General features: G+C 40.0%; 1 protein-coding gene across 3 annotated transcripts; it reads right to left on the reverse strand.

Moving 5' to 3' along the window:
• Positions 1-8,529: 8,529 nt before the first annotated feature.
• Positions 8,530-80,465, reverse strand: LOC150081120 (uncharacterized). 3 transcript variants are annotated; one of them, XM_090381142.1, is made up of 2 exons: positions 80,154-80,465; positions 8,530-11,369 (listed from the first exon to the last, which is right to left on the reverse strand). In XM_090381142.1, the coding sequence occupies exon 2, from the start codon at positions 11,329-11,331 to the stop codon at positions 9,688-9,690; it is 1,644 nt and encodes a 547-aa protein (XP_090237268.1). In that variant the 5' UTR covers positions 11,332-11,369; positions 80,154-80,465; the 3' UTR covers positions 8,530-9,687. The 3 variants fall into 3 exon arrangements, with proteins under 3 accessions (XP_090237268.1, XP_090237267.1, XP_090237269.1); XM_090381141.1 differs by lacking the exon at positions 80,154-80,465 and adding an exon at positions 36,340-36,619; XM_090381143.1 differs by lacking the exon at positions 80,154-80,465 and adding an exon at positions 36,253-36,332.
• Positions 80,466-144,179: the final 63,714 nt, after the last annotated feature.

Below are 144,179 nucleotides of genomic sequence, written 5' to 3' on the forward strand. Positions count from 1 at the left end.
GGATATGGGAGAATCATATCCAAGGAACCTCGTGAGGTACAGAAATAATGAAGGAAAAAACACCGACACAATAATGGAAACAAAATGGTACAGAGGGACTTTATTCAAAAATGACAACATAGCACTGGCTGCCATGATACAGATGCATCACTGCCAAAGATGGAACAAAGGGAAGAGGTGGTCCTCAGTAGGAGATATGGTCACCCCTAATGTCGATGCAGGCTTTGCATCGCCGGTCCATGCTAAGAACAATGTTGTTGATAATTTCTTGCTGTAACATCGTCCATTCCTCTGTCAGGGCCATCTTCAGCTAGTGAACATTTTCTGGTGGGTGTGGACGTGCCGCTAGGAGTCTCCCCACAGCGTCTCCATATGGCGTTATCATCCATAAACACGAACTCCGGGCCAATGGCACTCGGAACAGACACACATGGGGAAGGATTACCTCAGTTCACCGGTTACAGTACCGCCTTCCAGTATCTGGAGTTGTGTACGTCCATTGCAGATAATGTCTCCCCAGACGAGAACACCTCAACCACCATATCGATCCCTTTCAATGATGTTTGCGGGTAATATCGTGTGCCACTCCTCGCCAGATCAGCTGACGTCCAGAATCGCTGCTGAGACTGAATCTACTCTCATCTGTAACGAGTACCTTATCCCATTGCGTACTGTCCAATCCTTGTATTCGATGCACCACCGTAAACGGTGTCTCCGATGGGCAGGTGTTAAAGAGAAACAGCGTACTGGCCATCGGCCAAACAGTCCACCTTTGTGGAGTTGACTGGCCACAGTAAACCGCAATATCCTGCGTCCTGTGCACTGGTTTGCAATGGATCCAGCTGTCTGGTGTCGGTTTCTGTTGGCCTGTAGGAGTATATAGCGGTCATCATTGGGCGTTGGATTTCGTGGTCCACCACCACTGGTCCTTCGAACAGCTGTCCCTGTCGTTCTGAAGGCCGACCACGCACGTGAGACGATGCTATGGGCGAACCGAAACTCTACAGCCACACTCCTCGCACTTCGACCTCCCAATTATTCGACCCCGGGTAAAGTCAACCAGATGTTGTCTACTGGCCATTTCGTTGTCTGTAGCACTGTATGAAACCAATTGAACATTTGTAACAATCGTGCTCACCATTCGGTAATTTGCACATAACTGCTGAACTGCTGCTTTTATCTGTTTATGTGAGCCCTCTCATCACGATTCAAATTTTTGCATGTGCACCAGCTTTCTACTAAACGACCAAAGTAATGCAAATCGCCACAGGCTGTTTCGTTTGATTTTGTGGTTGTAACCTTTAGAAATAGTGTTGGTCCTTAAGTTTTGCACATCAGTGTACATACTCTCTGGAAAAAGTATTTGGCCATCCCTGCTTTCCTACTTCCTTGTAAATGCCTGGATAAAAAAGCAACTCTGATTGTTATATGTATAGAGAGAGAGAGAGAGAGAGCTGGAAGCAGTTCTTTTTCAGAGGCTCCTATCTCTCTCTCTCTCTCTCTCTCTCTTGCCCTTTTCGCATCCTCACGTTTCCACTACATAAAGAGAAATTTTATTGAGCGAGGAGGCTCAATGCTGCTGCTGCACCTGCCTAAAGTCAGGTTTGGGTGTTTGTAAGGAAGGCGCATGAGTCGCACAAGTTTGGCAGGTAGAACCTAACTGACCGATTTCGAGAGGGGTTTGTCTGTTGTCATATATCTGGCTTCGGGCAATTACCGACAGCCTACGCCATCCGAAATTTACGTCGGTGATGTTATCATGAAATGGAAGGGAGAGAGTTTTACCAGCACCAGCAATGCAGAGGAAGACAGCCTAAGGTCTTCCTGTGCAATCTTTTTAGCCATTCCAGCAAAACATCGAGCAGGAGTTAAAGGCGCCAATACGAGTTGAAATAAGACTAGGTATGACAGCTACACCGTCTTCATGGGAGAAGGGTGGAAGGGATGCATAAACTAAACATCATCAACCGTAATCAGTGGCCTCGCACTGATCGGGCGGTTAAAGTGCCGTCCTGGAAACCCAAAGTTCGCGGGTTCGAATCCCGCCTCGGACTTGAATATCACGATGGTGCCGCACACTCCGGTTGGATCTCACGGCCACGATACACGAAGGAAGCAGGGAAAAACTGGTTCCTTCACTCACATCATACGATAAAAAAAAAGTGGCCTCGCCTTGCAAGGTGCAACGAACTAAGTATTGGTCCGTAGAGCAGTGGAAACCGTTTTGTTGGAGCACCGAATCGCATTACACCCTCTTTCGATCAGATGTGGATACCCGAAAAATGTCTGCTACCAGCGTGCATTTTGGGAACAATGAAATTCGGATGAGGTAGGTTTATGGCCTGGGAACCTATCCTACAGTGTTATCAAAGTTGAATCTTTGCAGAGAATATGAAAACCGAAGGCTTCGGTAATTGCTTCCAGCGATGTAGCAGTTCTTTGAATCTAGACCTCACTGAATCTTTGCTTCAAATGGATAAGGCTCCTCACTATAGCACCAGTGATGATCGATATGGTTCCTGGCCATCAATGTATCAATAGTTTTGAATAAACAGTCAAATCCTCTGCTTGCACCTTCACGATGGTGGGACCGTTAGTAATCCAGGGTATAACTTCCATTCACAAATAGATGGTTGGTGCCCACCCAGGTATGAACCAACATAAGCAGGGGTCGAGGTGTGGCGCCCACACCACATGGAGGAACGCCGCCCCTCTATGCTACCAGGCAGTACTAGGTGGTAGATGACTCTCATCAACCGGTGCAATACCACCACTTTGCTTATTGGAGGCTTGAAGTGGTGGAAACCATGTTTAGTCCCTAGAGCTAAGTTCCAGTCAACCCTTACCCATCTCTTCCATTATGCAGTATGACTGATGAATTTGAGGTTAGGATGGACATCATGGTGAGATCCAATCTGCCTTACATTTCGAGGATACAGCTTTAAAACGGTGTTCGCAGGCCGGCCGCTTGTTAGTACACCGGACCCACCTATTTGTAACTCTCTAGGAGACTTCCTGATCAGCTAGTGTTTGATCTTGCTACCTCTACTCTGCAAGATAGTGACTGGAGAGAGTCCGAGTAGTGTGTATGCGGGGTGCATTGTCGAGGCCACGTTATGTCAAGGATCTGGATATATTCTTACCACGCCCAAAAATCAAATCACATCCAAAAATTTCATTACTTCATACAGCACGTCACACTTACTTTTTTTTACCATTGAATACACTATGAATTGTAGAGCAAGCTTATGTGCGAAAAGATCTACACCTGCCAAACACTTCCTAATTCATTTTACGTGGTCTAAATTCTAATTCCAATATACGTGGTCTCAATTCTAATCTCAACGATGTCCATTTCCACTTGCAGTCTGCCAAACCCCTTGTACTTTTTCTGACAGAATCTCAGTTATCGGTTGATTCAACTACTGCTCATCTGAAATTCTCAAATTATTCGCTGTATGATTCCTTTTGCCGCAAAGGTGGTACTTGAGCCTATGTCCTTTCTGATATTAGCTGTCAGAGACTTGGCAATTTGGAATCTCCTCTCTTTGATCTTCTTTAGCTTAAAATCTCTCTACCTCATTGTGTAAAATTCATCTGTTGTCTCTACCGTTCTCCCAACTCCACTAATCACTTGGAGCTCTTTGAGTTCCTCTCTTTGCAACTTGACTTTCTCCAGTCCAACTTTCCTAACAGTGAGGTAATGTTCCTTGGTGATTTTTCGGGTAAGGGAAGCGCATAGGATGATAGGTTTAATTTCCTTTTTATTTATTTTTTATTTTATTTTTTATCATTATTATTTAGTTATTTATTTTTTTGTTTTTATCATTGTTTTGTTCGGATTTTTTTTTTTTTTTTTGGCTGGTGCAGCATAAGCCATAGGCTTTCTTGCACCATGCGGCCGTTACTAATACTAAACAGTCCAAACTAGAGTTTGAACAGGCTAAAAGTAGAAAACTTGCTTCTTGCCCTAATTGTAGCCAAGCGTTCTGGTCTCTTGCCAAAGCTATTATTGGCCACAACTTTTGCCTATTTCTTCTGCCACCTCTCTCCAAACCAAATGGTTCTGTTGTCACTTCAGCCAAAGATAATGCTAGCATCCGATTTTTCTTCCAACTCATGTATTAATGATCTTGGTAAAACACCTCCCACCATTCCCGATACGCTCCATTCAATGCCTCCTGTGGTCTTCAGTCTAAAGGATGTCAGAAGGATTTTGACGAATCTTGATCCTAAGAAAGCTCCAGGTCCTGATGGTATTTCTCCACTTGTTCCCAAAACCTGTGCTCCTGAACTTACTCCTATTCTTTTCCGCCTTTTTTCACTTTCTTATTCTAAAAGTGTTTTTCCTTCTGCTTGGAAATTTGCTCATATCCAGCCAGTTCCTAAAAAGGGTGTCAAATCCCTCCCATCCAATTATCGTCCGATTGCAATTACTTCTACTCTTTCTGAAGTAATGGAGAAATCAATTAACTGGCAACTCTTAAACTATCTAGAAACCTTCCGTCTGATCAACGATCACCAGTATGGATTCTGTCAGTGTCGATCCACTGGAGATTTTCTGGCTTATGTTACCCATTTATGGACTAATTCAATGGAAAGGTTCGGTGAAACACAAGTAGTTGCTCTTGACATCTCAAAGACTTGATCGTGTTTGACATAAAGGTCTTCTAAACAAGCTTCCATCTTATGGTTTGCCAACTGTTTTTAGTAATTGGTTATCCAGTTTTCTCTCTGATCGCTCACTGAGGGTGATGGTAGATGGCTCTCTGTCTTCTAACTTCTCCACTAATGCCGGTGTCCCCCAAGGTTCAGTTCTTTCCCCCACTCTTTTCCTCTTGTATATCAATGACCTTCTTCCATTGACTGGAAATCCTATCCATAGTTTTGCCGATGATAGCACATTGCATTCAACTTTCCATTTTGAGAAACCTTGTCCTGCTCAATCAGCCTTAACTTCTGGAAAATCTGCTACCAATTCCTTAAATGCCGACCTTCAGGTAATTCTCCAGTGGGGCAAAGACAACTTAGTTGATTTCAACCCTTCTAAAACTCAGTCTTGTCTTATATCTCGCAAAAAAAGATTCTTCTGCTCCTCTGCTTATCTTTAGTGACACTCCGATTTCTAGGCAAAATGATATATCTCTTTTGGGGATTACCCTGACTTCTAATCTCTCTTGGCACAAGCACATTACAAATATTGCTGCTTCTGCATCTAAAAAACTTGGTTTTCTCTTTCGCTCTCGGCGTTACTTTTCTTCCAAACAGCTGCTCACCCTGTATAAATCGCAAATCCGCCCTGCCGTGGAATATTGTTCCCACATCTGGGGTGGTGCCCCCAAAACCTCTCTCAGGCTTCTCGATTCCATTCAGAAGAGGGCAGTTAGGTTAATTAATGATTCATCTCTAACAGAGTCTCTCCACTCGCTTTCTCATAGACGTACTGTTTCTGCTGCATGCCTCTTCTACAGATACTTCCATGGGCACTGTTCTTCTGAATTGGCTTCTATAATTCCCCCTCTCTCTTTCAAAACAGTCCAAACACGTGCCGCCACCAGCCAACATCCATTTACTGTCCAACTTCAAACCCACAGAACCAACTTTTCATCTTCCTCATTTATTCATTCAACTGCCGTTTTCTGGAACAACCTTCCTTCTTACGTATTTCCTGAAAATTACAATCTACAGAAGTTAAAGTCCAGTGTCAACAAATATCTTCTTTCGTCTTCTCAACCTCCAACCCAAGCACGGTACTAATTAGCACTATAGGTTCCAATACCTCTCGTGTTTGGGGTTTACATAAAAAAAAAAAAAAAAAAAAAACCGGCGCAGAGCGCCAATTTTGACATATGTGGTATGAAACGGAGTGTTAAGCGAGGAGGGGGTTGAGATCAACACGGCCCACATCGGTTCAATTGAAGCTAGCTACATGTATGTGTGTGGAAGGGATGTGAATTTACGATTGCCTTCTGTTAAGCACCTGCTTTCTCTGAAGGCTATCCTTTCAGGAGGCGGATTTTTTTTTTTTTTTTTTTTTCAATAGATAGTGTCACTTCTAGTTCGTATGTCGTAATGGACAACGGAAGACTGAAACGCTACTGGAATGACAGATGTCTGAAAACGATGTGCCCGAATACTTTTTCGAGAGTATGATATATGAGCCATAATTCTGATAACTTTCTGTCCATCTGCTTTCACATTTTCTCAGTTAAATAAAGTTGCCTATTTAAAGAGAGACCTAAACTTTGTTTCACTGCTCCGCGTTTAAAAAAAAAAAAACATTTCACTCGAACACCCACCGTCGTCTTATCGCAATGTGGCTGCCAAAGATGCATTTGCATAACTCCTTGATCCTTTGCTTCTGTTACCTGTCTAATAGAATATTGGTTCGTTCGGTTCAGAACATTTTTGAGCATTTACTTCTAATTGTCAGTTAGTGTCTATCAAGAGAATTATAGCGTTCCGAAGGGTGTGGTATCTTTTGAATCATCTATTGCCATCAATTAAACCGATGAGTTCATTAAGTGCTCACAGCTATTCCCGTGTTGCGCAGGCTGAAAAAATCCACACTGGTGGTGGTGGAGTCCTTTCCATATACACGAAAGAAGTTAATTGCAACCCACACTGAAAGCTTTTAAGAAACAATTCTAGTCTATTTCGGGATTCAAACCCAAAGTCAGACCGTTTTAAACCTCTGAGAAGTTGAGTTCTGTTTCTGCGGAGATTTCCTTCCTGTTGTTAAGAAGCCATTTTATTCAAGATCCAACGATGGGCCAGAGGTTTTCTAGATCCACCTTTTTTCTTAGATCCTCTAAGTTGGAGGAAAATTCTGTATTTTATGACTGTATAAGATGAATGACACACTTCTCTCGCTTAATTAATGTTAGCTGAACGGAACTTCAGGTATTTCAAACTTTTTTTTTTTCCAAAATTGGGCTGTCCCTTAGTCATTTTCCAATTCACACTGAGAACTACAAACTTGAAAAGGTATACAAGCGTTGACAATTTACCGAGACGTAGATTGCTGAAAACAAAGTCTGATGAATTCATTTATTATATTTATATAATAAAAACGAGGAAGTATTTTATTATATTGACTTCGAAATTAAATTGCGCAAAATATTTTTCCATAAATTGACTGTGGTCATCCTGTGTTACGATTATTATTAGTCCAACTTATGAAAGGCGACACTTGCAATATTAATTAAGAAACTTTCAGATTTTTAGAAATTTCTGCACAAGTTAAAACGGCGATAATTGTAGAGGAGAAATCCCTTATGAAGGGGAGGGGGAACAACTTATTTCACCTTTCTCCTTGGACCCAAGATCGGATTGTATTTTTCGGAAGAAACTTGATGTTAGCAGGCAGATTGAATTCTGTGAATGATTAAATTATGGTGCAGTTTTCAGAGAATTACGCTATGAAATAAAATAGTGAAAACATCTTCAGAGAAGAAAATTTATGTATGGACTTGATTTTTTAGCCGACTCTTATTCTAATGAAGTTATTTTAACACCTCACTGGGAGTTAAAGTCTGAAATTTATCACAAATTCAACTCCTCACAATGCTGAAACCTTGTCATAAATGTGTTGTTTTTAATACTAAAGAATATTTTTATGATCTTGTCCTTGGGTAACTCAACCCCACCCCCGTAAAGTTAAATGAAGGCAAAAAGCAACTTTACAGTATTAGACATAAAAAAAAAAAAAAACATCACTATCCACCTCTCCAGTCCATCCGTTCTAATAATGTCTAATTCTTCCTTAAATATGTTCGAACTGCCCACTTTCTCAATACCAGAAGGTTGTTTGTTCCAACAATCAAGTATTCCCAGACTAAAACAAATTTTCTCACATCTACCATACCGCCATCCTTTTTTGATTGATGTACCTTTGAGTGCCTTGTCCGAGAAATAGAATACCAACATTATTATGTTTACTCAATCCATTTAAAGCCTTAAATACATCGTCTCCTCGGAAGTGCATCGTTTCCAAGAGCTGCAGTTTGCAGACCAAAGTCTCTTGCAAGATTCTTTGTGTTCTTGACTAATCTCGTTGCTCTTCTGGCTGCACCCTTCCCAAAAGATCCATATTTTTCTTAAAATAACGTTTCCAGACCGGTATGGAGTAGCCTAATCATTGCCCTATATCTGGGATAACTTGGGTCTTCCGGGAAATTTCCTTGCAGACCTTAATGAATTGTTCTAGCAGTCTGTCCGCAATGCTCAGAGAACTTGATGTCGGACTGTACAGTTCCCCCTAGGTCTCTTTCGTTCTCTACCACCTTTATTGCGGTACCATCACACCGATTGATCACAGAGGATCAATCCTCTCTGATCAATCCATTAACAAAAGCATGCTCCGAGTTCCGTATAATTCTATTCCTGTTAAGATGGAATATGTCTGTCTGGTATGTCAGCAATGGCATATAAGTAACACACAACACACGCTTTTTCTTTTCTGGAATTTATGTAAAAATTTGAGAAATATTAACATACATGAAAATAATGCATTAACAAAAACTGGAAGGTTATGTACACAACACTGAATGAAAATTTTTATTTCAAGTGTTCGAAGAGTGGCATCGGCAAGCTAAAGCCAGGCCAAGGAACTTTTCTGGTAACACAAATGCACAAACTCAGCTTAAACCATATTTAAAAAAACCAAAACGTTCGGTGTCAGCGCTTTAACAGCTCTAGTAACCATAAGAATCACAAGTGATATGTCTTTCGGGAATGTTAACAATAATTAACTCAGTTTATAGCGCGTTTCTTTTGGGTGTTTCTACCAGCTTCGTAAGGCAATCGGGGATACGCTCCCTCTGCTTAACTGTAAATCACTGCGGTGATGAACAGTTGAGCAAACAGCGCGAGAAACACGTAGACCCATCCTTAAGTACGCTTGTTCATTAACGTTAAATTCGTATTTAATGAGCTGCGCAATGCAACCTTTTTGTTAATATCAAAATACTGTACAAAATTGCCAAATTTTGTTTGCAATTTTTTCCCCGCACGATTCTTTTGTGTGGCAAAGTAAACCCAAAGCGAAATTTCTATTATTCTACGAAGGAACAACTTAAAGAGTTGTTCGTCAATGAACACAAGAGTGTGGATATCACATAGCATTATTCAGAAGGGGGGGTGGCGATATCACAATATTCACTGAAAATTGCCGAAGTATACAACGAATGAAACAAAGTTTCCTGCAGCTTAGGCCAGCCTCCTTGAAGAGGATTCTGCTGAGGAATTTCTTTGTTAAACCACTGCGATATAATAAATAACATTTCACTATGCGGGAACCTTACAAAATATGTGCAACGGTTGTCCCCTGAGAGTGCCATCTTACTCGATCTACTATCCTCGATTACGGGTGCTTTCATAGTGCAGGAGCGTTGCATGAAGAGAACGTGTTGGTGTATTCTTGATCCTTGGTTTTTGAGTGTTCTTCGTCCCGAGTTGCTCTTGAAAGTTAATAAATAAATCGTCAGAATGCACACATATACACATCACGGCACGGCACAACTGAACGAGGCTATTTCACAAAGTTCTGGAACTGTAAACGAAGAATGATATGAAATAATGGGATATCCACGTGATGAAAGACATCGAGGCGCTCCACACTTTTGCAAGGACCGAGGGCAAGGAGCACCAACCCTGAGCTGGAGGGGCAGATCAGCGAGTGTGATGCTACGAAAAGAAACCCAACTGAGACAGCACATTGGCAGTACGACGAGTCAGTTCATCTTTGTACCGCCAGATGGTGGTATCTCTCACTGTGTAGATCCTGAAATCTGTCTTGCAGCTGTTCTTCAGCGAACCAACACAGTCTTTGCGGTAATGTTGCAATTGAGCTAGAGATGTGTTCACAGAGAAGGTGGTGCAGGTGCCGAGACAGTTTAGGGGGAAGTGGTTATGAAGGGACACAACTCTTTCGGTGTTATGAAAACACTTGACGTAAGCGCCTGGCTTGGTGTAGTTCTTACTGCGGTAGACGTGTTGCAGCATGTGAAGATACCGTGGGATGCCTTGTTCATGAGCCTCGTGGTGTAGTTCCTCTCCATCTTGCAGGTCATCCAGGAAATAGACATTCCGTATATTGTAACTAGCCCGGGTGTAGTTCTTCTCCTTCAGCGCTGCTTTTACCACATCTTCCATTAGCTCACCCCAGGTGACGTGCTGCAGTGGCATGATGACCTCGTCGATGTCCAACAGCACTACGTATTTATAAGCGTAAAGGTTTCGATATAGGCAATCGTTGTAAGGAATCAGTTCGTTCTGCCTTTTGTGGGTGAGTTTAGATTTTAAGTAGAGATGACGAAATCCCGGCAAATTCGGCTGGTTTCCTGCCAGAGTTATTGGGGTTAATTCCACGAGGCCTTTCTTTTGGTAATGTCCAAGGACTTTAGAGATATTAGGATGTACTTCGAGTTCGTACAAAAACACTTTCTTGGCTCCTAAAATATTTAACAATTCAATCCACTCTACTAATCGGACACTCAGGTCTTCGTGCAAAAAATCTAGTCCCTTAACACACACAGCAAAATCTTCCTTTTTCTCTGGTCGGTTGTTCATCACCCTTATGTTGGTTGTTGGCTTGTTGCAGCGATGTTCCACTAGAGAAACAGAAGCCGGAACTTCATCCCCCGATTCTTTTTTGGGAACTCTACAGGAAATTACAAAAGGCTGCAGAATACCATCCTTGTAATTTCCCCACTTGCTGTACCACGCGTACGTGTATGTGGCAGGAGAGAACACGGTAACGCGTTTGTCAAACCAGAATTGACAAGTGGTTGGAATAGGTTTTATCTTATCAACCATACCAAGAATCCGAACCACCGGAGTGGCACCGGCACGCCATCTGTTGTCATAATAAGCTCCGTATAAATAAAAAGTTCCATTTGATGTCTGAAGTCTTTGCCAATAAATGTTGTTGAAGTCTAGTTCGTAGAGACTGGGAAACTTGACACATGACTTGTTGGCAGGCTTGTTTCTGTGACTGGTCCAATATGCCAGTGGAAGGTTAGAATGATTGGACAGGAGGGAGAGAAGATCTTTTTCACTAAGAGTAGGGGAAGTGTCAACCTGAGGTAGCAAATCCAGGAACCTTTGTGGTATTCCGGGGGTTCGACCACCGCCATCTTGAGGGGTCAATGTGACTACTTCTCCAGGCAGATTCTGGAGTAACCCTCTGTTCACGTGAGCTGATAAGTACACGTTGCCTTTATTGGTGGTGAAGCGAAAGACCAAGTAACAGACGCAAGTCCATATGCAAATTCCGTACAGCACCTTCTTCAGAGCTCGAGCTGGTAACAGTCTAGAGAGCCACGTCATTTCCGACGACGCTACAGATGCCAGTTTTCCCAGGGATTCTGAAATGAGAGAGAAAATAATTAAACAAAGTGATTAAAATAACACCACATATCTTCAACAGGCATTTTTCAAAATAAGTTGGGCGCCTTTCTGCTAATAGTCATGTAAAGTGGGATGGCACGAAACCCATATCGCGATTGGCTGTATTATTTCAGTAATTACAACGAACAATATTTTTTTTTAATAGAAACATGGCGGACGGTATACTTTTAATGCCGATTTGAAAATCGGCGTAATGGCAACCTCGAGAAGTGTCATGAACCCGAAAATAGGCCACCCTGCCTGATTTCTTGGTGGGAAGAAGAGTTTGCGAAACCCCAGGGTTCTGCGTATACAGGTAAAACCACTGGGTTGGAGGAAAACGATTCGTGACGAATATAAAGAATATAACACGCGCAGCACTGTGCCCTCGTGTCCAGATGACAAGCAGCACGTGTCAAACCGCTTCCACAGCGGCGAACGTCAGCCCTCTGTTGGTTTAACAACTTGTCTTCTCCAACTGGGTCAAGTATGTAGAATTACCAGTGTGGCTGCGGGGGATGGTTACAGTGGGAAGAAAGAACTTGTTATTTATAGGCAGTGGTCTACGCGTATCCCTAAACTAGTCCAATAATTGGGGCGTTGCTTTCAGACAACGCGGGAGGTTGCGAACAGAGGTTTGCAAACGGGGTACCAGTTTTGATGGTTACAGGTGGAAGGATTTTGGTGTACGCGCATGAGAGAGAGGCGTACGACTTCTTTCGAATAAATAAATGTATTTATAAATTACACGCAAGTCTGTAAATCGACACAAAAGGCATTCTAAGAGAGCACAACGAAAATACGATAATGAAATTCACTATATTTGAATCCCAAACTACTATATTTTCTTAATTAAAAAAAAAAAAAAAGAAATAAAAACAGAGAACACACCAGGCCTTTGACACCAGTAAATCAGCTGAACAGGCTTCGTTATGAATAAGCTCAGCACGGAGTACACGTCCCATTCCAAAAATATTTAAACTATTCTGTACTTAATCGTGAGACAAGACGTTGCAGGAGCACATTCTTCTGTTAGGAGGTAGGCATGGATGTCATTCGTGTGTACAGGCGTGTCAAATGACCTCTTTCTCCTCCTGGCAATATTTTTATGGTCCCGGAAGATCATGGCCAATGGCTAATGTTTGATGCCCCGGTATTTGTTGCCGTCTATCCTTTGCTTCCACCATCGTAAAGTTTTTGCTCCAGATTATGCGTTATTTTTGCTGTATGGGATATTCAAGAAGTGAGGTGGCCGTCATCAGCATGATCAGCGAGTTCGTTAATGGAAATTCAAGTTCTATGGAGATCAGCAAAGTCTTTTCACCCTCTTATGGATCCTAGAGAGGCAAGCATTTATGAAGAGTTGCTGGAAGGAGTCTAGAGGGTAGTTTCGGCTTTGAGTGAAGTCGGTCATGGAAATCAGGCATTTCAGGTAAAACAGATCACGGATTATCGGGTCCCTGTGAAATCTAGCAAGTTCATCATCAACTGCTAACATTACAGAATTCATTGACAAGAAAGGTATTTGTGAGGTGTTCCTTCGCCAATATTGAACACGACGATAACTGGTTATTTTACGTGTTTCTCAAGAGTTTCTCAGTAAATGGGCGTGTAAACACCCAACTACTGCACTTGGAAAACATAACTCTCGTGCCACATGAAATCTGCTCTGCAGGCACCAGAGATAACCGAGTTTTTACCGCATAATTATCCAACAAGCCAAACCAGAAACAGTTTGGCTCCAGTTAACTCACTTGAAAATGTAGCCCCCCCCCCCCGAAGGCATTTAAAATACACCTCCCCCAATCACTCTGAACGCGCCAATTTTTGCAAAACAACAACATCAAGCAGTTCACTTCCCGATAACAGACATTTGCCAGTGGCTCTAGAGAATAGTGAAGGAAGTCTACCCGCCTGTTGGTCTACTTGGCAGACACGCGAATTCTCCACATTTGACACCAGATGGTGTTTTTCGTCAAATCTGTTAAGGCGGTCGTAAACTATTACCTCAGTTTTCGAAAGATTTGTAAGTAAACTGTGCCACGGCTGAAAAAAATGCAAATAAGTTGCGGTATTTCCAACGGATGTGTTATTCTCCTACATGAGCGGGGCAATACCACGCTTACAACGAGCTGGAATGCGGCGAACACCTTAAATTTAGGTCAAAAGCCTCGGAGAGTTATGGAATATTAAAAAGAGCAACACGGCTATGAAGAGGAAGATGGGTCAACAGCCTGTTTTGTACCCAGCCGCAAGATTTAGAGAGAGAGAGAGAACCGAACACTTCATGTATTTAAGTATTGTGGATTTGAGGACGGGTCAACAAAATCACTTCGGCTGTTATGAGATGGGTGGGTGGGTGGGAGTATTTTCGCATGTACGAAAAAGTGAAGTGCCTTAGGAGAATTTAACAGGTAGTGGAGTGGATCCACTAGAAACTAAGGCTTGGGTAAGAGATAATTTAATTATGACGAGCGGGTGCCTTCCCTAGTAAACCCTTGCCCTTTTGACGCCCGTGTCTGCTGCAGTGCGGTCTCAGAGAAATGCAACCAAGCAGAAAAGTCCAGGTTTTTTTCTTCGGTTGACCTTTAACACTAACCCCAATTTTTCGTTTCGTTTCGTGACCGCCAAATACTGGTAAATGGGGAAGAGCAACTCTTACTTTCCTTGTCCTACTGACACCAACCTCCTGCCACTCGTGCTTCACAGCGTGTCGCCAGCACACGTGACCAACCTACCGAACTGGGTAGCGGCAACGCAAGAAGACCGGACTTTACCACCAACCTGAAAAGACTTCAAAATCCACGCTTTCCGGAATACATCTAGATTTTTTTTTTTTTTTTAATTTCAACACTCTTCCTCCTCCCCCGCCTCACCCACACCAATCGACCCTTGCTCAATTCTTTAGAGACAGTTCGCTTAACGTTAATATACCACCAATATTTGGTACAGAACAGCTGACTGTAAGATAGAAAATCAACATCCTCTTTCTCTTAGCAACACTCTGCATGTTGCACCAACACTGCGTGAAGAACTGCAAACGATGCAATAAAACTAAAATACGTTTTTTTCTCTTCGCCTTCCTGAATGCAGACGGATTTATTTCCCCGAATAAAATTCGCACCCTTTTCAGACTAAACCTCGTCCCTTGCAGCGACATCTACTGTTCTCAGCTCCTTGGGTGCCGTTTGTCAAGCGTTACGGTGGAATAGTGGCAGTCGAAGGATTTGCAGCCGCTGGGTTGCTAAATATTGCAACAGTGTGCGTTAATTGACAATCTGTGACCCGCTGGAGTCGTAAAAAGAAAAATAAATAAAATTTAATTAATAAGAAGCGTTAGTTCTGCGACTTACTTAAATCCGAAGAATTGAGTCTGAAAAACACGTTCAGCAGAAACTGGACATCGGAGAGAGGGCGGATTAAAGATCTCAGCGAATGAAGAAACTGCGGAGTTCGTTGGTTAATGACCCCAAATCTGTTGTACAATCGATGCAACTTGTTTTATTCACGTGGTTTTATTTTAATCACCTGCACAATTGGAATTTGGGTTCACCCAACACTGACCCGCCTCGCTGACATTGGGAATACCGAAATTAAACATTTGGCCGGACAACGCCTAAAAGAACGGCACAGACGGAAGTAACAAAAAAAGGCACGTCTGCGCTGGATGTAAGGTCACAGCGGGGCGTTGCTGGCAGGGTGGGGTCATTGTTACAGTTTCCATCATTATCTGTCAGGGCAAACAACTCTTATCAAGGTCCAGCAACGATCATTCGCAACCGCTTACACACCCTTCGTCACACTGGAACTGAGGTCAAGGGTTAAAGCAGTGCTCGCTAAACTTTCTTATGTCAACTCCGCGTACGTACCAAAAATAATTCGGCATCCCCACCCTTTTTGTTCCTTATTTTTAAGTTGATGGTTAAATGCAATGCAACTTCCTTTGTTTTTGGCCAATAGAAAAACACAAAAGCAATGACATGCGCGGACGGACTAAGGTTTCTTTTCTGCGCATCGGCCATATTGCCCATTCATTCCTCAAATCAGTGCATAGCAACAAACTATATACAGTATACGGTATATGGACAGCCTTTGTTATATGTGAGACAAAAATAAATAATTTCTGGATTTTTAGTGATCCGCATTTAATGAAATCTGGAATGGCTCAATAAATCTTTCAAGAAGGCTCAAATACAAAATTTCATGAAAATCCGTCCACTGGAAGTTGACCTGTGGACGGACATGAAGAAAGGAGGCGCTTTACATACATGCTAAGATACCTAATAAAACAAAACGTGATAAAAACATTTATCACGTTTTGTTTTATAAAATCATTTATAAATAGACATTAACAAAATTTAAAAATACCTCGGCTAAGATTCACCTGGAAATCCATCCATCAAATTATACTGTAGAAACCAAAATAACTGAGTTACTGGAACCAAACTTGTACATACTTAGAATTTTGCATGAACCGGAACAAAGTCGGTTCGATGTCCTGGTGAGCGAACGCTTGATTCAACGCTCAGTAACAGGAAAAACAGACAATCACGCTGGAGTGTAACCCCAGGCGAACTGCAAAATTGCCAAGGTCAGAGAGAAAGCCCGGCCTTTTCGTTCAATAACATTAGCGCTTCTCCTACACTCTTCCTATTCGTGCAGATAAGCACGACAGCTGTTAGGGGTCGTCTTCGCCCGACTGACCCTTAGCTACAGTAACCCCAAGTACAGATCAGGCTGGACAGCAGCCGGATTTATCTCCTCTCCAGTTTTGCCAAGTGTGGGGAAAAATACTCAGCAAAAGTGATATCTGTTAATTCTAAAATTTCATCAGAGACAGATGTTTAAATGCATCCATTTAGAGAAACGGATGCAGTTTTTTTTTGTTCCATATTTTTGGTGGTGAACGTGGAATACAGGAAGAGCTGAAGTGATAATACTCAACCAAGGTCATTGCAATTATTAAATGCAATTTAAACTGGATATTTCGGATAGGACAAATATTTATGTGACGAACTGTTTGGCTGTTTAGATCTAACATAATTATATTTTTTGCATGTTTCTTTAGCAGATTAGTTCTTATAATACTAGCGTGGTTTGTATTATAATTTCAGTAACTTTTTTATTCTATAGATGTAATTCACGTTATTCTTTATACGAAGTTGTCTTGTAGAAAAAAAAAGAAAAGAAAAGAAATTGGACGAAAGGGGTTTTTTCAGCCAAAGGAAGGTCGTTGATAGACAAGAGGATAAAGGTTGGTGAAACAAAAGAACCTTGGAAAGCCCAGTACATATTGATTTAAAGTTTGAATTTAGTGATCTGTGGGTGGTAGGAAAGAAAATCGTGACACTGCGAAAATCGGAAAGGAGATCATAAAATGGAAGATCGTTTAGAACGCCTTTATGCCAAACACGATCGAAAGAGTCAAACTTTTCCACGGAATTTGTGCAAAGATTAACAAGATATCACCGGCACCCAGACACTGGAATGAAAGAGGGAGGGGATTTATTAAATTAATTGGCTACATGTGGGGTTAACTTCCGATAAACATTTATTAGACGTGGGGATTTCGTGGAACCAAGATTGTTCATGATCATCTTTGTCATCCCCTTCTGTCGGAATACCAATGGCAGTAATAAATGGGAAATGAGTTCGTTATAGCAGGAGATTTGCCAAGATTATCAATCCCACATCATTTGTGGCACCGACTGCTAACGTAAGCAGTAAATTTTTAGACCAAGGGGTAGAATCGTAGCGTGAATGCGTCACGGATTAGCCACCTAGAAAAATTCTCAGCTCCTTTGGCCCAACCGTTCTCTTTCCACCAAGTCAACCTACTGAATTTTGTATAAATTAAAAAATGCTTCACATTTTCTCACTCGCATCAGTATAGGAAGAAAATTTGATCTGTACCAAATTTGCAGCGTATGTTTTGTTGGTTCCAGGCCCCAATTTTGAATCCACAGTTCCTCATTTGTCCACCTCCACTGAAATCAATGTATATAAATGAATACTGTTTCGACTGTTCGGGCTTCACTCGAAAAAGGAAAATTCGATCGATAAGGTATTTTCAACGTAAGTTCTGGCTATCCCATGGAAGGTTGTAGGCCCAGTTCTATTTCCAGAGCTTCGTCTATTGAAACTTGCTAGAGATGTGGAATAACAGCTTTAGTCCTTAAATTTAAGGACTTGTGTATTAGATTATTCTTAGGTTTCTTTATACCAGTGGTCGCAACCTTTTCCACCATATAGTGGAAAAGGTCATAACCTTAAGGGCTGTTACTTTAAGAATAAAAAGAAATCCCAAAACTGATATACCAGTTTTTTTTACGAGTGTATCTCAATCTTAAATAAAATCCACTTCTAGAATTATATTTTTCTTATTAAAAAAAACCTGTTAGATAGGTACATAAATTTAGAAGTAAACTTAAAACTTACACGTAATGGGATATCTGCAATTTGGGATGTTTGGCTGCAAGTTTTTTAGAAACCAGTATAACCTTTAACAAAGCGATAGGTACAACACACTTCTTTTTTAAACGCGACCGATAACGAATGACCAGTGCAAATACGACACCACCCAGCTTGAGAAAACTTGAACAATGGAATGTCATTAGTTGACTTCGACCCACAAACCTAACTTAACTCCACACTTGGGTATTAATGATGGAGCTCACTCGTATACAATACTTAGAAACCATAATGAAAGCGAATCCAAAATAATTAGCGTCCAAAAATTAACAGCTCAGATTCTGGTACTGGAAAGAGAGAACATTCTTTCGGAAAGAGTACGTGACAAATACATCAATTTGAAATGAATTCGTAAATGTAGAGAGACAATAAGCGGATTACCACGACAAGCTGTACCTTAAAACTATTTTTAGCGAGGGGGGATGCATCGGAGGCAGGAACAATACAGTACAGCGATTTCATCTCCGCAGTTTGCAGACCATGTGGACGCTGTTTCTTCCCCCTCCTCTCCAACTATAGTTGGAACCTACGGTGGGATGGCACGCAAGGGATTAAAAGACGAATCTACAGCAGCACGTACCAAATTATAACAAAAGTTACGGTTTGATGAAGATCATTTCTGCAGAAATGAACAATGATAATCCTCGCCAGCAGCGGGATTGGGAAAAAGTTTATTCGATTCAAGTGGCAGTTACCCTTCACGTGTGCAGCTAACATAACGTCTTTTAACACTAAGTGTAAATCAAGTGGTAAAAGTTTGAGAACCACCGAAGGTCAGACCTCAAACAAATCTGTCCCCGTAACAACAGCTTGAATTCCTTTCCTCCACCATGACGCAATATGGACTACGTTGCTGATTCGCTTAATGCCGATTTGCAACCAACGTTAGTCGCATAAACAACAGCATTCCAATTGAAGTCCCTTCGTCGGAGTTATTTTCGAATCTGCAGTTAATGCACACGCGCAAAAAAACCAAATGTTCCGGTTTAAGTACGGCCATCTTTAGAAATGGTGTTCTTCGATTAATATCAGTGAAAAGTGAATGTACTTTTCGCTACTGTTAATCAAGAACACGGAATGGACTCCTGGAAATTTCATGATCTTAAATTTCAAGCGCAGGATTGCTTGCTGCGCTGTGTAGGTAAGTAATTATACGGGAGAAGTTAACAGCACGGGGAAGCCGGTGGTAAATAAGTGGTGAAGTGGACAGGTGTGTGACGTCGGATGTTTTGAAGTATAGAGGAGGAGGGGGGTTGACACGAGGGACCCCAGGTGTGACGTCAAGTGTGTGAAATATTAAACCGTCGCTATTTTCAACGCATACGTACTTTGCTACTTGTTTTGATTAGAATTACTCAATTACCCTCTATTTGATACAATGATATTTTGCGATATTTGAATGCTTTGCTGCCTTCGATTTCGATATTCTGATTGTGTGTATTACTGAACAGCTTTGAAAATTTCTATTACTTCCTACGAAATTCCATTTGATATTTGTGTACTGTTTATTAGCTAAGTAGAAAAACCGGCGATTTGGGACGTACATGTTCGGACACGTCTGGCTTTCAGTGAGCCAGTGGTGTGACGTCGCTGGTGGGCACTGGTCATCGCCGCGTGACCATTGTTTGTCTTCCCCGATCCTTTGCGTGAACACATTTTTTATTTTAATCCGTCAGATAAGTGCGCTGTCGAAGAAATATTTTTCTGGGGTTCGTTTGCAGCTATTTTTTGCTCAAAGTTAAGAACCTTCTTAGTTCTGACGAAGGTCTACACCGCGATATTGCGTAACTCCTCAACATTAATTAGGTGGTGAGAACATAGAGGTAGTTCAAATTTCAGTGGTTATTGACCCATTCAAATATTTTTACTTGCTTTAAGATTAGACTTCATATTTGACACGAAATCAGCGTTACTGTTCAACTAAGATTTAACTTATCAATTTTGCTGTGTGGCAAGGTGCTGAGTCCTGTTGAAAAATGGAGTTTTTGTCGTTTGTGTCGTGATCCCTAATAACGGGTTTCAGGCACTCCTCCAAGAGAGCAGTGTAGGTTTCTGCATTCACCGCTCCGTCAATAAACTTAATTCGCCCCACCCCTTTGCTTGTTATGAATCCCCAGACCATCACATCGACCAGCAGGGAACTTTACAGTCGGTGTTATGCAGTCAGGATGGTATTCCTCCGATTTTCGTCTTCTGACATATCGCTTCCCATCCGAGCCATGCAGGTTGAATTTCGATTTGTCATGAAAGATGACGGTGTCCCAATGCTCTTTTGTCCATGAAAGATGCATTTTAGCCCAAGCAATCGCTTCTTTCTCATTTGTTGGGTCAACAAAAGCTTCTTGGGCCGACAGTCATGCAGACCACATTCCGAAAGCCGTCTTGGATAGTTTGTGGACTTGTTTCAACGCCAGAGGCCATCTCAAAGTCCAATTTTAGATCAGGAGCACTAGCATGGAGATTACGAAGTTTCAAATATCGATCTTGGGAAGGCGTAGTCACTCTCTTACGGCCTGATCCAGGTTTTCTCTTCAATCACCGGTTTCACGCAGTCAACAGCACCCGGGATACTGTTGATTGGTGGCAGTCTATTTCATCATTGATAGCACGCGTAGAAAGTCCTTCCTGGGACAGAGCAACAGCTACACTTTTTTTTTTTTTTCTTGGTTTCAACTGAACATATGGAGCCATGCTCACACTTGCGCAAAACAGGATACTAATGAGCGTGTATACCTTTCCAATGCCGTATTTATAGAAACAGCTGATGCAATATCTTGCAATTACTGTGTGATGCAATAGAAGCGTTATCTGACGTAATAGCTTTGTTTTGCAACCAACAGAATTACTGTAATTAAACAATATCTTATACGTTTCATAATAAATGTTACTTTTTTTTTAAGGTGATACAGTTTTTTGTCCGACAATGTATATGTAAATCTGGCCCTGGACATTGAGACGTATTAGATGTCTGCGTTTTACTGAAGCCAGTGATATATCACAGTCAAGTGGAGCAGTCGGTTACGAGAGTTTCCAAGATATGTATGTGTGTGTATTATGGGTGTTTAATGGCGCATAACCTACATTGCCTATAGTGCGCCTTTCCAAGATGTGTGTTGATGCCAGTCAGCTAGCAGGAAGGAATAGTTATGTTTTATCGGAGATTAAGTTCAGGTATAATGGTATGTGTAGTTTTAAAAGATGTTGAAGTGAATATCACTTTGGAAAGCTTGCACACGCTTTAACTTTTAAAAAACCCAACGGCTGGATTTGAATGTAAAACTTTGTTAAGGGCCACAGCGCGTGAGACTACAAATATCCCCAGGATTAAGAGTAGAAACAGAAACGGACATGCAACTTTAAATTGGAAAAGAGCAACGGAACCGATGAGCACAATTAACTTTGGAAGTAATGGACTGGCTGATGCAATATCTTTGTTTTGTGACTAACAGAATTAATGTAATCAAACAATCTTTTGCAGTATGCAGCTGGTGTACGTCAATTTGGGAATATTCTGGGGGGGGGGGATATTTAGTCATAAAAAGGGCATATTTCAGCTAATACGGGAAACGATTTTAGAACATTTGCATGCAGTACAGGCGGATTTAAAGAGTCCACCTGTACTGCATGCAGTACAGGTGGACTCTTTAAATTTATGGTGATTTAAAATTTATGTTAAACCTCTATATAAAGAATAAAATTATTATATATAATTTGTATTATGAAATGTAATTTTTATAATTATATTATTGTAATAACTATCATATAACATATATATTTTTTAATATATATATATGCACACACAGAGAATCGGATCTAAGAGGCAGAAAATTGAGTAGGGGTGCCTTTATTAAAAAAAGGTTGAAAAGCACTGAATAATACAGTGAACGTTTATGGGAATAATAAAGTATTTTCCATAAGATGCGTGGTTAGTTTATAGAGCTAATAACAATCCACAACTATCAAATAGAATTTCAAACTATTCCGTAGTTACTAATTGAATATTTCAAAGTTCAACAACACACACACAGTCAAAATATCAAAGACAGAAAACTATACATGCATTGAAAATACCAACGGTTTAATACTTTTCTCTCTCTCTCTCTCCCTCTCACACACCTGGGATCATGTCACCACTCCCTATACTTCAAACATCAGACGTCGCAAACCTGACCACGTAAATACATCGACCACTGTTATATTTTCCCTTACCAAACAGCTCCCTTCATACAACCTTAATGCGTCCATTTTCCTTTCTCTTTCGCATATCTCTAAAGATAAGATAATTAGCAACTGTTAATATTTTCCCTTAGAAGCGGGGCTAAGTCACTTACCTTTATAAAAGTTGGCTTCAACCTGTTCTAAACGAGGAATGATAAAGAGGAAATATATTCCCGTCCAATTTCGCGTGTGCAAGTCAGTGGATAAACACCGCCATCTAGCGTATTAATAATTAAAGCGTTATCTCGAGTTTTAAACGTGACCTTCCCTTTACCCCACAGTTCAGATATCGGCAGAAGTGCCCTTAGATTTGAAAATGAAGGCTTGGAAGATCAAAGTCTGTCACTTCACTCATGAAGAGAACACAGTGGGACCAGAAATGGTTACTAATAATCCACACCCGTGCAATTTGCATATAAAGAGTACAAAAAATGCTGCACATCCGCGTTTCCCGAAAAGTATTCGTTAACAGTGAGAAGAGCGGAATTGGATGTTACCTGATGTAGCCACATCCTTCTGAATGTTGGTGAGCTTCAGACATACCTCCGGTTACGCATAAATAAGACGAATTTTCTTACGTTTGCACTCTCATTTACATGAGGTGAGACACAAATCCTTCGTCAGATAGGGCAGAAAAACTTGATAAATTGTGTTCTCAAGAAGTCGTCTGAATCGAGATCCAAGTTCGTAATCTGGTTCTTATTTGTAGTATTTGGACATAGCCATTTTCCTTCCTGTTTGATTATTAACTGACTCGTTCAAACGTCTCACAATATTTACCTCCAGCATCGCAATTTCCCGAACCCTTCTCCATTCACAACGGAAACTGTGCTGATTGTTGAACAAAACGACAAAAGTTGAATAAATACAATTTTAGCTTCCGTTTGTTCGAGCGGAAGTGTTATCAAGCTGCGTTTCGTAAGAGAAGATTTAAAATCACTTCTCTGGCAGACAAGGAAACGCTATTTGCAACGTTCTGCTCAGTAACGTTGCGCGAACCGAGAAAATTTTGGATAGCCTGTGTGCTATGTATGGAAAAAATAATAATAATAATATCCAAATTTCTATTGGTCCAATTTCATTAAAATTGGACCAATAGAATATAGGGTTCATTCCGCCTCGTTGCTCTGTTCACTTTTTACAAACTCTGTTAAAATAAGGCCGTGTGTATGTACTGAATAAAAAAAAAAAAAAAAAAAAAAATTCTTTTTATCCTACACAGGAAAAAACCATGCGGAAAAAGGAAAGAGAAGAGAGAAAGATAAACAAAAAAAAAAAAAAAATATATATAAATAAATAAAATAATAAAAAAGTTTTTCATCCCGCTCGGTTGAAAGATAGGAAAGAAAAAATAAACAAGTGTTCGTGAGCTTAGATGGCAGCAATGCCCTGGACGACCGCGTCCAGGTACTTGTCCCTAGCTGCGAGAAGGCAAAGCTTCCCCTACTACCAGCTCGCCCGCCCTGAGGAAAGAAGAATTTCCCCGGGATGAAAAGTAACCAATCAAAGACGAAGGGAGGACGGGAACCTCCCTGGCCCAGAGAAGTCCCATTCCAGGATGAAATGCAAGGGAAAAAAAAATTGGAGAGGATGTGGTGTGTTGTGCTGACCTGTGGAGCCCCAGGAGAAAGCAGATCGCGAGGAAAAAATAAAATAAAAATACTTTTTTTCCTCCTTTTCTTTTTCCTATCTTGATCCCGCACCCCAGTCGTAGAAAGGAGAAGAGGGTCGGCCAGAGTGCCAGCTACAGCATGACAGATTTAAAAAAAAGAGAAGAAAAAGTTTTTCATCCTGCTCAGAATGGAGACGAGAGGGAATCAAGAGAGTGCTATTGCTACTCATGAGCCAGGAACAAGTCCCAGAACCATTGGGAGCTTAGCTGTTTTATGCGGCGGACGGACAAACAGATATGATCGACCTGTCCGTCCTAGTTTGTTAAAAAACTAAGTCACGCACCAACAGACATCGCCACCATAAATCGCCTTTTTTTTTTTTTTTTTTTAACTGAGTAAACGTGAAATAACTGAAAACGCGCGAATCAGAGATATTATCTAATTACAGAAATTCTTAGTTTCCTTCCAATCCAACCAAACATCGGGGGCATAAATTCAGTCGCTTCCCCACAAAACAATCTCCCTTCGTGACAAGCAACCAATACTCACAGTGTCGCGTTCCCTAATGGAGCCAAAATTATGAGACACAAATTTTCGTTCGAGTTTCTTGATAGCGGAGTCCTGTGAGAAAAACCACCGTTAACGGTAGGCTGTAAAGGGGTCGTAGTAATAAAGGGAACACTTTCCAGCCACGAGTTGCATCAGAGCAGTTAATTCCTCCTTTTCTTATACTCACAGGGAAAGGAAATCGTGTTGAACTGAAGGATAACACGCCACCAGGAATTATGTCAGACTGGATCTTAACGAAGAAACGTTTTTAGTTTTTGATGGAACACTTCAGTGGCACGAATATAAAGGAAAATGCTTTCTGCAATGGGATGGTCACTCCACAGTTCGCGATTCATTAAGAAGTAGAAGAAACTACTGATTAAATAGAAGAAAACTGTAAATTAATAAGACGTGTAAATTATAAATAAGATGACAATAAATTAATCTAAATTAAAAATCGATTATAAATTAAATTAATAAATCACGCCTGGGGCAGTGAACCTAAAACCTCTTTCAGGCTTCTAGACTCCATTAGGGCAGTTAAGTCAATTAATGTCCCATCTCTAACAACGTCTCTCCACTCTATCTCAGACAGTGTTCCTGTTGCTTTGCCTTTTCTATGAATCCTTCCATGGGCACAATTTTTCTGAACTGATTTCTGTAATTTTCCCCTCTCACATCGAAACTAGTAGAACACGTACCACAACCAGTCAACATCCATTTTCTGCCCAACTCATTTATCCCTTCAACTTCTATTCTTTGGAACAACCTTCCTTCGCAGTATTTCCTGAAAATTATAATTTCTTATTCCGTCCCCAGGTAGGAAAATCCCTCTCTAAAGAATTTAAGACATTTTTCTTAAAACATTTTGAATTGTTTCAAAATACACTCTCATTCATTCCGCTGTAAAACAAATTTTCATTCTAAATTCATTAAATTACGAAGCGTTACCCACCCAACTGGCAGTTGGGTGGGTAACGGTTTGGCTGAAACAAGAAGAAGAAATGAATCACTTATAAGTTTATCAAGTGGAAATCTGCTGTACACCAATGGAAACAGTGAAAGGAGTGAAGGTGGAGTTGGGTTTCTGGTCCATAAAGATTTTAAAAACAATATTTTGGAATTCAAAAGTACATCACCAAGAGTGTCAAGACTGATACTCAGGATTTCTAAGAGGTACAAGTTAAAGGTTATAATGATTTATGCACCAACGTCGAGCCATGATGATGAAGAGGTTGAAGAAATGTACACCGAAATTGAGTCTTCTAGATGAACAGAAAACCCACTACACTATTATTATGGGGGACTTCAATGCTAAGGTTGGAAAAAGACAAAACAGCGCGGAAAAAGAAATTATAGGAAATTTTGGAATTGGTGAAAGAAATGAAAGAGGTGAAAGACTTGTGGAATTTTGCAGAATCTCAAGGACTTCTCAGGACTAAGATATCGATGAGGAATATTACAACTTTCTGAAAGTGATAAACCCAAGAAACCTATAGGGAAAAAGAAATCCAAAGAAGAAAAAATTAGTCAAGAAACACTTGCTATGATGAACCGAAGAAGACAAATGAAGAGCAAGAAAAACACTGACAGGGAGAAAATTCAGTATACTGAGTTATGCAAAGCCATTAGAAAGAGACTCAGAGAGGACATAAGAAGATTTAACACAAGAAAAGTAGAACAAACATTAAGGGAAAACAAAGGATATAAATCAGCAGCCATGAGCAGTAATACAGAAAGACAAATCTGAATCTGAAGTATAGCGATATTGTACTTATAAACAGCAGAGAAGGCATAATTCAAATAGTAGAAGACTACTATAGAGAATTATACAAGGAGCGAGGGAATGATACCAGCAGTGGGGAAGATGGATTGCAAAGTAACAACACATACTACATACCCGATATTCTTCCTGATGAGGTAGAACATGCATTGAAGAAAATGAAGAATCAGAAAGCCCAGGGGGAAGATGAAGTTACTGTAGAGTTGTTAAAATTGGGAGGAAGAGACATAACACAAAAACTGGCAAGGCTCTTCACAAAGTGCATTAGAAAAGGTGTGATGCCTAAGCAGTGGAATAATGCAATCTTAGTTTTGCTGCATAAGAAAGGAGATAAATCAGAAATTGGAAATTATAGACCAATTAGCTTGTTATCCCACATCTACAAGTTGTTCACAAGGGTCATTACTAACAGATTAGAAATAATACTTGATGAGAATAAACCGAAAGAGCAAGCTGGCTTTAAGATCCATAGATTTTAATCCATGTATCACCTTCACGTAATATCACAGCTAATGGAGAAAGCAAATGAATATAAAACACCATTATGCCTCCGAAGCTGTTTATTGCTGCCCTTGAGCAAGCTTTCAGATTAGACTGGTCACAGAAAGGAGTCAATGTGAATGGAGAGTACCTAAACCATTTACGATTTGCAGATGACATTGTGGTCATAAGCCACGACCCCCAAGAATTAGAGGAAAATCTTAATCAGTTATGCACAGTTAGTAAGGATTTTGGACTAAAGATGAATATGGCTAAAACAAAAGTAATGATGAACAAGTATGCCACAGAAAGGGAAATAATGATTGAAGGAGCAGTAATTGAAAAGGTGGAGTCATATACTTATCTGGGACAAGTTATTAGCTGTAATAATGATAAATGGCTGGAAGTCAAGAGAAGAATAAATTTTGGATGGATAGCATTCAGGAAATATAGCCACATACTGAAGAGCAATATCCCAGTTTGTCTGAAACGTAAAATAATGAACCAATGTATACTCCCCACCACGACTTATGGAAGTGAAACTTGGGCACTCACCAAAAGAATGGAAGAGAAGCTGAGAACCACACAGCGAAGAATGGAACGAATCATATTGGGAATCAGACTGTTAGATAAGAAGAGAAACACATGGATTAGGCAGCAAACTCAAGTAAAGGACATTCTTATCAAAACTAAAGAACTAAAATGGTCTTGGGCAGGACACATAGCTCGAAGACATGATGACAGATGGACTAAGGAAACAACAGAATGATATCCAAGAGGAGCTAGAAGAAAACCTGGAAGACAAAGGCGGAGATTGTGGGCAGTAAATGGATGGCCAGTGCTCAAAACAGAAGGAACTGGAAAGTTGCTGGAGAGGCCTTCATCCTGCAGTGGATTGAAAATGGCTGATGATGATGACCCACCCAACCTGTTATGTAAAAATGATAATATTACATTTCAATAATTTACTTGTGTGAACTTTCAAAACTTGACCCGATGTTGTTGTTGTTTTTGGTTTTTAGGAGCATTAGCAACTAAGGCCATATTGCTCCGGGATATGCGGCGTTCATTCCCTGACCTTTCCGCATCTTCCGTATTTGGTGGTGACGGGCTCGAACCCCGGTCTGATCAAGAAGCATGTGATACACACTACTGCTCCTTCCCACCTGGCTACGGAGGCATCACTTGACCCGATGACCCATGGGGATAAGCGTTACAAGGTATTACAGATAATTTTCACTTTTCATTAGCGTTTTGCTCTTTCGTTAATCGTAGATGCTCTTTCCCCAGTTGTCCTAGTCATACAGGTCGAAATCGCTATTTTTAAAAACCTAATACATGCAGATGGAGGGAGATTTGAATATCCAAACCGTGCCAACCTGATACCCCTCAGTAATTCGTATTCCTCCCCTCTTTCCCAGAAGGATGCAGTTTAGGAACAGTGCGAGGATGTGTTTATTTGTGACTCATCTTTTCACTAAGGGCAAAAGAGGTACGGACAAGTGGGCTGCAAGACCAATTTTTACCAAATTCATTACCAATAATTATGCATTTTGTTGATTTTTTTACATTTAATAATTAATCTAACAATATTACGTAACACTAATGACTTTCTCATTAAAAAGTCCTAATAAGAGTTAAATATTGAGAAAGATTCACAAATGAAGGCAAAAATCGAATATTATTACTAAAACGGAACATTTTCAAAGGTCAATGTGAAACTAACATTTTGACATGTTGGTTTTAAGCTCGCGGGGAAACACACAAAACTTTAAGTTTAGCCTTGTTGGGCTTAACCCATGTGGAACTGTACTCGAAACAGGTTCCAAGATGCTAAGTGTGCAAACCTCTCCCTTTCTTTTCACTGGCAGTTTCTTGGCGCTGTCTTCGGAGGACGTCGTAATAATTTCTACTTAGTGGCTCCACCGGATGTCATACCAAGGCCTACTCCTCGCGCTAAGTGAATACCACGGGGATCATTAAGCAGCACGCGTCACGTTCTAGTAGCTGTTATCCTAAATAGCGGGTGCGCAGTGCACAGGTATCAATAGTTGTCCTGGAACATGGCTGAACGTGCTCTAATCTATCCTCTTCGTTTCCGGCACTCGCTATTCACTCCACTTATCACACGTATTGTGCTCGAGTAATCGAGTCGCTACAGAGCCTGCAATCCTCACGTGGAGTGCATTGTGGTGATTGTCGGACCTTTTTACCGCGACTGACACTTCCTCATTGTGGAGATGGGGCTTCTTTAATGGTGACCCAATATTAATTCTGCAATTAGTTTCCCACCCACCCCGTTTCTCTAAAAGAGGAGGGGAAATAAATGCGAGTGCGATGCACCCAGTTCAAAGAGTTCTCGTGAGCTCCACAAGTATCGCGGCATTAAATATTTTGCACATTCCAGATAATAACGAAATAAAATTCAGGACACTGCAATCGGTGACTTCGGTGCAGTAACCCTTAACAACAGTGACTTTTTTCAGTTGAAATGAACTCCATCTCTTTGGAGATGGAGCGGTAACCTTTGGGGGCGAATCTTGGGATTTTAACTCATAATTAAGAAAGAGCAAATATGTAATAAACAAAGTATCACTAAGACTAAGCACAATTAAGAAAAAGTTCTCAAAGAAACACCTGTGATAATTGTCAATATGGCTTTTACGTTATTCTGAAGTAATGAAATCGATTTAATAATATTAAATTCTTCACCCACCAAAAGAATCCTTAATTACCAGAGGACTATAAACTAGAATTAAAACTCCTTGAGTGGTAAAATTTTCACAATTATCATAACCACTGTCAGCATCTCTCTCTCTCTCTCTTGCTTGAAATGAAAGCAGTAATTTGATTCACCGCTCTAAATTGCACTGGCGTACAGTTAAAAATCCAGTTAACTTCCCAAGTACTTTACAGAATAATTCGAGGTCTCGCTGGAGTGGGGAAGGCAAGTACTCAGAGTCGCCAGCCAGATCCGCAGATACTTAGTCTGCACGAGTGGCTCCGAAAATCGAAGTTTTACTTCGTGTTCATCTGCAGCAACAGCGCATCTTCGGACCGAGATAAATTCGCAACTTCGCCGAAGAGTGGGCCAAGTCAAGCTGTCATGGTGGTGTGTTTATTAGGGGAATTTCTCGATGCACGTTCCATTAAGGAGGAGTTCCGCCTTGAAACTCGCGGCTCTCTGAGATGATGGAAACATCTGGAGGAAATGGAGAGTTCTTGGTGGGGAGGAGGGGGGAGGGCTCAGCGAGTACTTCCTTATGGAGGAAACCGTAATGATTTCATCAGACTCCGCGATGAGTAGGCGCTAATGACCTGCCGCACTCCGCACATTCAGAGCGGGATTGATCGAAACGTCGGAATTTTTAAGGTTGCTTTTTTTGTTCTTTTTGTAGATTGAAGATACGGCGAGTAAAAAGGCCGGCAAAAGACGGGTAAACACCCCGCAAATAACTTAAGTAACGACCTGCGGGGTTAAGGTCGTGCAGGTTTAAGAGGTGGGAGTACAAAAATGAGGAACAGTCACAATACTTCCCCGTTGGGTGTTAGCCGAGACAAATTTAAACAGGGTGGAGTCTGAGAAGGAAAATCTGTTAGGGCAAATGCATCGACAGCAGAAAGGTACGTCCTTGTTTACGAGTGAACTCATGCAGAAAGAATCACTTTGTTCATTCTTGAAAAGCGGGGATTCCTTTGAGATTACATTGAGATTTACGCCGATTCCATGTTTATTGGTTTCGTGGATTTATTAAATTAAAACCATGCAGCCAAGCGGAAACTCCTGTTTAGAAATTAAAATGGGAACGAAAGTTTTCTGTGGTTCGTTACGCCTTCCCCGGTGGGTGAGGATGAACCGCTGTTCTTTAACATTGTGTGTGTGCGTGTGTGTATATATATATATATTCCATCATATATTTCTCTTATTACCACTCCTGTACCTATTACTTCTATTCTATATATATATAAACTTCAGTAACGTAGCCTGGGTTCAATTCCTTTTCAGACAAGGGCTCTTTTTCACGCCCTGGGAGATTTAGTAGTTCGTCATTGTTACCCCCCCCCATCTCCACTCTGGTGAAAGGTCAGTCAGTGTGGAATTCAGGGCCAACACTCCAATATTGAGACATTAGCTCTCAGTGCACTTAAAATATTTATAGATTCGTTATATAAAACAGTAACCGTATTAAATGATAAAATTAGTTCATGGCAACCGTGAATGTACCGTAACAACCGGACTCGTATTCCGGCTTGATTCCGAAAATGACGTCTGCACAATTCCGATTTGCAAAAAAAGGAGAAAATTGCAAACTCTGCCGCGTCTTCATTTTTATTCACTTGCGTACGTTTGTATGTACGTGCATGCGCGCACGTACATACAAACAAACGCATTATCCAAATTGACACACTATGAGGTGTCCAGAAACGGTTTAACCCTCATTTGCCAAATAACTATATTTAGGAATCTTGAACCGACAGGAGATGTTGCGCACCCTTATGTTGTCAAATTCCAGGAGTGGAATTGGAAAATTCTTTAATGGAGAGAAAAAAAGAGTTACATATTATTGTAATGGGTTCACCACACCCGGGGTTCGCAGAAAATGCTAGAGATTCGCAATGAAAATACAATTAAAATAAGTAAGTAGACGGTATTAATGTTCTAGACCTATAAAAATATTAATTTTATTTCCCTCCCACACACTGATATTGCACGAACTTCCTTTGGTTTCAACCATGCAGGCAGGACCGATTCCAGAGTTCAGTGAACCCGAGAGAAAGAAAGTTTGGTTCATATGGTCTTCATTGGCGGGACTGAGGATTTCCCTTTGTTGGGAATTCGTGCTCCAATGGACTAATTTCACGAGGTCACAGTTTAACAGACCTACCAATTCCATAAAAGAGAAAGTTGTATATCTTATCTAATCATACATTTAGATTTGAAATTAATATTCTAATGGATAAATGACGCAAACAAGTGGACTTATTTCTCTGCAGGTACCAAAAAGGAAAAAAAATCCATCATTCGTGATTTCCCCCTTCGCCGAAAAGTGTCTATCCAATTCCACTTTGAACTACCAACCTCTCTGCCTCTACCAATGTGGCAGTTAATTTATTCCAATTATTTCACAACACGCTCATCGAAAGTAAACATCATAAGATTTAGTTCTGTTCTTTCCCAATATTATGTATTTGTGACCTCTGGTTTCTTCTCTCTTCTATCAGTTAAATTATAACTGATAGCAGGTAAAATGAACCACTCGTTCTTTCAGAATCACTTCAGGGTCTTATATATTTATATTAGAGGACATCATGTGCCCCCCCCCACTAACCACCGCATGGGAAATTTCTTGTATAACTGAATTTTGTTCGTCCTGGACAACTTAATTTCACACCCCCTAGCTTATAATTCCTGGATTTCTGTTCCCCAGGTGAAAAACCTTGCCTTTAGAAATATTAATCAGCACTTATTATTTTTCAGCCTATTTGTGAAATTGATCTGTCATTTTAAAGCAAAATGGCCTAGTTTTGGTCGTTAACCACCTTCCCTACCTTTAACTCCTCCGCAAACTTGGACAACTTCCTTTGCACTCCCTTGCCAATGTCATTAAGGAAGATGAAAAATATAAGTTGCTCCAACACTGATCCGTGAGGGACTCAACTTACTATAGTGGTCTACCCTGAGGCATGCCCATTTATGATTGCTGTGTCTCCTCTTTTAGCTATCCCCTTGACTGAACGAAGGCCCTTGCCGTTAATCCCAATTTGATCCAATTTATATAAACAGAATAAAATCGGTCAGAATATTCGAATCCTTGGAAATGCTAACATGTAGATTTTAATATAATATAAAGGATTTAATGTGTTGAATATAAAGGTTGTGAATAACTAATTTATGACAAACATTACCGATAAATTCGAGCACACTTTTGTTCGCAGTCAAAAGGAAACGTATAGTTACAAAAACTGTTTGTCTAAAATTGGCTTCTGTCTATTCACAAGCTTCTCCATCTATTCCAAAGAGGACGATTAACGAAAGCGTGACTTTCTCTGCGTTCTGATAGAGGAAGGGACGGGGTCAAACTTGTACCCTACCGTAGAGAGGTGCAACACTCTTCCCTTTATCACGTCCCGCGGGTTTTCTACATGCTACCCATACACGGATCAAGCAATGTTTTTCAAGACGCGAAACCGGTTCCAGCTGGTTGGCACTGAACGCTCAATTGCCTTCCCCTTCCTTCACTCACAGAACGAGACACGACGACGAACTCAGTAGGGTAGAGATCGCAGCGGTTCTGTCGTTTCATCCTTTGTCATTAAAAATAGAACTGCTTCGGAAAGATTTTTCCCCTTGAGTGAAACGCGATGGCAGAGTCTTTTTTTTTTTTTTTCTTAAGGCCAGTAAAGCGACTGGAAAGGAGAAATTCGGAGTTGGGACTACAATCCAGAAGTTCCTTTGCGTATAGTGACAGTTGTCATGGAAATGTACGTGGTTCTTGCATTCTCATTCTGAAAAGGGCATTCAGGACAGTTTCCAGAGTTTACAAAATTAATCCCATTTTGGTGGAACTCTTCTTCCAGAAGTTATCAGCCTCTAACCTCATCTTTAGCTGCTTTTAAGCATGTCGTGAGGTATCTTTGGGAAGACTTCTAGAGGGCATTGATTACTTCTGAGACCATTTTCCTCTTTCTTACACAAGTACCCTGGGTGCCAAAGGAAGGGAGTTGTTCCACCGAAAAATTTTCCGGTGGGTTATTTGTAACCCCATTTCGAATAATAGCACAAACTTCGTACCTCGCGCTATTTTTGAATAGATTCCGATTAAAATCATAATGGTGTCTGTTTCGGAGATGGCACCACCCATTACAGCACCGATTCGTGTAGTTCATCTTGAATTATGTCTAAACAATAGCGCGAGCGTGCGTGCTCTCAGATTGATTTGTAAGCAGTCCGAAACCGATATCTCGTAGTTCATCCTGAGTGCAAGTTTCATTTAATTTCCTTTGAATCAAAACAAGAATATCTACCGCTGAAACATGTTAATCGCTCGCGCAGTAGGGAAACTTGGGACAAGAAAAAAAAAAAAAAAAGACCACAATGTGTCAAGTCTGAAGGTCTACAAGCTTCGCAAGTTCGTCTGATTTGATTTCTAACCCAACCAGTTGAGGAGCCAGGTACCGAACCGACTGAGTAATTTATGCAGAGTAGCTCAAACCAGTCAGGGAGTAGGTATTGGCTGGATCGGAACCGATGATTTAGGCTATCAGTGAGACCCATGAAGAACTCAACCCCCACCTTATTGGCAAAGTGGGTGGTTCTGATTGATAAAGCTGTTTTTAGTGGCGTTCAGATCTGCGCTCTTTTGGTAGATCTGTTCGGGATGGAAAGCAAAGTGTTAATATTTTTTTTTTAGAACAGAGAGATGGTGGCTCTCCAACAAATGATATCGTTAAGCTGATGAATAATTCTCATTTCTCGGGCTTAATTTTGCACATCAAAAAGTAGGATTCTTTGTGATGATAATAATAATAGACCATAACAGGAAAGATGCCGAGGAAACGTTTGGGGTTTGCTGAGATGATCGAGTTTCGAAAGAACTTACATTTTAAAACAGACGGGAGGGAGGGGAATTTGTACTCGACTAATTGAAACGAATTTCTTTCAATGCTGACTTAGGCTAAATTTTAAAATAACACCAAGCTACAAACTTTGAAAAATGTTAGAAGTAGCCAGAGATAGCTGGGATATTCTCCACTTTTTCAGAGCCTATAATTTGTCTTATTTTCGAACAAATCCTCATTTTTTTTTTAATTTTCTTTCTCACGTTCTAATTTTTTTTATTTCTCTCCATTCTGGCGAATCTCAATGTCTTCGGCATGACTCACTCCAACGTCCTGAAGGGTAGAAAAACAACGCAATTTCTTCTAGGCTGCAAATTACACTCCTTCAAACTGAGAATAGGGTTGGGTGAGGGGGAGGGGGGTGATATGGCAGCATGAGAGCAATTTTTCGCTCATTTCTCCCACACACACTTTCATATCACACTTAAGCCCATGTCGCCATTTCTAACTGGCTAATGGAGGTTACTAAATTAGGTCGTTTTAGAGAAGAGGTAGGAAATCAGGTTAGTTCGCCAACAGAGTACGTGGGTGCTTCTGTCTGCATCCCACCACAGCACTCGTAATTCGTGTTATCTGCACCAGGTGTTCCGAGTGGAATGGACGAATTTGAGCATAAAATGCCCTCCAGGGTGCTGCCACCACTTAGCGTTGGTTAGCAACCAAAACTGTGAAGAAATGGACTGTGTTCTGTCTCGCTTCAGTTCTTGCACAATGGGCATAACACCGTAGGCTGTTCATTGTGTTCTTTGAGAGGGTGTTAGTTTCTCTTAGGAGGACCTTTGTAAGAGTTTTTACTTAAAATTATTTGAAATTCGCGCTTCTGTTGCGTTATCTTCACAGCAAGGTGGCCTTCCAGAAATATCCTACCATTCTGCATTCCTAACCTCCAACAGGTGGAACAATTGAAGCCCATCGCTTAATTGCCCCATTGTCGATTTCAGTAGGCGATGTTATATTGGTCTATTCGATTGCAATTTATGGCAACATCTGAACACGAATGTATAAAAAAAACCATTGCGGCTGTTGTACATCAGCTCCCCCACCAGTGACAAGTCAAAAACGAAGTCTTTGGCTCCGATACGCATTACTGAACACGATCAGGTTTGAGAAGAATGAAGACAAAACGTACAGCTCTGCACATGACGACCTTAGTCTGTTATTAAAGTGTCTTTACTCTTCAAATGTGATGGGCAGATCGACACGTGTCCTGTTCTCGGAGTCTGATGCTCTAAAAATACAACGCACTAAAATTGTAACTTGGTTTTTTCAGCGCACTCTACTATTATTTTTTCCAGGCTGTATATATCGAAGAAGGGAAGAAGAAATGAGAGTTATCAATTGGTTCCTCAAGAAAAATTCCAGATCTTCTGTTGATGAAAAACGAATTCTTAACTCCATCAGACGACTCGACGAGCAGGTAGTTGTCCTTCGTAACAGATCATTACAAGTTGCTACTTCCCGTAACTACGTCTGCAATGATGCGCTCATTAATACCAAAAACGCACGAGCACACGCAAGATGCACTTAAAAATCTCTTCGAACACGGTTAGACTATTGAGATTTGGGTCACATTTGATTCAACCGGACGCAGATGTCATTTCGAGGATGAAATATAATTCCGCAGTGAACGTGTCAAGTCTAATAAGAAGTGCATTCGAACAGAAGTGAGTCTGAAGGCAGCGCAAAGAAATCGATCTGTTCTGCTAAGAATAAGCTGCTAGATACCCGGATAAGGCGCAATTCTCTTAAATGTTTTGTGCAAACCGGTGCTGTTACCGTTTCAGTTTGTTAATGTACCTGTTATGGGCAGGAAAGAGTGCAGAAATCGGGTGAGTTCGCTCGAGTAGTTCTTGAGAGTTAATTTAGATGGTCTTCCTTTTGCCCTCTAAGAATAGATGTGAGAAACTCTCGCTATTGGTCCCTTTGGGCGCATTTTTCGTAATTAGTGTGTGGATACCGAACACAACGTTGTCTCAGGAGTGAGGTTTATCGCCGCGAGGTATTTAGTACAGCATTAATTAAAAATAAAAGTTACGCAAATCCGAAAGAGGAATCGCGCAAAGCATGCAAACGCATTTCCAATGAATCAAACTAAAATGAAAGCTGAATTGCGTGAAAGTGACTTACCATCACTGTTCCACACCCCATCAAATTAGAAGAAATGTCTGAGCAGAAAGGCAGCATCCTACATCACTGCACGTTCACTGTACCTACCTTCGTAATGGTTCCTATCCTCGGCCATGTCTGCACGTTTCTTTGTGATCAACAGATGGGCGCCGCTTGCGCTTTTCTCGCGATTATATCTGACGTCACGTTCGTCAAACTCTAGGCTACGAGGTGTCCAGAGAACCACGTGGAGTGTCATCTATCCGCACATGCCAGACGATTCCTGCCATAATCGTCCGTTACATTTGAACCTAAGCCTAACGCCATTGTGATTCGCTGACCTGCCAGCTCAACGGACAAAGCGAACTGCCGCAGTCGCGAGTTCTAACCAGCCGCCGGGTGGGCTGGCCTCCGTGTGTTTCTAGTCTTTCCAGTTTGGCGTACACTAGAGACGGCAATGCCCCACAAACTCTCGAGACAGACGCCTCTTCGGCATCCTATTGGTGGTTCTGGCAGAGACACAAAGGGTAGGTGATGAGGACGCACACAAAAACGTGCACCGATCTACGGAGAGAGAGAGAGAGGGGTAGATGGTTAGTAAAACGAGTCAGTAGGAAACGAGTGGAGAGGGTTCATCACGCACGGTAAGGGACAATAATCCGGAGGGGTTGCAGCATTAATTGCTTTGTTGCGCGTTAGAAACAGGTCAAACCCACTGGTTAAATAGCAATCGAATGATGCTCGCTGCCGAGAGACAACCATCAATAGTTTGTGCGGAAAGTAGGGGTGGTGACGGAAACACGAGATCAAATGTTAACCAAACAGTGCCGGAGTCATATCCGTCGTGGGCATTCGGTTCTCAGGATTATACGTGACCTCTCTGTAAATTGCTTAAAAATTAATAAAAATTGTCCCGTCTTTCCTTGGACATCCAGAAATGCAGAAAACATTGGAATTGATTTATTTTTGCCCAATTGGTGGAGAAATACTGGCCTTTCATTCGGCTGCGGTTTGGGTTGATCACAAAAAAAACGATACCTTGCTGGTAGATAGTCAATTTTGGGAATCCAACTTTGAAAACTCAAAAGTCGACAGCAACCAGTCTTGCGGTGAGAAACCATTTCCTTTTCAGGCCTCGAAGCGCTTCTCTAAACTTTACGTTCTCATCCAGTAAGTGGTGATAAATGACTGTTACTGGATTACATCATATGCTAGACAGGGCAGCCAGCGGGTCGCTGCAAGGGACTGTCACCATTTAGATATTCTATTCGAGGATACGCAATTAATTCCCGAGTTTTGCTAAATCCCCACCAAAATGCTGCTTGTTCATTAGTAATGTTGCCATTATCTCTAGTTCTGGATATCCTGAGCAGACCTCCATTATGTAACTGAATAATTGCCCAAATCCGCGCGAGAAAAAAGAACCACTTATTTTTGAATTTCTTGATTGTAATGGAACCGTAATTAAGTTGGATGGTAGATAGCTGTCGTCCATTAGTTAGTAGACACCGAAGAAGTATGTGCACGCGCCATTTGAGGAGCCCATTATAAGGCGCATTACTCCTCCCCGTTCCATCCTAATTTTCTTCGATATTTTACGAAGTCTTTTAGAAGATCGTGCTCGAATTTTTGAATTTTAAGTAGTTCGAGTCCTTCTTCAGAAGTTACTTTAATTGGCTATTCATCTGTATAAAACCTCCGTAGTCAGTGGATAATGAGTTGCACGATTCTTCAACCCCTTCATTACAATCTTGAATAACGTTAAATGCCGAACAGCTTATAACGGTCCCAGTTTCCCCCTTTTTATTTTTGGATTTATTTAAAATTAAATAAAACATTTTTCGTCGATATTCTGACTGCTATAATTTCGCCGAATTTCACCCGAGTCCTCTCTCTATTACGTTCAAGTGTAATGTCCATAATTATTGTAAAGAAGGAAACAATAAGTCTCTCACCCGCTTGCCTTCCCCAAGCAGTTGTCCTTGCACTCCGCAAGTTCACCTTGCTGTCAGCGAAAGTCAATTCGCACAATGGCCGCGGCCATTTGGTGGTTGAATTCAAATTGCCCATGACCTATTACATCACTTTAGGGGATATTGCGTCACTTCCGCTATCTACAGAAACTCTGAGAATAGATTACCATGGTAACCGTTTGCTGATCATTCGGTTTATCGATAATGCACGCGAGAGAGAGAGTCCCAATATTGTATTGCTATGGTAACATACTTCTTGCGTGTGATTTGTGGTTGAATATCTCTCACAATACGCAGCCGGCCACACAAGAAAGTCAACGAATACTGTGCCATCAATAGCGATTATTTTCGTTTCTTTATGTTATTTTATTACCTATCGTGTCTAGAGGGGGCCTGTGGAATTTTCACTGTTGGGGAAAAAGCCTGATCTGCTGTCAACGTCGTAAAAAAAACAAAAAAAAAAAAAAAAACACGCCCTTTTCTATTTTGAACTTAACAAGTTGATCTGACCCGGCGTACCGCTGAGTAAGATTTAAAGTACTAACTTGTGATGGATGTATAGAAAAATGGAGTGCATTCAAGCACATTTAAGAATGCGTGTTATTTGTGAAGAGTTTGGACTATGATTACACAATGCGAGCCTTCATTTTGCTTTACCCGGATGACGCTGAATTCTGTGATCGACTTGTCTGTGCTATTTGCGGATCACAGAATGTCCTGGAGGTTGGTTATAAAGGTGAAAATTAAGAATTCAGTTTATTGACCACTGGTTAGTTTTTTTTTTTTTTTTTTAATCAGCAAATGTTCTTCTCGGCGTGTCTCTATCTCTCATTCATATCACTTCATGCAATGCTTGTAATATCCTAATTTGCTTGATGTCAGTCATTTCCGAAAAACAAATAATTTGGTATTTAAAAATTAACTCATTAAATTCTGGTTAATATCATAAACTCGAGGACAATATTGTGAACAACCGTTTCTCCAAGAACGATTTTATCGTAACCACCCTGCCCTCCTGACCTTATTGATTTCAGCAAACTTTGAAAGCTTTTCCTGCATCCCCTGATCAATATCATTTTGGAAGATAAGAAGTAGAACGCGTACTCCCTTAGGGACCACACATGCTACTGCAGTCCACTATAAAGAATACCCACTTTGTCTCCTGTCCTTCAACTAACTTTTAATCCATTGATTGATCACCCCCTGTTGTCCTGATCTGCTCTAATTTTAAGAATAAACAACTTCTCTGACCTTCTTTCTTATTCTTGTCCGGTTATATAATGACAAAGTGGTTCCTTGCATCCACTTGCATTACAACCTTATCAAAGTAATACTAGATTTGTCATGCAAGATCTCCCCCTAACGAAACATTCTGAAATCCAGTTAGGACATAATTCTTGTCCAGATGGTTTTGTTTTGCGTCTTTAACCATAGACTCTATAATCTCACCAATCACAGAGGTCACTATAATTGGCCATCACTTCTTTGTCTCCTCCCGTATAGACTGGAAAGGCATTGGCACTTTTCCAGTAAGAAGAAATAATTCCCGAGTCTAATGGCGATCTCATCAATATTACTAATGATTGGATGCACACTTCTCTTACCTTTCCGTTCCAGTATAACTTATATTACACCACTCATACCTCAGGCTTCACACACACGCTTTCTCTCAGTCTCAATAGCTTTTCAGGCCTCACTATTTCACTTATTTTATATCGGTTCGACCTCACTGTTTGTTCCCGTAATAATGTCGGCAGTCAAAGTTAATTTCAAATACTTTTTCAACTCGGCTGCCATTCCAGCTGGATTGTCCATTATGCCACTGTGAATTTTCAAGTGGCGCCAGTCGAATTTTCTTTCTGTGTCTTTGAATTCATAAAATAATCCCTTTTTTAGCTCTCATGGCCAAGGATTTTCACAAATCTTAACCTGTCAATGGTTTTATTTATATGCTTATTGGTTTATACTTATCGTGTGAAGCAGCATTACGCGATAGCCTGTAACTCTTCCACCCTTTTTCTATTTTGCATTATACCATTCTTCCAGCTCTCTTATCATTCATTTTGGTAGTATCTTGCAGCAGTACTTCCCAACTAGAACGAATCTGTTTGTGGTCTCCAAGATAAATTCTTGGAATTTATTACAAATAGCATATTGTAATAACGCCATAATTGTCCCTTCCTGAATTAAAGACCCGATCTTTCCCTTTGACCACCGAAATTTCCTTGGATACCCATTTTATGATGCAATCATTTCCTGCGATAGTTTCCTTAACTGTCGCAATTTTGATACTGCCTGAATCCTTGGTGAGAACTAAGTACATAATTGTCCGTTATCGAACAGCTAACTCCTCTTATATTAGGGACAACTTCGTCAGCGATGCCTTTTTAACTAACAGTGGTTACAAATTATTGCTGTTTGTGTTTTTAAGAAAATAATAAAAAGGCATATGAATGGTGAATGAGCACGTTCATTGGCCATCTCCACTTTCTCCATGTAAGAATCAAAAATGTCAGGCGTTTTTCAGCTCACTTACAGAAACATCGATTACAGAAAGCTAAATCATCGAGCGCTCACAAATCAGATCATTAAAATGATGCTGAAAATTAAAGTGCGTATTTAGTAGGAAGGAGATTTCTCAGGGCCAGCGACCGCTACTTGCGAGAACCTGTGCGGCCCTCGACCTTCAGCATTTTATCTGTTCTGGCCCCTGGCCAAAACAGGTTGGATACCCCGGGATAAGGAAGGCATCAGCCGAAGCAATAAATCAGGTCGGATTAGGCAACCAAATTACTGGAGCACAAATAACAATTTGTAGATGTTGAAATAATATATCTTTATTTTGTTAAAAAAGAGATTTTTTTAACAAAATAAAAAAGGTATAAGTGCCTCAAATACCGACAATAATTTCCAGGGAAAAGAATCCGTCATTTTCTATCGATATCGACTCACCAACCTCTCTGGAAGTTCCAATTTCCAGAGAAGCAAGCCTTAATGACTGCTTCGCTACCCAGTGCGAAGAATTGATCACCGAGGACTACAGGTCAACGATTGTGGTAAGAATATCATTAAACGGGAAAATCAAATAGTTGACCGTGGTTGATAGCGTCCCACTGCTCAATACCATAATAATTGACCTCTCGTCCAAAACGATTATTGAAATTTTCCGCTTATGTGGTTGTGCCGGAGCATAAACAGAATAAATAAATAAAATAAGTTCCCATTCCACCTAAAAGGAATGAATTATTATAATACAGGTCGTCCAAATGCCCTAGAAAGGGTCTATTTTTCTTCCCATGCTCACCGAAAACACCACCGATTTCAGAGATATTTGGAGAATCAACCCTCCCCGTAAGCAACTGCTCAATGAAGCGTAGGTTTCTGATCGTGATCTGCTGTATTCCGGCTAAGTTGGTGTGAAAACTGAATCGCGAGATGATAAAAGGCTTTTTTCGACTCCATTCGGCTGTTGAGAATGTAGTATTCTGAGGTGTCTCTTCAGGTATATGTCAGGTGCAGCGGACCAAATCAATGTGTAAAGAGGTACTGGAATAAGCTACGATTGTGTGTTGCGCACAATATTTGGGTCATGACGTCCTGCAAGATCCTGCCTTACGGCCCATAACGTTTAGTATCTCTGTTTTAGTGCGATTAAGGGTTGAGAGAAATTAACTCCTGATCCTAGAATAGCCGTAGGTCCAAGTAGTGTTTGATGGATTTTAATCTAAAGTCTTCGATGAAAAGTGGTACTTCATTCAGTTACCTTTTTTTGTTATTGCCAACAGGGCCAATTTGAGGGTATTGAGATCCAAGCTGCTGGTTTGAGATACTCTGTAACTGTTGATTTACGCAGCATCTTATTGGTCCATCTCTGAGATGAGAGTTTATTCTCATCCGTTATTCTGAGGAAAAAACTTGCCATCATCAGTGTAATACAGGAAGCCATCTAATGTGGAAATAAAGGGCTTGAGTGAAAGACAAGAGATAATCTCCCTAATGATAGCAGGTTGATAACCTCGAGATGCAAGTTATTATGCATCATAATTAATTTCCTCTTAGGCAGTTATGCCCGAATCAACTCCAGGATGCAATTGCAGACCTAGAAAGAAGTTTGGACAATATGCAGAAGCAGAAAAATATCTACGGGATCATAAACTGCCTCAATATTTAAATCAAGCCGGTCAGTTACGGCATTCTGAGCCTTGAACAGCATCTCTAGGAGGTTAGTGGTTGTCAAACACACTTGACCGAAGTGTAAGGGTAAGCAGACTAATGAGGACAGCAGTGGTAAACTGGTTGGAGTACTTTCTGGAGACTCTGTACTGTTCTCCGAAGTTCCGTTTTGGTAGATGATGTTCCCAAAGCATTCTCCACACCCACTCTCGACCGTCTGATCTGAAAAATTCCTTGCCGCTACTTATCTACTTCCATCTGATGTCTCTGCCACAGCCTGCACACTTTTAAACCTGTTTCCCCTTTATATAAACTTGTTCTTCGCGTTTACCACATTGTGGAGGAGGGGAAAGTCCTCATGGTGGTACAGTGCATATAAGCGCCGCTTCCAGACCAAAATAAAAAAGCCTGGATTCGAATCCCAACAATAATACAAGGAATTTTTATGGGCATTTTCACAACATGGCTGAGGTAGCAGGTCTCCGGTGAAGGACGCATGCTTTTTCGTCCAGCACACATGCAAATCAACCACAGAACACATGCGATCTACAGACACGGGCAATATGGTCCAAATCACTGATGTGTCTAAAACTCTACAAACACTCTCACCACACTGGGAGGATGTCAGAATAATTTGCGCGTTTAATTTCTATTTTTGCACATTTCCTTGTTCCGTCGAGTTCCCCTCTGTGACCTCCGATCACATGACGCTTGCACTTGGGGAAACTTTGTCTCAGATAACTAACACGCAGCTGTTTGTTCGCCGAACCTATCCATTTTTATACTAAATGGCGCTGCTCATGTGCAGTGCTAATGTCTGCCATCACGCAAACCTAAATCCAGTGTCTCGATACTCCTCCCATCCTCCACTTCTTGGCCCTAATAGAAAGAACGGCTGAAGTTTGTCTTACGGACAAAGAAAACATCGGCGTTATTGCTAAAGCCGCGAGATCGACGCCGAGGCCTAGATCCGGAAATAGTAAGAAAAGGGAGGTTACATCCAAACGGTTTCATCCCTACCTTAACGCTTGGCAGTTGCGTCAAAGGAACAGACGAAGAACTGAGACACGCGAATAATAGTTTCAGCCTTGGCCGTAATTTGAGTGCCGCCAAGTTGGCATAGCACAACGAGGAAGGTCGATCGCTGCTGCTAGGAATAAATGTAAACAGTAGGCTTAACACGAACTAAATTAGTATATTTCGCATTAATACGCTTACGTTTACGTAAAATATTATAATCGAGCTGTTCTGCATTAGAGCAATTGCTGTTTGCTTTTGCGAGACTATCGATCTGCAATGGGTCTATTGCAGGAATCGCATGCGTTCTGCAGTACCAAAATGTTGCGGTTAAAAATGCTTTTTTCAATTTCTCTTGAAATTGACTGCTGTATACGTTTTATTTTTTCGTATTTGGGACCGTATAATAAATCCCCGAATTTTTTGCCCACGATTTTGAAACACCCTGCACATATACAGGAGAAATCACAGTTCGAGGTCTCATTGTCAGATGAACAACACAAATGGTACTTCGGCAGATGGAAGGGTGGACAGAATACAGATATAGCGAATAAACACAATGTTGAATATTTTTTGTTTCGGACCAGGATGTGCACCGAGTCCAATTGGAATAGACAAGTGAGCCAAAGAAATAAGGAGTCAAAAAACCAATAGAAATCCACAAACAAACTCTGTCTTCAATGAAGCATTTCCTAAACGGCAGGATGTTCAAGGAAGGGAAAAGAAACTTTCAAAATGAAAAACAACTCTTTAGTGACATCTTTAGCTTCAAACCGTATCATTAAAGAGAGTCGTTGAAACTACGAAAGACACCATCTTGGTCTTTGAGGTTTGTCGTGGATATTCTCAGTTTTAGTAGCTAAGGCTGTCAGTCGAGATGTATTCCTACAAGTAAGACATTGATGGAGCTGATGTTTCAACACAGAAGGCTGTAGATGAATAGAATTTTTTATTGGACAATGACACGTATGAGAATAGTTACAATAGATTGTAACTAATGTTCAGAACACCATGGACAGCTGTATGCAGTCCCTTGGAGGGGCCGTATATTAGATTATTAGACGCGGCATCAGAAATGGACAAGAGGTATCGGTAGATGAAGGTGAGTCGACTTTCTCCAAACAGTTCCAGGGTCTGTGATACGTAACTTTCATTATGGGAGTGGGATCTCCATGGTGAGGAGAATATTTTTATGCCTTTCACAAACTTAACTTAGCATCTGTTTTATCGAAGGTATGGACCACTTGGTTTGGAAGAAAGCTATTAGAGGGGGAGAGTGTTCTTGTGACTCATCAGTCACAAGAACACTCTTCCCCTCTAATAGCTTGAGCCTAAAACTTTGGTTTATACCAGATGCGAAACATAAAAAGATTTTAATATAAAACAACCTTTTGAAATATGGGGGAAAATATATAAATAATGGCACTGAATGCGAACTAAAATTGGCATAAAAATAATATTATTTTTATTGGAATGAAGGAAAAAAATTAATTGAAAATGTGTTTATTATTATACCCTCTACATGCTTGTCGCTGACGGCATCTAAATTAAACAAAAACACACAAAAAATAAAAAAATATAAAAAAAAAGTCCCTCCAAATGTAAGAGGAGAAAATCTTTGATAACACGTTGTCCCCCATTGCTAAGGCCCTTGTAGCACGTCTTCTACTATAATTATCGCCTTTAACAGCTTTGAAAGTCATCGTATCAGTGGCTATGGAGGAGAGCTTGTAGTTGAAATTGTGGGATCAATGTTCAGAGTTAGATCAAAGTTTTCTCGAAGGAAAGTAATTAACGGCTCAGTTTCTTCCATTCCGAAGTTAACGTTGAAATCACCGCTCATGATCGTTCGTATTTTATGTAAATCTTTTTCTGCACCTTGAATTCAGTACGGCAGCAAAATGAAATGAATGAAGTCAAGTATATTCTGTATGTCATTGTTAGGAAACCTCTGTCTTTATTTTCTTAGGTCTTGTCCTTTCAATTTTTGCTCAATGCTCTGGAGAACACTGCACTTGACTTTCTCCATATTTGAACACTCATATTTTATTTAAAAAAAAAAAAAAATTGTGTTTTTCTAATGCAGTTCGACGAAATTCAAACGAATGGAGTATGAATTTTTTTGTAAATCGGTTCACTAGAACTCGAGATATCGTACCGGTCACGAAAAATGCGTCACGTGCTCTAATCACACTACCACGGCGTCGAGTACTGGGCAGAGACTAGTGGTGGAACGCGCCTCTTCCAGAGGTCGCACATGACGCAATCACTTCCGTGACCAGTCAGATTTACTCGGTTGAAATTTGTAGGTGCCCCAAGGATGTTCTGCATCAAAAATTCTTTGCTATCCTTATTCGCAGCCTTGACGAAATTTTTCTAATGAGCACCTTCGTTAAGTTAATGTGGCAAAGCGAACTTTTTCGGGCTAATGCGAAACGTTTTTCTATCCACGCAATAAACGATGTATGTTGGGCTATTATTTAAAGCTGTAATGGCTCAGCTATTCCACTGGCATAAAACACAACTTTCGTAAAGTCAAGCCCTGAAGAAACATTGCGACTGTCAACTTAAATGTTCATTCCGTTTTGAGATAATTTCTGCACAGACGTTACAGATGGCACAGGGACCGACCCTTTATGGAGTATCTACACCTGGAACAGACATTACGCATTGCTAATATGATTCACTACCATTTATAAGCCGCCCTCAAAAGTAGCACGGTGTTTAGTGTTTCTGTTCATTCATATCGCGTGGAAGCGGTCATGTTTCGATTCACTTTAAGACAAAACGAATTTTTTTTCCTCTTCCCTCTTCAAAGTGGCTAAGTTTCTCGGTCTTCAGTCAGGGTTTCACAGTCCTCCATCGTTGGAAAACCTGGCATCCATCAGAAGAGACAACCAACTATAGGATGTCCATTTAATCATTAACCGAGATAATTTCTACACCACCCACGCTTATGCGTCCCTCCACGTTGCGCTTAGCTTTCCTGTTGATGGTGGTTCTGATCAACTTCCAGCAGTTACCAATTTCAACAGTTCCTTGCATTTCTGCACAGCTGGGCTTCATCCCAAAATAGAAATACTTCCGCAAAGAGACTAAATGCTTCCACGTCTTAAATCGTGAAATTCTTGAAGCCAAAATAAAATTACGAATAAGACGAGGGTGTCCGAAATAACCGCTTTAAGAAATTAGACACCGAGAATGAACGGTGCAACAATGCCACGAGCTGCAAAGTAGATTCATTACTCCTTTGAATAACCCATGGGAGAATCCGATGGCTTTCACGCGGGCCACTTCTTTTAAAAACTGTTAGGCGAGTGGATGTTGTCAGCGGGAGAAATATTTAGCCGATACCCCGAAGGGATAGCGTAAAGTAAGATGGATTACACGACCTTGAGAAAGTAGATAGTTAACTCTAAGTACTCGTCATCTATTATGCAGATAAGCCTCGCTTACCTGGCAGACACTTTTCTACTTTAGATAGCGTCGTCATACCGACCCTTCGCCGACCACCTTTTGCATGACTAATCGCTTCTGCGGGAGAGTCGCTCCCCACGCGAGCCAACGGATGACTCGCACGCAGCAGCGCGCTCAAAAACAAGAGGATAAGTGGCACACCCAATAACATCGTCGGACGCAGTTCCCTGAACCAGCAACGCGCACAAATTAACGGATAAGTAACCCGTGGCGCACACAAAAGTGATTGAATGGCTCGCGAATAGCAGCGTTCTTGTTCGCACATTTCTGTTTTTAGAGACTTCAGAGCAGACGCATAAGCGCTTGTTGACTTCGCCGTGTCTGTCCGTCCGCATGTAACAAAGCGATTGTTTGTGGACGGTCATTAAATTTTTGTTTGGTTAATATAGAAAGATTTAAAGAAATAAACTGAGAATCTCGATATTGGTAAGTCTTAAGTGGCAGTGATCTTGTAAGTATGAATCCCCTGGGTACTGTTTATTACCGTACACTGCATAGAAAAAAGTATTCGGCCACCCCTCTAGTTTTTGGAATATCGGAGGGGTGGCCAGGTATTTTGTCTATAGATAAGATATCAAATATACTCTATCTAGTACACCAATGACAATTAGACCGTGGAACTCTGGAAAGCTGGGTTATGGAGTGAAGAATCACGGCAGATGGTTTTTCCATCCGATGGTAATGTCTAAATGACGTTACGTTATTTACCACAGGGTTTCGTTCTGGTTATGAAGTTTGGCAGAGGTGCTGTCACCTTTGGTTGTCATTCTGGAAAAATGAGGACCGTGCGTACCTTGACATTCTGGCCAGTTCCACTCTTCGTACGCTGCGGCCGCAGCGTACGAGGAGTGGAAGGGCCCTTTCCTGTTTTTTAATTTCATGCACAGTGTCATAGTACAGTGACTTAGTTCGAAGATATGGGTGGGCAAAAGTTTCGTTGTCTGAAACATTCATAGCTGAATTGTGTCGAAGAAGGAGGACTGGACAAAGTAGTGCCTTCCTGAAATTGAAAATGAGTTCGGGGTCTACCGAGCAGGATGCAGCGTGTAATGAAGCCAAATTACAGTGGGCGGAAACGTTATTAAATATCGTATCGATAAAAGGCTCGGCAAGTATCCGGTTACTTTTGTAGTGCGAGTGAACTTTACATCATCACGTTTTCAAGGTTTAAATTTTGAAGGACTGTTCTAGGCGGTTTCTTTTTGTTTGAGTATAGCTGAAATTAAAACGAAGCCCCCTACGTTTCTATGGATCACCGGTCAGACAATAAACGTTCGTGCAGCGTACGGACCAATGATGTAACCTTCCGAAGTTACGGATCACCTTACAATCGAACAATTCTTTGCATCTTCGGTTTTATTGAAAAAATGGAGAACAATCTGGATTTGTTTTTATGGAAGCTTATGAACAAGGGTCCAGAAAGTTATTGAAGAAACGATGGTCCTTCTAAATAAATACAAAAGCCGATCTTTGGTCGATGCACGCACCACAAAGGTTAAGATACTGCACTCTATACAGAAAGCGTTGATCCAAATTTTAGAAGGGTCATGGTCCAGGTCGAGGGATCAACTCAGAAAGGCCAGTTCACCAAACTCTCGTAGTTGTGGCCCAAACTTTTTCCATTGACATTTCCTCTCTTTCGTCTGCTCGCTAAGAAACTGTTCTACGCGACTCTCAACGCGAGGGTTCTGACCCACAATCAGACCGAATATCCTACCTTTGGAGCCAGGAATATCGCAGTTCTCTTTAACCGATCGCTCCAACTCCCCATTTTCCTACGGATGCTAATTATAGATGGCCGTAAATGGAATTCTCGAAGAAGAATGGCGTTCCTTTGCGGAGAAGGGCTCTATATCTGCGTGTCGTCCGGAGCGTGACTTTAAAATGTCCTCTGGCGAAGTTATTGAGGGAAAGTATGCGAAGATCCCTTAATGAAATTCCTGCGCTCCGAATTTTCCATTTCTTCCCACCACTTCCATAACAATTGCCAACCGATGAATCCTCTTAATCACCTCGTGGATAATAAATACCCCGGGAGTCGGTGGCAATGAAGTCCGGCTTTCCTCCGGAGCCCTCGAAAGTTTGTCACCGACGAGAATTACGCGACTCTTGTTACCATAGCAACGGTAACGGCGTAAAGTACGCGCCAATACTCTCAACGCCCGGCGACGGCTTCCAGAATGTTAATAATCCGATCCATTGTTGTACCAGGCACGTGCTTACAGATGGGGGGAGTGGGGGTGAGAGGGCGGGCGAGAGAAGGCAAGCGCTGTTCGCTGTCACAAAGCCTTCTGGGATTGACAGCGTTTTATTGCGATGGTTTATCTGGCTTTGCCTTTCCTTCAAGGTGTCGGGTAGCCACTCGAGGTGTAATTCAATCTGAACAGCGTCTCCCCATTAGGCCAGATTTTGCTGCCCTCTATGTGTAAACTGAGAGTGTGGTTAGGGTTTCAAAATTGTGTATGCGTACGTTTCCCCGAGCTGAAGGTCTGGTCTTCTGATCTTGGCAAAGCGCCAGCCACCGAGAAGTGTTCTTCAAAACCATTTCATTGAAGAAGCGTTTGCATCCAAACTGGAATCAAAATGGAACACCACACTTGGATTCGGCGCCATTTACTGGTTGATGACGTCGCTGTTCAGCAGTGGATTATAATAATTCCATTTAGCTTAGACAGTTTCGTAATGGAACCAATATCCCCGAAAATAAATTAATGTCGTTTATTCCTCCCCCCACCTCCAGTTGTCTAAATAATTGAAAAACGTCAAACATTTATAGAAATGTAGGCTAAAATAAGTACTACGGCATGTGAATACGCGTGCGTTACTTGGTACTAGTGAATTATCTTCTATTTTTGAATGAAATAGAAGGAATTGGAAGTTGCTGGAGAGGTCTTCATCTTGCAGTGGATAGAAAATGGCTGATGATGATGATTTTTGAAAAGGTGATCTGCTGTACTTCTATGTCGGGATAAGCTGAAAGGTAATCTTCTTATCGATGGTTGATCATCAAATACATGCAGTTGAACATGAACACAACACGCACGATGGCCACAGCCAATTGCTATGAGGTCATCCTGCGTTTCGATAAGTCGTATACAACCGTAGTAGCCTGGACACCAAAATAAACGTAAAGGCAATGAATCTGTAAACACCAACTCATCATGGACTTCTGACTGCTCGTCTGGTGGACTCAAGTGGTTTAAAATTCAACTGTACTTAACAGATACACCGTCTTATAAAGCCATGGGACTCCCCTCCCTCTGATTGCAGGAAATCGCGTGTAATTACGAAATAATCAAAATTTTGCAGCATAAGATAAGCAACAGTTAGCCAGGACTTCCTTTCAAACGTGGCCACCGAACGAATTCCACTGTGAACCCTGTTAAAGTTTAATATTTCCAGGTTTAATTCCGATCTGCTTGGTTCCTTGGAGTGCCACCAGTTTTCTGCCATAAATCAACAGCGAGTCTTCCACGACGCATTACGGTCCAGGGTGGGCTAATAGGTTATCCTTCTTGAATACGTTTTCGAAACTGCAAGTGTCCTATCGCATTTAGCCAGGCATAATTAGATTGAGAAAATACCTTAGAAATGACAGTCGCTTTTTCAGTCAGTTGTGTCTTTTATAGATCAAAGGCAACTGAAAACGACGATTAGAAGCAGTGTATCATGGGAATCGTATTGACACATTAAAATTATCTGTAAGAAACTTGTGGAAAACGTGTTCCTTGATGAGGGATCCGCTTTTGTTTCATTTCTGTTGTCTCACCAACTGCTGTGGCACGTGCGCATACACTGCGGTTCCCGAAAATTAGGCTCTCACTGTCGGCTTAAAGATATTAACGTAGAAAATTACTTAAACGTAGAAATTCACGAACAGGGGAAGGGAACGCGCCACCCATGTCTGATTGGGACCGGCATGCGTACCACGACCAGCAGCGGCTCGTGCTCTGTTAGTGGATGAAAAATACACCGCTAGAAGGCGAGATCGGTGGCTCTTCTTGCGGTTCCGTTGCTATGGAAACGCAGTCTTTAAGACGTGTGTGTCGTCGTACGGAGAAGGAAATTAAAGTGAAGGAAGGGGTCGCGAGGAAGTGAAAGGCACGATGAAAATGAAGTTGCTTTGTGAAAAAGAAAAGCGAAAAAATAATAAATGAATGAATAAAATAAACTTTCTTTTGATGTGTCCGCTTGCTCGGTAATTATTTCATCCAATTAAGGGCATTAAATTCCTCGTGACGTCTCTTACCGCGGATGCGACTCCTCCCGCAGGTGCATTCGCCTTAAATATCGTTCTTCCCCGTTCGCCATTCTTCGAACTCAACAACGGCACTCGCGGACCTGCAGCTCGGTCCAAATGTCACGAAGCCAAGTGTCTTTGATCCCAAACGCGGGCGTGTGGCCTCATTAGCGAAGGAGGAAGCCTACGAATACTTGCGGTCGGTGTCATCGCAGGTTAGTCTGCTAGCGGAATTCTAGCCCTCGATAAACACGCGGGATTCGCGCATCGAGAGCCTCACCCAAAACGCGTTTGCGTCATTTCGTAAACAGAGACGTTGGCGATCCGAGGCCTGCGTATTCACGCTTTCCAGGTTGCCATGACAACAAGGCAAAACAGGAAAAAACTTTGGTTTCCTAAAAGAAAGGGGAGAATCGCCCCGCAACATATTTACTGCGCGGTATTAAATGCCAATTAAGACGCAAGGAACACGATTTGAATATCTTCTGCCCATAAAATTCAGAAGCCACCCAAAATGGCCACGGAGTGAAACTTCGGAAAGAATGCTTCCAATATTGTTAAAATTCTTCATTAGCTCAAAGCAAGTACATTAATGAATCCCAACACAGATGGCGAGAGGAATCTTACAAAAATTGGATATTGGTCGTCACTGAACTAAGTAAGAGGTGATTTGGGGGAGAGGATTTAGGTCTGTCCCTCATAGGATTCACTTTGCAAGGCAAAGAAGCGAAACAAATCCATGAGGAGATGAAAGCTGTGTATGGGGAACACTGGCTAACATATGCGACTGTGAAAAATTAGAAAAGACAGTTCAGGTGTGAGCGAAGCAGTGTGCACGATTACCCAAGAGAAGGAAGATCCCTCTCCACCACACATCCTGCCTCTGTGCCTAAAGGGGAACAGTTAGTCCTCTAAGACGCACGTGGGACTATTTTATAGCAAATGAAGTTAACACAGACACGTGTGTGTTCGTACCATAACGCGTCACCTCATGCGCATGTCTAAGGCTGCAGCTCGATAGGCTGTGACATTGTCGACACCTTTTCCAGAGTTCCACAGGAAAGTGTGTTCTGCATAGCTTTTGGAGTTTTGTACAGACATTGTTGATGAAGTTTTTGCCCAATTTTGACGATGGATGAAGGCTGGGTACATCACTATAACAAATCAGATGAACAAAACCGACAGGGGCCTGCTCGCAATGGCGCTTTTACATTGGACGTTGCAATGGAAAACATACATGTTCGCTAAATCTCCAAAAAAGGCAAGTTCAATTGACTGCCAAAATGGCCATGTTGCTCACAAGGTTGCACTCACATAGGACGTGCGCCATCAGGTGTGGCTTTGAAAATCAGCAACGCTAACCTTATTCTCTCCTAAATTCTCACCTAAATCCATTTTTTCCCTTCCCTAAAATGAAGAATCGATTAGGGGGTGGCGGCAGATTTTATACTGATGAGGAAATAATTAATGATCGTTGAGCCTGGTTTTCTACTTTATTCAAAAGTGCTGAAAGAGCTTGTTCTTGGATTGGAAAAACATGTAGCTGTAAAAGGTCGCTATATAGAGAAGGATGAAAGCGCCAGCCTAGTTTCAAATCCCTAACTCAAATATTTCTAGTTAATGGTAAATACTTATTGACCGCCCCTCCTACATTATAAATAAATAAATAAATAAATAAATAAATTTTCTGTTTATACTCCGGGATGACCAAACGGTCAGAGGAGTTTACAAGATACACAGAATACAAGAAACAGCACCGTATTCAGCAGTTACGGGCTTCAACCCCGGTCACTCAAGGCACGTGTACTTATGCACCCGCGCGCCTGACCACTAGGCTACCCATAAGATTAATCTAACAAATTACGATAATAAAACTGAAAAATTATGCAAAAAATCATCCGGACAGAAAAAGCGCCAGCTAGCGACACAGTGACCCGTTGCACCTGAAGAATCCGCAGTGGCATCACGATAGCTGATGCCACTGTAGCATCAACAATACATCAATTCGATGTTAAACGAGTTGGAAATTCAAAGTAATCCAATATACACATGCGCGTGTTGAATTACGTTGTTGTTGAGATGGGTGAGCTCTTTGTTTAAAAATAAAATATGCAATTTTGAGACTGAACACAGATTTGGCGTCAGTTCCTATAAGTGAATTTGACAGTTGCGACTACAAACATGTACTCCTCGATAAGCACCCCTTCATGAAAAAGTGGACAGCTCTCGCTTTCATCTCTTCTGAAAATCTCTTCTTGCTTCACATCGTTTGACATAGCGGGTAAGAAGGGATTAACCAAGAGCTAAATTTGATATTTCGTCCAATAAATCAGACAAACCCACCAGAGAATACACTCAATTTATGGACGTAATGCACATGGGCAGATGAGTTGGTTCTTTTGGCATTGCACACGTGGAAGAATTCCATCCAGTAGGCACATTCAACGATATTCAGTTGGTGTTCCACAGGTATGGCGGAAACAGGGTGAACCTTGTCAGCGTTGTATATAGGTTAAGAGTGTTACTCACCAGGGTTCGCCGCTTGAGATGGTGCATGTCCTTCCTTGCATTCTTGCAATGCTGTGGCCGAGGGGTCACCGCGGATTGAATTAGCACAGTTTGAATTAACTGTGCTAATTCAATCAATTCAAATGTATTGTGGGAGTTTAATTTTTTTTTCTTTTTGTCACAGAAATCGGCTGATGATACAATAGGAGGAAGTTATCTGGGTTAATACTTGTTTCCCCTACTTCAAAATTTTCAGAAGACCGCTGCTGCAGGGTTGAATCTTCATAGGAAAGATTTCATAGTTCTAGGTCCATTAATAGCCAAGATAACGCTTATTCAAAGCAAGATTTTCTTTGTAACGTTCTAGGTTTTGAATTGGATCAGTTCAGCCATCAGTTTCCACAGCATAGCATCGCCAGACCTTTTGGGTAGTAATCAGCATTAAGTTAGTGTTAGTAACTGGACCCATCAATTTGAATCATGAGTGCGGTAGGAGGAATGCTCAGTATTAATTATAAATGGTTTTAAAGAGCAAATAAGCAGTACATATGATTATTCACCCTTTATCATTGGATCAACCGTCTTATTGAAAATGTTGAAGCGATCTGGTTGTGGCTAGTCACCTGGTGGTGTGGCCCTCGCGGTAGCACAGTACATATAAGTATCGACCTCTTCACGCAGGGTGGTAAAGGCCCACAGTCGAATCCATTTAAGAACGCCAGACATTTTTTATTTTTTTTTTTAGTCTGATTCAAGTGATGATAATTTGATTTTTCTCCTTGAAACTCGGATTTCTTGTCTAACAAACAGCAAATTGATCACACACACAAACACACAATTTACATAGAAAATACATATGACACAATATGGTCCAAGTCGCTGCTCCTAAAACTGTACAACAGCGCCTGGGTGCACATTAGTGTAATATGTACCCAGGCGCTGTTGTTGTACAATAATCCTGACAACGCTTGTTGGAATCTAACTGATTTTAACTCCTTACGCTCACAAGGATCGCTCTGTCCATTTGGGAGGAAGAAGGCATAGGCACAAATATCTAAAAACTAGGGACAATACTGATGACGCCATCCTTAAAAGATTTTTGTGGATTTTGTGGTGCTGAATTTTTGAGAGCACGAATACATCTGCTTCCGGGATTTTTCGATTCGCCGAGAAGCATTTTGTGTAGAGACCTTGTCCATCTCACTCTTGGTTCTGAAGGGGGCTTGGAGAGACGAGATTGAATATGGCGAGTGAGGTGTCTGTGGATGACCTATGTATATCTGAAGGATGGCTTTTTAGCTTCGATCACATTTCCATTTTGATTTCATCAACAGTAAGGTCCATTTGAATTCTTTGAAGGCTATGGGCAGATTCCTTATTTTTCTGTGGCATTGTTCTATACGTGCGCTAAATATAAAGTCGGAGAAATCATTCGAAGACGTTAGTTGCGAACTCAGTATAAAGAGAAAGGAGTAGAGGAGTGCCCATAGTGTTCAAGGAATTTGCTATGAACAACAAGTACTCCAACTAAGATTAAGTCTGGTGCTGACGCGATGATTTAACTGATCCCCGATTTTCACCTTAAGTGGCTTCTAAAGGTAAAAATCGGGGATCAATTAAATACTGATAGCAATTCAGAGATTATTGAGCGAATACTTAGAGCATAGGTTCCTAAACTTATTTGTCCTACCGCTCCCTTTTCAGAAACAAAAATTACTCAGCGCCCCCCTGGAAATCTACCTTCTTTAAGCGAACAAACAGAAAGATATAGTAAAAAATTTGCGTTTTTTACTATTAGTTGTGTTATACTTATTAGAATTCTGTATGAAGCTTGCTGCTTCATACAGAATTCTTCATCGTTTTCAATACAAAGTTGTGTAAACAATCTGTCATTCAATGAATTGATTCTGATTTTGTTGATTGCTTTAATGACATAACCTAATGACCTATGTAGGCGTTCACTCAGATTTTTGGCAACTAAATGTTGACGATGGATGACACAGTGTACAGCGAATGCCTTCGGCATCGCTTTTTTTAAATATGCAAGAAACCCCCCTATAGCGCCCTATCATCGCTGGAGCACCATCAGTAGCAACTGACAAGATATTACTCGGGGGTATTTCTTTTTCTTTAAAAAACTCTTCCAATGCATGAAATATCGATTCTCTTTTAGTATCAGTTTTCAAATTTTTAGCAAATAATAATTCTTCGCAAATTTGTTCTTCTTTTATGAATGCTAAAAGTAAGGCTTCTGGGATGTTTTTAAATACTCACATAATGAGTCTTCAACATCTTGAGCCATTTCATCAATTCTTCTTTGTGCTGTATTATTGCTCAAAGAAATTTTATTGATAATACCAGACGCTGGCATGTGCAGCATAGTGCGTATTACCTCACTTACAGCTGGTACAATTAGTTCTTCACCAACAGTATGCGGTTTTTACCATTTTAGCAATCAGTAACGAAATGTTGTAAGAAGCACACAACCCATCGTCATCTTGTTTGGATGCTGTTGAAAAGAGTTTTACCAATATCGGTTGTTTCAAACGTTTTTCTTTAAGTCCTTGAAAATAAAATAAATCCTTATCTTTTTTATCAGCATGGCCTTTTGTCAAATGTTCTCGTAGTCTTGAAGGTTTGATAGCTTCATTTGATAAAACTCTTTCGCAAGGCAAACACATCGGTAATATATTGTTTGTAGGCGACTGAATAAAGCCATAGTTCAAATATTCAATGCTGTATTGTCTACATTTTTTCTTAGATTCGACCATAATATTATCTGTAGAAAAAAATTATATAATTAATATTTCTCTAGTCGGAACCAAAATTCTTTGCAATAGTTGTGTTATTAGAAGAGTGTCCACGACATCAGTGGTTTTTGCGTAAGACGGCAAAAGACAAACAAACCAAAATGAAACTAATAAACCGGGTTTTGTTCTTTGCTCAGCATTAGATATATTTATTTGATATTAAATTGTCAAATATCAAACTAAATTTATCAAGAAATAATTAATTAAAAAAATACATTAATACGCAATTAAGAATCGGTTAATAGTTTTTATTCAATTTTCCGTTATTTATATAATTGTTCCTTATTAACACACGCCTTATTTACCAATTAACACGGATGATTCTATAGATAGAAATAAATATTAACAGTTTTTTTTATGATTTCACTCCTCTGATTTCATGCAATAAAAATATTTTATTATTAGTAAACACTAGAAGCCATAGAAACGTACGGTAGATATGTAAGGAAATGCATAAAAATACTCGCGTGTAAATTGCTGTTTTATTGAAACAGCAATAACACAATTTGCTTTGTATGTGATCCGTAATCCGTAAATATCGAATATGAATTAAAATTTTTGAATTGAATACAATTACACTTGCACTATTGTTAACTGCTTGTCACACATTTCAAAAACAATCTAGACTAGATTTCATACATGACGCCTATTCATAGTATCGTATTCTCAACAAGTCATTACACGCACATATTCTTTCTGATGTAAGCTGGACTCACCGACAATTGCTACGAAGTACACAGGTTGGTTGTCGTTATGTCTGGTGTTACGGTTGGTTGAGGGACTCTGACTATACTAGAGGTGTTCAGGATTGCGACTTTTTGGAGTTCTTTGTAGGTATTCTCTGGGAGACCTGTTGCTGCTAGGCTGTTATGTAGGGTTTTTGGCACCGGTATGGTGGTTGACACGATGATCGGGATGGTCGTTACTCTGTTGCATATGCGACATCTCTTTGATCTCCTGTCTTAGGTTCATGTATTTCCTGACTATTATTATTAATATCTTTTTATTTCCACATCAGTGGGCACCCCCGGAATAGCCTGGTTCAGCTAGAGGGGTGTACATTTTAAATATATAAGGCGATTACATTGATTGAATTAAAAGAAAGGAAAACACATTGTAACACTGAAGTTTCAAAACTGTGAAGGTGGTACAGTCACTACACGTTCATACACTTCTTTCAGTGTCCTGTCTGTAGCGATTCGAGCTGAGGCATCAATTCCCAGGGAGTTATATGGTCCGAAAGTATTCGCTGGAAACACTGATCCTAGGTATTGCAGGTTTTGTACTGAAGATCGTGGACAAGGTGTTGCACTGCACCGAGTTCTTTCGATGGTCAGAGAATTTGTCGTCACTTCCCAGATGTTAGGTGAATCCATTCGGCCACAAAGGAGTTGTGTCAATGTGTGCAGATTCCTCTTCGTGATGATGGTTTCCCACGGTTACACGGCGAGGTTTGCGTAGAGAACGCTCCAAGAGATGGTAAAAGGGTGGCCCATCGCCCTGTTTAACCATCTCAGGAGCCAATACTCGTCCCAAGAAATCTCTTGAGTTGAGCAGAGGAGACCCCTGACCAAAGCATAGATGCATAGAGCGGTACAGGGATCAAATTTCTTTGGACGTAATCCAAGAGGAACCCTCGAGGCCTAAGACCAACCAGCTCCTTTCAGATTGCACAGAGAGCCGCGAGCGTTTTCAGCCTGGCCATGTTGAGGTGGTCTTTGAAGGTTAGTCTGTCATCCCACTTCAACCCCAAAACCGGTGTGGGAGTGAAGCTTTACAATGACGGTCCCGTTGATTTTGAGTGTTATTTTATTCTTTGTCTTCCTTTTTGTGAAAGTCATCTGAGCTGCTTTCTGAGGATTCAACTTTAGCCCGAGACATTGTAGATAATCCTGAAGTCGAACCAGGACGTTCTGTGTTTCAATGGCGACTGCATCTACATTTACTGGATCATCTGATGTGACGAGCATCTTGAGATCATCAGCATATGAGAGGAAGTTTGGGTCTTTCGCAAGGAAGGGCGCTAAAGCAGTAGCAAAGAACCATGAGGAAAGATCTGGTGAAAGATCGTGGTGGTGCTCGACAATCTATGGTTATATTTGATAAGAATTTTCCTGTTGTTAAGAAGTTGGGTTAGAATAAAAAGTAGGTTTCCTTCGATTCTGAAGTAATATTTAAAAATTTTCACCAGCTCTGTTGTGCAAAGTGTTAAAATATTCCTATGGTAGAATGAAAGTCCAATGACAGGGAGAAACGATGGAATTAAGGAATTAAGATAGGCGTGAAAGGAAGGTATTTAAACATTATTTGCATATTATTTAATTATTTTATGTCCAAACAATGCAATGACTTAGTTAGAATATACGCACACGAATGTCAACCCACTTACGATTCCAAATGAATTCTTTTGCTTATGGCTCTCTGATCAATAATGCGACAACTTACAAATATTATCAATAAGTTTTCTGAACTGATTTTCCCTTCCAAACATGCAAAATGCACAACATTTAAACACACACACAGTTGCAAAATGAGCGATTCATTTAAAAAAAGAAAAAAGCCTTGTAATACAACAGCTACCTAGTGGCCTGTACGTCTAATTCCTCCTGTCCATACCTTGGAAACTTTTGGTAGAATTCGCCTCCATTCTTCCTATAAAACAACTGCCAATGGCCGTTTGAAAGAAGGCAGTTTTGGCCGTAGACTAACACGGCGCACTAATTTATCCCATGGTTTCCTCAGTGGGTCCCGCTGAACAACTTGAAACCTCTGCAAAACGATATTTTACAGAGGTTTCAAGTTGTTCTTTTGATTGAGGTATGTTTCGTTGACCTACGGTGTGTATCTGCCGTGGATTTCGAGAGATTCTGATGCGGCATCTAACCACGTTGAAAATTTCCAGGTTTCGATCCACGACCCAGACTGGGTTGTAACACATGTAGACCTCCGAGATTTGGATTGGTACTCAGCCAATATGCTTGTAGAAGGGGAAGGGGTCCTAGCGCAGAACTCAATATTCGTTGGGGGCGTTCGAACAGGTTTTTGTCACATCATATACAACATGGAACTTCAATTTCGAACAGACTGGCAGTTAGCAGTTGTAGTTATTTCCTCAGCAGTGCCCTCCGATAGAAATTAAATTACTCTGATCGTCAACGGAATTCCACCATGATGCATGCAAACACCGCATTTTTTCTTTAAAATGTTTTTCTTTTTTTTTGGAAGTTACAAAAAAAAGAATTTCCGGATGAAAGAAATGATTAAAGAAAAGTATAAAAACGATTGCCCTCAAAAGTGATAATATTAACAGCGAACAAGAAAGAAACGACACAGATTAGTTCCAGCGTAGTTGCCAGTGTTATGAACATGACTTTAGAAGTTGCCTTGACAACAGACTCGGTTCACCAAAATTCCAATATGTCTGATTGCTTTCGAAATACCCGTTTCCTGGAACAGATAAAACGTGCATAAAAGAGTAGTTGCAGAAATGAGAAAAAAACGAAACGAATAAAGGATTGTCTTTTCTTTTTTTTTTTTTTTTTTTTTTTTCCTTTTGAGACATTTCTTAAGCACAGGATAACCGGGACATCTTTGGACAGAAAACCAAGGGGTCGCAGGGTTGGACCAGCTTCAGGTTCATAATTAGAGAAGCCCACACATGGGGATTTTTATTACTTTAATTGAGAGTGAAAATTGCGATTTATTTGGAATTTAGGCTATTATCCTTACGCGGTTTCGACCAGGGCTGGGATAATGTCGTGTGTAAAGTACATTTTCACGTATTATGTTGACGAACAATCCAAACATCCGTTACCCAAACGCCATGTTAAAAGAAAAATGAAATATGACATTATTTAATAAAGATCTTCACTTAAACTTTAATGTTACAAGCGTAAAATATCTACATGCACTTATATGGCATTGCATCTACAAGAAAGTAGGATGGAAGTGGGCACTTTTTGAGAGCATGTTTGTACTTCTTTTTGTGCTATGAAAGGAAGTGTTGCAAATCAGAAACCTCGTGACTACTTTTCTTTAAACACAAGGCTTCGTGTTTCAGCAATCCACAGCAGCAGCTTTGGATGGGCTGTATAAAATCAATAAAAGCTATTTCTATCTATTCCCTGATGAGCTTTCGGCATCCTGGAGCAGAACATTTTGTAATTCACGAAGACTATTGTTTCTGCGAAGCTCTGGATGGATAGAAACAGTTGCGTAAAATCAACTTACATTTCTTTTTTTCGATAAATTATGGGTTGCAGAACATTTTCATCGTAACACCTACAGGTTCGTGTAAAAATTAAAATCTTTATCGTAACACAATATACGAGGGGCGTTTGAAAAGTTCGTGGGTTGAGTATGAAAGGTTTATTTGAAGAGCCTGGTAACATGTTACTCTTCAACATAGCTCCCTTTGGAGTCGATACGCTTTTGCCAATGATGCTGCAAAGTGTTGATCCAGCTGCGATGAGAAATTTTCTCTCGGACTTCCAGGAATTATTATTATACCCGTTTATTACCTGAAAGGGATGCCCCTAATACAGCTTTAGCTAGGAGTGCTTCAAATATACATAGTTACCGTATTCTACAAATGTACAAAGTTACATCCACAAAAAGTTTAGCACAATATAAGATGTGCATCAAATCTATAACAGTTATCACTCCGAGAACAGTATTAGCAAACAGCTAAAATTGCAAAATACGATGAGAGTCCTTTATGATTTGGTTGCAGTAAACTCTGTCTGCACAGTCGTCCAGCATCAAATTTTAGTGCATTGAAGATCCGGAGTGTGTTGTTCAGGAACATTAGGTCAATGTTCGAAAGGCTTCTCAGTGGTAGAAGATCACATCCACTGCTTCCTCCCCGACAATGGAAAGCGGTAACAATTTACAGAGATGTTGGAGAAGAAATTTCCCTCTCGTAGGCAGTTGCGCAGCGATACACAGGTTTCTGGCCGTGACCATCATCTCCATCAGCCATTTTCAATCCACTACAGGATGAAGGCCTCTCCAGCAACTTTCCAGTTCCTTCTGTTTTGAGCACTGGCCATCCATTTACTACTCAAAAACTCATGAATTTCATTTATCCATATCCGCCTTTGTCTTCCAGGTTTGCTTCTAGCTCCTCTTGGATACCATTCTGTTATTTTCTTAGTCCATCTGTCATCATGTCTTCGAGCTATGTGTCCTGCCCAAGACCATTTTAGTTCTTTAGTTTTGATAAGAATGTCCTTTTCTTGAGTTTGCTGCCTAATCCATGTGTTTCTCTTCTTATCTAACAGTCTGATTCCCAATATAATTCGTTCCATTCTTCGCTGTGTAGTTCTTAGCTTCTCTTCCATTCTTTTGGTGAGTGCCCAAGTTTCACTTCCATAAGTCATGGTGGGGAGTATACATTGGTTCATTATTTTACGTTTCAGACAAACTGGGATATTGCTCTTCAGTATGTGACTATATTTCCTGAATGCTATCCATCCAAAATTTATTCTTCTCTTGACTTCCAGCCATTTATCATTATTACAGCTAATAACTTGTCCCAGATAAGTATACGACTCCACCTTTTCAATTACTGCTCCTTCAATCATTATTTCCCTTTCTGTGGCATACTTTGTTCATCATTACTTTTGTTTTAGCCATATTCATCTTTAGTCCAAAATCCTTACTAACTCTGCATAACTGATTAAGATTTTCCTCTAATTCTTTGGGATCGTGGCTCATGACCACAATGTCATCTGCAAATCGTAAATGGTTTAGGTACTCTCCATTCACATTGACTCCTTTCTGCGACCAGTCTGATCTTCTGAAAGCTTCCTCAAGGGCAGCAGTAAACAGCTTCGGAAATATTGTGTCTCCTTGTCGAACTCCTTTCTCGATTTTAAATTTGCTACTGTCTTTGTCTAGTCTAATAAAGGATGTAGCACTCTCATATATTTTCTTCAAAATCATAATATGTGGGGTATCTGTACCTTGTCTTTCCAGTGCCCGAAACATTGCCTTATGCTGTATGGAGTCAAATGCCTTTTCATAATCCACAAATGCCAGGCATAATGGTGTTTTATATTCATTTGCTTTCTCCATTAGCTGTGATATTACGTGAAGGTGATCCATAGTTGAGAATACTGTCCTAAAGCCAGCTTGCTCTTTCGGTTGATTCTCATCAAGTATTCTTTCTAATCTGTTAGTAATGACCCTTGTGAACAACTTGTAGATATGGGATAACAAGCTAATTGGTCTATAATTTCCAATTTCTGATTTATCTCCTTTCTTATGCAGCAAAACTATGATTGCATTATTCCACTGCTTAGGCATCACACCTTTTCTAATGCACTTTGTGAAGAGGCCGTGACCACGGGATGGTATTCAAGTTGGAATAAAATATGGAACGTGAGATGGTGTAGGGCTTTTTCCCATTCTGTTCATCCAACGATGGATCCAGCATTGAATACTGCAATGCTTCTTCATTACCTGAAGAAGCATTACAGTACGTATTCAATGCGGTAATGCTTCTTCAGGTAGGTTTCAGGTGATGAGGAACAAATGGCAAACGCGTAAACGGGATTGGCATGAGACATACTTGAGTGTAGTGTACGATCGCCTTTGGGGCATGGCATACTGCCAGTCCCTGATTGATGTCCCAAAACGCGGCATACTTTTGCGTGAGAAAAGTGCTGTCAGAAGGACAGACCTTCGTCCCAGACAATTCCCAGTTCGCAGTGGTGCTTGACAGATTGTATTTTGTAGTCCCTGATTAACAGTGAAGTTTCTTCATTCACTAATTTCCTCTTAGTGATCTATAGTTGGGCTGATTTGAGGGGACTGAGTTTGAAGCCGACTGCTTCAGGGTAATCCTCCAGCTGCTTAATTTCGTTAGCTCCTTGAGGGACTATTTCGGGAAGTTTCTTCTCATTTTTTGTTTCCAGGAAAAAATTTAAATCTTTCGCATAATACTGAAAGTTGTTCGGGGGACACAAGGCCTGGTCTCCAAGGTAGCCGCAAAGATGAGGCCCAAGAGAACACCAGCTTGTGGTACGTTCCCAGAGACACTCAGTTCCCGATACAGGGCATTATACTGTAATCAGCTTCTTTCTAGATAGAAAAGCTCGAAGGAACCGCATTATCCCATTAGATATTCCGTAAATTTGGAAGATGTGCAGAAGTGCTAAGATATTATTATCATAGGCAGCCTTCACATTAAAGAAAATGATATCAAGTTGGGCATTACAGCTGAACAGCTGATGTTGGCGGTTGTATAGCGGCCATGAATAACAGTATGAGGTAGGATCTTATGAGGAATATATTCACTGCAGCAATGGCGTCTCTGTAGGTGAGAAAATGGATGTCAACCAAGTTTTTTTTTTTTTCCAAATTAAGAAATATGTAATGTCAGATGAAGCTAGATCTGATGAATCCTGCAGACATGGCCTTCAGGATCGCTTAAAGACAGAGAATATAGGGGATGGTCCTAGGTTTCAAAGCCACAGTCATGCAGGGCAACCATGAAAATGATAGACTTGCGAGCAGTCTTCTTCTGGTGGAACAAGACTACTTTGTTGAGTTTCCTCGGAGTTTTTCTTTGATGTTTTAACGCAAACGCCTCACAAGGTCTGCGTAATATGCATTCCGAAAAACCGATGTTATCAGCTTGCCAGCAGAAAGAATCGACTTGGCTTCCTTTGGAGGGGGGGGGGGATAAGGGCTGTGTTCTACTGTTCGGACTGCTCTTTTATTTCTGGCTTAACGTCATCGATCTAAATCTCATCTGTGGTCGCAAACCTTGCATACAATTTTACTGGATCTGTTCAAAAACGATGCAAAATGTTTACTTCCCTTGACAACTCGTTCCATTTGTGGTCTCCTCTCAACAATTTTGAGGCTCATCGCGCTAATTGCTTTTTCATAGTTGGAGCCTATGTTATTATATGATACTTTCCGATCAGTTCCCAAGACGCTGGAAATGTACCGAACTGACACTCCTCGATTACTCACCAACAGATCATGCACATTGACAACCAACTTCTGGAGTAATGAATGTTGCAGATCTTCCACAGCGTGGTCATCTTCCAGGCTCCCCCCTCCTTTAAATTCTGCTGCCCACTTCTTAACCAACATTTGGGGAGGACTGTAATTATAAAAAAAAAATATATATATATATATATATATATATTATTGTAACTGCATGAAATTTGGTGGGTTCCTATTTGAAGTGTTATACACACACTGGCCAAAAATATATGAACCTTTATTCAGTATCGAGTCGAACAACAGCAAATCTGCAGCGCGGCATGAATTCTATAAGGTATTTTAGTGCGTTTTGGTCAAATTGTAATCATTCTTCCAGCAAAATGTCGTGTGGCTAAGACAAAGTTGAAGGAAGAGGACTTCTTTGTCGAACAGCTCTCTCCAGTATATCTCACACATTCTGAATAGGATTGAGATCAGGTGAATGTGGAGGCCAGAGAAGATGGTAGAAATCCGTGTCATGCTCTCCGAACCATTCTAGCACGATGCGTTGTTCCATTGTCATCCATACTAGGTCTATCTCTTTTGGGATAAAAAGTGTAACATTGCAGGGTGCAGTAGACCTGATACAAATTCAAGTACTCCATGGATGGCATCCGACCTTACACCGGTATCAACGGACCAGTCGGTGCCAACAAAACATCTACCATATCGTGGTACTACCTCCAGATGCTTGCGTTGTCTTAACAAGTAAGGAGATTTCATCGCTTCGTGAGGTTCTCGACACACTGTCTGCCTACCACCAGTATAAACAAAGCATATCACGATTTGTCTGACCACATGACTTTCTACCATGACGTTCTCGACACCACTGCAAGCAGATTTTTCTGTTTTTCTCTGAAACAAGTGACTTCCGAATAGAAAGTCAATTGCCAATACCCAATTTCTTCAATTCTCTGCGCAGTACGCGTTAAAATAGGGAAATTCTTCTGAGCTTGGTAAAATTCAGATGTTATTTGCTGCAAACCGGATGTTCTGTTTTCCCTACAGTCCACCTTACAGCAGGAGGGCTTCGCTCTTGAAGTATTGTTTTTCTGTCACATTTTTATCCCTTTGAGATGTGGAAGAACCTCTTACTTTCCACTCATTAAAAACCTTTGAGATGGATGCTTTTGAGAAACAAGTTATGTCTTTCGTTCGTTTCAATCGTGGCTCCTGCTAAACGTTCGCTCACGACGAGGTCTTTTTCAAAAATGATAGGTCATGCGTTTTCCCCATTCTAGTTTCAAATTACTGCTGTAGAACAGCCTGTGCTTAAAGAGATAACGTGTTATCACCGCACGTCACAGGAATTTTTAACACCATACCACTACCCTTTCATATTCAGGACACGAAATTTAATCCCCCTCCCCTCTTGTATATGCGTAGTACTATCGTTTACAAGCCCAGGGTTGAACGAAAGAACGAGACTGATCATAGAGCACTACAGGAATCAATCTAGTCAAGGATGAATCTCGGTGCACAATGATAAAGATTACATGTGAATAGAAGATAAACTATACAGTAAACAACATTAAATACAGATAAAAAATGCATTATACCATGCAATCACAATGGTGTTTTCTCGGCATTACAAGCGACTATAGATGATGCTAGACTTTACAAACATTTGCTCTTCATGTTTTGGTCATCAAATCCTACCTTTCCTCTAAATTTCTTGTTCGTTCTGGGGGAGGTGAAATATATCTGGGAGATCGTAAACAGTATATCACTTGGATTCTTATCACTAACCAACTTGTAAAGGGTCGCGTCCAATGTTTCAACATGTTGTTTCAATTGACGAATTGAAACCAAAGTTTTGACTCGAAGATCATCCCGAAGTCATTGTACTGTACGTATCTGTTGACAACTGGAATCCTACTAGTATAACGCAACATTATAGCCAGCAGGATGGATAATGGAAGATTTAGTTTTTAAGGAGCACAGCATGTACTCCGGCTCGGCAGGGTTAATCCAAGTCTGAACTGATTGATCAGCACATTGCTAAATTTGGGTAAGGATTTGAAATTATTTACCTAAAAAACGATGTCTTGTCTGGTGTTAACAAGTGACTCAATAACAGCGGTGAACAAGAGGACAGATAAAACCTCATCTTGTTGGACACCAGCGGAAACGAAACGCAAAAGGTTCTTCTTCTTATACTTAGCTAAAATTACCTGTTCGTTAAGAGTGACCTCAAGAATTGCACCCTTCATTTGGTAGTGTTCAGCTTAAAGTTCCAAAAGAGCTGATATCTTTACAGAATGGAAGACTTTCATATCAAAATAACGGGCATCAGCCCCGGTCGACAAAGATTTGGACAGCGATTCTCTTCAAACGGAAACCTGGAAACAAATCAAGTCCGAGTTCATTTGTTGGTAGAAAAGCAGAAACGACCTCTGAATAGGGCTGTTACTTTTGCGAAGTTTTTCCCAAATATTCTTTAATTTCTTGTGATTTTGTTTGGTTAAATGCTGTGAGAGCTTTGGAGTAGGCTGTTCTGCTGTGTATGGTTTGAGTTTGCTTCCCGCTTTTATGTAGGTGTTGTTTCAGATTGAAGTTGATAATCAGATGATGGGGCGTCCCTGGATCGAGAAGTGACAGCAAAGTCCAACATGATCGTGTTCTTCTTATTAATAACAATTCATTATACCTAATGGAGGTCACTCAACGTATTTGCATGAATGGAAAGATGAAAGTATTATTTTTAGAATCCTCCTTAATAATTAGATAAATACTACAAAAAAGGGAAGAGAATTGTGTACAGGGATACCGATGCCTAACGCTGCGTTTACTATCGAACCTGTTATATGTGATATCTTGTGCAAGATAAGTACTCGTGCCATTGTGGACATTTATCAAGAAAAAATTACGAATACCGAAAAACTGGTTTGAAACGGGCTCGTTATATTTGCAGCCCTCAGATCGTCACTTTAATCGAGCAAGTTTGCCGGCACGTGCGGAAAACGTGTTTCGAAGATCACTGGTGCATACGATAGCGCTTTCAAATCACCGTTAATGTTTATACCACTCATATTAAAAAGAAGCTGTGATAGAAAGAAGAGCGACCAAACTGATTAATATTGTGTGCCAAAAAAGTGGTCTCCAGAAAAAGATCAATTTCAAAACGAAATTATGATCTCAATGATGAAGATCAGGCAGCCAAAAGTTTAAAATAAAGACAAGTGGCACAATAAAAGTGTCTGGTGGGGGGAGGGGATCTTGAGTTGAACCATTGTTCTAGCCTACGTAACTGCTAAATATTCTCTCCATTTTAAGCTTTATGCCAATCGGCTTTCGTCACGAATGCGCGGTTTTATCGAAACGTACGTATCAGCTGCTGTGCGTTTCTCCCTGATACATTCTTTTCTTCTTTGTCTTCCTTCTCCAATGTAAAAAGAGCACGAAGAATTTTAACCATCTGTTCTTCATTCGTGTGTGGTGTAGGCCTGCATTTTTCCACTGGCGCACACACACACCTTGGTGATTAGACTTTTGTACTGTGAACCGAATACTGAGAAAAGCAGCTTGTCGGGAATATGTTCAGACGCCAATACAGCGAATGTCATGCTTCATCATTATTTTCGAACGTTTTCCCATCATTTTCATGCGGAACAGAGTAACCGTACGTGTGTTTCTTTTAAAGACAGGGTGTGCGAGTTGTGGAGAGCGGTTTTGAGTTTGTTTTGCCTTTCGAAATTAATTTGTTCCATCGTAATATACCTCAACCCTCAATCGTGCTGTGATCGGTCATGAAACAAAGACCGATGTAGTCAACAAACCACTTAGCGGACCAAGAACATTTGTGAAGAGGGATTACGAAAATGCCGAAGCCCTCACTTCAGTGGCGAGTAAAAATGTCAGAACACGACCATCACGCTATTCCTTTTCCACTTTCCATGGTTAATTACTTTTCTTTTTAGCAAGTTTTTTTTCAACAGATGAGTTGAAAAAGGCAGCAGGTGAGTGCATCCAACCATCGGCAATGGTAATAAGCGAATAAACCAGTAGATTATTCCCTTGGACTGGAAAAGTGCCAATTTCTCCCCAACCTATAAGGGAGGAGTCAAAGAGGCGATGGCCAGTTATAGACCAACGAGTTTGATTTCCGTGGTTGATAAGATTATCGAGGCTTTGGCTAAAGATGTAATACAGGACCACCTGGAAAAGAATGTTATCATAAATGGCTCTCAGTATGGTTTCGTGAAAGGAAGATCTTGCTTGACACAACTTGTAAATTTCTATGACGAAGTTATAAAGCAGTTGAATGCTACAAACAACTCTGACAATACATATATATGGATCTTTGTAAAGATTTTGACAGTTCCTCGTGGGAGGTAGTGTAAATTAGAGCAGGTCGAGATAACAGGAAAAATCCATCGGTGGATTAAGGATTGGTTGGAGGAAACGAGACAGAATGATCATAAATGGACAGACCTCTCAGCGATCTGACCTTTCTCTAGCTTCTTATATTTCTAAGTGATACTGATGAGGGACACTGTCAAAATTTACTAACCCATACCTCTACGAATTGTATATTGATGTGTAAATTATGAATCAACAGGGCTTACCTTTATTTTTGATATAGGAAGCTTCTTTTCCAACTCTCCTTGTCCAACTCGCTAATAATTCATGGGGAAGGCGATATCAGTTTTGCAAGACATTGTCATAAAGTTAGATTTCGGAGGTCTAAACTGGCTAATAATTAAGGATCGATTTTTTCTTTTTGGTGCTGTGGCAGGAATTTTGAGTTAAATTTAGGGGTCTAATAATTGGATATGGGGTGGGAGGGTGGGGGTTATTCTCTACATTCCTTAAGTCGGACTAAAACTTTTCGGGGTGTCATGTTCACAGGAAGAGAGCTACTCACAATTAATCCGAAACTTTTGTCTTACGTTGTAGTGTTTGTTCTTCACGCATGCGTATAAGTGACCAATCGTCTGACAATAGGAATGACCTACGGATATTGATTGAAGTTGCATGTAGTTTCATCTCTAAGGTTTCTGCAATAAGTAGTTTGTAGTAGTTGCGTTGAATATTTATAATTTTAGTTTCATTAAAGCCGAATGTATGTCGTTCATTTATGGCGTGGAACGAAAGTTCCGATGCATTTGAATGACCCGCCCGCACTGAAGCTTCGTGTTGTTTTGCTCGAAGCTGTGCCACTCCCATGGTGGATCCTACTTAGACAGCGTCACAATTTTTGCATGGTATACTGTATACGAGGTCATGCTGTGATTGGAATGTGGTATTTGAAGGTCGATTTCTGAAGAATGTGTATAATTTGTTCATGGGTTTTGCTATGATTTTCATGTCGGTTCCCTTGCATATTTGGTTAAGTTTATTGTACCAGTGCTCGATATATGGAATGGTGTTGAAATATATTTTGGTCTTGTCGGATTTTTTTGCAATGTTTGTTCCGAGGTTGTTGTTATTTATTTTATCACGGGCTATTGACTTTGTTTATATAGGTTAGTGGATAACCCCTATTTGAGAATCTTCTAGTTAGTTCATTTATTTCAATGGTTAGAGAAATCTGGGTGGAAGAATATTTGAAGGCATTTAGAAATTGGTTCAGCATGACCGATTTTTTGTATGGTTGGGGATGGTAACTGTGGAAGTGCAGAAGCATCCCTTTATTAGTGGGTTTTCTATATATGCTGAAATTTAGTTTTTGGTCTAATCTGTGTATGGTAAAATTAAGGAAATTTATGGAGTGGGATTCTGCTTCAGTTTCTAATTCAAATTTTAGTCTATGATGGATGTTATCGACCTTCAAATACCACATTCCAATCACAGCATGACCTAGTATATAGTATACCATGCAAAAATTGTGACGCTGACTACGTAGGATCCACCATGGGAGTGGCACAGCTTCCAGCAAAACAACACGAAGCTTCAGTGCGGGCGGGTCGTTCAAATTCATCGGAACTCTCGTTCCACGCCATAAATGAACGACATACATTCGGCTTTAATGAAACTAAAATTATAAATATTCAACACAACTACTACAAACTACTTATTGCAGAAACCTTAGAGATGAAACTACATGCAACTTCAATCAATATCTGTAGGCCATTCCTATTGTCCGACGATTGGTCACTTATACTTTATGATTGTATACAAATTTTTCAATTCGCATGCTTTTTTTGTGGGTTCAGTCCATCTTCCCGTAGATTATGAGTAGAGATCTATTAAATAAAAAAAAAAAAAGAAAAAAAAAAAAGAAAAAAAAAAAAGAAAAAAAAAAAAAAAAAAGAAATTGTCATATTAGGACCACCCAAGAACTAACTTTTATGCCGATGTGTATTATGTAATGTAAATTGCATGTTCTCTGGTGGATTTGCCTGGTTTGAGTTCCTACAGGAATTCATAATAATTAAAATCCAAATAAGATTGAAATGAGATGTAGTAATTCTTCATATTTTTTCTCCAGAGTTTACCTCACTCCTCCCTTCTCTTTCAGATCAGGAATAGCGATATAAATGAATGATTTATTTTTCGACTTATCGAGCAATGAAATCCTGGAAATACTCTGAAAGTAAATTTTTGTATTCGCTCGAATGTCACGCATACTCCTAAGGATACGTAACCTGCTAAAACTATTCTGTACCCACCACTTCAGATAGTCCAATACGAGCTGCATTACAATGTGCATGCGTGGGCTGTGATCAAATTTCGATGAATTGAAGTGATGCAATTTATACCGCATTTGACCATAAAGATTAAGCGTGTGAACTTCGAAAAGCCACTTATAAGCTTACGCATAAAAACGTTTCAGAGATCGCTGACAATATCCTCACCCCATAAAAAATACGCACATTCATTTCAACGTCATCGGTTACAGCACGTAACACAAAGTTGTTACTCTGATATAAGAAATATAATGCAAGACTATCATCATCACGAACACGATCTGGCTTAGGTCTTTTAAGACCTGTTCCGTCTAGCTCTTGGAGGTGGTCTTGATCTCGCCATCGTTGTCTCGGTCGGCCCGGATCTTTCTTGCCCGTAGGTTTGTAGTTAAAGGCTAATTTTAGGATCCGGTTTGGGTTCATTCTTTCTATGTGAATGATCCATTTTTTTTTATACCGTTTTATGTCATCTACTGAATTATCTACTTTTAATTTCTCGCGAATATCTGAATTTCTTTGATGGTCTAAGCCTTGTGAAGTCTAATAATGGTCTTAAAAACCTCATGTGTGCTGCTTCTAGTTTTTGTGCATCTTTCTTATTTATTAGCCAAGTCTAACAGCTGTAGAAGAGGGCTGGTTTTGAAGTGGTGACGTTGTGCAGTCGTAATTTTGTTTCAGTTGTCATCGTTTAATCGTTCCGTTCATTTTATTATATATTTGTAGTTTAGTGTGGGTGTCTTTCCCTTCATTGGATATTAAATTTCTCAAATAGGTGAAACTTGTTCTATTATTTTGTCCGTTTGTATGTGGAAAAAACGTACTCACATAATCCCACTGATTTTGTTTTGGAAGTGGAGATCTTCGTATCGTATTTTTGCCTGTTTTATTCAGTTCATTAACTGCTATCTGTAATTCATCTTCCGATTTTGCAATTATAACTTGATCGTCAACATATAATATAGTTTGGATTTTATTCCTGTTTGTTGTAATGAGAAAATGGCATCTATTCTACTTCTTCCTTTTCTGAACCCACATTGTTCTTCTTCTAAAAATTGTTCTCTAATTTATTAAGCATATTAGAGTATAGCTTTCATACAGTTGATAGCAATATCCCTATGTAGTTGTCAGGGTTATTTAAAAAGTTCGATCGTATGTACGCTGGCTTGTTAACCTACTCACATTTTCGCTTAATATAGTAATTATACTATATTATGTGTGATGTAAACTAATGGTTTCCTGTTGCCCATTTCGGTGGAATTCGTATTGCAATTGAATTATGGTAAAGTTTCAATCGTTGTGCAAAAAGGGCTGCAAGAGGTGAAGAAAATCTAGCACACAACAAAACTACATCCCTTAAAAACAGGAGAGGGCCATGTTCCTTGATAGGAAAAGGACAGCTCATTACTTTGACACGGTCTTGAGCAGCCCGCGGCAAGGAAAATGAATTCTGAGCAGGCATCAACGCAGACAATCTGCACGAAAATACTTTCCTTGAATAGAAAAAGGTAACCTTCAGTAACTAGCACAGTACTCTGAGAGTTCAAGCGCAATGAAATTGAAATTACTCAAGAAATCTTAATGAGTGCAAAGTTGCCAAATTAATCGCCTGTGGGACCTAATAGGTTCCCTGGCCTTAAGGAATCAAAAGTTCCGTATTTTTGTAATCAAAATATGCACTATATTTTAAACCCCATATTAACAACTTAACTTCCTGAAAATACTGGAATAAAGAAATATTGTCAGACCCATAATGAAAGTCGCCAGCAATAAATGCTCAAACATTACCGTTCTGTTTAATTTCCTGTGAATTACTAAAATGTGTTTGAAAGTTTTACCGCCAATTTAGCCATGCACAGCTTGGAACTCACGCAATTATAAAGAATAGTTCGGAACCTCCTGGAATAGATCAAAAATATATAACCTCGCTTTAGGATTAAGCAATCAATTAAGAACAGGTCATGTTGAACAATTTTTCTCGATACCCATCAGAATATTGCAATCTTGACATCACATCCTAAAATTAATCTGCATCTTGCAATATAAGTTCAATATTACAGGAAGCCTGTTGATACTGCTAGGAACCGTACTGAACTTCAAGGAGTTCATTACGTCTCACGACCATGATCTCAGATAGTCCACCTTCGGGGAAGCGCATCGATTGCCGGGTGTATTTCTCATAATACTGTTTGCTGCTGCGTCGAAGCAATTCCTATCAGCTCACAACGTTTTCATATCCTATATCGATGATTTGCAGATAGCGATAGTGTCTGTTGATCCAAGAGAGGTGGCTTTCTTAATACTAACGTGGCAGAAATAATTCACCAGCTTGATAGTTTTTTGGAGAAAAGTGGGCTGACTCTTAACCAGAAGAAATCAGCAAATGATTATTCCAAAGAAAAGGGACAAAAATTATATCGATGTATCTAATGCCATTACAGTGTAAAAAGGTTTATTCGCACGCGGACCTACAGTAGGTTTGACCAGGGACACAAAGAACTTATCTTAAATAATCATTTTGGGATCATGTAAACTAACACGCAAAGCAAGGTGAGTCATTCGTCAAGTATTTGTTGGAATTCAGAGTCCCAGACAATAGTTAGTACGTGCAAAAGACTCCAATACTAATTTCTTCGTATGCATGATGATCTGCACTTACCAGAGTGCTGGATCTTGAAATGCTAAATAGGATCTCGGGTCCTTTACCATCTTAAGAGGAATTTTCTGCACAAACTTGGACGTCGTTCCATGGAACCTGCGGATGGAAACATTCTTGCACAATTTATAGATGCATTTTACGTTTGTACTCTACTAGACCTCACACGCAGGCTACAAAACATCGCTCACCACCTTACCAGTATATTCTCAGTAAATACTATTGAGTTATTCAAGCAATTCAAAATTGATGCATCTCAATATGCATCAATTTTGAATCATCAATCATGAATAAGAATATAAGGAGCGAATTACAGAGTGGCTTTTATAGACCTCAGTTTTAGCATCCATCTTTAGAATTTATTCTAGGAAGAAGGATTCTAGTAGTACAGATGGGACGTTGACGATCGCACTGCTCTTCTTTGGTGATCGCCACTACTTGTTCAGGCATGGACGACGTTGGGATCGATTGTCCATGCCCGAACAAGTCAATTTTGCGTCGGTCTATGTCCAATCAGTATTATAAGTGTATCAACTAACACAACTAGGCATTATCTGTAGCTACATTTAGGGTAATATAACACACCACGAATACAATAATAAATTAATTAATAATCAAATCAGCAAAAATTGAGTAATACTGACTCCTTCATTTTCATTGATAATGATCAGTCAGAGAAGTCAATAACAACTGCAATGAAGGGTGCACGGCAGTTATCGTGGAATATGGTATCAATTCGTTGCACGGATCTTAAACAAAGTGACGGAACTTCTATTAAACGGGAGTCTGACATTTTTCTCAAAAGCTGCGCCGAAGATGACAGCAAGGGAGAAAAATACACGCTGCTCGTAGACTGTCGCAATTCTGTTTGTAAAATACATTTTTGTTATTTCCTTTTGAAAAGAATGGAGATGCAAAGTGTCTGGCGCACTAGCGAATTTGTCTCCTAACACCATCTCAAAACAAATTCGCTGCCGCATCCCGAATCGCATAAAGCAAGTCAAAAGAGAAATCAGTTTTTCCTCTAAAATCGACAATGTGCTGAAGTCCTCAAGCACCAGATATATTTTATTGTCGCCCTACTTCATGAGAGAGAAGTATCCCGCGTACTATTCACGAAGATTCCATACAGTTTTCAACAAAAAATGCAATATATTTCCTTCTGATTTTCTTTATTATGCTCCAAGGCTAGAAATGGACATAGAATGAATGGCACTCAGCCCTCGTTTATTGGCCATAGGCTGCAAGAGCAAAACACGTTTTGATGAATTGGTTTCTTTCTCTCTCTCTCTCTTTCTTGGGATCGATATCGGCTGTACACTGTACGTGATATCGTCTCCACCACAGCTTTAATTTATATACAATATTTTTGTTGGATCCATTGGACATGCATAAATCTATACTGAGTTATCACTTTATTAAGTACACCTACCTACCTAATAGCAACTAGTCCTCAATATATCCTGAATTCTCCAGGACTGAACTCAACGAGGTGTCAAACGCATACCACGGGAATACTAGTCTTTGGAAAACTCAATCCAATTTGCGACTGTTGGAAACTCAATTGTTTTCCGCGGTTGCAAATTGGATTGTTTTGGGTGATTCCTCCGAAGAGCTCGTTGTACTTCACCCCACGGGTGTTCAAGTGTATTGATATCTGGTGAAATGCAAGGTCACTGCTGTAGGTTGAATTTGCTTTCATGTTCATAAAAACCAGTTCTGTTAAGAAACATTCTTAATGAATTTATAAGACATTTATAGAATGGGAGAGAAGGTTCTTTCACTTGTTGTGAAAGAACCTTCCCATTCTATAAATTTATTTAGCTTCCTAAAAATGTAAAAAATTTCCATATAATTTAAAAAGTTTGGTTTGGGTAGTTTATTAAAGCAAACTGGATATTTTTTTGTGGAGAAAAAAATGGGGATTTTAATCTGAAAGGTTTTTTTTTTTTTTTGGTCATTAAGCCAGACTTAATGCTGTAGCCTAAAACATGTTAAGGAGCAGTTTATTTCCATGTCTGTTTGACAGCCCGCTGCCCTATAAGCGAACTTCTTGAGATTCAAATTTCATCTTCTCGGATCTGAAGAAGTTCAATTAAATTTCATATTTGAGGGACTGCGGACTTTGTTTTTTTCCTACTGTCCACGAAATGGTAAATTTTCTTTCTCTTGCGCCTGCCAAATGACTTGCAAAACAGATTTTCATCCCGTATTCAAAATCACGATACTCCTGTATTTTTGATAAATAGTGCTGCCATTCAGGTAAATTGCTATTTAATTTCATTTGTTAACAGAGCAATCTGTGTGCCAACGTTTTATGAATAAGCTCTAGGCAAACTGAAATAAAACAGCTCTGAAGGTTAATAATTTCTTGTGAGGTCAATTGAGGGAAGTCATTTCTCTCAGTCGGGTTTACGAACATTTGTAGGTCACTGAGCGTAAGTAATGAAGTCATTATTCGGTGATATGAATTGGTCGCGGGCTGCAGACATTACCTGTCTCTTTGGGATGACTTTGTTATAATGAATTCAAGGGGATTTAGTCTTCTAGATCCTCTGGAACTTCCTATCTGTAAGCAGCTGTTCCAGGACAGGAAGTAAAAGGCCGAAAATTCGGAAATAATTCTCCAGAATTGCAAGGCAGCTTAATGGATAACGGGTTAATGGTTTATCTATTTTCAATTATTGAATGGCCTTGACCAAAGTAAAGATCTGTTGTAATTTTTGTTCCAAAAATCTTAAGGGAACTGCAGTTAAGAGTAGTAGCTATGGGTCCGAAATATTTTAGGGTATTGACAGAGCTAACCTTCGGGAATGTAAATACTGGTGACTGTCTTTAGAACGGTTGTTGTAGATGGATAGCGAATATCAGTAATAAAGAGATAGTGACAAAAAAAAAAAAAAAAAAAAACTGTGGGAACCACTGGCCTTATTTCAGCTATTTATAGGCCCAATAAGCCCTTGCTCTGGTATTGAAGAGGAAATTAGTCCTTTGTGTGACCAGAACAAGAGGCAAAGCAGACTAGATGCTGTTCGGAAGGTATGGCAATCCTCATTTTTGTAGGGTTTTAAGGTTCGTGCTATTTTCCTGAATATGATTGGTGATAGCCTTTTATGAGAATTTTAGGAGCGTCAGTCTCTTGGTCTGGCTGAAAGTTGCCCTTGTCTTCTTCAATTTTATACGCCTCTGATAGGTAGAGGAACTATACCAGTCTCTGAATGCGGACTGTTTTCATTTGGAAAATGATTCCAGCTTTTTTACAACCAGGTCTTCGTCGATCGGCAAATATTATTTCAGGCTTCTTTAAGTGCAATGATGGCGATGAATATTATGATACAGCACCTACGGCTTCCTTGGGCAGTCAGTGGGCATCATCCCAGTTAATCAACTTTAGACAACATAAGATTTTATTCTCTTCAGTTTATTTTGGAGAACATGCTCTTTTAGGGAATCTGGCTGTTTTGAAACGCTAGAATTTGCATAATTTGCTAAAGAAGAATTTAAGATACGTCAAGAATGAAGAAATATGGCAGGAACTGTTTAGAATATGCGCATGGCACACAAGTCCTTATTTTTGAATTTCTCTCGTAGGCGGTTTCAACAAATTTACGAGACTCTGGGACAACAGAATCCTGTCTAATTAGAAAGACGACATATTAAAATCGCCCGAGGAAGTCGTGTTTGAATGCGTAGCAATCCATCTATTGCCCAATCTTGGATTCTGATGACGACAGCTAAAAACTTTTCTGGCACTCCCTTGGGTTCTGACGATCTTAAGGGGAGTGAAAAATAAAATCAGAACTAAAATACAGACTGCAATAAAATCATTTTAATTCAACCGAACTTTTAACCATTTCGACTGTGCTGAATTCTCAGTAACTCGTTGATTATTTCATTGGGACAATGTATTGTCTATTATTTTCATAAGATTTGTATGATAAATTGTCTCGTTAAATTATCGATAAAATACGTATTTTGCATTAGTCTTAATTCAATCTGACCTTAAAATCGCCCGAGAGGTTATTAAATCTTACAATGCGAAAAGCTACTTTGTCTTACAATCCTTGCGATTCAGTAGATAATTCATCAGTTAATTCTGCATTACATATTATACTAATTTAACAGGCTCTGTGTTTCTGTTATGGACATTTAAAATTTTTTTTTTTTTAATTTCAACTTTTATTTATACTGAAATTCCCAAGTTTGCGAAGAATGGACGGTTTATCTGAAAATTTGCGTGCATAGTTGCAACAACTATGCACGCAAATTTTATGTTCACGTATATGGACATACAATTTGAATGTCAAATTGATTGACGCAGAAATGGGTGGTAAAACCGTGTATGTAAATCCGAATGGCTGTATAAGATTTGCAATGGCTTTAAAATGTAATGTACAGCTGATGGACTCTGAAAGAGGAGAGGTCAGTGCATTGTCAGAAGCTAAATCGCCAACACGAAACCGACGTTCGGGAGGATCATAATTTCCTAACGGTTGGACATTGTTGGTAATAACAGGAAGGACCTCCGACCCTTCGCCATGTATGTCAGAAACATCAGAACATGAGGATAGATGGGCCCTTCTAGCAACGGGAAACAGATCTTTCACAAACTGCCGGTTTCCACCATCGAGCTTTCAAGGGGAGGGCTGCTTGGAAAGAAGAGTATCGTATCGTCTTTAATGACGAATCACTTCATGTGAGATCCAGTGACGGCGTTATGTACATGGAGACGAGGTGGGGATAGAGGTAATCAGCATTCGCCAGTAGCGGCATATACTAGACCACTCATAAATAATATATAAGGAGTAATCTGTTACAATAACCATTCATCTTTGGGTTATTCATTCACGTTGACGACACGACATTACGTTGAAACCATTCCAAGACTTCGGCTTCCTTCAACAAGGCTTTTGCACTTCTTACGCCCCATCCGAAAGCTATTTTCCAGCAGGCAATGCTCGCCCACATACGACTCATATCTCGACAGTTATGTGGACATACTTCGTGAGTCTGCACGCTCAATAGATCTATCGTCCATCGAACAAATCTGGAGCATGAATTTCTCCTCATTACCCCCTACTACTGTTCCCAATTGATAGCACAAGCGAAAGTTCAATGTTCATCAAGATGACATTCGCCACACTGATGTGCGTCTGATTTCAGTAGTACCTCTGGATTGATCCATAGGCATAAATCACTACTTGTCTACTGTGATATCTGCCACTTCACTTATTTAGAGCTTAAAACAGGTGCTTTTTCAGGTAAGGCAATTTCAATGAAGAGAAGCTTATTATTAATAATAACAGGAGTCTTATATTTCGTCTTTTTACTAGAATTTAGTATTTCATTCTTACTTGACAATTATTAGCAGATTAGCTATTTCCTCTCTCTTTTCTTGGCAGCAATTTATAAAATGCATAAATTGTTTGGTATATGAAAGAGGAAGTTTAAATAAATACCATTTTTAGGAGTATTGCTATAAAAGGCATAAAATGATGTAGAGCATGTAGTACCATCCCTAAAGGATTAAAAAGGAACCAAACAGTGCGAATTTTTTCTCCTTTTGTGGCATCGACTACTGTACTTCGTTGCTGCAAGTTCCAACCATGTTAATTGATTTATGTCAACACCACCGTGTGTGTGTTCGCTGATCAGTGAAACACTCAGATGAGATTACTGGGACACAGATCTGATTTCTGTGATAAAGCATACACCCATCCGATATCCATGAGAGTTAATACACCTATTCGATATGCGTGTCGAATTTGGAAAAGACTCGCAGGTGAGAGTGTGACTGTACACCGTGGAGTCATTGAATGGTTTTGTGTTTTAATTCTCACGTCTGGCATAAAATAAACGAGCTTATTTATATCACCTATTATTGCTATGTGCTGAAAATCCCTCCCTCCCCCAACACAGAGTCATTGCTGACGAAATAGGTTACAAATTATTAGCAGGACTGAAGTCCAGCATCTAAATTAGTAAACTATTCCACAGTGCGAAAATGAGAAAAACTGATTAAAAACTAAATCAAAATGTACAGAACAAATTCAAATGAAAAACAAGTAACACTTTGGTTGGTTGTTAAAGAAATACAAATAAATCGAGCCACGACCTTTCTACGTATAACTGATTAAACTCGAGTGAAAATTACGTGGACAAGTTTCTAATAAAGTCTGTCTTAGACGGATCCAGAGAGCCCTGGACTTCCAGCGAGACAGATCTCACTTTCCACAGACCAAAATGGAGTGCTCAGTTTGTACACATATGAAAACATCTTTAATTCGTCACTATGGGGGCTGAAGGGGGTTGCATGCCCCTCCCTTCTGATTCTACCTATAAATGATTCGTGCAATTATTATCTATGAGTTCAAGGTTACTCACGAGAGAGAGAGAGAGAGAGAAAAAAACCCGCTTCAATGAGGAATGCATACTTACAGGGTTGACGGAGGTCACGACTTGAGGTGGAGCATCGGGGGGTCATGGGATGTTCGCGGCACACATATTCACCAAGCCTACCAGACGTTCATTACGAAGACACTTCGTAGCACTCGAGAGAAAGACGTTATCCTCCCATGGATTCGGAGCACGGGGTCGCCCTGCCCTGTGGATTCGTTCCCTGTTCCACAGATGAATGCAGTTTGAATCGTTTCCAAAGACAAAGGTCGCCAGACGTTGCCGGAACACCTGCGGCCGTAGCTCAGTTCACCATGGACTGCTGCATGTTGGGAGAACGTGCGCCGTTTTCTCTTTATGGCGAGCCAGAGGCAACAGCGAGTCACGTGAGCACTCGCAGAAGCGCACGAGGCTACTGCCGTATCGTTACGTGTGCAGGCGAAGCCCCTTGGTCCGCGATCTTCTGGTCTGACATCAACGCAGATCGTTCGGCACAAGAGGGGAGGGCTTCCGAGACGCATTGTCGGACATGGTGATTACACTCGGGATTCCCAACACGAGCACATCTCAGATTATTGCTGTTGTCAGCCTTAATTACTATGATTATTTTCTCTCCTTTTTTTTCGCATTTCTACTTATACGAACAGAATTTAATTGCGCCCAAAAATACACCTGAAAACAAACTGATATAAACAAGGGAAATACACATCGTAGCCGAAAGTATTCGCTTCCAATCGGTGATTTGTTACGGCTTCCTCATAAAGCAATTAGGGCTAACCTGCACGAGTTCCCATAAATAAATATCACAGCGGAGATGGGAGAAATCCCGGGAGCCGCTACACCCTCAACGTACCAAATAAATATCAATAAGCTTGTTCCATCTGCTTTCTGCCTTCTGCAAAAGAATAAACTTAACTTTATTATTACTACGCGATCAGCGAATGTACGATTTACTTTCTTTACTTTACCGAATTCAGGTTAGAGAAAGGACTTTCTAAATTTTGGGAGGTGTCTCTGGGAGAAGGGGGAGATCTCCCACGATGTACCCGCTGGGAAGGGGTGTGTGGGGGGGGGGGGATTTACGTCTTCGACTTCGGACTCGATATTCGTGAAAACAAAACTCAAACGTTCCCAGTGCGCATGGCGAAAGAATTTCGAAATTACTCGGTTAACCATTGGTGGATTTGGCATTTGGAATCCGAACAGAGGTCACCTACCCATCTACTTCCAAATATTTTTGAATTTCTTTGACAAATTCGATAACTAACCAATAATTATCAAAAGTGAACTACTACAAGAAGCGGTGGTCAAAAGGTATCTGAGAATGGCGCATAAAAGAGTTTAATCTTTCTCAAAAAATTCTTCAGGTTGGAACTCGTCATCGTCTTTAAAATAAGTTCTACGAAGATAGGATTTGTGTTCTTTGAACAAATAATAGTTACACTCGAGGACATGGTGGCATAGTGTTTAGTGTAAGGCGCCACCTGTGGTCTCCCACAACTGCATTATCTGTACTCTTGTGAAGTGTACAGGACCCTGTAAATGCCAGAAATGTGTGTGGCATGTATGTGTATAGTATTGTGTTGGGTTCTGTTGTTTCTCTGGCTTCTTGGCCGCAGGGCCCCTAATGGAACTCTACGTTGCGCTGGCCTTTGCCAGGGTCGCTTGAGCTTCCTGACAGAGGCAACTGTACGAGGGGAGGGGGGGGAATGGTTTAATTGTTAAAATCCTCATTCGTGAATTTTAGCTTGTACAACCTGGGCTTTCTGCGCGGGGGAATTGTCATGGAGAAGCAAAATACGATGATCCAACTTTCCTTGTATTTTTTTTCTCTAATTACGGGTTTTAAATTGGCATAAGACTAGCATAATATTGGAAATTGGTGAAATAATTGAACATTTAAACCTATGTGGAGTGTAATCTGACTTTAATTTCTTAAAGAATTAAGGTTATTCTCAGACAGTTCGTAGTACTTCCTATACCACTTCTTCTGTGATTCAAAGAATTCCAAATGTATTTATATATACAGAAATACCTCGCTTAGCACGGGTTTCACTATAACACGATTTTCAATTAAGTTTAAGTCGAAAATTTACTGTACATATTAAAACTCATTCAATAGCCTAGACACGTGTACTCTACATACATGCTGCAATGCCAACTCTATTGTCACACATACATTTGCCAATAGCTCCCCTCAGACTGTCACCGGCAACGTGCACAGCGTTCAGTATTCCATCCTAGTTTTGAATCACGAATTCAGAAAATTGCCAAAGACATTGTGAAGATCGGAAAATACTTGGGATTTGAAACTTTTCGACACTGACAATGTACGTGACTGCATTGACTCACACGCAAATGATGCAACTCTCCTTGAAATTGACGAGCAAACTGCATATGAATAAGAGGAAAATAATTCTGAAGTGGATAACACTGTAGTGGAACCCAAAAGAATTTTCAACGGATGAATTGGAGAAAGTTTTTCGGGGGGGGGGGAGTTGACATGGCCTGCGAGGCGATTATGTATTGGAGATCCGGATGTTGAATCCTGTTATATTTTTGACAACAGAAAAATTAACCAGAACACACGATTAACGCAAATACATTTACGATACACATACATCAAGATACAGCAAATTTTAGAAGATGGGTTTTGATGATACAAAGACTTGTACGCCGAGAAAACGAAGAGGCGACTTCACCGGACTTCATTATTGAAATACTTAAATAAACAATAAAGCAATATATATATATATATATATATATATATATATATATATATTACAAATTTTACAATTACAAGTATTGCACTATTATTATAAATTTTAGAAATATATAAATATTCAAAGAATATTTAAGATCCATGTACAGAAACAGCCCTATCCAAGAAATCGTAAGGTATGAATGACCGAAGAAGTGGCACAGTGAGTACCACGAAACGTCTGAGGATAATCTCCCTCTCTCCGTGATTCTTTAAAAATTTAAAGGCGGATTACACCCCACGCAGGTTTAATTGTTCATTATTTCACCAATTTCCAGTTGTTGATATACCTGCGCACCATTCCGCTAATAAGAATATTTAGGATGGCATAATATTCCCCTGTTAATGTGGTTTTATGTGCAAGCTAATCATTCACAACAAACAGTTCTTTTGTGTCCCAGAAAACTGAAGCCAATCTTTTTTCTGCTGATGGCTAAATAACAGACACTTTTTGCGATTGGAGATCCCTCGTGCTTCCGCTACATGCTTTCTGATTTGGATTCAAGATCATAAAAATGTAGCCAGGCTTCATCACTAGTCACCAAACACCATATAAATCTATCTGAATTAAGAAGGATTGATTTTTAATTCTCTTTTGTTGGCTCTACTTCTCATGTTTATCATGAGTGTTCTTGGAACCCATCTTGCACAAACTTTGGATATTCCTAAATACTTACGTACACTGGCAATCTGATTTTTGAGTTTTATGTGATGAGCTATTAAAAAGACTACTGGAGGTATACTTTGCTCTTCTGTAGAAACTCCACCCCATTAAATGAGTAATGACCAGTCATGATTAGGGATCTGTGTAGGATTTTTATGGGAGCCTGAAATTTGGTACTAAGGTTCCTAAGAATATTCTAGATATTTCCCAAAATTTTGAAAAAAAGAAAAATCGTAGCTGCTGTTCCAAAGATTTATATGGGAAGAGCTATGAAATATCAATTGGACTCGAAGGCTTCCAGGGAGTAGCCAAAAATACGCTAAAAATGTGGTGTTAATCCAAATTTTTCTTCTCAACAATGAACATTCGACATTGCTTCCAGATTTCCGTTGGGGTGGGGGCTGTGTAGCCCATGGAATCTGAATTGATTCAAAACATTTGTAAAGGACTAACTAACTGACCACACGCTGGAAAAAATTCGGTACCGATTCGACTTTTCCATTTATGCATAACTCATGATTTTATGAAAGTTGCCGAAATTGGTAAAATTTAAATTAAATTTGGAATGAATAAAGAAATATTTTAGAATTCAGCTGCGAGGACCTTTAATTTTATGAAAATTCGTCCAGTAAGAGTTTAGTTGACCCCTCACCAGGACCCATAGAGATAGCTCCATCTACTCCTCCTACAAAAGTGTATCAAAAACTATCTATGTCGAATTGCATAACCTTTAATTGGCTCGAGGATGCCGCGGGCCATATTATTCTGCAGTTACACTGCTCATTACGATAATATTACAGAGGTATATCAACTTGACATGCTGCATGGCTTCTTACATGAATTAATGCTGTACGGCGATCATTCCATTAATGATTCCTTAATGCTTTTATTAGTTCTAAGGGTTATTGCCCTTAATTGAAAAACTGCTCGTGAGGAGACTGGTATCGATCGACAAGTTTTGTTTATGGCCAAGTGCTGTAAACAGAACAGCAACGAGGTGCTTTTAACATGGTAATGAATCTCGAAGTTCTCTGACCCTCGACAGGTAATTATTAATTTATACCGAGAATCATTTTCTTGCCTCTCAGTACGCCAACCGGAAGACATCTGGTGAAAGCTCGAAGATTTAACAGAAACGAAAGTAATCCAAAGCAATGTTTCAAGGAATGTTTGCACAACATGGAGTGAATCCAAGGAGTTAAATATGAAAATCTCTAAAATAGAAACTTCAGTTCCCGTGAACATAAACGTCGGCCATATTTGCTACTTGCACTCAGTAGCATAACGAATGCTGGAATTCTGGAGGAGCTGACTATGGAACTTAACGGGTTTCATCCGTTTATTTGTTAATAGAATTTTATTGATCACCTGTATCGGCAGTTAATTTTATAAATTTTGTCTTTAACACAAAAATTAAAACTCCGTGTTACCGGATTTTTGGATAAGAAGGTGAAACTGGCTTTCCACATCGATGTGTGCAACTTGTAACTATATCGACTACTGCTCTCTTACGCAGGACAAGAAAAACGAGCCGCTTCTTCTTCTAACATCTTGTTGTACACACGTCATGTTCCAGGATGACTGAATGTGCGAAATATTACTATTTAAATACGTGAATTTGACCGCTTGACTGTAGGACGAGACTTTGGGTGCAAAGTATCAAAATTCGAGGAAACGCGTCATAGAATTTCTATGGGTTAAAAAAAGAAAGAAAAAACATTATTCTTAACGTGATGCTTCTATAAATCTATTAGTACGCCTTCTCAGTCCTAAAAACATATCTGCGTACAACTAAGAAATATTCTAAATAGACCTATCTTACTTTACTAGCACTACGTATGCTTGCTAAGAAGTACACAAAGCGAAGTGGTTCGTACCCATTTTTGACTGCGCCCTACATTCCGAAGAATTAAGAGAGGGGATTTTTGGGTCAAATGCTTCGCCCATAATGCACAGTTGGTGTTCCTATTCCTATGGCCATTGTCTTCACACGAATCCTCACAACCCTTGAGTGAAACGCGAGCCGAAAAACTTGGAATAATCGGGAGAAAAAACCTACCACCTCCTTCGAAGATTGGTTAATTACAGCACCAACTGAGAAGGTCTTTAATCATCAGTGAGAGTACAGTGGGTGGGTGGGTTCTGGTGAACCTACTCTCACGGAAGATCCGCTTGCACGGATGGTTTGGTGATGTAATCGGTGACCGACGTCCTCAATTATGGTCAGAGACGTCAACCTTTTTCTGGCTAGGGTCCAAAACAGATAAAATGCTAAAGGTCGAGAGCCACATGGGGTTCTTGTGGGAAGCGGCGGGTCGAAGGCCGCATGGACTGTCCCTTACCAGTAATTGCACATTTTTCGAAATAGAATTTAAATATTTGTTACCCACTTTTATTTACAGTTTAACAATATTTACGTTTAATAATTAAATACGAAAATCCAACAAGCATTACAGAACACTGATAGCTTTCTTATTATATGGTTATAATAATAACACAATAAAATGTTGTTGGGGAGGGTGCTTTAGCCCCCTATTTCCCACGTGGGTGCACCGATGCTTCAACCAATAAACCGCATACAGGATCACATTCTTCCTCCGACTCCATTAAACTAGAGACGTCCATTTGCGTGTAAAAGTCCTCTCCATTCCTACCACAATTACCATTTCACGAATTCGTGAACCCAGACCGTGTTCATGCCCCGTGTGAACTAGCTCCATCTACTGTGTGCCTCCAAGGAAGCGAAAGTCTTCCTCTTCCATCTTCAACGTTGTAATAACTTCGTGCATTTACACCCCTCGGAGTGTAAACACGATGTCAGCTCCAACACCAAATTAGAAGTGGAGGAGATTCGAGCAAGAAGACAGACAGAATAACAGTGCATTCGCGTTGACGTATGCTTTTCCCGATGTTGTTTTGTAGGGAAGAGGGGGGGGAATTATGTTACTCTTACCGGAGGGCACTCACATTGGCGAAGTAAATAGAGTTGCGAGTGGCCATCACACGACTTGATTTTGTAGACTGTTTTCACAGTAGTTCGAAATAGGCTGCGTTACCTCAGTCCACCCACCAGCACTCGGCTGGTTAATTTACATCTTTAAGATATTAAACAAAAACTCTCTGTATAAACAGATTGTTGGGTGACCGCATAGGGGAAAAGACAGAGAGAATACAAGAACAACACCGTATTGAACAGTTACATGGACTAGAAACACGATCAACTGAAATGCGTGTACTTCTTGTACCCTTTCGTTTGACCACTCGGCTTATTCACAAATAGTACGAGTACATATACTGCTTCCGAATTACTGGGTGTTGTATCTATCCGCTGATTGTGCGAGGAAGGAATGGGTAATATGGCGGATGCGCAGAAAGAAAAATCCTGTTTAAGCACTACGCATATTAAAATGGTTGCTTTTATTGAAGAACTCGTTGATTTTAACAATTTAACAAATATATTAATAATCAAACGTTGCCAGTTTTTTATTCAAGAAGTTCTGTAAATTACGGGTTACATTTCAATGTTTAATAAGATCGAGAAGGAAACAGCATCTAATTGTTTTGTAGAACATAACAATTAGAATGCTCAGAGCATGTGCACACGAAGATTTTGTAAATATGATTACATACATGCATAGTTCGGGGCATATCGAAAACTTTTCAAGCAACTCCAGAGTGAAAATCTTGAAAACATTCCACGCAACTTCACAGTTAAAAGGAACTGTGCCTTTATGGGAACCCGACGCTTCAGAAGCAAAGGGCTGTAAGCTTGTAGGAACATCACCTTTGTGGGGATGATATGTGCATAGAAAGCGCCAGACATGTTTTGCACTTGCAGTGCATCCATAAAATGAAGATATCGTTGAGATGATGCGTACTCCTAAAAGTGAATGCAATTAAAAAAAACAAAAAAAAAAAAGATGTCATATTAGGGCCACCCGAGGATTCCCTACTGCCCGTATCAAGTCTCCCTGTTAGGTTGGACGATAAACCCAATTTTTTTTTTTTTTTTTTTGGTGGGGGGATTTTCCTATCCTCAAAATCTAGTTTTGAATTTCTTCAAGCTTCAACCACCCATGCGAGTAACTTATTACAGTAATCAATAATCCGCTGGCTAAAAGAAACTTCCTACGTTGAAATCTATCTTCTCCACCCCCCCCCCCCAATAATTTGAATTTATGGCTCTACTTCTGGAATCATTTATAAAAGTGAACACTTCACCCTCATTCATTTTACTTTCTGCCCTCAGAGTCTTATAAACTTCAATCTGGTCTTCTTTAAAATGCCTAACTACCAAATTCTCCACGTCCACATGTTCGAAATCTTTCCTCATTGGTAGTGTTCTTTTGCCGGTCTCACCAGGAACGTCTTTGGATTGTTTCAAGAAGCTTGATGTGTTTTTTCAGGTGCAGTCTCCATACCTTAACACAATATTCCAAGTGCAGTCTTACAACTTCCTTAATACAAGTGGGATTACAACTTCCCCATCTCTACAAGAAAATCATGGACTTTCCATGACGCCTATCTACACTGCTCAAGTGTAGATAGGCGTCAAAGAGCCTCATAGATGCTCAAAGAGCCTCATATTCGATTGTATTACATCTTCTAAATATCTTTTTTTTTCTGTATTGTTTTTAACTCAACCGCACCAAGTGCTTAAGTTATTTTGCATTTTCTTACATTAAAGCACAACTACCGCTTTCCTGACTATTACTGAAATCTAAGTGTCCGGAAGAAGTGCTGTTTGGCGTTGATCATCAATCGACCTTGGCATATCTTCAAATTTTTACGTCTCTCTCTCTCTCTCTCTCTCTCTCTCTCTCTCTCTCTCTCTCTCTCTCTCTCTCTCTCTCTCTCTCTCTTCCCCTTCCCGATGCCATTTAAGAAAATCAAAAACAACCCAGTACCGATCCTTGAAAAGACCCACTTGTTATGTTGGTCCAATTTGAAGACTCGTGGGTGACTGTCAAAATAGCTAACCAGGTTGTTTAAACATGTTTTTTTTCCTTTATAAAAGCACTCTGGTTCCTTTCAGAATTCAATTTTTATCTAAATGATCCTGTACTGCACTCTTGATCGTTGCTTTCATGAATTTCCCTACTTCTGAAGTCAGACTGACCATCTATAGTTATCCACTTCGCTCTTAGAACGGCCTTTATGCATTGACGCTTCTTCAATCCAAGGGAATCTCGCCTAAGTCCAGCAATGTCCATATAATTAACCTTAATGGTTCCATGTACTCTCATGGCACTTGCTTAGAATTACTAGGTTTCGTAATGCTTTACTTATTTTCTCTCGGGTTTCTAAAAAAAATTGAAAAGCGACATAATTTCATGCATCTTTTGTGATTCAATAAATTCAACAATATGTATTCAATATTATTCAACGCATCATCGAAAACAACTTGAATAGTCGGAGCTGATAAGAACTGCAGATGCCAGAGCTTCTCGAATTAATCTGTCAAAAGTTGGAAATACTGTATGCGTCCAGCGATTTAAAAAAAAGCGAACAACCTTCTTTTCTTCAGAAGCAATAATCCAACAATCGATTCTTGCTCCCCCTGGCGTTTTAGGTTTAAAAATACTGGCTGCTAGACCGCCGTAATTAAAACGAAAAAAGTTTCTGTTGCATTTTTTATTTCGCATTCCGGACTGTTCCCTAGCGGTTAAACAACCAACAAACAAGATTCACTCGACATTACTCAGAGCAGGAAAACTGCAACCCCCTTCTCCCCTCACAAAGAAAAACGCTTCAACTTTCTGCAGATTCCTTCAGAAGTGGATAATCCTGTTTTGATCAACGTCCTTAAGAAGCTGTTCTCTTGACCTAAATGATAATCGGGGAAGAGCTTCTTTTTCAATGAAAGCCGAAAAGGAAACACGTTCCTATTTTCATGAATACGCAGACATTTCCAAAATTAAAGGAACAAACCTTTCATGGGATTATTTTTATTAGACTATCGAGGAGAGATGCTGTTGAGTTGCATTTTGTAATGAACAGATTTACAAACTCCCTGGAAATGCTTCACGAGTTATTTATGGTTTTCCAAATCTGCTAAATGCCGGTGATGAGGAACATTGTGGAATTCTACCACGCGTTAGCCAAATTTGGGACAACAGCTTTTAGAAGCAGAGAGACTTAACAATAAAGTTCAAACAGCGAGTGTTTTATTTATTCCAAATATTTTCTAACCCTTTTCAGGTGGCTCCTGTCCAATAGTTGTCCAAAACCAATTGGATCAAACAATATAACCAAGAAATCTGCTTAAATCCTTCAATCCTTCTTGGTCCCTCGTGCACTGTGATTGGATGGGTAAAATGGCTTTTGTGGATCCGACTGGTTGCTATAAAACTATTGTAAGAAGGAAGTTTTCTTGAAGAACATTGGAAAAATACATTGCAAATTAATGAAGGACCTTTTGAATGAATACGGAATTTTAATGCTGCTACTAAAAAGAGCTTGCTTTCTTCGTGCTATTTTATTAAATCAATCCCATTTTAATTCATTATTAAGAAACCATTTGGTCTAACTGGGTAAGGTTTAAATTTACTGCCGCGCTTTGGTGTTATTTTTTAAAAAAATAACACCAAACTTATACGAACTCCGAATATTCAGAAATTTCTCAAACATTCTCAAATTTCTTTCGATAAATATTCCATTACCGAATTAAAAATATAAGTAATTATTGTAACTCAATATAAGAAAACAGACTGTTATTTAAAATAAACTGTTTTTCCCTTTAAAGTTCGTTTCCCCATCCAGTCTCGCATCATTATTTCTACGCGTCAACTTCGTGAAGCCAGTTTCGAGTACAAGGAAACTCCATATGGTGTTACCTTGGCGACGGCTGTTACAAGCTCTTAGAAGAATAAGAATATTTTACTAAGCAGACGTGAGGGGTGGAAGGAATCATATTACCAGAAATAGACATTACGAACAACCACTGCGTGAAAGTGAAGGTGGAAGGTGCAAAACACTTTTAAGTTGGAGCTGTTTAAAGTTCTTCGCATTTCTCGAAGACTTAAAACCATTTTATATTTCTTTATTCTCTCTTTCGTTCGGGAAACTGTTTTATCCAGCAAATTAAACAGACCATTGAATAGAGGTAATTTATAGATGTAATACACTGCTCCTCGTGGCACATGCCTCGGCATGCAATGAAATGGGTATTTAGAGCGTATCCATTGGAGAAGGAATTGGGAATTGTCCAAGTCTATCTTTGTCGATTGAAACTTTCTGATTGCAGATAGTTTAGGATCACTGCAACCATCTCTTCTCTCCCCAAATTTCTCAAAAGAATTGCGCTGTAAAAGAAAAGTAAGATGTGTACCGTATTTATTTAAAACTAAAATACCACGCCTGCTCAGTGAGCTGAAGCAGTCCTAGTAAGTAGGACACTAACGTCGTTCTTGGATTCAAGTGGTTGGGTTGCGAAATGGTGATTATAACCTTTTCACTTGAAGATACACGAAGTGCAAAATCATCAGGCACTGATGGAGCTTGCTGTCTTTCTTTATGTGCTTCACCATCCCCACGTCTTAAATTGACACGTTACAATCAGAGCTGTGATTCCAGCGTACCAGTTTCAGAATACTTTGGAGTTTCGTAGGCTAACTGAACTCGAGCTGTACTTTATTAGAATTTTATGATATCTTGAGATAGTTACGTTCTTCGACTGCATCGTTCACAGTGGTTTTTTTAGATTGATTTTTCCAATCAGCTACAAAAGACACGAAACCTACAGGAACATCGAACTTCGCTTCGGTACTTTTCTGATCATCAAGTTATTCCTCCAATCGTTTCAGGATCTACTTATCTGAAGGCCTGTCATCAAATATTTAGTGCAGCATACTAGAAACATCATCTAGGACAAAACTCTTCATTATTAATCTCCGCAGGACCATTAAAGGCGAATTACAAAACTCGAAATCAGATATTGAGGGCATTATCTATTCATTTCTCTTTCTCTCCAACAGCAACAGTTCATTGCATTAAATTCTGCAAGAAACGTGGGCAACGCCAGTTCTCTCTCACCGTCCAATTTGTATGCCAGGGGTTCAGTATTTAATAATGAGCTCCGTAGGTCGGCGACAGTCTGCCATTAAGTTTGGCGAATGTGACACTGCGTGAGGAGAGAGGTACTATAGTTCACCTTATACACAAGCTTACATCCGGTAGTAACTGCCCTCAAGCAGTCCCCGCCGTCTGCACTTTGAACCAGACAAGAGGTCAAAGTTACAGAGGTAGACACTTTTCAGACAACAATGGAAGTGGCCAATGATGCGGACAGGATTGCAGCGGGTCTTCTCTGAAGTCTTCCTCCCACAGATTTCAGTGACGAGAGAGAGAGAGAGAGGGACGATTGTGGCATATATTTCAGCTAAATTGGCTGCTTAAATGATGCCTTGAAACGCTTCACTTCCCTGGCACCCCCTCTATTTCTTTGTGTGTTCATTCCTGTACACACTACGAGCCATCCCCACATTTCCTAATCTATCTCCAAACACGCAGAGCTCGTTTGTTTGTCTGTTGGATTGTTTTGCTTTTCAAAAACAATTCAAGAACAAACCATTTTAGACGCATTACCACATAAGCGTAAACTGCCCATTGTCTTCACAAAATCCGTCCGTGTGTCCGCAGGTAATAACTCAACTCCTAATGGTTGTATTTAGATAAATATATTTGGCTTGTTTAGAAAGAAACTTTTCTTGTCGTTCTAATTTTTATTAAAATCGGATCAAGAGAAAACCAACAGTCATTATTATTTCTTTGTTCGTCCGTCTGCATGTAATAACTAGATTCGCAGTGGATAGATTTTAATGGAAATTTATATTTAACTCTATTAAACAGTCTTCATTTCATTAAATTAGGACCAAAACAAACCCATATATATATAAGTTGTATTAATGTTAAATTGAATTAAGTATGCATAAATAGACGTGAAAGTTACACAGTGCCAGGAACTCTAAGGGTGAGTAAAGTAGAAAAAGAAGAGTAATAGATTAGTGAAAAATGAAAGAATGTTAATATCCTAGAGGTTATGATGAATTAAGTATATTATGGGCTGAACTGCCAAGCCAATATAAAGTGGGGGAACTGTAAAGTAAAATTAGTACACAAAATATTAATAAAATGTAAATAAAAATGAAAATAAAGATAAAATGAAAATGGTATAGCTGTTATCAGATATGGGGGAGAACGTTTTTAGTAAATGATCTAATATAGGTAATGCAAAAATGCTTGATCTGATGTCAGCTGAAATAAATATCGATACATGATCAGGTATTTCATCAGGGGACTACACCTGACCATTTATCAGGAACTGCGTTTCTATACTTGTTCATAGTAGCAGAAGAAAAGTGAAAGTGCAGGAAAAAGCAAACGAAATGAAATTAGCACTTTTTAATACAGTATGGACAAGGTAGTCCCAACGCAGTGTAATTTATTTAGGTAAAAAGAAGTATCAGTTGGGATAAAAATGGTTGTTATCAATATTTTTAATATATATATATATATGTGGAATTTTGTGTAGGATTTAATTTTGTATAGATAAGAAATCAGTGTATTTTAAAAATAAATTTGGAACAAGCAAATGGTATAAGGGTGAGGTATTAAATTGAGGATAGTGAAGGGAAAAGGAGTATTTTAAATGAATAAAGACGAAAAATAGCAATAGAAGTAGGAACGCTCGTTTCACCCTCGTATTACACTAATAGTTTAACGAACGGGAAGAAATTTAGAATTAGACAGCAGAAAGATTAAATTAATTAAATTAGACAGCACAAAGATAAAATAAATTAATAACTATAATCTATCCAAATTTGCATGAAAGTACATACAAGGAAAAAGAACTGGTTTAAATCCAACGAAATAAGATTATAAAAGAACATAACATAAAGGAACGTGAAATAAGTCCATGTATATGAAACATGATAAATCTAGTATTGTATACATGGAATTATTTCCTGTTCTTCTATACTATAAATGTTTCCTTGGAATTGTTTCTTACACATGGACTTATTTCATGTTCCTTTATGTCATGTTCTTTTATAATCGGTTCCAAAAAATGCACCTCCTTTGGATCTTAAGTCACCATGTTACTTATTTCGTCGGATTTAAACCAGTTCATTTTCCTTGGATGTACTTTCATGCAAATTTCGATAGATTATAATTATTAATTTATTTATTTCTCAAAATATTTGGATGATTCTTGTTTACCATTCTCTGATACGTTTACTTTTCAGCTTATTATAACGTAGTTCTATCATTTGTCCTACGTGTTTAATTTATTAAGCGGACTTAATAGTAATTTTATAATATTACTATTAAGTCCGCTTCGCTGCTATAAATTGCTATTCACTTATTGCTCAATATCAATATTGTTATCAATGTTATCAATGGTTGTTATCAATGCCACAGCCCTTACTACCAGGTTGGGCTTCACAACCCCAGCAAGCTTAGTGTTATTTGATAACTTTCTCTATGCTTTTTAATCTTTCTGCTGTCTAATTCTAAATTTCTTCCCGTTCGTTAAACTATTAGTGCAATACGAGGGTGAAACGAACGTTTCTACTATCCTACTTCTATTGCTATTTTTCTTCTTTATTCATTTAAAATACTCATTTCCCCATCCTCAATTTAATACCTCACCCTTATACCATTTGCTTGTTCCAAATTTATTTTTAAAATACACCCACTGATTTCTTATCTATACAAAATTAAATCCTACACTAAATTCCACACATATATAAATATATATATTAAAAAAAATATATATATTTTTAATACAGTATTAAAAATTTAATACAGTATTAAAAAGTGCTAATTTCATTTCGTTTGCTTTTTCCTGCACTTTCACTTTTCTTCTGCTACTATGAACAATTATAGAAACGCAGTTCCTGATAAATGGTCAGGAGTAGTCCCCTGATGAAATACCTGATCATGTATCGATATTTATTTCAGCTGACATCAGATAAAGCATTTTTGCATTACCTATGTTAGATCATTTACTAAAAGCGTTCTCCTCCATATCTGATGAGAGCTATACCATTTGCATTTTATTTTTATTTTTATTAACATTTTCGTTTTATGTTTATTTTCATTTTTATACAATTTTATTTTTATTTTCATTTTTATTTACATTTTATTTTTATTTTCATTTTTATACAATTTTATTTTTATTTTCATTTTTATTTACATTTTATTAATATTTTGTGCACTAATTTTACCCCACTTTATATTGACTTGGCAATTCAGCCCATAATTTACTTAATTCATCATAACCTCTAGGATATTAACGTTCTTTCATCTTTCGCTAATCTACTACACTTCTTTTTCTACTTTCCTCATCCTTATAGTTACTAGCAACTTGTGTAACTTTCACATCAGTTTACAGACATAATATGTATGGTGCAACATGGCCTAATTTTCCAAAAACTAATAAACCAAAAGATCCCAGAGACTACAGAGCAATATCTATTTCCTGTGGACTACTAAAAGTGTGTGAAAAACAATACAGTCCATCTTAGTCGATCACCGCTTCAACAGGCGTCCACACCATCTTCATACTGTTATTCCTAGGAGGTCTACGCTTTGAAATTTATTAATGACCAGCTGGGCAATCCAAAAAGCCCTAAACTCTAATAAACAACTTGAAATCTTATTCCTAGACATACAAGTAGCTTTTGACACGACAGAGCATTATTTCAGAATCGAAGGTAATCTTCTTGCTATCCCCATAAACTCCTCATCAACAGGCAAATCTTTATTAAATGTGACCATAGATTGGAGAGGACCACCACGACCTCTGTCGGCATCCCACAAGGGGGAGTTCTTTCATCATAGTTTTTTGCCGCAGCAAAAAAACTAATAAACCAAAGCCTTCCTTGCGAAGCACCCAAACTTCATTTCATACGCTGATGATCTTAAGATGCTGGTCACATTCGATGATCCAGCAAAAACTGAGGCAGTCACCTATGAAAATCAGATAGTACTCTTTGAACTCCAGGATTATCTAGGACGTCTGGCACTTAAACTGAATCCTCAGAAAGCAGCTCAGATGACCTTCACAAAAAGAAAGACTATTAATGAAATTATGCTCGCAATAAATGGGACCGCTATTAAAAAGGTTCACTCCCACACGGATTTGGGGTTGAAGTGGGATGACTGGGTTACTTTCAAAGATGACCTCCAGATGGACAGGCTAAAAACGCTTGCGGCGTTCGTTCTGGGCAACCTGGCAGGAGTTGGTCTGTCTTAGGCCTCGAGAGTTCCTTTTGGAATACGTCCGAAGAAATTTAACATCTGTACCGCTCTACGCTTCGGTACTCTGGCCAGGAGCCTCATTTACTCAACTAAAGAGATTTCTAGGGGTTGAATATTGGCTCCTGAGATGGCTAAACAGGGAGATGGGGTACCTTTGCACCATCTCTAGCAGCGTGCTCTATGCAAACCTTGGCGTGAAACCCTGGGAACCATCGTCAAAGAGAGGAATCTACATACCTTGGCACAACTGATATGCAGCCAAATGGTTTTGCCTGACATGTGGGATGTTTCTAGAAACCCTCGGACTCAGAACGAACCCGGTGCATTTCAACACCTTGTCTTCTGTGCAAAATGTACAATACCTTAGGTCAGTGTTTCCGGCGAATACGTTCGGAATGTATAACTGCCTGGGAATTGAGGTCTCATCTTTCTGCAGCTCGAAGCGCTATAGGCAAGACAAGTGAAAGAACTCTATAAACACTAACAATAAGCATTATGTGAAAAGAATTCCCTTCAAAGGCTTCCTTGGATTCATCGTTGATTTTTTTTTTTTTTATTGTTTGTTATTTATTTTATTTTTTATTAATTTTATTTATTGATTTTTATTTTGTTGCGTATTTTCAATCTGTTTTGATCTCTTGCAATTCCAGTCAATGTAATCAACTGGAGTTTGCATAATGTACACCGTTCTAGCCGAACCAGGCTGTTCCAGGGGTGCCTACTGATGTGGAAATAAAATGATATTAATAATAATAATTATACCAAACAACGCATCCAGCGGAATCTTTCTATAAACTGTTGCCGCCAAGGAACCCATGGACTGGCAAACTGGGAAAAAGACAGCCAGCTGCCACAAGTGAAAAGTGGTGATGGAAAAGTTGTCTTCTGTAACACACTGGTTAAAACCGTTATTGAATATTTAATAGGGCCACCTTTTTCCTGAGTTACGGCTCAAATATGTCATTATATGGATTCCACTAAGCGTCTGAGGTGTTTAGCTCCAGATATAGCCATTCTTCCATCAGGTTTTCGCATCTGCTGGCGGTAGAGAACTACGGAGTAGATCTGTCCTCTTCAACATGTCCCAGACATTCTCAATTAGAATTAGATCCAGAGAATTAGGCGACAAGGGTAGATGTTGCACACCTTGGAAATGTTCCTCTGTGGATGTCATCTTGAAAGAATCCGTCACAATCTGGTAAAAATTAAATGTTGTAACTGAAGTATGAACAGAACGATATTCACTGGAGGTAAAACGACCTTCTATAGATATGAGTAGATCCAATGCGTAAGAACAGAACATAGCCCCGTTCCATGATACCACCTCCAGCTGCTTGAGTTGTAAAAATTCGTTTTGTTTCTAGACGAGTCTTTTTTTTTTTTTTTTCGGAGATTCCCTCCCCACACTTTCAGCCTACCATTGACTGTAATTCGAGACATGTCAGACTACGCAGTTTCGCCAGTCCATTCTTGGCTGTGACAACTTATATTTGCATACCACACGTTTTATTATATCTGTTAACTCGAAATGTAAAAAAAAATTCAGATTTTTTGGCCAGGGAGTGTAGTACTTAAATTCTTGTAATATTTCAGAATTCTAACGTTGTTGGACCCTCACAAATACTGGAAAATCTGTTACTGGATTCGTACTTTGCTTATTAACTTGACAAATTTAAATTCGTTCGTTTGTTTCCACTACACCACGTGATTTTCATCGTCTCCTCCTGAAAGGGCACACCATACTTCGTTATGATATCTGAACATTCGACGGTGTCCAGGAACTGAAGTGTTATGTCTAGCGTTGGCAACGTTCTATAGCACAGTATTATTTGCTCTGATATTAGCATTTGGCAGACCAGCAGGACAAGGTCGTTAGTGACTCCGTTCTAGTTGGCACAACTCCATATCACAATTGGCTGCTTTCCCTCGGAAAACAGATTAGGGTATTTGCTGACACCATTCCCTCTATAACAAGGTGGTGTTGGATCCGTAAATTAACGGGGATTTTGTGAAAGTAAACACGATTATATTTATTTTAATAAAAATAACTTTCATCTGGTCAAAGGTTTTCAGTGCTCATCGCAACCATAAACAGTGGTGTTTAATTTTAGCAAAACGTTGTTTCTAAAAGGATAATCGAAGCGAACTTGTTGGTAAAAGAGCTGGGGCAGCAACATTGAAAAGAAAACTTTGTTGGACAATTTTTTTTCCACAACAAATGGTAGCGCTATCTCTATTGAACTTTCTCTCTGCAATCTGATAAAAACGGGAGGAATAAGTACTCGTGATTTACTATTTTAGTTCTCGCTCTGTTGCCTTTTGTTCCTCTACCCCCTTTTCTTTTTTTAGACAGGAATGTTCACGTTGACAGTCGTGTGAAAGTGAAATCACGTTCAAGGTAATGGCGTAGCGGATGATCACATCTTAAGCCCCTTGCTATACAGCTGCAGACAAGGGAGGGCCCGCCTTCCCTCCTCCCTTGTTTAAACCCCTTGTTCAAGGCCCAATATTCAGTGAGTGGACTGTCTAATTCATATACGCATCGTGTACGAAGGATCAAGGAAGCATAACCTTAGAGGTACTAATGCACTTTATTAATACCTGATGGGCTGAGTGGCTATTTGAAGTTTCTGATGGCATTTTGCAGCTTTTATGCCGTTGATAGTGGATGGCGCTGTTCACAGGTCAGGGACATGATAATGTACATTCTCTGACGTACGACTGCAGTACTGGAAACAGGTTTTGCAGCTGTCGTGACCTGAAAGTTAATCAGTGTCAAGGGTGAGCGTGAATAGGATTCGTCATGTAAGACACGACGGATGAACCAAAGAATCTGAAAAATCTCTAAATGTCTGGTTGCTTCGTTCATCGGAAGATTGTTTTGTAAATGCGGATAGAGATGATGTCAACTCTTACTCAATCTATGAGTAAGAGCAGAGAGGGAGAGAGAGAGAGAGAGTGCGAAGAGAAAGATAGAATAACTGTTACGTTCATTTTTATATTTAACATATTTAACACCAGGTGGTAGTTCACTCAGCGATGACATATTTGCTTAACTAAAAGGATAGAAATTAAGGAAATTAAGAACAGGAAGGCACCGAAAGCTATTTTGTCTGCTTCCAGTGTTGCAAAATAAACAGCACGTATTTTTCGAGAAGGTGAAGGGTCAGAATATTTTCGTGACACATGGGATCTCCATTAAAATGTAGCTACTTCTGACAGCCGAGTAGAAAGGGCAGAGTTCGACTCCTGTTTCTACAGGAGGTAATAGGATTTATAAATAGGAAATTCCTAATAACAATGAAAAAAAATTGAATTTTTTTCCTCTACTTTAAAATTTGGTAAATGTGGTAAATTTTATTCTGAACTTGAGTATTTTGTATCAACCACCATTTCCAAAGAAAAGGAAACAAAAGTACAAATAAAATTTTATTTGTAACTGATATCTGAATTTTTTTAATCAAGGTCCAACAACAGTTGGTGGACATACTGAGTCCCTGGTAGCGCTTTTCGTTATCAGATAAGAAAACTTGAGCATACCATTTGCCGTGTCAGTGATTACTGACAGCATCGAGATCGAACGAAAATTCCAAATACAAACACAGGAAATTGTCTATCTAAGGTCATATTACAGCAACTGTTTCAAAGGCATCCATCAACTGTTTTCTTTAACAACACCACTACCATAACTTTCTGAAATGTGCACGAGCTCTAAAATTACATAGGAAATCTGCAGCGAACTTTTTATGAGAGTTCCATGAGTTCTATTTGTAGAAGAGTTCTACAAGACATGTGCTATTTTCTAAGTTAATTAATTTCTAGACCCCGAAAATACCTTCTTCGCGTCACTTACGAAAATATAAATACAGTATCTGTTTTGAAGTCAGTGAAGACAAGTTTTGAAAATCCTCAGCCCTCGCTTTATCTGAACAAGAAATAGAATCATCACGGTAATAATTCATGAACTGCTCAAAATCATTAAGAATTGTACTAAATACACCTTAAAAATCGTAATAGCATCTTTAGAAATAAACGCGCCTGTTGAGGTGAATATAATGATGTTTGTGAAAGCGAGCATGTTGTCTGATAGGTTATTCTTATTCGTCTCTACTGGCAAACAGCATGCATGTCGGAAATCGTAATGCAATTAAAGAACTTTGCTCATTTTGTCTTAATCGATGACACACGCAGTTACGATGGAAGTTGCGTAACTAACCCGTCCGGTCTAACTCGGTTAACGTTTACTCTGTAGATCCCTCAATAGGCATCTGGTTTCCATCACGCACAAAGAAGTTAAACTAACGCTTAAAAGTTTTCTGCCAAATCTTATTAATGCAGAGAGAAGCGCATTAATTTCCCAGTCTTTGTAGCCGTTAACATTCAGAAAGAATCGAAATTCCAGAAATAGATAAGTACCATGCAAGTCTCATCGAGGAACGTTGGATGATTTTAGTCCATTTCTTTTAAAAATGAAACTGAAGCGTTTCTCTTTATGTACAGTCTGGTTTTCTTTTGTTTTCCATGAAAGTTTTGAATTTATTTTTTAATATTCATAATCTTATGGTTTTATATCTCAAATACTGTAAAGTCCTTGATGAAGAGATTTTAGGGACTTTTTTTGGGAGTTTTGGAAAGAGTAGGTTAGTTGTGTTCTCTGTATCAGGCCGATATTATTTATTTTCAACTTTTGCCTGTAGGGGAAAGGGGCCTTCTGGAATTCGAATTTTTAAAGAAACTTATAATGAGGGTTATTAAAAGTGATTTCCTCCTCCATCCTAATCAGGGGATTGAGATGGGGGAGGTAATTTTTTATCCTGCCAAAATAAACATGAGTCACCAGCTTACCACACGCCACCCGACGAAACACTAAGGCGACATTGTTTACTAACATTAGTCCAGACCCCAGAAGTGGCATCAGGAATGAGTTTATCACAGACGGCTGTCCATCACTAAGCGAACAACGACTGCTGACAACCTTTATGGCGGCTCCTGATCAATTTTGTCTCAACCAGTCGAAGTTATTGGATTGAAGCTGGACTTTTTCGCCCTCAACAGAGGTCCTTCTATTATGCTAAAAAAAGGCTACGGGTGAGTGCATCGTTAATATTCTGTTGGGGATGTTGATGACATTAATATTAGAGACAATACAGAAGATCCCTGGAGAAATTCTAATGTCTCGCCAGTCAACAAGGGAAGGTTACTTTTGGTTTCAGTGGTGGGAAAGTCACGGAAGTTGAGGTTAAGGTCCATCTCAATAGGAATAGTATCCTTAATGAATGACGGCATAAGTTTGTGAAGAGGAAATCTTGCCTCATCAATTCTTGTTAATTATTATGACGAAGTTATAAAACAGCTGGATGCGAGAAACAACTTTGGCATTATTTACCTTGACTTTAGGCAAGTTTTTGATATGGTGCTACTTGAAAGGCCCTTATGTACTAGAGCAAATGGGGATAATCGGCAAGATCCTTCATTGGATCGAGGACGGAGTAAAAGATAGGAGACAGAGAATAATCATAATGGATAGACTTCAAGATGGACCAGTATAGAATTAGAGTCTCTCAGGAATCAGTATTGATCCCAGTTCTGTTTCTTATCTTCCTTAATGACATTGTGAGGGGGTTGTCAAAGTTTGCTGATAATTTAAAGATATATATAATTTAAAGGGAAGCTATGGATGATAGAAAATGTTTCTTTTTGTTTTAGTAGATGCAGAAAAGCCCGCTTGCCTGCATCATTTAGTCAATATAATACTAATACTAAAAAGTCCATAAAAATTCCAAGTGTCACTGATGGAATTCGAACCATGACCATTTCCAATTCTGAAAATCTTCTTGCGATACCAGGAAGATCGTCAGCGTTCGTTTCGAGAAAAATTGCATTTTTAAGACACTGTATATAATGGTTTATTAAATAATTTGGTTTGAATAGCAGCCTGGATAGATTTTATTATGTTAAAATCCATCCAGGCAGCTATTGAAATCAACCTTTTTTTGTTTAAAAAAAATAAAGAATTTGATAAACATTTTTCACAATTAAACAATTTCTGTTACCACACAAGGTATGAATGAAAATTACAATCTAAAAATTTCACATTTGAAATAAAACTACTTGTACTGCCCCTTGCGGTAACACGATGGATATAAACACCTTCTTCCCGGAGGAAAAGCCCAGCTTCGAGTCCCGTCAATGACTAGAAGAATTGTACGCTTGTACTGCAACAAATTAAAAGAAAGGAACAACTTAAAAAAAAAACAATGGAGAGATAGAGAGTTGTTTTTAAGTTCTCCTTCTCCTCTATAACGGAAGTTTCGTGACAAATAAGATGTTTTCTTGAGGACATTATCGAATTGTGTCGTAGCAGTGTGAATCCGGACTGTTTCTGTCGCAGGATCCAGGGAATGGAGCGATAAGCAATTTAAAGAGTCTTAGTAGTGGAACCTTTCTCTAGGTTCGTTCTTATCTCGCAGGCACACGTTGCCCGTGTCGATTTTGTGCCGCATGTCTGCATTTTTAAGGGGCCAGTCCATCCGGAAGACGAAACGCCACTGGAGATATCGGGCGGAAGGAGGTATGTGTGGAATTCTTGCGCCAGAGTCACAAACGAAGAGCCGAAGCCGTGGACTGTTAATCAAAATCTTCACGACGTGCATCCGTAAATAAAAACGGAAGGCGTTTGTACAAAAACGAGCCACGGGCTGTTGCCGCAGGATCTGATCTGCTGTTGCATTGTAAGTCTGACCTGTACAAAAGTTCGCTCGTATCGATTAGCGTGGCTGGGGCCAACACAACCGGTGTTCTAATTAGAGCCTCGCGCTTGCACTACCGCGGAATATGCTGCACGCTTTGCTCACTAATTCCTGGTTGAGAGACGTCGCTTCGCGATGATATCTTTCTTCACCACAATGAGCGAATATTTCATTCACTTCCGAATTTCTTTTGAAAGAAAAATTCGCAGCCTTCAACACACTTCAATTAACGCAAGGGGCCCCGGTATCTTTCATCTTTTTCAAGTGACAAGACAGAAGGAAGGCACCCACAGCGTTGAACCCAAAAACACCTGGCGCATGGGACATCATGTATGCGTGTGATATCCACTTATACCAAATTTGGTTTAATCCCTGAGCCATCTGGTCAGAAAAAAAGTGACACATACGGATATATACATGCACAAATTAGATAAAAAGAAACTTAGTTAATTGAAGATCGCGTTATAAGTACACAAACATGTAGCCTAAGCCTAACAAACACATATATCACAAGAGCATGGGTTCTATATTCAAATTTGGAAATAACACATCTCACGTTGGATTCAACTGAGATTCAACATCTTTGTTCTTTCCCCATCAGAACCGCATTTCTGATCTTTTCTGTCTGGGCCGATAAATTAAGAACACAGGGAATTCCCCATAGCGTGTGTGACAACTCCCATTTCTTAACATGCACCCTTTAGAACTGGATCATTGGATTGTTTCCTTTTCCGATTATGAGAGTTCTACATGGTTTCTCTCGTAATTTTTTTCGCTCGCTCGATTCTTTTTACGTTGAGGAAACTAGGGTGTTTGCAAAAACATGTCCATATACCGGCCTTGTTAAGAACAAATCGGAGTGATAATTGTGTGGGAATTTGGTTTACTGTTTCCAAGGGATGATGGCTAAATTTATATAGGGATGATATAGAAACTATGAAATCAAGCCCCCCCCCCAAAAAAAAACTTGGTTTGATCTGTAGATGGGATAAAAAGTAGACTGCTATCGAATTTCAAGGCATTTCTGCGTATGAAGCCACCTCAGGATTTATTATTTCAGTAATCTCTTGTCCGATTGCCAAAGCTTTAAGTTGTCAAAGTGGTGCCGAAATGTGAACCTTTCATCCCAGGTGAAACTGATATCTATGTGCGAACTGATCTATTGTCTATCATGACCAATGCACAACGATTTCAATGTCGTTTTTATTTGCTTGTTGATGTTCGTTATTTGTGCGCAGTCGATGGATTTTTTTTCTGTATTCAGTGTCATCCAGGTGTTTCTGAAGTTATTGTATTTGGATACTCATTTGCGAGTGATGAAAAACGTTAGGTCTTCTGTATTATTACATTTAGTTTGGTTTGTCAATGGCAGCTGGTTGTCAAGTCCTCCTCGAAAGTACAAAAGTTGCCAATTATCATTGTTTGAAGAGGTCTAAGTTTAAATCCCGTCAGAGACAGGAAGAATTTTTAAAGGCCCCTTCAATCGGGGATGAAGTTAGTAGCTCTCAGGGAGCGGAAGGAGTGGAGAATTTTAAACTGACGCAATAGGTATAGGTATAGGTATATTTGGGTCTAACGGCTCCTGGGATTTCTCCCATCTCCGCATATGTACACTGTATCGGACAAGCCAGGGATTTAAAAGTATATGGGTCATGTGGTATGTAGCATGTTGTGCCCTTGTTCATCCAGCCTGTTAGCCGCCGGGCCCCTAATGGGACCCGACGTTACCATACCTCGCCACGGGGAGGCCGACTGGGTGTTACCTGTATAGTACTCTGGCGGGTTCTGCCACCTACTTTCCTGGGATTTCAGTGGCTAGAACCTAAAGAAAAAAAAAAAAAAAAAAAGTGCTGTTCGCGGTTAGTTATTAGCGTTTGTTAGAATAATTTAGATGCTTGCGAGGGGCTATACGCTGAAATAATATTTTCTATATGCCTAAATGGATCGGGCAGGAAATTTTGATGTACTTAAATTTGGACGCGTAGGGCTGAAAACGCTGTGAAAGTCAATAGTGAAGGGGGTGGGGAGACTGAAGACTGGAGGGAAGAAAAGGAAGTAAGGGGCCGATAGAGAGGATGGCCCCGCAATTTCAGTGGAGCAGGATCGTGCTCCACCAGAGGGAAGAGATTTGGGGAAGGGAAGGAGTAGGGCAAAGCCCCCTCTCCCCACGGGAAGGGAAAGAAAGCACCGTTCAAGAGAGAAACAGTGTATGTTGAGTCATATGACAACCTTGGATGTCCTTTAGTCCAGGTGCTCAACAAGGCAAGATGGGGTTCTTCTGGTCTTCTGTGGTGTCTTTGAACAAGCTGAGTCAGAATCTTAGTTGTGTTTCCATTGAGGGATGGCTGTTGTCTCGTGATTGATATTGTCCTATTCATGGATTTGTGAACTTTTGGAACACCTCCACTCAAGGGAAAGGGAACGTCCGTTGTCTTGTGAACAGATTTTGCGCAAAAAGTGTGAATGCTTTGTAGGTCTCTTCCTCTTGTAGAACGATGTTCTCCTGGTTTCGAAGAAGCGAGTGAATCTGTGAACTGATTCACTGATTCAATGAGTGAACTGACGCAATTATTAGGTATTAGGTATTAGGTATGTTCGGGGTCTGACGGCACCTGGGATTTCTCCCATCTCCGCGTATGTTCTCTGTATCGGACAAGCCAGAGATTTAAAAGTGTGTGGGATATGTACTGTGTAGTTTGTTGTGCCCATTGTTCGTCCGGCCTGTTAGCCGCCGGGCCCCTAGTGAGACCCGACGTTACCAATACCTGCCACAGGGAGGCCGGCCGGGTGTTACCAATATTTGTACTCTGGCTGGTCTTGCCACTTACTTTCCTGGGATTTTAGTGGCTAGGACCAAAAAAAAAAAAAAAAAAAAATCGAGGTTGATATTAGTGATACAAGTTAGTATTAATATTGCGCGACGTGGGGCTGTGCGGTGAAAGTGAGTTTTAAAAACCAAATAGGTTCGGGCAAGAATTTTGATGTTCTCTTTTGATTTTGACATGTAGGGCTAAACGCTGTGCAAGACAAAAGTTTGGGGGGAGGATGAAGACTGGGGGGAAGAAATTGGAAATAAGGGGCCGACAGAGTAGATGGCCCCTGCAGGTAGTGAGGCATGCCCGTGCCCCACCAGAGTGAAAAAATTGGGGAGGCAAGGAGAGGCAAGCCTCTCCTCCCCAGGAGTTTGGAAAGAAAGATCCGCTCAAGAGAGTGCGGATTTGGGTCGCCAATAGGCTGTTCCGGCGGGAGAGTGCCACGTATGTCGTCTCCATCAGTTTGCAGGCCCTAAAAAATTGGCCGTTGAGTCTCATCTAGGTGGGACACTAATAGGGGATTAAATCTGGATGTCATCCTTCCAGACTGCATGTGGTCTGGGGCTTATTTTCTGGTCATTATCTTGGGGTCATAATCAAGTCTACTGGCTGTCATTATGGGGTTTTATCCCTTCCGTGATGTTTGCTAGTCCTTACACTACCTTTTGTCATTATGTAGTGGGTCTATGCTGCAAGGTCTTGGGGCAGTGTCCCTTTGTTCTGATGTCACGACTATTTAAAGGTGTTTTTTCGCTTCTATTGGCGGTAATCATGACTCTTGTAGTTCGACAATCTATTGTCACTTGTCTTTTCCTAGTGCATTTTGTAGTCAGTCCAAGGTCTGTATAGTCGGTTCCTCTGTGTCGTCTCGCAGCTATTTGCAGTTTTGTTTTGTCTCATTCCGTTAAGGTCTTCGGTATATGGCGGCTAGTGTTTGGCGCCTGCTAAATAATCCCTGGGCAAAATCAGTTAAGGCTAAATATTCTTCTTGTGTATCTAGTAGATGTGACTCGAGATCCCTCGGTAAATAGTGAACTCTAGTTATTAGTCTGCATCTAAGGTCTTCGTATTGGACACACTCAAACATAATGTGCACCCAGCTTTCTTGTTCCCCGCAAGTACAACGCGGATCCTCCACTATTCCCAATGCTGTAAGCTTTGCATTGAAAGCCCCATGACCCGTAAGGAGGTAGGTCGTGTAAAGTCCGGGTTGCAGCCAGGTTGGAAGAATGGGGTATACTCTGTCTACGTCCGGGATGAACTTTTTGGTGATGTTCCCTTTTGTTGTGTTTGTCCAGCGGTATTGCCAGGTTTCTTTTAGGTATTTCTGCAGCCTGTTCTTTTCAGCCTTGTGGGTTGCATTGTTATCCACTGTGTAGTCTTGGTGGGTGCAAGGCATTCCTTTGGTTATATAATAGGCTATTCCAGTACGTATGATGTCCAGGTCAAGGGGAAGGGCTCCGGCCAAGACCTGTAGGGCAACAGTGCTAGTGGTGCTACAGGCTCTGGTAATGGTTAACAGGATAGTTCTATGGATTGAGTCGATTATGCGTCTATTTACGGCGGTTGATGCCTTGTGATACCAAACCGCAGAGGCGTATGTTATAGCTGGTAGGAATGTCGTTTTATAATATAAGGAGAGCACGCGACGTTTAAGTCCCCAGTCCCGACGAACCACACGTGCTAACAGTGCAGAGTACTTCCTTATCTTTGTTCTTAAATGTGTGAGATGCTGCTTGAAGGAAAGATTACAATCTAATATCACCCCCAGGTACTTAAGCTGGCTTTGGAGTTTCACTGTGGTGTTGTTCACCTTTATTTGAGGTGGCCTGTGCAGGTCAAGGGAGCCTTTCAGTAAAATTGAGGATGTCTTAGTTGGTGAGATTTTTAGGCAGTGTAAGATGGTCCAGTCCTGTAGTATCCTGATGGCATGGTTTGCTTTTACCTCGAACTGACGCAATACTGAACTCAGCCGGCGAGCACATTTGTATAACGCATTAAGACTGAAATGAACTGGAGTACTATGGCCCAAAAATAGTCGATGCGCCAAAAAACCCCCAAATTATCACAAGCTGCGCGAAATAATTGCATATGGCAAGGAGTTCCCAAACTTTTATACCTCCCCTTAAAACATATATAAAGAAACCTCCCCTTAAAACATTTCCTAAATTTCATTCATCCTTCCCACATATTCAGGAACAAGCTAGTAAAAAATAAAAATAAATAATAATAAATATACAACACAAATAGATTTGATATAAAATTTAGCTAAAAGTATACATGCTGTTATTAATTTATGTACTTCAATACATTTAATTTTAAAGACTGAAATAAAATGGGCTTCGTATCTGGATTAGTGGGATGGTTTCATATCTCTTTTAAAAAAGTGCTTCACGTAGCCCCCCCCTCCCCAAAATGAGGCGCATTCCTTCGGGAGATGTGCCCCATAAAGGGAACCCCTTCTTCCCAATTCAGTCTTTTTTAAACAGTACTTGGTATCGTACGTGCGTTGAAGGTTGAGAAGATGAATGAAGGCATTGGTTAACATTAAACTTGAATAATGTAATTGTAATTTTCAGGAAATAGGTATGAAGGAACGTTTTTCCAGAAAACCAAAGTGAAAGGAATAAAAAATGTGGCAGAAAAGTTGGTTTTGTGAGTTTGAAGCTGGACAGTAAAAGGATGCTGACTAGTTGCGGCACGTGTTCGAATTTGTGTGGAAGAAAGGCTGGGTGTTTGGCTGTGGTATCAGAAACTTAGGCTATATTTCCATGTACATAACATGTCTGTAAAATTTCATGTGTTCTGTGGTCGATTTACTGTTCGCTGGATGGTTTTTTAAACCTCGAGTTCTCCATGTTGGGCGGATTTCAGATTTCTACAGAGTCATTAGCCGTTTAGAAGAAAAGTAAGCCCGAGAGCGGAAGAGAAAATTTGTTTTTTTAGATGCAGAGGAAGCAATATTTGTCACGTGCTTGTGCCAAGAGAGAAGACAGAGTAATCCCTAATGGAGATGCGTGATCTTGTCTAGAAATCTGAGTGTCATTGAAGGTAAGCATAGGAGCAGAAGAATCCTTTTAGCTAGATATAATGCAGGTATGAGTTTTAGAAAGACTGAAATTAACTAAGTTAACTTTCCACATTGGAAGATAAACTGTGAGAACAGAACTTCCAGGTAGGAGTACAGACAAACAAAATTTACGGCAATAACTTTAGCAAGAGACCAGAATGCTCGAATACCGTTTGGACAAGAAGCAAGTTTTCTACTCTTAATCTATTGAAAATCTAGTTTTTTGACTGATTAATGACTGCTTGACAATTGTTGCGAGCTTTTGTGTAATTAGAAAATTAACCTGAAGATTTGGATTGCGATATGCAACATTCCTATTATGAACAACATTAGGACATTCATTGGAAAACCAATGTTTAGATAAAGGATGAAATTTTAAGGTGGAGTGTGAAACAAAGGATTTTGTACCTACAAGAATAGTGGCAGGAGTGCTGTGACTCGGGGGAGAACTGAGGGGGACGATTCTCCAACGCATCACAGCCTACAAAAATGTGCAACTTGTGAAATGTTTGCCGGACTCTCTGGAACAGAACATGATCTAGCCAAGGAGGATGTCTTTGCGTGTGCCAGGTGCAGAGAGTGTCTAGAAATTAGGCATCAACTCAGCGTTCTACTGGGCGTCTATGAGAGCTTGAGGTGTAGGGTAGATGCCCTCGAAGAAATTAATATGAGGGGCCCGTCAAGCTCTCAGCTGCCCAACTCAACGCTAGAGCTCACTCCTGGGCATCGGGCAACACAGCGGCAATGTCCAAGGCAGAATGCGCTGGCCCCAAAGGGACTAGTTATTGTTGGTGACCCTATTGTTAGGGAGATGGGGAATATATGGTGTAAAAAGGATAGGTGGAACAGGACCAGGGTATGTCTGCCAGGGGCAAAAGTTGATGACGTTGTAAAGCATATATCATCTTTTAAGGGCACAAAAAGTGATATTGTTTTACATGTTGGCACCAATGACATTAAGAGTAGGAGATCTGCAGAGTTACTTAACCCATAAAGTACAGGTCAATGTTGCAAAAAAGTCGTGAGTTAGGGTTAAATTTGAAAGTGTCTGAAATTCTGCCCAGACACAATAGGAGGGAGTATATGATGAGAGTCAATCAATTCGGCCCTGGAGGGAATGTGCAAGGCTCAAGGAGGTAGAATTTTTTTCAGCGTGGTCTGTGCTTGTTAACAGGAGAGACTGCTTCTACAGGGATGGGATACACTTAAATAGAAAGGGTGCAAGAATATTTGCTGATGCTATCGAGGCAGTGTTAGGTGGGTCGTAAAACTGCTAATTTGGGGGGGGGGAATCACACTCTAAAAGGTTAAAAGTAACCGCAGGCAGAGGTGAAGGAGATTCTTGCACAACTTATGTTAGAATAAGTAGCAACCTGGAGCGAGGGGTGCTGGGGATTTCAGGGACTGATTGCAGTCATCGTGAAACAGGTGGGTATGTGGGATGTGTCAGGGTAACTAGGAATAGGAATAGGTGCATGTATACCAATGCTAGAAGTATAGTAAATAAATTTGATGAATTTGAAGTGTTGGTCAAGACATCAAAGGCTTGGGATATCAGATTGTTGGGATATCAGAGACGTGGTGTCACACAGATATAAGGAATGCTGAACTGGAATTTGGGGAGTACAATGTGTACAGAAAGGATAGACAGGATAGAAAGGGAGGAGGTGTTATGCTGTTAATTAAGAAAAACATAAAATCAAAAGAAGTGCATCCAGTTGATATAGATGAACAGTGCGCTGTTGAGTCAGTTTGGTGTGACATAAGCACTGCGAAAGCAAAAATTAGAGTAGGAGTGTGTTATAGGCCTAATGACTCGAATGAGTACAATGAACAATTGTACAAAGAAATAGAGTGGGCTAATAAATTAAAATGTCTTATAATGGGGGATTTTAACTTCCCAGATATTGATTGGAATTTGTGGATTGGTCACTCACACACTAGTCAGACTTTTATGGATTTATTGGATGATTGTTTTCTACATCAGCATGTTCGAGAGGCAACCAGAGAGAGTAACACTCTTGATTTGATTATCAGTAGTGATTCTTCATGCATTAAGAATTTGCAGATAAAGGAACCACTAGGTGGCAGTGATCAGAGTGTACTGATGTGGGATTTACTTAAAGATTTAATTACCATCAGGGGTAAAGGAAAGGGTTTTTGCTTCCATAAAGGTGAGTACAGTGGTCTCAGAAAGTTTTTAAATTCTGTACAGTGGAATCAACTGACGATGTTACCAACAGTAAATTCTAAGTGGGAAGCATTCAAGGAATTAATCGTGGAAGCTACTAAAAGTTTCATACCTATTAAGAAATATTGTTCAAGGTTTCGGCCTAAATGGTTATCTAATGAACTAATGAGACACGTAACAGAGAAGAAAAATAAATGGGATGCATATAAATTATCAAGCGACTCAGAAGCCTATGGCAGATATAAGCTAATCAGGTCACAAAAGAGGTTAGGCAGGCGAAGGCAGATTATGAGAAATCCTTGGCAAAAGATGCTAAGAAAAATAGCAAGGATTTCTTTACTTATATAAACTCTAAAAGGAAGGGGTTGAATCTGATTGGTCCACTTGACATCGATGGTTCGAGTGTTGATGATCCTGCTCAGATAGCAAACAAACTGAATTAGTATTTTGCATCTACATTCGCACATGGGGAGTTATTAAGGTTTGAAAATGGGAGAAGGTTATCAAATTGTAGCAGAGTGCTTAATGATTTTGTAATAACTGAGAGCAAAGTGGAGGAGAAATTGTTGAAGTTAAACATAAGAAAGGCACCAGGGGTGGATGGAATCTATCCAGTTAAATTAAAGGAAGCGGCAAAGGAACTAAGCAAACCCTTTGCCATAATTATGAGAGCATCCCTGGACTCAGGGGAGTTCCCCACGGACTGGAAAAGTGCAAATGTATCCCCAATTCACAAAGGGGGATCGAAGGGTGACACGAGTAATTACAGACCAGTTAGTTTAACCGGGTAAAATAATGGAGTCGCTGGTTAAAGATGCATTGCAGGATCATTTAGACAAGACTGCAGCAATAATTCAGACACAGCGTGGGTTTGTTAAGGGAAAGTCTTGTCTGACAAATTTGATAGGATATTATGATGTGGTTACAAAGGAACTGGATGCAAAAAATAATTTTGATATCATATATTTGGATTTCAGGAAAGCTTTTGACACTGTTGCGCGTGGAAGACTGCTGCACAAATTGGAGCAGAATGGTATTAAGGGTAAGTTGCTACAATGGATAAAAGGATGGTTGAGTGGGAGAAGACAGAGGGTGGTAATCAACGGGTGCTGCTCTTCTTGGACTAATGTTATTAGTGGAGTCCCACAGGGTTCGGTGTTGGGTCCACTGTTGTTTTGTATATTTATCAATGATATTGATGAAGGTATATCAGGCTTAATGTCGAAGTTTGCAGATCAGATGATACAAAGGTTGGCAGTGTTGTTAATGACAGTAATGGCAGTGTGCTACTGCAACAGGATCTAGATAATTTGGGCAGATGGGCTAGGAAGTGTCAACTGATATTTAACCTTGACAAATGCAAAGTACTGCATATGGGTAACCCCAGAGAAACGTGTAGTACCACCTTAAGTGTGGTACTACACTTAAGGTGGTAGAAAATGAAAAAGACCTGGGAGTAATTGTGTAGTCAGATATGAAGTTTTCTGAGCAATGCAGACAGGCTACCAGGGCAGGTCATGGGGTTTTGTCAATGATATATAGAAATTTTGCTAGCAGAGATAAGGAGGTGATTGTCCCTCTGTATAAGGCAATGGTCAGACCACGCCTTGAGTACTGCGTACAGGTCTGAAGGCCTCATTTTAGGAAGGATGTAGATTTGCTTGAGCGTGTACAGAGAAGGGCAACAAGATTGGTGAGGAGAATGAAGGTGTCCTCTTACCAAGAGAGGCTTAAGTTCTGCAAATTGCAGTGGCTGGAGACTAGGCACCTGCGCGGTGATCTGATTGAGGTGTATGAATTGGTATGAGTGCTTTGAATGGGTTGAGCACGCTGAATTCTGATGGGATCCTTCCACTTTTCGGATTATGAACCTAAGGGGGATTAAATTCAAATTAAGAAAAGACAGATGTAGAAGAGATGTGCGGAAATTTTCCTTTAGCCAGAGAGTGGCTAATTGCTGGAACAAACTTCCATCTGTTGTTGTAGAAGTTGATAGGTTAAATAAATTTAAGGAGGAACTGGACAGGCATTTGGAGCTAATGATATGATTTTTTTTTTTTTTTTTTTTTGGCTGATGCTGCATAAGCTCATACACTTGCTTTCTTGCATCACATGCCACTACTATCAGATAATTTCACTGATACGATCTGAGCAAACGATGACTTCAGAAGATTTAAAACAGTAATGAAACCAAGGAAAAGCAAATCTAGCAGGTCATCCAGTTTTGCATTCTTGTAATACCAAAAAACAAGAGGACGAAATGGCCAGGAGAGAAAGACTCCTTTCGAGAAGAGACCATCACTAGGTTGTGATGTCCAGAGGACCAATATTGGGAACGGATCATCACTAAGTTGTGATCTGAGATGTCGAAAACCACTCTTGTGAGAAAGGGATCAACAGTGACTGTTGGGTATTCTAGTAGGTAAAATTAACAATCTGTGCGTGATAATTAGTAATTGCACACTGTCAGCATCTTGACCAGCTGAGTCCGTGTGACTAGAAAACGGAAAACGGAATTAGTTGCGGACATTAAAATCAACAAGGAAAATTACCTCACTGTTATGAAAGTTGGACCGGAGAAAATCAAGTTTCAAAGAAAGAAAACTTTCTGGGACATTGCAGAACAGGTGTTTCAGACTTTCGATAATGGTGCCGAGCGGACGCAGTGTACAGTTTCTGGAATTACACTTGGAAATGATTTTGTTTTAAAATAACAATTTGCGAGCAATGGAAGAAATTTTATCTGGTTCTATAGGTGAAAAAAGTGCAGTTCCTTTCCCATGAATAAATAAAAGGAACAGCAAAAGCTTATGTATTTATAGATTTCCTGCGTCTTCATCTGTGTGGTTTCACGGATTTCAAAAATTGAAACGAAAGGGAAAAAAAATTGAAAAGCCGTTCAAAAAAATGAATAAACTATCCAGTTCTGGCTTTAATATCTCGCGACGTTGGAGACAAATAGACTAGATTGGGATTCATTAAAATGTTAGACAGCTAGACCCTCTGTAGCAGAATGGTCAAGGGCGAGACTTTTTTCTCAGACTGGATATTACATTGAAATTGTACGCACTGATGGCAATTTCCCACTAGCTACTTTCCATGGCAGGGACTCCAAATTCATTTTAAATGAACTGCAGTGCTTCAATGCCTTATAATAGTGCGGGTACACGAAGTGCAGAACTTCAATATCATGTAATGGAGTGGAAATAGCGATGTAAGTATGTAAATATATGTTCAGTATTGTGATTAGTGGCAGGGATGCCAGGAAAGATTGCTGGGACCGCCTAGTACAATAAATAAATAAATGTACATCGTTCAGAGACAAGTGATGGGCCTGTATTTTTCCGGGTTTCTTGTATCTTGCTGCTTAGCCGTTAGGTATGTGACTCCTTGAGTAAGAAACTCTGGGACTGTCTCTGGGTGACTTATTATCCGAATGAACTGCTCCGCTAGGTGCTTGTGGGTGAGCTTTTTGTACCAGCAGTTGTGGATGTTATCTCTTTCTGGAGTTCGCCAATTGTGGAGCTTCCTGATCAACTGTTGTCCTTCCTCTTCCGGAATCTCCCATTCTCTGATCTCCTGTACATCCTTGGTTTTCTTCCGATCTGTTAGTCTTACTTTACTGCTCCATATGTTTCCCCCAGAACTCTTTGATCGTCTTCTGATCGAGTGGCCGGCTGCGGTCTTTATCTTCTTATCAGATACTCCTGTAAAAGGCTCTTTGGTCTTCAATGAAGACTGTTGTTTATTTTCCTCTGAGAACTCTCTTTGTATCGGCGTATTCTCTTGCTGAGTGCGGTAAAGTTCTGCTTTAGTGTATCTAAGTACAGTATTCTCATTTTCTCTGATTTTTGCACTTATGTTTGGTTTGGACGTTTTCTCTTTAGGATGCTCTTCACTTTTCTAATCAAATTCTTCCTCCTATTGCCCCGTTGATAATGGGTTAATTAGCTTATGTTGACTCTTAATTCTTAATTATTTAATTCTTTTAAATCTTAAAAATGTTTTACCATTTTTATTTTTTATTTTTTAATTTTTTTAATCTTTATTTTAACAAAATAAAATGAAATCTTTAAAAATAACAATTCTCAATTCTATTTTAACTCTTAATTCTATCTTCTCTTGACTCCTTCTTTCCCAAGCTGGCAGTTCCTTGTGTTTCCGTCTCTTCTAGTCTCTCGTTTCTCTTCCGTTGATTCTAGTACCCATTACGGCAGCACAGTATACGGCTGTGTGGATGTCATCCGGCGTTGCACCGTTGTTGTTGAGGTAATGTGGTATTATTTGCAGATTGAGATGGTCTGTGACATGCCAGACAGTTCTATTAGGTCTATACTTTGGTATGGCGTAGTCCTCTGAGGGGATCTATTCCTTCGAATTCTGTTAAGGCCTTCTTTAATTCATCAGGGAGCTAGCTGAAGGGAGCATTTTACAGAAAAGGTGAAAGGGAGCAGAGCAGAAAGCACCCCAAGGAAAAAACAGGAGGGGCAAATGTAGAGTGTAAGATGGGGTTGTCCCTAAAGAAAGGTGTGAGATGAGGAAGGAAAGAAAAACTGCGGAAGCGTGGGTTCTGCCTCTGCGAGGAATCATCTCGAAAGTCGAGGTATCGGTTGAACTTGACGATGGAAGAGTTCACTGGTTCTCGACACTTGACTGATCGATTTATCAGGGTGGTGCTACAGACAGAAGTAGACCGCCAGAAAGGTCGTCAATCCCACAAGTTAGCTGGAAGAGCTGAGTATGATAGTGCTTTCAGATAATTGCAGTCATTCCCGCGAGATATCCAATTTGGTGTTCACTCAATTTGGTTGTGGCTGGTGGGCTAGTGCAGAGGAAAGAGCAGGTGTGTGTGGCAAGGCAGAGTCAGGAACATCTAGTCTGAATTTGTATTGTGAGACGTGGAGAGGTGATACCAAGGCCTCTGAAAGAGGCGTTAGTATCACCTTAGTATTACAAATCCGAAGTCCTGAAGTCGCTTTTTGAATGACCCATGTCCTGTCGGTACAAGTGTAGTACGTAGGGAAGAACGAGTAGAGTCGCTGTTCGTTGAGGTGAGAGACGCTAAGTAGAATTAGCTTGGTAGTATTTCCTCCGGCAGGGAAAGAAAATCCTGCCAAGTATGCCGGAACTCCTGTTTCGGATTTGCATCTAAAAGGAATTCAGCTTCTTTGTTCTTTCTGATAGCATGGGAAAGCCCGGTGAAAGCCGCTTTGGAGGTCACTGGGGATACAGCGTGCCAATATATGTAGTCCCTATTGAAGTCGCTCTACACGCCCTAGTCAGCTTTAATAACATCAACCATTGTATGTGCTTGCTCGATATTCAATTTTTGGTCTTCTCTTTTTGCCACTTTATACGTGGCTTAAAAGTTCTGTAGGGTAACACCAAAATATTCGACTGAACGTTGATTCTTGAATATCTGTCCTTCGAATGGTTGATGTCTGTTGACATGAAGACGTCATTTGAAAAGTTGAGTTTTACTCTTATCTGTAGAGATTTCCAGCTTATCCTCTTCAGCCCAAAGAGACGGGTCATTCGAGACGATTTCGGGCTCTAGTGTAAATAACCACACGTGTAGGTCCTCCACGTCGATAAACAGGTAATCTGCATATGAGAGCCGTGTGGTATGGGAGAAGTCCCGTAAGAGCCAGTCGACCAGAATCATATTTCAAACAACTGGCCCCAGAACAGACTCCTGGGAGACCTCTGGAAAGTTGACGGTCGAAACTATGAAATTTTGTACTGAAAGTATTTTTTTTTTGATCTGGCAGGCTTGTATCGGAGAAATTGGGGCTTCAGTGGAGGGACAGACTACCACGATGAGCCTCTTGGATTGCGTTGTGGTTACTTCCTCTTTGGATGACCTGTGATGCTGTGGTGTTCTTGTTGTTCCAGGGACTGTACATGGAGATTGAATGAGATATTTTCCTTTACTTTTATCTGCTGTGCTGTTGGGACTGTTCAGGTTTGAGGAAATGTTGAGTTCTTCATTGTGACCATAATTCCTGGTTTAGACATCTACTGCCTGGATTAGACTTTATTTTGAATCTTTATACTGGACCTACGCGTGCCAATTGGATCCTTAGAGATCATCACTATATTATGTTGGGAATTTATAGTGTCAGATACCTTCATAGTATCGCATTATGATATGGACATTGCATTGAGAACGAATTTACCCTCAACGACGGAATCTGAGACAATTGTATACGAACAATGTTAGTGGTATATCATTGTAAATAGATTTCTGGGGTTGCCTGGAAATATGGCCCGGACCACATAGTACAATAAATTAATAATAATAAAAAAAGGAGAAGTAGTCTGCGATACATTTGAAGATGTTGAGAGAGCAGCCAGATACTCTGGTTCGCAGCAGATTGCCTGGCCATCACTCGGTGTCAAAATCTATAAAAAGTGGCAGCACGTAACGGACATCAGTATTATCTGCTAGCTGGGTGGCTGAAGTAGTGCATCAATAGTGGAGTACCCCGGCTGGAAGAAAAATTAGAGGAGAGCTGGGAGATCTTTGGTTTCATAGACTGGCTGGAGACGGGTAATCTCTCAAAGACATTTCCTAATATCAGTAATAGAGCGATTCAATGGTATGCTTTAAGAAAACGGTATGCCTTAAGAAAACTTTATCCTAACGAATTTTAAAATAAATAAATGACACGATCGTGTACTTTCCTTGTAAAATATATAAACACTTATCATTTAACAAATGCTGTCAACACGGCGAGTTTTGTGTGTGTGTTTTTTTTTTTATTAGAATTTCATTTTCAAGTGCCAATTCGATAAATTTGTAATTCGTAGTTCTTGGTGGGAGTATGGGTCGCCATGGACAAAAGAGAATTCAAGCACCACAGAGAATGACGAATAGAGAATAACAGAGGAGATTCCTACTTTCACAAGGTGATTAGGAATGTTCTCGTGTGCGTGCAAGCCTAGCGTGCACTTAATGAAGCGTAATAAATTGCCCAATTAATATTTGTGGACTGCAAACCCACGTAATTAAAGTACAGCAGTACAAGGTTCAAAGGCTTCGTGCATGCTACATCTAATAGTTTGCGGTGTCGGTTCTCTGGCCCTTAACTGCAGAAATAACCGTATCAGCAGTGTTTTGCTCTTTGTGTAACCAGATAACTTGGCAGCAGTTGTCTGCTGCACTTTTCTCATGAAAACTGCAAACAGAAACAGCAATCACAATATCTGGAGTAGAAGCCCTCCTCCCAAAAAAGGATCAACGTTAACAGATGCGGATAACACTGGCCAATTAATATGGAACTAAAATGCCTTAAAGCGGGGGTACTGATGATTAGTACACTGCGATGTGGTCTGATGGATCCTCATTTTGAATACTCTAATGATGGTAGGCACCAATTCCAGGAGAAGCAATCAAACATTTCATCTCACAAGCTGAGTTAGTTATGCTTTGGGGATATGTCAGCTATTATGAATTGGTCCCCGCTTGAGTATTTCAAGAGGGGTCCCCTCCTCAGTCAAGCTGGCTCTGAAATATTCTGGATGATGAGGTTGTATCTTTTGTTGAAGATTTCAGAGACACATGACTTCCATACTGTTTGTATTCCTGGTTGATATTTATTCGGTTCCTATGGTCTGTATTGTTATAAATTGGGAAGAGGGATACGAGGGAATGATGTTGCTCTCCCAGAAATGGCGAACCCATCGGCCGACCAATGGAATTAGCCCGCCTATACATTAAGAGAGTTTTTGTTTTAGTAGGCAACAATGCTGTTCAGAACTAGAACTACACCCACTTCTAGCCTTTCTCCATGCCAACTCATCGCATTGTATCAGGCGGAGTTAAACTAGCGTTTGGAGTCGCCTTACATAAGATATTTTATCTCCTTTTGAGCTATGGCAGACAGAGTTATACCTATAAAAATCTCACGTATGCCTCGGTCGTTTTCTACCTCTAATATGTGTTCCATGTCTGAAAAAAAGTTGTGAAATGTTGCTGTAGAGAACGCATGTTCAACAGAAAGTGCAATAGAGTGACATCGCTGACACTGACGTCAATGAATTATAGGTTGAATTGTTTTCTGATTGGCTCATGTTGATATAAAGTAGTTCAGTGGGACTGAAGGACTAAAACGCCCTTCCACTATTGCGGAAGCGATTCGTGCTAAAGGAACAATTACACGTTATTAATATAATACTTACACGAGTGACTCATTTTTGTTCCTTTGAAAAGCTTGCTTTTGCCTAAACCAAGTCTTAAAAAAAAAAAAAAAAAAAAAAAGAAAGAAAGGGCACCGAAATGCTCACACCTCAATTCTTAATAATACACTTAAAGGCGCATCAAAAAGTTAAATTCTTTCTAAATACACTCGAAATCCTCTTTAAAAAAAGTAAGGGCCGGAAATGCTCACACGACAACCCAACCGAGCGAATCCATAAATATCTTGCTCTCACGTTCCTTGTCCTTTTCGCCACATCACGAATCTCTCGTCTTCGCTTGCTGGGAGGCAGCCGCGTTTTGTGAGTGGGCTTCACGACCGTGCACCTGGTTTGACATCGCAACAAACCCCGTAGTTGAAATTTTAACCCAGAATGCCGCCTGATCAGCACGGGGACCGAAACCAACGACAGAGTCTGCTGTGTGGGCCAACGGGCACCACCCCGCGAACGGAATGGGTCGCATAGAAGAAAGGCGAGGCCCACCGGAGGGAGCCAGAAACAGACTGCGTGCCATTCGTAAAGGGGAGTGCTTCCACCACTTTTCATCTGATACTTCTGCTTCTAATTCTTATCTCTGCTTTGCTTGGAATTATGTTTCAGCCCACTCCTATTCGCATCCGATGGCTGAAAATGAACCCCCCCTTTGATCAAAATGATATGTCATTTTGTTTTGCTTTTTATTGCTACACGATGGTTAAAGCTTAACGATTCCCTCTCCAACCACTGCTTTAGCCCCCCTCTCTTTAGAAATCTCTCCACCGCCCCCGCCACTTCAAAGAGGTTGCTTCAGATCGATGAGGGGCATAAATTGGAGTACAGAGAATGTGGCTCAGAAGAGCTTTTCAATACGTACTAGAAATTATTCTTTAGTTAATATTAAATTTAATTCAAAGATTTACATTAATTTATGATTTAATTATTTTTATGAAAACAATGGTGCATTTCGGATCTTGGATATACGTCTCAAATTTCCAATGGACCTCTTCAGTGGCTGAGTAACCATTGAAGATGCCCGTAATTATACACGCATTCAACTAGTTTAGGGTGTTATTAAAGTTAGATATAAGAAGAAAGTATTCTTTTGTTTCTTGTTAGAAGGCTTACTTCCTTATTTAAAAGAGCTGATTGGAGAGGGACGCTTTGGAATCAGTTATAAAATCGCTTTATCACTCGGTGGACACTCGGGCTTCCGATGAAAGTGATAAATTTTTGGGTTTTAAAAGGTGAGCGACGATAGATATTTGTGTAAAAATATCTGAAAGAAATTATACGCTCGGTGATCCCTGCATTACGACTACCCCATCCATAATGGACTATGCCTCATAATTCGCAGTATAAAAAGGAGCTGAGCAGCTTTGTACGCTAGAGCAGTGGTATGTTAGATCTGGTGGTTGTGCAGGTGAAAGTACTAAAGAAGCAGCAATGGGAAGGAGTAAAAACATCACGGAGTTTCAAAAGGGCAGGATTGTGGGAGTTAGTGGGTCCAGTGCTTCCCTATCTGAAACGTAATGTCTTGTCGGCTGCTCACGGCCCACTGTGGTTAAGGTGTACAAAGGATGGTGTCGATTGGGTCTAACCACCTCCCACCGACAGAACTGTAATCGATTACACAAGGTGGAAGTTCATGGTGAGCGCGGGTACAGTGCGTTCTACGGCTAAACGGGAGGTCACTGTGCATCAGTTACTATCGTAATACAATATCAATTGTATTGATATCACAATACTCCAAGCGACGATACACTGCACACTGAGACGTTTGGGGTTCCACAGCAGATGACATAAGAAGACTATTGCTGATTACCGTGAACGGAGCATGCTGTGGTGTCAACAACACTGTTTGAACAATGGAATACTGGAAACGAGTGTTGCTGGGATGAGTCCAAATACCTGGTGCAACACGCAGAGGGATGCCTTCGTCTGAGGTGCAAGCAACACGAGTCCATGGATCCATCGTGCAATAGTGCCCACTGTCCAGGCAGGTGGCGTTCATCGCTTAATATGAGGCATATTTTGCTGTCAAGAACTAGAACCACTGATGCTTATGGACCAACATTTCACTGGTGAGGTCTACTAGCAACTCTTATGAGACCATAAGATGTGCACTCTGCCATCTTCAATTAACTTCCCGGACACTAATAGATTCTTCCAAGACGATAATCGCCGTGTCATCATGCCTGCCCTGTGCATGGTTCGCTGAACACAGTGGAGATATCATCCATCTTGATTGGCCTAAAAATTCGTCTGGCCTCAATCCAATGTACGGACTTCTTCAGACATCTAGTGGAGTCCATGCCTAATTACTGTTATCCGGTGCGAGCGGTGGCCGAACACTGTATTAGGTAGGTGGTCATAATTCAGTTAAAGTGTATTTGTATTGATTCGTGTCATTCTCACTCTAAGCGCGTCCCTTTAATCGAAACTTTGGATTTTAAACTCGGCGTCTCAAGTTTCCTTAAAATGTTAGACTTTTTGTTGCGTTTTAAATGTCAACTTATATGCTGAAATATCAGGTAGGTGGCTGCTTATGCGCTCAATTTTTCTCAAACAATTTGGTGTGTTATGGATATACTTGTTATAATGTGTGAGTACGTTTGTTTTTATAAGACTGAAATCATTTTTTACTCGTAGGCGGCCTTCACCACGTTCTTTACTCATAGTTGCAATTGGAAATGGATGTGGTGTATTGAAAAAGACTCGAAGGAGTAAACGATGTAAAAGGATAAGTCGTAAACCTTACTTTTGAAAACATACTGGGCTCTTCTTCAACAACTACCCAAATGGGATGTATCTAATGTATGTCGAAAGGTTTCTAATTTCTGCTGCCTCAGTATGTTTACGTTCTCATTTATTCTTCGGCACAAGCAATCGGGCCACAGGAGTTTATAATAATTCGTGAATAAAATCGTTAATCGTTTAGCAGTCGAGCAGATTTGAACCGTGGTCCACCCACCGTGGATTGAGCCTTCCCAGGTATTAAATTCAGTTCCTTTACATTTTAGGTACTATTTCTTACTATATTTCAGCAGCTTAGACGGAAATCTACTAAGAATTGTCTACTCCATTGCACATTTTAGGGTTGCTGACTCAATTGTATCAGGTACAATTAGCCATTTTCCTGGAAGTGTGCAAACTGTAAAATGTCAATATTTAGTACGGGAAAACTGTTAAGAGGTCAGGCTCGAGAAATTGTATAAAACGTTGCTGAGTATTTAGGTTCAAGAAAGTCAGATTTTGTTAAAGAATTTGTGGGAAGGGGAGGTCTTATTTTTGTATTCTATTGATTAGCTTACTCAATTATGAGATAATTAGTAATAAAGAGACGTGCCCTCTAACCTCTGATACCCACTTTCGCTACCTGACTGCAGTATCTAAATCAGAATTTTCCCGGTTCAGAGGGCTTTGTGATTTTCTCCCGGTCCTGATAGAACCTAATTATGTCGGCAAGCCTAAGTCTATGAATAATTACAAACAATTATAATACCTTTGAAACAGCTTTAATACATGTCGTAATATATACGAGTACACTATAATACACGTTATAAATTTCATCGGTATAGTATCTGTAATTTCTTCTCAAAGCGAAGACAGTTAAAACAATATACGAGCAGATTCTAATCTGGTTATAACATTGGGTTTACAATGTTCTTGGTGAACAACATGGGCATACTTTAACAATTCCACTATTTATTCTTGCCCTATAACAGGTTAGGCTGCTTTACCTAATATACATTTAATTCCTTCTAACATTATGGGAATCTTCTACTCTCGAAGCCATTCCAATTCAGTTTAACACAAAATCCACTTATCCCATTCGTAAATACCCTTAAGATATTGGCTAGGTGTGTGTAGCAAGCTGTGATCGACTTTAATTTCCACTTTCGGAACGAAATACATTTTATAAGTGTCAGATTTCTTAATTTACGTAAATTTTCCCCACTATAAAGCATTAAATGCCTCCGCTCTCCCGAACGTTTGTCGCAACTTTACCTCATCCCTTTTAATTAACTCAAATTCATCGGGTTACGCTCAGATGCCTGATATAACATCTCCCTTTGTGTAAACCTTGCTTTAATCGTTCCTCTTAACATCTCATTCACCTAAAGCACTCAGTCTATTACTCGGGGGATACAAGATCCCTAATATATGCATATATATATATATATATATATATATATATATATATATATATATAAAACCATACACGTACCTTAGTTCTAGTACATTCACTTATGCTGTCTTACAATTTCCATTTTCGCTGCCACACTCCTTTATTCTATACTGCCCAATTTCAGGCCCACACAAGTGTGTGTGTGTGTGTGTGTGTATATACATATAATCTTATAGAATGGAGAAGCTATTGGTACATGCGGGGGGAGGAAATTAAGATTTAGATAAGCAGAATTACGATAACATGAAATATGGATCAGGGTCACTGCTAACGCAAAAAATACCCTACAACCATATATATATATATATATACACAGCATGAAAGTAAGAGTCCACTTACTTTATTTCTATCTTGCTCTTGCTCTTGCCTTGTCCTAAGTTGGTGTTTCCATTGGGTATTCACTTCTGCCGCTTCCACCTTCCTGAAGGACCTCTGGTGATTGGCGATTATTTCATCTAAAAGATGGCCTTCATTCCAGTTCAGTAGGCTGTACTGCTGGCGGATTGTGGTAGACGCATAAGGACCAGCTTCTCACTTCTCCTATAGATTCCATCTCTCCGTAGGGACATCACTTTACTTGGAGATTCTTTCTGACCGTAAGGCACATAACCATCTTAACTTTACACTCACTATCATTATTTTCTTTTGCTTCTCTCACATCACGACCTTGTTCCGACCTACACCAAGACTACTCTTCGATTGTGCTCCGACTTCTCTCTATCTCACCCTCTCTCTTTTTCCCCCAAAATCACACGTTAATTTCCGTCTCATCTATTCGTTCTTCCTTCATCGCCTGATTTCTTCCACCAATCACGTCGAATCCCTTTTTCTTAACTTTTATTTCCTGCCTCTTTTCTTACTAAGAATAGAGTATTCTTTATTGATATTTCTTATTGTTTTTCAAATTCCTTGCCCTACAGCCCTCCCAGAGAATCGCTTACAGCAGCCCTCTTCCACAATTTGTCACGGGCCTTCACTGATTCGGCCTGACCACTAACCTTTCCTGTTGCTTGGTTTATGCCAGGCTCCTTACTTGCCCTTATTTCTGGTGAGGTGTCCCTTTGTCAATTTTAAATGAACCTTTTCATCATCATCATGAGCCATTTTCAATCCACTGCAGGATGAAGGCCTCTCCAGCAACTTTCTAGTTCCTTCTGTTTTGAGCACTGGCCATCCATTTACTACCCACAAACTCATGAATTTCATTAATCCATCTCCGCCTTTGTCTTCCAGGTTTTCTTCTAGCTCGTCTTGGATACCATTCTGTTATTTTCTTAGTCCATCTGTCATCATGTCTTCGAGCTATGTGTCCTGCCCAAGACCATTTTAGTTCTTTAATTTTGATAAGAATGTCCTTGACTTGAGTTTGTTGCCTAATCCATGTGTTTCTCTCCTTATCTAACAGTCTTATTCCCAATATAATTCGTTCCATTCTTCGCTGTGTAGTTCTCAGCTTCTCTTCCATTCTTTTGGTGAGTGCCCAAGTTTCACTTCCATAAGTCATTGTGGGGAGTATACATAGATTCATTATTTTACGTTTCAGACAAACTGGGATATTGCTCTTCAGCATGTGACTATATTTCCTGAATGCTATCCATCCAAAATTTATTCTTCTCTTGACTTCCAGCCATTTATCATTATTACAGCTAATAACTTGTCCCAGATAAGTATATGACTCCACCTTTTCAATCACTGCTCCTTTAATCAATGTTTCCCTTTCTGTGGCATACTTGTTCATCATTACTTTTGTTTTAGCCATATTCATCTTTAGTCCAAAATCCTTACTAACTGTGCATAACTGATTAAGATTTTCCTCTAATTCTTTGGGATCGTGGCTTATGACCACAATGTCATCTGCAAATCGTAAATGGTTTAGGTACTCTCCGTTCACATTGACTCCTTTCTGCGACCAGTCTAATCTTCTGAAAGCTTCCTCAAGGGCAGCAGTAAACAGCTTCGGAGATATTGCGTCTCCTTGTCGAACTCCTTTCTCGATTTTAAATTTGCTACTGTCTTTGTCTAGTCTAATAAAGGAGGTAGCACTCTCATATATTTTCTTCAAAATCATATGCCTTCATTATCTATGCCTGAGCTCTAAATCGCCTCCTTTCTCAAACTTCAAGTTGTTCTAAGTGACATTATCACTTAGAACACTTAAATTTATACTAATATTTTCGTTTATGCTAAATTAAACCTTCTTTAATTACTCTTTCGCTCGCCGAGACCCAAATACACCAGATCATGTAAGATCCACTCTTACAAATTAAATCAAAAAGCTAGAAGAGAACCAACAGGAGTTCGTGAAACTACGGTTAAAAGAAGGTAAGGAAGTTAAGGAATATTGAAGTAAAATAAAGTTTTCTACTCCTACTGGTAAAAAGTGTAACGCATTCTCTTGCGCTATATTAAGGTTTCTGAGTAGCTGATGAACACGAATGCAATAGGGTCGATTGGCAGTCTGACGGTTATTATAGATATATTCCCACCACGGTTCGAAGTGGGATAATCTGGGATAGCTTATACCTAAGCAACAAAGGCGGTCAGTGCTTCGACATATAGACGCTGGACAGAGATGTTCTTATTGCTCCAATGGCAATACGGATGTCCTGATGATGGATTGGAGCCAGTCATCCCAATACGCTCTTTCTACCTGAGGCGTATCCAAAGACCTATGATTTACTTTTGACTGTAAAGTGTACGATAGGCTTGAAGTAAAATGTTTTAAAATATTTTAAATGGTCGGTTTCAGAGTTTGGTTTGAGGGCCGGAAATTATGGGGGTTCGATATTTCAGCAGTTATTTGAGCAATTGCATATTCATTATGTTGCAGGATCGATGAATTTATCCTTCATTTCTAGACAACTTCAGAGTTAATCGATCGGGTCGTAGAAAAAGTGAAGTGGATCGAAGATTCCCTTTAATTCTGATGTCTATCATAACGTGCTCGGGCGAATTTGGAAATTGAGCAGGTGTTTTTGAAACTGCAATTGCTGCTGCTCTGGCAATATTTCCTGTATACTTTGCGGCATCGTCGATTGGCTTATCGCTGAAGACGTGGACTTGAACATTGCCAGATATTTTAAGGCACTCAGGGCAGTCTTATCAGTCTTTCTTCTTAGAATCGTATGGTCGACGTGTTCTCCTATGGCAAAGGTTGGGTATCATGGGGTAGTTAAGTGATCACAACCGGAAAGGTTTCCTTCAAACGCGCCTATGTACACACAGAGAGGAGAACAGCAGTCATTGACAGCACCGCCGGTGACGTCACACGACTTTCTTTCACTCTCTGTACAAACCTGTCACGTCATCCAGATACACTGTGCTGCCACTTTACAAGGTACACCTTGCTGTGCACACAAATGGTTTGTCCCACAACGTTGCAAGTCCATGACCACAGTTGTGGATATAAATGCAGCAGAACAACCTTTCTAGTATCAGTTGAGCGTACAAACCGTAGCAAGAATGGGGAAAAGGAGTGATCTAACGGACTTCGAACGTGGCATGGTTGTAGACGTGCTGGACAAAGCATTTCTGAAACGGCAGTTCTCCTGAACTTTTCACGCTCCACAGTTTCAAGTGTGTATCGAGAACGGTGCGACGAACAGAAAACATCCTCTCAACGGCACTCCTGTGGAAGAAAATCGCTTGTTGATGAGAGAGGTCAGAGGAGGAGGAGGAGGATGGCTAGAATTGTGCAAGCAAACAGACGGGCCACAATGTCGCACGTCACGTCAGAAAACAACCTTGGTGAACAGAACAAAATATCGCAACGCACCACTAGTCGCATTTTGTCGCGAATGGGCTACAACAGCCGACGGCCACATCGCGTACCTTTGTTATTAATGAAGAATAAGAGAGCACGCCTCCTGTGGGCACAGCAACACCAGCACTGGACTATCGAGGATTGGAAAACAGTTGCTTGGTCTGAAGAGTCGAAGTTCCTGGTGCATCATGTTGATGGAAGGCTCAGAATTTGGCGAAAACAACATGAATCCATGGACCCGTCATGTCTGACGACTACTGTGCAAAGTGGTGGGGACAGTTTTATGGTGTAGGGAATGTTTTCTTGGCACACGTTGCGTCCATTGATACCCATAGATTCACGCGTGAATGCCACATCGTACCTAAACATCGTTGTTGACCAAGTGCATCCGTTCATGTTGACAGTTTATCTTCAATCAGATGGTTACTTCCAGCAGGATAATGCGCCGGTGCACAAAGCCCGAATCACTATGGAATGGTTCCAGGAGCATGACAATGACTTTTCTTTGCTGCAGTGGCCTGCTCAGTCCCTGGATCTCAATCCTATTGAGCAGCTTTGTGATGAACTGGAAAGGGCTGTTCGCTGCTGGCCCACACCTCCGTCGAATCGCGTGACACATTTATGTCTTCATGGTACTCCATTCCTGCACAACGTTTTCAGTATCTTGTTCAATCCATGCCTAGACGAATTCAGGCTGTTTTGAAGGCTAAAGGAGGCTCAACACGGTACTAGGTAGTTTTACCTAATAAAGTGGAAGCACAGTGTATGTCTGAATGTTCGGTTGGTATCACCCGGTATTTAACTGGCAGAGAAAATAAAATTTAACAAGAAAAATAAATGTCTTTAATCCGGGATGGCCATATTGGGCCAGATGAATGTAACTACTGCAATGATTTAGAAATACTTTGCCGTATTTTGTGATACCCGATAAATGAATAATTTTACACGTGTAAAATTATTTATTTATCGGGATCGGCATACGCTAACCTCAACCTTGGTGGTGTCGATAAAACAAACACCAGTAAAGGAAACAACACAAAATAGTTATGGCCTATCCCAAATTAAAACACCCGAAACACCATTCCTGCACTGAGAACTGCAATGAATCAAGTCCTTAAAAAAACCATCTGATGGGAATAAACCCGGGGAAGACAAGTTAGGATAGCCTTTTTTCTAGATTTCCACTTGTTTTCATATATACTCCTTTCTGTTCACACCCACATGTCTGCGCGGGTAGCATCATGGTTATAATCACTTCTATGGCACTGGACGAAAAAAAAATTGGGATTTGAATCCCTTGAATGACCCGAAGGATAATTATGGCCTTTATTCTTTTTAACTCCGCGGCCGAGATGGCCAGTTTAGAGAAATTTACGGATATAATATACATATACGTGGGTATTTCTCGAGTGGGCATATGGCAGCTTTTGCTAAGACCAGCAAGGGTACACTTTATGGTACACATTTCGCTAGCATAAAACCACGCAACATGTTTTTGAAGATCACCAGAATGCCAGTTCTTTCTCAAGAGCAAAATTGTGGGTTTTGTGTTGGCTGCCGGTTGCCGTTTTATTTGAATTATGCCTTCTCTGCTGTTTATAAGTACACCATCACTATTCTTCAGTTGGGGCTTAGAGGGGAACAGGTATCCTGTGTGTTATCAGACACTCAGCCTAAAACACTGATGGATCCAATATCTCTCTATTACAGAAGATTTAGGAGAAGTCCGGTTGGCCTGCCTCCCTAAAATCCACTCATGCAAACCTTCTCGATGGTAAGCCCTGTTACGTCACTTAGGTGGCAACGAACGTGTAGAGTGGTTCTCTTCAAGATGCCTGGTCAGCATGAAGAGGAAAAGACCAACCCCTCCAGCAATATGAAAGCACGACGAAACAAATGGCCCTCAGTCCCCAGCAGCTTTCACTCTCCCTCTTACGGCAGCGAGAGGATTAGAGTGGAAGCAGAGGGTGCTAAGAATCTCTGGGTACGACCAGGCTGCCATGCACGGAAACTGAACTTGGCCTGTTATAACGTAAGAACACTCATCGGTGAAGACAGGATATTAGAGCTGGAAAAGAAATTAGAAAATGTGAATTGGAATATCATCGGTTTGGCTGAAACAAGAAGAAGAAATGAATCACTTATAAGTTTATCAAGTGGAAATCTGCTGTACACCAATGGAAACAGTGAAAGGAGTGAAGGTGGAATTGGGTTTCTGGTCCATAAAGATTTTAAAAACAACATTTTGGAATTCAAAAGTACATCACCAAGAGTGTCAAGACTAATACTCAAGATTTCTAAGAGATACAAGCTAAAGATTATAATGATTTATGCACCAACATCGAGCCATGATGATGAAGAGGTTGAAGAAATGTACACTGAAATTGAGAGTCTTCTAGATGAGCAGAAAACCCACTACACTATTATTATGGGAGACTTCAATGCTAAGGTTGGAAAAAGACAAAACAGCACAGAAAGGGGAACTATAGGAAATTTTGGAATTGGTGAAAGAAATGAAAGAGGTGAAAGACTTGTGGAATTTGCAGAATCTCAAGGACTGTCAGTAATGAACACTTTTTTCAAGAAAAGGGTGAACAGAAAGTGGACATGGAAGAGTCCAAATGGATTAACTACTAATGAAATCGACTTCATCCTCACTAACAGAAGATATATTGTGAATGATGTTACCGTCCTGAATAAGGTAAATGTTGGAAGTGATCACAGAATGGTAAGATGTGCACTTGATATAGATGTAGGAAAGGAAAGGAAAAAACTGACTCGAGTAAATAATACAAAGGTCTTTGAAATAACAGAGGAGGAGAAAAAGCAGTATGTACTAGAAATTAAGAACAAGTTTGAGCTTCTGCAGACTGCTCAGGACCAAGATATCGACGAGGAATATTACAACTTTCTGAAAGTGATAAAGCCCAAGAAACCTATAGGGAAACAGAAATCCAAAGAAGAAAAAATTAGTCAAGAAACACTTGTCATGATGAACCAAAGACGACAAATGAAGAGCAAGAAAAACACTGACAGGGAGAAAATTGAGTATACTGAGTTATGCAAAGCCATTAGAAAGAGACTCAGAGAGGACATAAGAAGATTTAACACAAGAAAAGTAGAACAAGCATTAAGGGAAAACAAAGGATTTAAATCAGCAGCCATGAGCAGTAATACAGAAAGACAAATGATATTGAAACTGAAGAATAGTGATGGTGTACTTATAAACAGCAGAGAAGGCATAATTCAAATAGCAGAAGACTACTATAGAGAATTATACAAGGAGCAGGGGAATGATGCCAGCAGTGGGGAAGATGGATTGCAACGTAGCAACACATACGACATACCCAATATTCTTCCTGATGAGGTAGAGCATGCATTGAAGAAAATGAAGAATCAGAAAGCCCCGGGGGAAGATGAAGTTACTGTAGAGTTGTTAAAATTGGGAGGAAGAGACATAACACAAAAACTGGCAAGGCTCTTCACAAAGTGCATTAGAAAAGGTGTGACGCCTAAGCAGTGGAATAATGCAATCATAGTTTTGCTGCATAAGAAAGGAGATAAATCAGAAATTGGAAATTATAGACCAATTAGCTTGTTATCCCACATCTACAAGTTGTTCACAAGGGTCATTACTAACAGATTAGAAAGAATACTGGATGAGAATCAACCGAAAGAGCAAGCTGGCTTTAGGACAGGATTCTCAACTATGGATCACCTTCATGTAATATCACAGCTAATGGAGAAAGAAAATGAATATAAAACACCATTATGCCTGGCATTTGTGGATTATGAAAAGGCATTTGACTCCATACAGCATAAGGCAATGTTTCGGGCACTGGAAAGACAAGGCATTGATACCCCATATATTATGATTTTGAAGAAAATATACAAGAGTGCTACCTCCCTTATTAGACTAGACAAAGACAGTAGGAAATTTAAAATTGAGAAAGGAGTTCGACAAGGAGACATAATATCTCCGAAGCTGTTTACTGCTGCCCTTGAGGAATCTTTCAGAAGATTAGACTGGTCGCAGAAAGGAGTCAATGTGAATGGAGAGTACCTAAACCATTTACGATTTGCAGATGACATTGTGGTCATAAGCCATGATCCCAAAGAATTAGAGGAAAATCTTAATCAGTTATGCACAGCTAGTAAGGATTTTGGACTAAAGATGAATATGGCTAAAACAAAAGTAATGATGAACAAGTATGCCACAGAAAGGGAAATAATGATTGAAGGAGCAGTAATTGAAAAGGTGGAGTCATATACTTATCTGGGACAAGTTATTAGCTGTAATAATGATAAATGGCTGGAAGTTAAGAGAAGAATAAATTTTGGATGGATAGCATTCAGGAAATATAGTCACATACTGAAGAGCAATATCCCAGTTTGTCTGAAACGTAAAATAATGGACCAATGTATACTCCCCATCATGACTTATGGAAGTGAAACTTGGGCACTCACCAAAAGAATGGAAGAGAAGCTGAGAACTACACAGCGAAGAATGGAACGAATCATATTGGGAATACGACTGTTAGATAAGAAGAGAAACACATGGATTAGGCAACAAACTCAAGTAAAGGACATTCTTATCAAAACTAAAGAACTAAAATGGTCTTGGGCAGGACACATAGCTCGAAGACATGATGACAGATGGACTAAGAAAATAACAGAATGGTATCCAAGAGGAGCTAGAAGAAAACCTGGAAGACAAAGGCGGAGATGGATTAATGAAATTCATGAGTTTGTGGGTAGTAAATGGATGTCCAGTGCTCAAAACAGAAGGAACTGGAAAGTTGCTGGAGAGGCCTTCATCCTGCAGTGGATTGAAAATGGCTGATGATGATGATGATGATGATGTCGTTTTATCATACGCTGACTTGATGGCAAAAAAAATTGAGGATTCACATCTTGAGAATGATTGAATTATACTGAGGATTTCCTGTAGATTGGTAATCATGGATCTATGTTTATGTTTTATTGACTATGTATTTGAAAAGGTGATATCTCAACCATCGCTCAACTAATTAAAAAATGCTATTTTTTTAATTTAAGGAACTGCATTGACGTCTCAACTGTACTAGATAGGTGGGAGGAATGAATCTCTGATGTACTTACTAAGAAAAATTTTGACAAGGTGAAGGGCATTGTAACTGTTTGGATGAAAGTTGGCGAGAATGAGTCTTCAGTACGCTTCATCCAATTTCATGATGTGCATAATATGTCGTACGCATCATGAAATGTAATCTTCTCTTGTTCAATCTTAATGAACAGAAGAAGATTACAATATTTTCTATAACAATTTTCTGCTCTCCTTGATTTCCTGCCTAGATTCTCAATAAAGCCTGTTTCTGAAATGCACGGCAGCCCGTTCCTGACATTTATTTCGGGAATGAGCTGTCATTGCAGGATCGCTCTTCTTGTTGTTGCAATGTGGAAGTAATTCTTATCTCACCGCTGTTTGACGTCGCAATCAATTTCACATCTTTCGTTGTATTTTTGAACAAAGTTTTACTACTTTCTTGCTCAGTGAAACCTCACCGTACAACCTTATCGATCTTCAGCTAACCTTGGGTGAGTTATTCATTTCATCTTACTGTGTGGCCACTCCTTGTTAATTGCATTCTACTTAATTAAGATATTATATGGCTTCAGAATCGTCTTCTCCCAATGTTTGTGTAATAAGTTCCAAAGAATTATATTGCTACCTATAATGAGGACAGTACTCTCCCCCACCTGCCTCAAACGTTCACAGACCTACCTAATATTCACAACCTAGTCCCGACTCCCAGGATACTGTAAAGTCTGAATTCTACTTCATTCAAGCGAATTGCCAAATCCAATTTGTTCCACCTCCTCTTCTCCTCCACTTATTGATAATTTGATGTCGCAATGTAACTTCCCACCTGCCAGCCCTTCCTTACTCTCTAATGATACGGATACATCATTGATATCTTCCTCAAGTTTTTTTTACCTAATTTTTTTTTAGCGGCTACGGCCCATCCTATATTTGCTACGATTTTCCAACATTTTATGATCAAGGTAAGGTCTGATCAAGAACTATCTAATTTGTTGGTACCGGCGAGAGTGATTCCGTTGGAAATAATAACTTACCTTATTCTTCAGTAGCGTCTCCCTTCCCAACTACGCAACGGTAAAAAACCAAAAAATTCTCACAAAATTGTATTCTAACTTAATTTTCTCACAGATTAAATATACGTAAAATTTATCAACCCGAAAGCTAACGTTTTTATCACCAGGTTTAATCCAAACATTACTATTTTAACATTGTACAAATGGTGCTCAAAAAATTGCATCACCTCATCTTTAGATTGGTTAGATTTTTCCCGCCATTGTGATACGATAGTTGTATGCCGTACTAGATAGCGTTAGTTGAACTTCGTTAGCAGTTAAATTGTACGTTTAAATAAATACATATAACGAATTAGATTACAAACGTAATATAATTAATAACATAACATAATTAATTATAATTAATTAATAAATTAATAGAATCATGACTCAGACCAGAGCAGCAAAGCAAAAGGCTCAAGCTAATGGAAGCGCTGTGGCTCAGAGCAGAACTGAGGGGGGCAGTTGTCCTCTGACTCACAGCCTTATAAAATGCACTGTTTGCTTGATGTTTGCAGAGCAATCGAGTACGGGACATGATACTGCCAAGGGGGATGTCTTTGTGTGTGCGCGATGCAAGGAGTGTATCGATATCAGGCAACAACTCGGCGTTCTTGTGGGCCTATATGAGAGCTTGAAGGACAGGGTGGATGCCCTCGAAGAAACTAAATTGAGGGGCCCATCAAGCTCTCAGCTGCCCACATCAACGCCAGAGCTTGCACTTGGGCATCGCGTAACACAGAGACAACCCCCAAGGCAGAATGCGCTGGTCCCGAAGGAACTAGTAGTTGTTGGTGACTCTATTGTCAGGGAAACGGGGAACATGCTTTGTAAAAAAGATAGGTGGAACAGGACCAGGGTATGTCTGCCAGGGGCAAAGGTTGATGACGTTGTAGAGCGAATATCATCTTTTAAGGGCACAAAAGGTGATATAGTTGTACACGTTGGCACTAATAATATTAAGAGTAGGAGACCGGCAGAATTACTTAACAAGTACAGGTCACTGTTGAACAAAAGCCGAGAATTAGGGTTGAATTTGAAAGTGTCTGCAATTCTGCCCAGACACGATAGGAGGAAGTATATGATGAGAGCCTTGTCGATCAATTCGGCCCTGGAAAGATTGTGCAAGGCTCAAGGGGTAGAATTTTTTTCAGCCTGGACTGTACTTGTTAACAGGAGAGATTGCTTCTACAGGGATGGGATACACTTAAATAGAAAGGATGCAAGAATGTTTGCTGATGCTATCGAGGCAGTGTTAGGTGGGTCGTAAAACTGCTAGCTTGGGGGGGGAGACAAAGACCAATAGATTGACAGTAGCCACTGGCAGAGGTGAAAGAGATTCCTGCACTGCTTCTATTAGAATGAGCAGAAGCCTGAAAAACAAGATGCATGGTATTTCAGAGACTGCTGGGAGCCATTGCGGTACAAATAAACACATGGGTTGTGTTAGGGTAGCTAAGAATAGAAACAGGTGCAGGTATACTTGCGTGTACACCAATGCTAGGAGTTTAGTAAATAAATTTGATGAATTTGAGGTATTGCTCAAAACATCAAAGGCAGATATTGTTGGGATATCAGAGACGTGGTGTCACACAGATATAAGGGATGCAGAACTGCAATTTGGGGAGTACAACGTCTACAGAAAGGATAGACAGGATAGGAAGGGAGGAGGGGTTATGCTATTAGTTAAGAAACACATAAAAACCAAGGAAGTGAAGCCAGTCGACATCGCTGGACAGTGCAGTGTTGAGTCAGTTTGGTGTGACATAAGCATTGGGAGATCAAAATTGAGAGTAGGAGTGTGCTATAGGCCTAATGACTCTGATGAGTATAATAAGGAACTGTACAGGGAAATAGAGTGGGCTAGTAAATCAGAGTCTTATAATGGGAGATTTTAATTTCCCAGATACTGACTGGAATTTGGGGGCTGGTTACTCACACACTAGCAAGGCTTTTGTGGATTTATTGGATGATTGTCTTCTACATCAGCATGTTCAGGAGGCAACTAGAGGGAGTAATACTCTTGATTTGATTATCAGCAGTGATTCTTCATGCATTAAGAATCTGCAGATAAATGAACCACTAGGTGGTAGTGATCAGTGTGCTGAAGTGGGATTTACTGAAAGAGGTAACTACCATTAGGGGTAAAGGGAAGGGTTATTGCTTCCGTAAAGGCGACTACGATGGACTGAGACAGTATTTAAATTCTATACAGTGGGACCAACTGATGATGTTACCAACAGCAAATTCAAAATGGGAAGCATTCAAAGAACGTATCTTGGAAGCTACTAGGCTTTACATACCAACCAAGAAATATTTTTCAAGGTTTAGGCCAAAATGAATGTCAGATGAACTAATGAGGCATATGGCAGAGAAGAAAAATGCATGGGATACTTACAAATTAACACATGACACAGAAGCCTATGATAGATACAAGTTGATATGCAACCAAGTTACAAAGGAGGTTAGGCAGGCGAAGGCAGATTACGAGAAATCCTTGGCAAGGGATGCAAAGAAAAACAGCAAAGAGTTCTTTACTTATGTAAACTCTAGAAGGAAGGGGATGAATCAGATTGGTCCACTTGATATTGATGGGTCAACTGTTGATGATCCTGCTCAGGTAGCTAACAAACTAAATGAATATTTTGCATCGACATTCACACATGAGGAGTTATTCAGCAAGGGGAATGCCAGAGGTGTATTCAACTCTAGCAGTAAGCTACAGAATCTTGAAATAACTGGGAGTAAAGTGGAGGAGAAACTGTTGAAGATAAACACAAGAAAGGCACCCGGGGTGGATGGGATCTATCCAGTTATATTAAAGGAGGCAGCAAGGGAAGTAAGCAAACCCTTAGCCATAATTATGAGAGCTTCCTTGGACTCAGGGGAGGTACCCATAGACTGGAAATGTGCAAATGTGACCCCAATTCACAAAGGAGGATCAAAGGCTGACACAAGTAACTATAGACCTGTGAGCTTAACGTCTGTTCCAGGAAAATTAATGGAGGCACTGGTTAAAGAAGCACTGCAGGATCATTTAGACAAGACTTCAGTTATAGCTCAGACACAGCATGGTTTTGTTAAGGGGAAGTCTTGCCTGACCAACTTGATTGGATACTATGATGCAGTCACAAAAGAACTGGATGCAGGGAATAACTTTGATATTATATACTTGGATCTTAGAAAGGCTTTTGATACTGTTGCACATGGAAGACTGCTACACAAATTGGAGCAGTGTGACATTGGAGGCAAATTGCTGCTATGGATAAAGGGGTGGTTGAGTGGGAGAAGACAGAGAGTGGTAATCAATGGACACTGCTCATCGTGGACTAATGTTATTAGTGGAGTCCCTCAGGGCTCAGTGTTGGGTCCATTATTGTTTTCTGTATTTATAAATGATATTGATGATGGTATATCAAGCTTAATGTCCAAGTTTGCAGATGATACAAAGGTTGGCAGGGTTGTCAAGGACACTACTGACACTACACTGCTGCAACAGGATCTGGAAAGGTTGAGCAGATGGGCTGAGAGGTGGCAAATGAAGTTTAACATTGACAAATGTAAAGTACTACACATGGGAAACAGCAACCCCAGAGCAACGTATCAACTCTGTGGTACTATACTGACAGTGGTAGAGAATGAAAGGGACTTGGGGGTGATTGTGCAGGCAGATATGAAGTTCTCTGAGCAGTGCAGACGGGCTGCAAGAGTAGCTCATGGAGTATTGTCAATGATATACAGGAATTTTTCCAGCAGGGATAAGGAGGTGATTATTCCCTTGTATAAGGCAATGGTCAGGCCACACCTAGAGTACTGTATACAGGTCTGGAGGCCTCATTTCAAGAAGGATGTAGAGCTGCTGGAACGAGTACAGAGAAGGACAACAAGATTAGTGAATGGAACAAAGGGGTGCTCTTACGAAGAAAGGCTTAAGTTTTGCAAATTACAGTGTCTGGAGACTAGGCACCAGCGAGGTGATCTGATAGAGGTGTATAAAGCCTTGAATGGTTTAAGCATGCTCAATGCTGATGGGATTCTTCCTCTAGCTCAGAAAAATCACCTGAGAGGGCATAAATTCAAATTGAGGAAAGACAGATGTAGGATAGACGTGCGGAAATTTGCCTTTAGCCAGTGGGTGGTTGGTTGGTGGAACAGACTGCCATCCCTTGTGGTGGAGGTTGATAGCCTAAATAAGTTTAAGGCTCAGCTGGACAGGTATTTTGAACGAACAGAGGGGTGAAGTGGAAGTGGGTTTTTTTTTTTTTTTTTTTTTTTTTGGCTGATGCTGCATAAGCTTGCTTTCTTGCATCAAATGCCTCTACTACTAATACTAATACTAATGGCAGCTAATCTTTTAGAAATAGCTGAAAAAACATAAATAAGTAATTTAAATACACATATGAAACTTAATTACTTCGTGCTACTAATCCCGATGGGAAAAGGCGTCTACGTACGATATAATTACTTGCCTTTGCTCCTGTGTCCTCCTCCCACGCTGTTTGGAGTCTGTCGATGAGGATTTTCTGTTCCGGACACAAATCTAGACTGGATGTCCATTTCCTTTCTTTCTGTTTAGACTAGCGGTTTCTGATAAGTCCATAGTAAACGTGCCACTCTCGATGATTACAGTGAATGCTTTTAGCTATTTCATGAGTAGAATGTCTCTCTGCATTCACGCAGCAGCAAAATTTTTCCTACCTGGTGTTAATTGTGAAGGCAGCCATTGCAGTAGCGCAGAATACTGGGCTCGTGGCACTGTACGAGTATTTATACGCTACAGTGGTACAATCGTGTATGGCAAATGACATCATCTTAGAGAGCTTGTTAGAGATGGATGATGCAATGGGGTAATGCTATTACAAAACATATGATGTCTTGCCAAATTTCACAGAAATTCACTTGTATTTGGCATTACTAGTCATTCAAGAAAACGAAAAACAAAATATTCAAACTACAGTTCTTTTTGTGTGAAATATAATGAGAATTGGGCTGTTGGTCACTCAACGCTTTTAAAGGTAAATATTCGTCTCTGACACTACTTTACCCGACAATTTTCCACTACAGAAGTTACAGAATAAGTCTCAAAGTTCTGCTATTAGAACAACGAAATATTACCTTCGAAACTATCAGACTTTAATAAATGAAAAGGAAATTTTATAATAATAATAATAATAATACAATCGATATATTGCAATAATGTCCTTCACGGCCATCTGGCCAATATAATCTTAAATGACTATAACAACGTATTCCTTAAAGAAACATGGTTTTAGCTGTCTGTACAGGGCAGTGAATTTCTCTCCCTAAATTGAACACCCTTCGTAGTGATCGTTACTACTCTCGCACCAAATACGTCATAAAGAAACCACATTTAATGTAATGCAGCGTATTGAAATATAAAATCCTCCCTAAAATGGCCGAATCCTCCACAAAATTACTACTCTCATATCAAAAACATCATAGACTCCATGAACAGTTTTCCCTCTTCCAACAAGTTAAAATGCCGCTAGAGCAAATCATCATATCCTTGACTTTAATGTTCAAAATTTATTTGGACATGGAGGCTGGATTGTTCTTTCAAGATCACAAAGAAATCGCATTTAATATAATGGCTGGCACAAGTATTGAAAGAGTTCGCCAGAAATTATTACAAAGCAGGTTGGATCAGCCTGCATCCAACTATACGTAAAACAGATTGGACTCTATTTTTTAGATAAAAATGCATCAAAAAATATCTTATTTCGTTTAATCGTGGCCTCAAACAAATCATCCGGTTGAAATATAAAGTACGTAACAAGTCAAAAAAAAATATATATATATCTAATATAGATTATCAGGGATTTGTACAATTAAGGAAAAGGGCAGAGAGGACTTAATAGTTGAATCGCAGAATCAGTTCAAACCTGATCAACTCTAACGTACAATATGAATACTGTATTATTCTAGATTTTTTTGTCCATCAAACAGCAAATCGACCACAGAACACGCGTAGTTTACAGACATATTGTGTACGGTTCATTATGACCTAAGTTGCTGATTAGCCTAAAACCTTACGGCAACCAACCATTTGATTACGTATTAGGGAGATATAACACGTTAAATTTGCAGGTAAATTTTCTAAGAATTTTATATCCATTATAGGTATTCCCCAAGGATCTTCACTCGGACTGCTATTATTCATTATTTGTGCCATTGACATCTTCTCTTCTCTGTGTGCCACTTCTAACGGAGGTCGGCGACCACCACGGCAAATGTCACTCTAACAAGGTTAAAAGCTGCGGTGGATGTTACATTGAAGAATCTAACAGAAGACTCCGAGACGGGATCTCGGAGCATAAGAGGGCAACCCGGTCTGCTCATTTGGAGCACTCTGTGGTCGCAGAGCATTATTGGTCTTCTTAACACGATCTTGACCCACGCCGAGACATCGAAGTCATCGACCAATCGCGAAATACACAGCACTCCATGCTGTGTATTTCGCGCATTGGTGCATGTTATTGTCATTTACAGATTAGTACAAGGTCGTGTGTTCGGAAACACATGTGCCTGAACTAGGCCATCTAGTTTCACATAGCCCCATCACCTCTACATTGTCTTTTTCATCTCCTGGATTTCATTCTTAAGTTTTCCAGCAGACGTTCCAGTTCGCAAAAGATTCACTGTTTTGAGCCCGGGGATTCTTAGCGCCCATGTCCCCTTAAAGGGACGCAGGGAACTCTGGGCCGATTGTAGTTTTCTTGCCATGGTGATTGTTCTAGGAATATAGTAATGCAGTAGTTCTCCTGCTGGCTTTCTGCATGGTAATGCTGTAGTGACATATCACTAAGCTGTCAGGACAGTGACTGTTCAGATAGCCTGTACTGTAGGAGCTGCTGCTGATGCCCTCGTCCAGAGGTGTCAAAACGCGCAAGCCCCATTACCACGACAAGGTGAAGATACCACAGAGGGGCCACTGACATCACTTATATTAAGTTCCTTCAAGGACTTAGAGAAATGGGTTTCCTAATTAAATTCTACCTATTTTATTTTTTTGATTTCTACGCATATTTATGTTTTCAAATGATATTTATAATTGACCACTTTATAACGTGCGTGTTCAATGAGATCACTTAATGTGCCTCGCAATTTAAGGCTATTAAATAGCCAGCAACATTCTATAATTTCGCGCGCTGTAATCGAATTCGATATTTTTAATGTGTCTGTACAAATAACAATAAATGTATCATATTGTAGCAACGTAAAGTAAACAATCCCACCTCAGCCTTATCTTGCACAAGAGCTGTAAACATTATGGCGAAAGCGGATATGAATTTGACATTACTCTAGACGTCCGAAAAACACCCCACCTCGAAAACACAGCAGACCTCCGAGTATCAGTTCCCTCGATTAGTGAGAGTGCTTTTCGTGCCGTCTCCTCCCGCATGAGGACGAAAGGATAGAAGGGTGTAACAGGTCTGACGAGAACATCTCCGCATATCGTATGACCTTATCTTTCAGATCTCGTGGCTCACGCTGCTAATAACATCGCGATCATGACATGCAGCGCAGCAACCCCGATCAGGTTTCAAACTATCAGTTTCGCTGTATCTGCCACAATATTTCCAAACGAATATTCAGATGGCGTGTGTGATTCCCCCCCCAAACACAAATTCCACCCGCTTAAAATGCGTCCAACGATTGTCACTGATATAACAACAACGGAGTTTGTAATTTCAACCACGATCGATATGTGACCGCTCTTTATTTTTATCGCTTCCAGTGGTTTTGTTCCAGTTTATAACTAACCAGCTCTCTCTTTTCAATCAGCCTTATTTTATTTCCATTTTTATTTTCCAAGCAGAGCTATGCTTTCAGGAAATGTCCACGGATAATTAAGATTTCTGCGCTTTGGAATAAACGTTTTCTCGTTGGACACTCGAGTGAATACTTTTACGTACACGCATATTCAGTTTATTAAGCTTGATTTCATCCCCTGTACAGCTGGCTGGCTAGAAGGGTGTACGTAGAATTATAAATTAAAAACGCATACATTAAAAGGACGGTTAAAAATGTTTGGTATTGCGCTTGCCTAGCAGGTGGCATAGTAATAATATTTACAAGAGAGAGAGATGATGCACGTTTCGACATCTATGCGTAGGAGAATAAATAAAGTTTACAATCTAATGAGAGTAATAGACAGCCAAAGTCTTCTAAGACAGATGTTCCTGATTTTATAGTCTGTCTGCAGATGGCATGTGAAGGACTGGAAGATGGATTGACTCGATCGTGTTAGTGTACTTTTATTGTACTTATTCGATATCCTTGTCTTATATACAGTACTGATGTAATGTTTAATCATAATTCAATGGCATTAATCTGATCAGGGATATTTTTTCTACCTTTCCATTTAAGCATCTTGCATTTCGTTATTGTTTGTCTCATGAATGATTAATTTTTTTATGATATACATTAAATTTATACATGAACTCGTACTAAAACAATGTATTATTATGACCAGCCAATTCTGACGCTAGAAAAGAAAAGAATAAAAAAACCTTTTTTCTCTCTACAGGAACCAAACTTGGACCATCTCTTCGCCCTTTAAATTGAGTCGAATGGGCTCAGAAATGCAGTTGAAGTTTAATAAATGCAAAGTACTGCACATGGGTAGCAGTAATCCCAGAATAACGTACTAGCTGTGTGGTACAACTTTCAGGGTAGGGGAAAATGAAAAAGACCAGGGGTAATTGTGCAATTAGATATGAAATTCTCTGGGCAGTGCAGACATGCTGCCAGATCAGCTCACGGGGTTTTGTCAATGATATACAGGAATTTTGTCGTAAAAATGAGGAGGTGATTATCCTATTGTACAAGACAATGGTTTGGCCACATCTTGAGTACTGCACACAGGTTTGGGGACTTCATTTTAGGAAGGATGTAGAGCTGGTGGAAGGGGTGCAGAGAAGAACAAAGAGATTGAAGGCAACGAAAGGGTGGTCTTAACAAGACGGGTTAAGTTATGCGCATTGCAGTCTCTGGAGAATAGGCAACTGAGAAATGATCCGACTGAGATGTTTAAAGCTTTTAATGGATTGAAAAACCTGATGGCATCCTTCATATTGCTCAGATTAACACACATGAGGGGCAAAAATCAAACTGAGGATAGATGGTTACAGGACAGATGCGCAGAGGTTCTCCTGATACTCTATAAGCTTACTTTCTTGCGTAACTTTGTTAATACTAATACAAAATATTTGTGGAAGATTTGACTGTAAGATTTCATGACAATCTGTCCACTAGGTTTCGAATGATTACATGCGGACGGACAAAGGAATAATAATTTCTGGATTTTTATTGGTCCAATTTTAATAGCTCAACAAATGTCCAAATATAAAAGTTAATGATAATCCATGCACTGGAAGTCCAGTCGTTACACGCGGACAGATATAGTGAAGACAACAAACTCATTATGCATATATTCTATCGCTTCTACAAACAAACTTTCCAATAACACCTGACTATAATCTATCGGAATAGTTCCACCTGAATTTCCATTTTTCACTGGATTGTGATTCATCCTTATATTTTCTAACAAATGCAACAGGGATTACCTTTATTTTTTTCCTACAGGATGGCTTCTTTCGACCAACTCTCCTAGTCCAATGCGTTAACGATTAATTTGTAACAACGATATAATTATAAGATTAATTAAACGTCCTCCCCATTGTCAGAACGGTAGCGGGACAACCCCCTGGTATCAATATTGGACACCCAACTCAACCTAGGGTTCCAACACCACCCCCTTGCCAGTAAGGAAAACATCATTAAAACTAAAATTGATGTAAAAAAGCTTAACTGCGTATAGAACAATATTCTCTTCGTTGGACTAAGGCTTTTCGAAATTACATGTTCACAGGAATAAGAGCACGCCAAAAAATCGCATCTGGCACTCACTATCATATCACGTTCAAAGTCACTAAAATCTTTTTCTTCTTCGTATCTGCCTACGTACTTTAGCATGGTTCGAACAAGGGATGCTGATACTGAAGGAACGCTCCATTTCTTGAAACGGGAGGGTATAGCTAATAAATTGCCCAATGACTGTATTAAAATACATTTACAACATCAATTTGTGCGCTGTTGGTTTTTTTTTTTTTTTTTTTTTTTGTTTTCTCTTATTCCTGTGAACATGCAGTTTCGAACAGCCTTAGTCCAACTTAAGGAAAAGAGAATATTGCTCAATATGCAGTTCATCTTTTTTATATCAATTTTAAATTTAGTTTTAATGATGTTGGACCTGATGTGTTCCTTACTGGCAAGGGGGTGGTGGTGGTTGGAACCCTGGATTGAGTTGAGCGTCTAATATTGATACCGTGGGGTTGTCCCGCTACTGTGGGGAAGACGTTTAATTAATCTTATAATTATATCGTTGTTCCAAATTAATCGTGAACGCATTGGACTAGGAGAGTTGGCCGAAAGAAGCCATCCTACAGCAAAAAAAAAAAGTAATCCCTGTTGAATCTCATAAGATAACAGAATATAAATAACTGAGCATTTAATAGCTCTCTATTGTCAAATTTTCTAAGAAAATTTAAATTTCCTGAAAGAATCAAATTTATGTAACTTACTTAAACGTTCTTCTTTATCGTGAAGTATTTTTTTTTCTTATTTTTGCTGCCCTATGAAAAATTTCACTTGGAGTACTGAAGCTAAAAAGGAGATGATGTGGATATAAACAACAGCAAATGTGTGCACAGAATTAGGAAAACGCAAGGGAGCAGTTGTTTATATCATCCAAATTGAATATAATTATTGCGTGTATAAAACGTCACGTATCTGTGATTAGTGAAACACTTATTCTCTTGCAATATCGACTCGTTGTGAGGCACACTCACTGGTGAATTTTGTAACATTTGGAATTGGAAATCTTCTAACGAGCTGGCATTAACCGGTGATGCTCAACGTGGCTACATTTCGGCTTCCATTTGCAAAATATTCCATCAAGTCCCCAATCATCATCTTTTCAGTTTCAAATCGGAACCTTGCAGATTTCTAACCCAGTTGTATTTCTATCTGTCATGCTGTTTCATAAGTTAAGATGTGTTTGCCTTGATGCGTAACACGACAATACGAAATAACCCCCCCCTCCCGCTGCGCGTATCATTTTCCACGAATAACTTAAGGTAGAGAAGAAAAACACACCTTTAGAAGCTCTGTCCAGGGATAGATTCTATACAGAGGGTTGGAAATGCATATTGATACTTTGATATGAGCTGTACAGCGCACAAATGATGTAAACGTATTTTAAT

Source organism: Mastigoproctus giganteus, chromosome 9 (genome assembly GCF_048544385.1).
Source record: "Mastigoproctus giganteus isolate SK-2022 chromosome 9, ASM4854438v1, whole genome shotgun sequence".
In the NCBI taxonomy this organism is placed as follows: Eukaryota; Metazoa; Arthropoda; class Arachnida; order Uropygi; family Thelyphonidae; genus Mastigoproctus; species Mastigoproctus giganteus.

Bases quoted from the DNA above. Each gene is read 5' to 3' on its own strand.
- LOC150081120 (XM_090381141.1), bottom strand. From the start codon at position 36,490: ATGACACTCCACGTGGTTCTCTGGACACCTCGTAGCCTAGAGTTTGAC. The intron at 11,370-36,339 runs GTAGGTACAGTG...CTCTCATTTCAG, and splicing joins GGATAGGAACCATTACGAAG to AATCCCTGGGAAAACTGGCA.